This window comes from Athene noctua, chromosome 3 (genome assembly GCF_965140245.1).
Source record: "Athene noctua chromosome 3, bAthNoc1.hap1.1, whole genome shotgun sequence".
Taxonomy (NCBI): Eukaryota; Metazoa; Chordata; class Aves; order Strigiformes; family Strigidae; genus Athene; species Athene noctua.
The window spans coordinates 29,523,846-29,654,104 of record NC_134039.1 but is presented as its reverse complement, the minus strand read 5'-3'; the positions used below and the strand labels follow the sequence as shown (position 1 = coordinate 29,654,104).

Below are 130,259 nucleotides of genomic sequence, written 5' to 3'. Positions count from 1 at the left end.
TCTCCCACCATCTGCTCCCACAGCTCCCCTGGAGTCTTGGGCACATAAAGGGATTTGGGATGAAGGCTAGAAGGTGGGCTGCCATGCCTATAAGGCTGCTAGCTGTCATGTGAAGGAGATGGCTTGCAGAAAGACTTTATCTCCCCAAAGAGCAATGACTAATGCTGGGAAGATGACACAGCCTCTGCTTTTTGACAGAGGAATGGGGGACAAAAGGAAGTGTCATTTAGCCCTGGAGAAAAAGATCAGTGGAAGATGGGGAAGAAACCTTGTCCCCAGAACCAGGGCCTCCTGCTTCCAAACTAATAATAAACCCCTAGTCAAGCAAGGGTAGATCCAAACTGCTGCCATACAGCTCTGCAGTGAAGCGCAGGGCCCTGGGCCAGCTGGAGCAGCCCTGCCAGGGGAAACCTAGACCCTCTACACATATACCTAGGGTTGCTGCAGTTTGGCTCAGGCCAGCCTCAGAAATGCCAGGCTCGACCTTCTTGAAAGCAGGCAATGTAAATGAAGAGCATGACTGACCAAAGCTGGTGGGCTGCAGCTATCTGGGGGATGCTCTCAAGAACTGTTCCTTAATTCTAACCAGCTCCCCACTGAGTCGCCATTTCCCCTTTGGAAACATGACGATCTCCTGCTGCAGAAAGGTCAGGCTGTGCCTGGCACCTGGATGCATCTCAGTTCGGTTGTGGGACAGATGGCTTTACCCCTCAGAGTGAAACTGAGATGCTGGGCTCTGTGCTGCTCTTCCCAGAAGTGGGTGAGGATGCTCAGCTGTGTTGTGATTTGGCTGTCCCTCTTGCAGGCAGGAGGGTGGCCACTGGCTCAGAGTGATACTCCCCATAGGGAAGTGGGATGCTGTCCGAGAAAGGCAGGCAGTGTGCCAGCAGTACCCTCTGGGTAGGGGTGAAAGCTGCTGGAGATGTGGTGGCCCAGTTTACTGGGCATGTGCTCACCCTTTTCAGGGGATACTTGAAAATGGTTCAGAAAAGTTGGTTTCTTTGGGTTTTTTGGCCTGGCATGGGTCTGCCCAAGGCAGATCCCTGTGTGTTTGCAGGGCCTCTCTCTCTGTCCTGAGTTCCCAGGGAAGGGCGTCTCAGCCCCGCCCTGCAGAGCCTCAGCACTATGACAGGGTATGTGTACCTGCAGTGGGCAGGGAAGGATGAATCCTGGGGGAAGATGGAAAGCAGAACATGCACTATGGTTCACAGCTTGCAAGCTTGTCTTTTTTTTTTTTTTTTTTTTTAACTTTCTGGGAATGTTTCTAAAGACAAGATACTCTTTGGTCCCTCCAAGAGACTGAAACATGAAATGCACTGCTTTCCTTTCTTGTTTTCTTTTTTAATGCAGTGTTGTTCAGTCTTCTGGGTTGTATGAGCACGCTTTGAGGAACACCATGACATCCACTAAGGAGAATCACCCAGCGCTGTAATACCATGGACCAGGCCTCAGCAGCACCAGTAGAGCTGATGGGAACGCAGGCTTAGGCATGTGGGACAAGAGGCAGAGTCAGAGTTGGCCTGGCCAGAGGGAGACAGGATAGTGGGTGAGCAAGCAGTGGCTTGGGGATGAGAATGGGGATCCTGAGGCCTCTCAAAGCATCTCCTCCCTGAGGGACATACCATACTGCTCTGCTCCTGTCTTCACTGAGCTGAGGGAGGAGGATGCTCAGGGCATGCTCACACCCACCACTCCTTTTTGGTAGCCACAGCACCCTCCCCACCTCTGGGTCCCCTCATCACCTCCCAGAGCAGTTTTGAGTGGATGTTTTGCAGAGTACTGGCACATTGGCAATTATCACAGCAAAACTGTGTGGCTGGAAGAAGCCCTGCCTCTCCACAGCACCTCACAAAGGTGGCTCTCCAGGCTCTCACTGCTGGTAGCATCTCAATGCCACACTGACTGCAGGTAGACTGAGTCCCTGGACTCCTCCATCTGCAACCAGGACAAGCACCAACAGGCCTCAGGTCCCCAGCATGCCTTCACCCAGCTGGTGTGTTTCAGCTCTACCTACGGAAGAGCTGAGAGCTCCCTCTCCACGTTGCACCAGGGTGTCAAGCCTGACTTTGCTGTTGGCCATGCCTGCAGGCCATCTGACCATAGCCCCAGGTCTCCTGGGGCTGGGTTGGCTGGGCATGCCATTATGGCAACCTCGCTGGCGTGGAGGCTGCCCCACTCCAGCTGAACACCTGTGGTCTCCTCCTGTTGAAACATCACCCCTCAAGGGCAAACCAGCTGGGCACCAGCAAATGGGCTGGGCTGAAGGTGAGGGCTGCCATTACAACAGCCAGGCTGTGTATGTGCAGCTTCCCAGCATTGTGCAACCACATTCCCAGATGCTCTCCTTCACTCCACCTGGCCAGGGCTGTGTAGCTGCAGAGGAGAAGGGGCGCTGCCTGGCTCTGTTGTGAAATCTGGCTGCTCACCCAGCCTGGATCAATAACTGCCCTCCACGTGGGTCTGGAAATGGACACTGCACATGGATTTGGGATTGCTGCACCCCTTGGAAGGGGCTGTAGGTGGCTTATTGCAGATGGCTCTTTTCCCCATATCGCTGCTCCAGACTTCATGTTCAATTCATAGAGATTTAGGCACTTGAAACTGCTGCTTTACAGCAGAGCCTGAACAACTTAAGGCCTCCTTCACTTTGGCTTGGATTGGCAAAACAATGTGCTACAGGCCTGGAAAATAGAAAATGTGATTCCTGAGGTGGTGCAGCCAATAGAGCAGTGAGTAAATCAGTGTGCAGGATGTCTGGTGTTCATCAAGGGATGATGAGGAACTGCGTAAGACAACTGTTGAAGGGAGGGTGATGTGCAGACTGGGAAACATACATCTATAGCACTGAAACTAAAGGGCATAGATGGAGGGCATGGTCCCACTAAGAGCAACTGGAAGTGTGACAGAAGATGCCAAGCAACAGTGTGGTGCAGTCCAGAGCAGAAGGAGCCGATTAAGTGTTCACAAAAGGGAGCTGTGACTTGGATGCAGACTCTAGGGCTGTCAGCCACATTGTGCACTGTTTGCTCTCCGGGACACAGCCTTTGCTTGCCAATGACCAGACTTTCCTGAGCAGAGATGCTAACGTGACCAAGCTGCTGCCGACTAGAGCTGTGGGGGGAAGTGAGGATGAGCTGTGATGAGAAATCGTTCTGGAGCAGAGCGCTGCAGCTGCAGGGTGGCTGACTGCACCCAGGGTGCCAGCGGTAGGTAGGGGCCCTGCAGTGTCAACAACAGCCAATGAAAGAAGCTGACGCCTGAAGAACAGCCAAAACTGTCTGTGGTTATAAATCTGGCTTTTCAGCCCTCAGGAAGGGGGCTTGTTCAACCACTTGGAGGAACACAAGTTTTGAACGTGTGAAGGGACAGGACTTCACACTCTTTTCCCAGCTGGCTTCCATTTATCAACCCATATTTCTGTGGATGTCACCCCAGACCATCCCATCCCCCTTTCCAGCCTTCAGCTGTTTGCCCCTGCCTGGCATGGCCTCCGCTCTCATGGTGAAAGCATTCCCATTGCCAAGCATCAGACCAATATGAAAATAACTGAGTTTTCTGAAGGCAGCACCTGTTTACCTTGGATTTGCAGAACTATGGAGTAACTCTGACATGGAACCTCCCACTCCTTTCCTTCTGTTGAGATGGACAGACAGACAGGAGGCTCAGGCAACAGCAAAAGTGAGGTCTGCTGGAAAACAATTTCAGCTGCACTTCTTTCTATACAGTTGCAGTTTTTCCTCTTACCATGCCTACTAATAAGACCTCTAGGTATCACTCAGCTGTGTGTTAAAGGATTAACAGCTTGTCTTGGTGGGGTGAACGGTGATGGGGATTCACAGCTCACACTCCATTTGTATAAGGATCTGACAGGCAACAGAACCCATGGTAGTTACAATAGAAAGAAAAAAGAAAAGAGGAAATTTGACATGAATATTATGAAATGAAAGAGAAATCTGGTGTCAATTTGCCCCAGATGGCATAATGGGAACAACAAGGCAGAAATGTCTTACTTCAAGTGTCTTACTTATTTTCAGCCTAGAGAACAAAAGTCCGGGAGATGGGAGAATGAGAGCCATAGACAGATGACTTACTAGAGATGTTTAATTTACTTACTGCACCTGGCACAGCATCCAGGTTCAAGTGACAAGGAGCACATAAGGATGATCCTTTGTGGGTGCCTTACTCCTCTGTGTTGCAGAACATTGCCAGGGCAGGAGAAGGAAACATGGGTAGTGAACAGGATGACTCCATGTCGCTGAGCTTGGAGGTCTGCTGCTAGAAGTCATCCCAGGATAACTCACAGACTCCTTTTCCAGGAAATTGTATCTCTTCCTAAGTCACTACAGGGATTTGACAGATTTTCCTGGTGCTGTTTGTCTCCCATTGCTGAAGACCCTGTTCTGGAAAGCTTATGTCACACCTACAAGTAGTAATGGCAGAGTTTTATATTGCATCAGAAAGCAGCACCAGGGGGGTCTGCCTCAGATCCTGATACTTAAAGACCATGTGCTACCTGCAATGACCAGCTACCTCCATCCCTGGATTAACCTGAGGAACAAGTGTGCTCCAGTAGGAAGGACTGTGCTGCTGCCACCGGGCCACTAGCAAGTGACCAGCAAGTGACCTTTGGGATGAGGAAGACCACTTCAGTAGAGAGTTCTCTTGAGCATCTTTAACATCAGGCTGCCCAAACAGATAACTGAGAAGAAAGCAGCTCAAAAACCTGCACCAACAGGTAGATTTCCAGTAACCTTGACTCAAGAGCATCCTGAGTTGTCTGTGGCCAAACAGGACTCAAACACAGTGTGGGACTGCTCAGTGACACAGGTTCTTTCACCCCTGAAATTGTTGAGGGAAGGCAACTAATGAGACTGTGGTGGATTAAAAGGCAGTGAGCAGCAGGAAGATCAGCCTAAAAACAGCCTATGCTCTCCACTAGAGGAGTGCGGCCTTCCTCATGAGACTTGTCAGCCTCCAGGTTATCAAGACTGTGGCAGGCACATGGTCCCCTAGTTGCACCCGGAGTGCTGAATGGGAACATACTGCCATTCTTCACGCCTCCACCCGCAAACTTTGCAAGTGCACAAATAGGGCTACACTCCTCTCCTAGGCTCTGCTCAGAGTTAGCTGAACCAGCAGCCTCCACGCATTAGGCTGGAGAAGGCCACCAAGTCAGGAAAACCTTCTTTGAGGAAAGGGCACCTTGCCAGAGCCACAGTCATTGTTGTCCTGTCAGGTGGAAAAATCTCTAATCTACAGCCCATGAAGACTCAATTTTCTCTGGCATCCATGCTGCAGGGATAAACTACTTAGCTTGCATACAGGCAGCTGTAGTGTACAACAGCAGAGAGCACCTGGAGGAAACAGAGCTGCTTCAGGTTACTTGAAACAGGTCAAGTAGGGAATGTCCTCGAATTTTAACCAGCTACCACTTTCTGTGCAGCTTCTGTGGGAGCAAAGCTAGAGGTTCAGCAAGGGCTAGTGAGCAGAAAGGCTGGCATAGGGCTTCAGGCAACCTGATGGACAATGGTGTCCATTTAAAGGACAGGTTTCTCTCACCCGAAACGACTGAAGAGAACATCTCAGTGCTCAGCAATATCCTATTTACAGAATGGAAACTGCTAGTTGCTGGAGCTGCACATCTAGCAGGCTAAATCACGGGGTAGAACAACCTGGATTGTCGCAGGCAGCTGCCCTGTGATCTGGGAATATTTCTGGCATCATGTCTCTCTTGTCTCCATACTGAAGGCTTACAGAGCTGACAGTGCTTTGCTGTGGTGGTATGCTGAAGCTACAAAGATCAGTATAACTCTCTAAGTTGGTGGAGTTTTTAATGGCTATTAGTTGCTCCCAGCAGGTTCAGCTGCTCAGTATCAACTAGGGATTATAATGAGGGCCAAAATATCTTGTCTGCCAGCAGCACTTCCAATATATTATCAGCACACAACTCCCAGGCAGGCAGAGTCCAACAATGCAGCAGCAGCAGCTCCTGGATGTGCAAAGCCATGCAAGTCTCCTGGGCTTCCTGGCAAGTTTGCTGGTGTCAGTCCATGGAAGAAGCGATGCAGCAATAAGGAAGGGAAAAACAGATAATGACATAGGAATGGCAAAGGGGTCCATGAAAGCCCATGTTATGGGCTGGAGGGGGTAATGCCTTGCATAAGGAGTGAGGAGAGGGAAGCTGTGCTGCAGAGTAGGGACTTCTACCCACACAGCTGCTGGAGGAAGAGCAAACGCTGGCTGTCTCCCCAGGGCAGGCAGTAACAGGCTGCTGCTTCTCACCTTCTCCACCTCTCTGCTCCAGCTGCTGCAGGACAGGGTGGTGCTAGAGCTGCCTGTCTTGGCAAAGGGAGACTCTCACATCAGGTTAGGCAAGTACTGAGCAAGTTCCTAGGATCATGATCCATCCTTTCTTGGCTCTGGAGGCACTTTCCCATGCAAAAAACCCCTCCTCTGTCCTGCCAGTCCCAACACCTTCCAGCTCCTCACAGTTCTCTTACCATGTCATGTGGTTGAACACTAACAACTTCCCAGGTGGGATGATCGTTAGTTCCTCATATTAAAGGTATCTACTCACCAATTAATATCTTTGACCCCATTTGTTGTGTTTCTGAAGTGTCAGTTCATTGACCAACTCAATAAACTTCTAGGATAAAATGGCTGACTTGGTAGATGAGAGGAGAGCAGTGGACGTTGTCCCCCATAAGATCCTCACAGAGAAGCCAGTGGAAGTATGGGCTGCATGAGGAAACAGTGGGGTGGACTGAAAACTGGCTGAAGATCTGGGCCCAGAGTGTGGTGATCAGTGGCATAAAGTCTAGGTGGAGGCCAGTAACTAGTGGTCAATACTGGATCTGATCCTGGTTAGCATCTTCATCAATGACCTGGATGATGAGGCAGAGTGTACCCTCAGCAGGTTTGCTGATGACACAAAACTGGGAGGAGTGGATGATACACCGGGGGGTCATGCTGCCATCTGAAGGGACATGGACAGACGGGATAAATGGGCTAGCAGGAATCTCATGAAGTTCAGCAAGAAGTGCAAAGTCCTGCACTTGGGAAGGAATAACCCCAGGCACCAGTAACTGCTGGGGACAGTCCAGCTGGAAAGCAGCTTGGCAGAAAAGGACCTGGGGTCCTGTTGAACAGCAAGTTGAACATGAATCAGCAACGTGCCCTTGCAGCAAATGAGGCTAACAGTATCCTGGGCTGCCTTAGGACGAGTGCTGCTAGCAGGTTGAGGGAGGTGATCCTTCCCCTCTACTCTGCAATGGTGAGTCCACACCTGGAGTGCTGTGTCCAGTTCTGGGCTTCCCAGTACAAGAGAGACAGAGACATACTGGATAGAGTCCAGGGAAGGGTCACAAAGATGATTAAGGGACAGAATCATCTCTTCTACCAGGAGATGCTGAGAGTGCTGGGACTGTTCAGCCTGGAGAAGGCTCAGGGAGGACCTTGTCAATGTCTATAAATACCTGAAGGAAGTTGCAAAGAAAATGGAGCCAGAATCTTCTCCATGATGACCAGCGATGGGACCAAACACAATGTGCATGCTGAAACACAGGAGGTTACCTCTGAACATCATGAAACACTTTCTTACTGTGAGGGTGACTGAGCACTGGCCCAGCTGCCCAGAGACGTTGTGGAGTCTTCATCCTTGGGGACAGTCAAAAGCCATCTGGACATGATCCTGGGCTGCTGGCACAGGGAGTGCTGCTTGAACAGAGATGTTGGACCAGACGACCTCCAGAGGCCCTTTCCATCCTCAACCCTCTTTGATTCCGTGAAAGGGAAGAAAGCAGTATGCTTGAGAAGGTAAGCAGGAAGCACCTCTTAATATGCCGATCCCAGGAAAACAGGAGCATGAAGAAGAACATTTCAAACTAGGGGATAACAGGTTACCAAAGTGTCAGTGCCCTAGAAGTCAGGCCAGTGAGAGCAGTCTAGCCAGAGATCACAAAGCAGTAGGGGAAAGCAGCAGACAGGAGCACACACAGACTGCTTCCAGCTTACCTGCCATCAAATCACAAATGCTGCACACAAATGGGAGCAGTGTAGCTTGGTCCACTCCGGCTCAAGGAATAGTTTCTTAGAGAAGCAGGCTCACCTACTCATAGGACCTTTTTCCACATTGCCCCAAGCTCCCAAGAGCCTAGAGAGACTTCTCACAGCTCTCTGTCCTCTCCACCCATCCGCTCCTAACAATGGCTGGAGTCTTGGAGGCAAGATGAAGTTACCTCTGCCCAGCCAGGGGAACACAGGGCATTCCTAGCCTCTCCCTGGGCCTTGCCCAGAGGAGGCGATTTTCTGCAGGTTGCTGCTTACATCATCCAGCTAGACGTTGCCACAGTAACCGAATTTACAGATGAAGGATACAAGGTTCCTGGGGTAACGGAACGACTGCCACCTGCCTGGGTGTTGTCTGTATTGCATGGCAGGAAAGGACGATGCAGTTTTCTTAAGGTGAGAAAATAAATACCCTTCCCTACACCACACCAAGCTGGTCTTCCCATCTGCTCCACCCTCCCATGCGCTGCTGCACCTCCACTCTCCACAGCCCTCTGTTCCCTGGTAACTGTCCTGCTTCCTTGAACACGCAACACAAGAAGAAAAACTGCTTTAGACAAGAAGAAATCAGCCTACCCAGGGTGAAGCCATCACTTTCTTCAGTGGCAACAGCAGATGTGCTCTGCAGCCCCAACAAACCCACCCCAGAGGGAACCAAGGCCTGACCCCCGTGAGGATCACAGACCCCTGAGTGTCAGATGTCTGAAGGGCTTGGTCCCTCAGGGACCCTTCCAGTCTAGTTTTCTAATAAGATCTGCTCACACTTACCTTCATGACATGCAGGAGAGATAGTAGCAAAGCTGCACAAAACCAAAGCCTGGCAGACCTGATGGATTCCTATAGTGCTGCTCTCATCTCCATTCAAAGCAAGAAGTGGCTAGAAGCAGCAGTTATCCCTCTGCTTCCATTGCTGGGAAGAGGAAACATTTACAGGAAGAACCAAGGGAAGGCCAGGTAAAGCCTATTTCCCTTCTGCTCCATAGCAAATCCCTCAGGAAGAGGTACACCAGATCAAAAGGAATTACATGGTCATAAGAGATAGGGATGAGCCATCACCTCTGCTGAACTCTGTTTTCAGCAGCAGCCACATGAAAATCTACTCTACAGGCTCACCATTTGGGATCCAAAGTACAAACTCCAGTGTCTATTTGGAGAGGGCCCAAACACAAGCAGTAGCACTCTGATTAGCTACTGTTTTCCCTTATGTTTCCCAGTGTGCCAGCCTGGGAGACCAAAGCCTCCAACCTCCCATTTACTGTCTGGGAGAGCTGGAAAGGACAAAGCGAACGAGGCAGAGAGCACAAAAAGTATTCATGCTCAAAGCACTCTAGAAAAAAGGGGTCATCTCCTGGGGATGCTCTTGCTGTGCACCGTCTCCTCTGTACATGCACATGTAACCAACTCAGTCGATGCAATTCACAGCCATACTGAGCATTCCTAGCTGTGGCCTCAAGTCACAACAGCAGCGCTCTGAGTTTCAGCCTGATAAAAGAACAGAGAGAGCTCGGAAAAACAAATCAAGGTCTCCATATCTCTAGTTAGACAGACGGAGTTAGCAGGCTCATTAGGTCTCAATCTTGGTCTGCTTGGTGATGCATGTGTTGGTCAGGCATTCATCAAGGGAGTACCAGTCCTCTGGTTGTCTAATTGGAGACAGAACAAGCCAAAGAGACAGACGCATACAAAGGGGACTGATTAAGATGACAGGGAGTCTTCAGAATGCTCTTTGGACCTTCTTTTATTTTGGAGGGCTGTTTCCAGGGTGGGGGGCAGCGGAAAAACACTCAGCACTTTAAATTATCCTAGGGCCAGTAAGTTGCATCTAGTTCTGCCATGAGCTGACACAGCACTAACTTACACTGAGATCTGTTACTGAGCTGACCAGCCAATCTCTCAAGCGGGAAATGCGATGCTTGATTACCATCAACAGCTGTTAAAGGGGTCTGACAAAGGGAAGGGTTTGCCTCCCATATGAGGAAGGGAGGCAAAGTACATTCAAGTGTTTCTGAACTCTTCTTACCCTGTTTTCTCCCTCCTGGCTAGCACCACAGCCAAACTCATGGAGAGCCAAGCTACAGTCCAGTGAAAGTCACCTCCAGGGGTACCACAACACCCACCACACCTTCACTCAAAGCTTAGTGTAGTCGAGATGGGTCAACAAAACCTTACCTGGGCAGTTTTCAGCCCTCTGCAAGCTACATGCAGGTGACGGAGATGGCACCTCACCCCTACCCTAGCACAGCTGGACACTGCTGAGCAGGACCACACAGATCACTGGGGCCCACCTGACTAGCAGCAGGCAGATTTCAGGCACAGCACAAGAAGTTACCAATTACCCAGCAAGAGATCAACCATGATGTGAAATGCAAAAGCAGCTAGCAAAGATCGCTCATGGCTTCAATTTGCCTGGCTGGACCCTGCACCCTATGCCATAGCCCCATCAGTCACCCTTGACTACAGTTCTGAGACCCCAGTAGGAGAGAGCAGCAAACAGCAGCTCACAGATACTGTCCACCCTTCTCTTGTCTATCCAGCAGCACCCCCTTGAGTGAGGAAAGGTCTTGCCATGTCCTCATCTTCGAGGGCTCAAAGATACCAAGGGCAGTTTCATCTTGATGGGACCAGAAGGGAAAAAAGGAGGCCATTTCCAGCCTACGCTCACACTTTATTATATACAGAGACATGGTAAGTGCAAGAACATCAACATGGGACATGGACAGTAAAGGAGGCCCAGAGGCACTGCCTCCTGTCCCCTTGGTGCAACCAGTCAGCATAGTTTATACAAATAATACAATATTTGAACAATAAATAAGTTTGATAAATACGATCAAGAAATTAAAAAAATGTAGAAAGACAAAGCAGCAAGGAATGACTTTGAGGGCTGTGACACATTCACAGCAATGACAATACCACCACCATCTCATCTGCATACCAACAGCTGGAGCACAGACCCCCTCCACCATCCATTCTCTCACTGTACTATGGCAAAATCCAACCGAGGAGGGAAAACCAGGGAGAGTTCACTACTGCTGTGCTGTTGTGGTCTAGAAGCCCTCCCTCGTTCACAAGCCCCTTTGGAAAATGCGCTTGAAAACAAGGTGCAACCTCAGATGTGCTGTGTGCAGTTACAGCTTGTCTGTTTGGCACAAAAAACCCCCCTCAAACCAGTCTCTTCCCTTTTTGTAGTCCTTCAGATAGACACAGTCCACAGATGGACACTCATAATTAACTGAGTTGGGGCAGTGGGTGGTGAGGGAAACATCTCTAAGGAACAGGGGAGAGAATAGATGAGGCAATACTCCCTTTCACTCGTGGGAGGCAGAGATGCTCTCGTTCATTGCTCCAGAGGTCCGTCACACTCCTTCCACATGCCCTGGCACTGATAGAGACTGTGCAGGTGAAAACACCAGCCATTCCCCTGGCAAGGAGGAGGTTACAAGGGCTGCAGGGGTGCAGCTCAGAAGTCAAGAGTTACACGAGTGAAGGGACAGCAGTAAAAGGCCGCCACTGGTTATCTAAGAGAAAAATAGTAAGACAGCCAGTTCCTAACCCCTGCAGGGGGAGAGGCCACACAGACACTGATTTGATGCACCCCCAACACCCTCAAGGCCTCCAGCTCTCTCCCAGAGATGCTGGCAGCTGGCGTGAGGGAGAGAAGGACCCTGTCCATCATGGACAGCTCTCAGCAGAAAGGAGACAAATTGAACCCTGCCCCTCCTGCCAACCACCCCCCATTTTGCGCCCAGAGAGGGATGTTGGAATGTGAAGAAACCAGGAACTGAAGGAATAGGGCTGTGAGAGAGATATGGGAACAGATGGAGATTTGGGATGGGGAACCTGACCCCTCCGCCCTCACATGTACAGATTGCTACTCATCCAGCCCTGGTATCAAGTCTGCAATGCTGTCCACATAGTAATTGGGCACCAGATCCTTGGCAGCAGCGCTGTCGCTGGCCATGTAGGCCTGCGCCTCTTCCAGGCGGGAGACACCTGTCAGGGTGAGGATGGTGGAGAGGCCGCAGTTCTTGCCAAAGAGGATATCTGTCTCCAGACGGTCTCCCACCATGAGGGTGCGGGACGGGTCGACACCGAAACGCTCCACGATGCAATCAAACATGTACGTGTTCGGTTTCCCCACCACCACCGCCTTGCGACCTGAAGCGGTTTCCACGGCGGCTGTAAGGCTGCCAGTCCCTGGAGGGGAAGAAGAAGGAGAAAAAGAAGTAGCTGCGGGGCTAATCGGCTGCGGGCAGCTCAGCGCCCCGGGTCCTGCTAGAGGGCGATGAGCAAGAGGGGTGCTGGCCACACGGCTTCGGGAGCCGACAGGGATGCGTGAGGGCAGCCCTGCCTGCTTCGACGCTCAGGGAACCGCCTCGCCCGGACCCAGACTGCGATCCCCAACCGAGGCCAACCCCGCCACCAGCACCCGCGCCGGCCTCGCCCCCCCGCTCCCCCCCGACGGCAGCAAGGGAGGGGAGCGCGGGCTCACCGGGGGTGCGCTGGCCGTCGCTGAGCGGGTGCCAGGGGTCGGGGTCGGTGGCCACCAGGAGGCATTGCGGGTCGCGCAGGTAGCCGCAGGCCTGCGCCAGCTTGGCGAAGGTGAACTGGTCGTCGTAGCCCACCAGGACGGCCCGCACCGGCTCGGCGGCGCCGGGAGCCGGCTCGCCCTCGCCTGCCAGGCGCAGGCCGGCGTCGCGCACCTCGCCGCGCAGCCCCTCGCCGCCCAACACGAAGACGCGGCCGCTGCCGCCGCCGTTCCCCCCGCCGCCGAGGAGGCGCTGGCGGAGGAAGAGCGCGGAGCAGAGCGCGGAGCTGAAGACGTGCTCGGCGCGGACGCCGCGGAAGCCGAGGCGGCTGAAGCGCCGCTCCAGCTCGGCCACGGAGCGGCGGCTGTTGTTGCTGACGAAGAGGGCGGCCTTGCCGCTGCGCCGCAGCCGCTCCAGCAGCTCGGGGGCGCCGGGGACGGCGCGCTCGCCCGCCCACAGGACGCCGTCGCAATCGAAGAGCAGCCCCTGCGCCGGGCCCAGCACCTCCCGCAGCCCCGCGCCGCTCAGCCGCCGGCAGCTCGCCATGCCGCCGCCGCAGCCCTCCCGGCCGCCGCCTCCCGCCGCAGCCCGGCCCGCCCCGCCCATCGCCACCACCACCAATGGGAGGCGGGGAGCGCGCCGAGCGGCAGCCGCGCCGCCCTGTCGCCCTCCGAGGGGAAGGGGCGGGGCCGAGCGCCGGCAGGCCGGCTCCCGAAGTGACAGCCGCGCCGCCCTGTTGGCTGCTGAGGCAGGCGGCGAGGGGCCGGGACAGGGCCCGGGCGCGCTTGCCGATTGGCTAAAGCCACCCTCCCTGGCCGCCGCCTCCCGCGGGGGAAGTCGCGGCGGCGGGGCGCCCCCTGCTGGCGGGCGGGGCCCGCGGGCAAAGGCGCCGCCATTAACGCTTAGCCCTGTCCTCCCGCGGGCCGGTGGAGACGGCCGCCCTCCCGTCCCGCGGCTGAGCTCTGCCTCCCGCGCTGGCGCCCCCGGGGAGCTCCCCTTCCCTCCTCCTGGCTGCAGCCTGCGGGGCGGGCGGCCTCCAGCACCTCGGGCTGCCGAGTGCGCCCTGCTCACACCTGCCTGCAACTCTGACACCAGCTCTTTAAATAACTTGGTTGCAAAAAAAAAAAAAAAATCTATATTTATATGTATCTGCCTGTGTGTTCCTGGGGCAACACGTTAAAAGGCAAAATGGGGCAGAAGGGGCTGGGGTTGTAGCTCTGCACCTGCAAATGGCCCCATTGTGCCAACCTGCCCATGCCATCCCCAAAACTGCAGGCGGTGCTGGGAGCTGCCCCGCCTAGCCCCCTCCTGCCCTCCGGTGGGTGGCTGGGTGTGTGATAGGTAGTAAATCGTCTGTTCATCAAATTCAGTAAGAAGACAATAGAAAAGCAAACTGTCATATGAACTATTGTATGTTGTGTAAGACTAACAGCAAATGTTTAATTGAATTAACATGATAGTGTATATGATCTATTGTATGTTGTGCAAGACTAACAGCAAATGTTTAATTGAATTAATATGATAGTGTGAATTGTGACAGGAAGAAAGGGGGGGGGAACAACAAGAGAAGAAGCATCTGCACTTCAAAAGGTGTGAAGAGTTGCAGATGCCCAATTAAGCAAACAAGAGAGTGTTCACGACCATAAATCTCCTTATTCAAAGAGACTGCTGGGCCTAGGCTGATAAGGACGCTGCAGACTTAGTGGATCATCACATTCCAGGCGAAAGGTGAAAAGTACACTGTGAGGAGGACCTACGGCCTTCATCCCAAACGACCACCACCCATAATTTGGAGACCCTTACCCGTATTTTTAACAGCTTCTGCGCAAGCGTGAAAGACTGATAAGCTAATTACCATACGAAGCGGGAATAGGCGGGTTCAAGTAATGTATATGCATAAGTGTATAATGACTATGTAACACTTCATAGTATAAGATTGAAACAAAATGCTCGGGGGTTGCGGGCCGTTGTTGGAGCAGGAGACTCCCCGGCCGCCCAGCGCTGTTTTGCTTGTTGCCGCTTGCTAAATAAAACTCTGACTCAGCCAAATTTAAGAAGTCAGTTTATAACAAATTGGTGCCGTGACTCGGATCGCGGTTTCCAGGCGGAGCCCCATACGGGGGAGGCGCCCCGCTGAATTTCGGCGGCCCCTGCCTGAGGACTGCTCCACCGAAGCCCCGACCGACGAACCCTAAAATTCGGCAACAAACAAAAGAACACCGGTTAACCCCATAATCTTTGTGCACGAAGTCCCGGACGAAGACGCACAGGGTTGCGTGAGTATAGGCCGGTTTTCCGTTCGGTTGGGGTTGGGTTGCCTGGAGCGTGGTGTGTGAGACGCCCAGTAGGGCGAAGCGAGTGTGGACCCCTCGGTAGTGCGGTTCCCATATCCCGCGAGGGACTGGGCCACGAAAAGGGGGAGTAGAGTGTGTGAGTGTGTGCAGACGCTCCAGAAGATGGGACAGAAGAAGAGCAAGCCTTCTGATCCCATGGGTGGTGTGGGAACCCAGGCGAGGTACCCTCAGATACCACCGGATAGCCCTTTAGGATTGATATTAACTAATTGGGAAAATTACCCCTCTAGGCGGGGTAAGGACAAAGTAAAAATGATTTATTATTGTATGGAAGTTTGGGGAGGCAAACAAATTAGAGGAGACCATCTCTATTGGCCTGTTTTCGGGTCTTTTGAAGAGTGGGTCTGCCAAGCTTTAAATATTTATTTTAATTCAAAGGAACCTTTTAATTCAGAAGAGAGCGAGTATGCACATGTATGGATAGCATCAGATACTCGAGTAAAATTATACCCTCTTAAAGAGGGTGGAGGGGAGGTCAGAAAAAAGAAGAAACGTACTGAGGATGAAGCTTATACCTCACCCCCTCCTTACATTCCTCCACCTCCGCCCTCGGCACCTTCACCACCCCCGACTGCACCGGAAGACTTAGGAGATTTGGATTCCCCGCAAGATTCTCCAAGGGAGCAAAAGAGAATAACTCGGGGTCAAACTAGAAGGGGGGGTGGTAATACCAACTTATACCCCTTAAGGGAGGTGGCTATGGGGGGACCCCAGCCAGGCGTAGGTTACGTGGCAGTTCCCCTTAACTCAGGGGATGTCAGAGAATTTAAAAAAAGAGATGGGAAATCTGCTGGAAGACCCTCTGGGGGTGGCAGAACGGGTAGATCAATTCTTGGGACCGAATACTTACACTTGGGATGAAATGCAAGCCATAATGGCAATATTATTCACTGCCGAGGAGAGAGAAATGGTCAGGAGGGCAGGAATGAGAATTTGGGACCAACAGCACCAGCAAGGTCCGGCAGCAGATGTAAAATGGCCTCTGAATAGACCTAATTGGAATAATCAGAATGAGATTGATAGAGGCCACATGCAGGACCTAAGGACAATCGTAGTCCAAGGCATAAGAGAATCAGTCCCTAGGGGACAAAACATAAACAAAGCCTTTAGTGAACACCAGAAAAAAGATGAAACCCCTACCGAGTGGTTAGAAAGGCTGAGAAAAAAACCTCCAGCTCTACTCAGGAGTAGATCCCAATACACCGGTGGGGCAGGCATTGTTAAAAACACAGTTTGTGGCAAAAGCCTGGATAGATATTAGAAAGAAATTGGAAAAGATAGAGGATTGGCAGGATCGGGGGTTGGATGAATTGCTTAGGGAAGCACAGAAGGTTTATGTTCGGAGGGAGAATGAAACTCAGAAACGGCATGTTAGAATGATGGTAACTGTGATAAGAGAGGGACAGAGAGCAGATGGGGTTGGAAGAAAACAAGAAGGTCAGAGAACGGGATCAAAAGAATCGGAAGGGGGGAGAGAAAGGAGGGCCATTACCTGTTTTTATTGCGGGGATAGAGGCCACACAAAGAAGAACTGTAGAAAGAGGATGATGGATGAGAAAATGTTTAAAGAAGACTAGGGGTGTCAGGGGCTCTATTTACTGGGGACTAAAGAACAAACTGAGCCCTTGATAAAATTAAAGGTGGGTCCCCAACAACAAGAAATAGAATTTTTAGTGGACTCAGGGGCAGAAAGATCTACCGTTCAGTCACTGCCCCAGGGTTGTGAAATTTCATCAGAAAGAGTACAAGTGATTGGGGCAAAAGGGGAACCGTTTGGAGTACCCGTAATCAAAGATGTGCTCCTTGAAACAGATTCTAAGATGGGGATAGGATCCTTGTTGCTTGTACCTGAAGCGGACTATAATTTGTTGGGAAGAGATTTAATGATTGAATTAGGAATTAGTTTGGAAGCAACCGAACATAACCTCAAAATTAAACTATGCCCCTTACGGGTTGAAGATGAAACCAAAATAAACCCTGAAATATGGTACACTCCTGACACCGTAGGGAAATTAGATATTGAACCTTTTATGGTGACTATCCGGAACCCTGAGATACCAGTAAAAATTAAACAATACCATATATCTCAGGAGGGAAGGCAAGGATTAAAACCAGAAATTCAGAGATTGATAAAACAGGGATTATTGGAGCCCTGCATGTCTCCTTTTAACACCCCCATATTGCCTGTAAAAAAGGCAGATGGGAGTTATAGATTAGTCCATGACCTAAGGGAAATCAACAAAAGAACTATTACCAGATTCCCCGTAGTAGCTAACCCACACACACTTTTAAGTCAATTAGGCCCGAATGACCGGTGGTACAGTGTAATAGATTTGAAGGATGCTTTCTGGGCATGCCCCCTTAAAAGGGAATGTAAAAATTATTTTGCCTTTGAGTGGGAAGACCCAGATACTCATAGGAAAACCCAACTTCGGTGGACAGTTCTTCCTCAGGGGTTCACCGAATCCCCAAATTTATTTGGACAAGCCCTAGAACAGATCCTAAAAGATTACCAAGTAGGAGACACTCTCACCCTGGTCCAGTATGTAGATGATCTTCTAATCGCTGGGGAAGATGAAGAGATGGTGAGAGAAGAAAGCATCAGGCTGCTAAATTTTCTAAGCTTGAAGGGACTGAAAGTGTCTAAATCTAAATTACAATTTGTAGAAAAAGAAGTTAAATACTTAGGGCATCGATTAAGCCAAGGAACTAAGAAACTGGATCCAGAAAGAGTTAAGGGAATACTTTCCCTTCCACGCCCAAAAACTAAGAGGCAGGTCCGGCAATTATTAGGATTATTTGGGTATTGTAGACAATGGATCGAGGGGTACAGTGGAAAAGTAAAGTTCTTATACAATAAAATAACTAAAGATGGATTATTAAAATGGACCCAGGAGGATGATGAACGGTTAGAGGAACTAAAAACTGATTTAGTGAATGCTCCTGTTTTGAGTTTGCCTGACTTAAAAAGACCATTCTTCCTGTTTGTTAACATAGAGGAAGAAACTGCATTTGGAGTATTAGCTCAAGAATGGGCAGGGAAAAAGAAACCAGTAGCATATATGTCAAAATTGTTAGATCCTGTAAGTCGGGGCTGGCCCACGTGTCTACAAGTTGTGGTAGCAGCTGCTTTGTTAACTGAAGAAGCGCATAAAATAACCTTTGGAAGTGAATTGAGAATATTGTCACCTCATAATATCAGAGGTGTGCTACAACAAAAAGCAGACAAATGGATAACTGACGCGAGATTAGTCAAATACGAAGCAATTCTCATTACATCCCCCCACCTAACTCTTGAAACCACATCATTACAAAATCCGGCCCAATTTTTATATGGAGAACCTAATGAAAATCTCTTTCACGATTGTCTTAATAATATAGAAGAACAAACTAAAATAAGGCCAGATCTGGAAGAAGAAGAATTGGAAAAAGGAGAAAAATTATTTGTAGATGGATCTTCTCGGGTGGTGGAGGGGAAAAGAAAATCAGGATATGCCATAATCGATGGAAAAACCTTCGAAGTGATAGAGTCAGGACCTTTGAGCCCTAGCTGGTCAGCGCAGGCATGTGAATTATATGCTGTATTAAAGGCTTTACAATTATTGAAAGGAAAAGTAGGAACAATATATACAGATTCTAGATATGCTTTTGGGGTAGTACATACCTTTGGAAAAATCTGGGAGGAAAGAGGTTTAATTAATTCCCAGGGAAAAAAGTCTGGTACATCAGGATTTGATATTACAAATTTTACAAGCTGTACGTGGGCCAGCCGAAATAGCAATAGTACACCTAAAAGGACATCAGAGGGGGCTAAGTCCTCTCATAAGAGGAAATAACCTTGCTGATCAAGAGGCAAAAAGAGCCGCTTTGTTAACATTACATTTAGACGACCCCATAGAAGCTAGAAAGCAGTGCATTAATTGTGGAGATAAATACTTCCCCTGCTACGATTGCTGGAAAGATTTCGGAGCAGATGGCATAGAATGCGTATGTGAAAGGCCAGGCATTGGGTGGTGTTTCTTACATGGGGAAACCTTTCAGGTCCTAAGCTTTACTATACAAGAAGAAGGAAAATTGAAACAAATGGGAATTGAACAAAAACCTAATGGGAAGTGGGAACTCCCGGATGGCCGAGAAGTCCTTCCAAAACCTGTAGCTACCGAAATAATAAAACAATTTCACCAAAAGACTCACTGGGGAACCCAAGCGTTAGTAGATCAATTTGCAAGTAAATATATGTGTATCGGGATATATGATATAGCCAAACGAGTGGTGGGGGAATGTCTCATTTGCCAAAAAGTAAATAAACACCAGATAAGAAAACAAGTGCATGGAGGAAGAAATTTGGCTCAAAGGCCTTTTGCAAGAATACAGATAGATTTTACTGAATTACCAAAAGTAGGAAAATATAAGTATCTATTAGTAATAATAGATCACCTGACTCATTTTGTAGAAGCCTTTCCCACAGCACGAGCCACAGCTCATACGGTAACAAAAATATTACTTGAAGAAATTATACCTCGATATGGAAGAATAGAAGTAATAGACTCAGACCGAGGCCCACACTTTGTATCCAAGGTGGCCAAAGAAACTTTGGCTGCCCTGGGTACACGGTGGCAGTATCACACCCCGTGGCACCCCCAAAGTTCAGGAAGGGTTGAACGCATGAATGGAGAAATAAAGAAACAACTTACCAAATTAATATTAGAAACAAAAATGTCCTGGGTAAAATGCCTCCCATTGGCTCTATTAAATATTAGAACCCAGCCCCGAACTGATGTAGGGATCTCTCCCTTTGAAATGTTATATGGAATGCCTTATGATTTGGAAATACCCCCTGATCACCCTCAAATTAAAGATGCAAGAATAATATCCTACCTAATACAGCTAATGGCAAGGAGAAAACAGCTGCGAGCCCGAGGGATGGTGGTACAAAGGCCTCCTTTGGACATAACAATGCATCGAATTCAACCAGGAGATAAAGTATTGATTAAATCGTGGAAAGAATCTTCCTTAACCCCCCGTTGGGAAGGACCCTATGTTGTTCTTATCACTACAGAAACTGCTATTCGAACTGCTGAGAAGGGGTGGACACATGCCAGCCGTGTGAAAGGACCTATACAAGATTCATCCTGGCAGGTGACCAGCTCTCCCGGAGATCTGCGAGTCACTCTTCGAAAGACCTAAACGAACACTGTGAAAGTCAAGGTACAAGATACCACAAAAGAACTCAATGAGTGAGATGTTAATATTTTGTTAATTAAAACCCATAGTTGTTTCCCTTTTGTGTATATATAATATAATACGTGTAAAGAAGGCTGGTGGATTCATAATACACTCGAGGCAAACCTCCGATCTAGTCGTAATCAAGATTACTGACTAGAACGGTAGTTAACTAACTGGGCCTTAAAATTAAAAACAACAGAGAAAAAAAAATATATATATATATATATATACACACACACACACACACTCACCCTAACTGGCCTACAAAGTACCAACGTCAAAATCCTTGTCAAGGGTCTGAGATTGAAGCTAAAACTGGGAGGCCTATGCAGACCAGAGTAGAGGCAAAACGTACCCCTGAAGAATACGACTGCTGCCGAGAAGATGAAGCACACTGCTGCTCTATGCAACAGAGTAGGCAGAGGAGGCAGAGACGTACACCAGTGGGGAAAAATTTCAAGCCCTACTCTGAGAGAAAAAGGCTCCTAAAAAGCGAAGGCCAGGAAGGGGTGCAAATCACCTTGACTTTACAGGAGCAATGCCCTCCTTCTATAAAAGTTGTGAAAACTTTCAGAATCCTACCAACCTTCTATTGGATCTATTGGACTATCTGGATAACAAAGAAATGGAGTTTCCACCCTTCTCAATACATTCTGAGCATACTACTCATAACACACATGTCACAAGCACGGGCTGGACTGAACCACCAGCCCCATCAACCTTTTGAATGGACCCTAACTGCTGAAAGGGGTAGCCAAAAGCAAATACAGACTGTAATAACATCAGGGGCACCATCATTTATAAGTTCCCTGTGTACCCTTGTGCCCGTAATGCCTTGCACACAGGACTCAGGATTTTATATTTGCCCCAGTTCCAACCCAGGAAAAAGCTACTGCAATTATCCTGACCAATTCTATTGTAAGTATTGGGGATGTGAAACTATAGCCTCAGATTGGGTACCAGAAGCAGGGCCGGATAGATATTTAAAGGTACAATGGGGACCTGACAAATGCATCATTCCTCCCAAGGATTCCCTGAGACCAGGTTTCACAGCAACTCGTGAGGGTCCAAAGAACTGGTGTCAGTATCTCATGTTGAATGTAACTGAACCCCAAGATTCTAGTTGGCTCGTAGGAAAAAGTTGGGGAATCCGGCTTTATGAGTCAGGAAAGGATAGGGGCAATTTTATTCAAATAAGAAAAAAACCAGTCCCAAATGATCCAATACTAGTAGGGCCCAATCTGATACTAACTGATGAACTGGTTGAAGAAACCGAGGAAAGCATAACAACAATTCCAAGGATCAATAGCAATCAAACCACCCAAAAATCTGATGAAACCACTGGGGATAACCCCCTTTGGAAAATGATACAAGTCAGTTACCAATTACTAAACAAAACAAATCCAAATCTTACTGAACATTGTTGGCTGTGTTATGGGATCAAACCACCTTTCTATGAAGCTGTAGGAGTAAACAAGAGACCCAAACGGGTAAATGGCACTAACCCTGCACAGTGTATATGGAACACAGAGAAGCAAGGAATTACATTGACCCAAATAACAGGAAGAGGTTTGTGTATAGGCAAAGTCCCAGCGCACAAGAAACAACTGTGTGCCAAGAATAATAGAAAGGAGTCACAGAAACCAGAGAGACCTGCAAAGTGGTTAATACCTGCTAAGAACACTAAGTGGGTTTGTTCCACTATAGGAGTGACACCCTGCCTGTCATTGCAACAATTCAATAAATCCTCAGACTATTGTATTCAGGTAGCAATTGTTCCTAAAATCTTTTACCACTCTGAAGAATTTGTTTTTAATTCACAAATTACCCAAAACCACCACTTGTCTAAACGAGAACCTTTCACAGCATTAACAATAGCCACCCTAATGATTTTAGGAGGAACAGGTGTAGGCACGGGGGTGGCTTCATTGGTACAACAAAGCAAAGAGTTTAAAACATTGAGAATGGCTGTAGATGAGGACCTGGTAAGAATTGAACAATCAATTACTGCTTTGGAAAAGTCTGTCAGGTCCTTATCAGAAGTAGTACTACAAAACCGAAGGGGGTTAGACTTAATGTTTTTACAACAAGGAGGATTATGTGCAGCACTTCGAGAAGAATGTTGTGTGTATGCAGACCACACCGGAATAGTAAGAGATACCATGACTAAACTACGGGAAGGACTGGAAAAGAGAAAAAAGGAACGGGAAGAGCAACAGAGTTGGTATCAATCTTGGTTTAGTCACTCCTCATGGCTAGGTACCTTACTGTCAACCTTAGCAGGGCCACTTATCCTCTTAATTTTAACCTTAACTTTTGGCCCTTGTGTATTTGACAGGGTAGTAACGATCATTAAGAACAGATTAGAAACAGCTCATTCAATGATCATGGGAACTAAGCGTGAACCTTTGGGGGGAACACCGAAATTGGAAGAAACTTTCATCCTGAGCCGACAGGCACTCGAAAGATTTGATGAACAACATGGTGAAAAGAAAAAGGGGGGATTGTGATAGGTAGTAAATCGTCTGTTCATCAAATTCAGTAAGAAGACAATAGAAAAGCAAACTGTCATATGAACTATTGTATGTTGTGTAAGACTAACAGCAAATGTTTAATTGAATTAACATGATAGTGTATATGATCTATTGTATGTTGTGCAAGACTAACAGCAAATGTTTAATTGAATTAATATGATAGTGTGAATTGTGACAGGAAGAAAGGGGGGGGGAACAACAAGAGAAGAAGCATCTGCACTTCAAAAGGTGTGAAGAGTTGCAGATGCCCAATTAAGCAAACAAGAGAGTGTTCACGACCATAAATCTCCTTATTCAAAGAGACTGCTGGGCCTAGGCTGATAAGGACGCTGCAGACTTAGTGGATCATCACATTCCAGGCGAAAGGTGAAAAGTACACTGTGAGGAGGACCTACGGCCTTCATCCCAAACGACCACCACCCATAATTTGGAGACCCTTACCCGTATTTTTAACAGCTTCTGCGCAAGCGTGAAAGACTGATAAGCTAATTACCATACGAAGCGGGAATAGGCGGGTTCAAGTAATGTATATGCATAAGTGTATAATGACTATGTAACACTTCATAGTATAAGATTGAAACAAAATGCTCGGGGGTTGCGGGCCGTTGTTGGAGCAGGAGACTCCCCGGCCGCCCAGCGCTGTTTTGCTTGTTGCCGCTTGCTAAATAAAACTCTGACTCAGCCAAATTTAAGAAGTCAGTTTATAACAGGTGGGTGGCTCACCACGATCGATCGGGGGATGCTGGGCAGGAAGCTGGGTCCGTGGTGCCATGGGGAGGAAGGCTCTGTGGGCACTGGAGAGCAAGGAGATGCAGGCGGGGGGTCCCAGTGGGGCTGAGCCAAGGGAGCGGGATGGAGGAGCTGGAGGGGTGGGCTGTCCCTTAGGCCACCCTGGCGTTTCTGCAGCACCTGCTGGGTCCCAGAGGGGCACCAAACCCCATCTCCCTGGCCCTGCATTGCCCCTGTGCCCCACGCTCTGCTCAGTTCTCCGTGGGCTGTCCTGCTGGTGGTGATGTGGCCACGGGGCTCCTTCCTCCCATAGGCAGGGGCTGCCCCTCACCTGCAGCTCCGGGGGCACAGTCCATGGTAGCTGGGGCTTCAGTGTCACCAGCGGAAGTCCTGGGGGACAGCAGGGCATCTCGGCTGTGGCGGTGTGCCGGCTGTGGGGGGAGCGGTGGCGGGACAGAGGGGGCTCGGCTGGGTGCCCCAACCATCCGTCGCGGCTGGGCTTTGGGGCTGGCTGTGTGCTTGGGGGCTGCTGGGGAGGGAGCCATGCTCCGAGGCTGGGCCACAGGTGGTGGCGGCATCATGGGTCGGGCTGGAGCAGGACGCTTGCCTGGGAAGAAAGCTGGGGTGAGCTGAGGTCCCCTCTGCCGCATTCTCTCCCTGGAGCAGAGGGGTGCTGGCCGTGGGTCAGGAGGGGGGCTGCAGGCAGCCTGACAGACAAACTGCCCAGCTCCCATACTGGAGACCCTGCACACCAGCTTTTCACAGAGTCACAGAATCATTTGGGTTGGAAAAGACCCTTGGGATCATCAAGTCCAACCATCAGCCCTACTCTACAAAGTTCTTCCCTACACCATATCCCCTAACATCACATCTAATGTTTTGAGGGCTTTCCCCACCTTCTTCCCTTCACAAGTGAACTTTGACACCTCTTTAAGGGGGGTGTTCAGTCCAGCACTGGAGGACTTGCCATGTCCATCCTACAGTTCCACCTCAGCTGAGGCTGGAGCACACAATGAGGGGCTGGATCCCAGCCCATGCTTCCCCAGCCAGAGGCCCTTCCTCTGGCTTTGGTGGCAGGGATGTCCCCAGCACCCTTTTGTGCAGGGAACGGTGGGATGAAGGCAAACTAGAGGAGGTGGCACTGGGGGGTGTCATTTCCCAAGCACAGTGCTGTCTGGGGTACCCTAACCTTTGCGGGCGGTGGCATCAGTCATTGTTGGAGCTGGCGATCCCGCAGCTTCAGGAGATGGTCTGGTCACTGCTGGAGGTGCTGGCTGGGACCTGGCCTCAGGGTCTCTCGAGGTGCTACACACAGAATGGGCCAAATCATGCTTTGTCTGGGCATGGCCATCCTGGCCACAAGGCGCCTTGCATTCACCTGTGAGGGTATGGCCCCTGGCGTGGGATGGGGGGAGGACGTGGGGAGACCTGGCTCAGCCAGAGCTCCCAGCTCCCACTGGACTTACACCTCTCCATCTGGGAGAGTGGAGTTGCCAAACGGAGGGGGCTCTGGCGTCAGCTCTTCCACTAGAGAGGCCTCATCAAGTCTGCTGTTTTCAGGTGGTGTGAACATGCCTGAAACGTTGAAATCTACCTCTGGGTGGAGAGAAAGGAGGAGACCCCATGAGGAAGCACTTGTCACCCAGCTTCCCCTGATGACCCCACAGCAAGGAACCAGAGCAGCCCCCCCACTTCCCTCCTGCTGGGGATGGAGAAATGTCCCTTTCCTTGCTCCCCCATTCACCCTGGGCTGCGGCCCCCCAAGCGAGGTTCTGGCCCTACCTCCAGGGAAGAGGCTGTCCGCATTCTGGATGAGGGCTTCTACCACGCCTACTACCTGGATGGAGGAGACCGAGGCCAAGTCTAGTTGCATGGGGTCTCTGGAGAGACAGGGGTGGGGGACCATCAGAAAAGGGGTTTCAGGGCTTCATTAACTCTTTTGGTGTTAATTCCTGAGGGGGTAGAGCCTGAAGGGGAGATAGTCTAGCTGACGGGAGTGGTAGGGCAGGAGGCGGGCCTTGTTCCCTGTCCTGGAAACCCTAGTTTGGTGTCGGAGGCCAATGGTGTTGGAGGCCATTCATGTTACAAGTATGGGTCTCAGCCTCTTCGTCTGCTACTTTGCAGGTGGCTAAGAGGACACGTGCTTGACGAGGGGACATGCTGTGTGAGGACTGCAGAAACAAGGGACAGGACTTGAGGATGGAAGAGGTGCAGGTGCTTTAGATCAGCCTGAAGGCTGCTGGCTCAGCCTTTCCTATGGCGTTTGCACTCAGGGCACCCCAGCTGGGGCTGGGGAGCTGCCTCCCACCCCTCAAAGCTGGGCCTTACCCTGTGCTCTGCTGTGACCACAGCAGGTTGGGACCCAGCACGATGGCGATGTTGCTGGGGGTCATTTTATTTACCTCCTGGTGTTCGGCAAGCTTGGCTAAAAACTTGATCAGATACCTGGGAGGTAAAAGGAGAGTGAAGGGGCGTAAGTACAGATTTTGGGAGGGAATGACTACCCCCTGTGATTGCTTGGGGCCAAAGAAGCCTTGTCTCTGCAAAACACCTCAGGTTGTTGTAGCTCTCCTGGGGCAGGTGGCTACAGGTGTCTCTCAGGCTCTGTATGCGGCTGTCAACATCCTTTAAGCTGCAAGAGAGAAGAAGGAGGAGCGGAGAGCTCAGTCCGTGGCAGAGAGGGACACAGTGTGCAAGAGAGGAAGGCTGGTGTCGACCACCCCATGTGGGCCATAGCCCTGAGGATGGAGATGACCTGCTGCTGCCTTTAGTGGGCAGCTAGGACAGGCATCCAAAGAGGACAAAATTTCTCCCCAAAGGCTCAGAAGGATTTAATACGATACATATATAACTTGTGGGTAGGCCTGGGGATGAGCACTGCCTTGCCACTAACAGCCACCCTATTTCACTGTAACTATGGGGCTCACTGGCATTGAGCTGACCCCTTCAGAAAGATGCTCTCTCCCTTTCCCCAGGCTTTTTGCTTTGCCTCCTCCACCACCCCTTCCATCCTGAAAGCAAGAGGCCAAACTGGGCTAGTGGGCTGGTGAGAGGGGGCTCATGCCATTCAGGCCAAGTGGGTCTTCACAAACTAAGCTCTTCTTGCAATTAAAAAGGCTGCAGCCTTGCCCCTTGCCCTGCTGTGCTTTTTATTGCTATTCACCAAGATTTTGGGCCATCTGAATTTCTGTCAAGCATGGGACAGTCCAGATGCTGTATTTGTATCTCCCCACATGGCAAACGAGGCCAAGCAGCCCAGCTCTGAGTGCGGGGAGGGATGGAGGGGGGTGACTGGGGGCTTTTTGAGACTTGCCAGGCTTTTCTGCCTCAACGCCTGGACCCACCTGGCCACTTTGACCCATTCATTGTAGAGCTCGAAGGTCATCAAAGGCTGGGGCAGCTCCCGCAGGTAGGATTTCAGTGCACCTGGGAGGGGAGGGGGGAGCGGAGGGGGTGATGGCAGCTAGGGGACAGCAGGGACTGCCTGATTGTGTCCGCCCATCCTGCCTTGCCGGCACCCACCAGCCACAGCGTGGGGGTCCGAGTAAAACTCCTCCAGGGCATTGGAGCCGCTGGCCAAGCTGCTCTTCAGCTTCTTCAGCACTGAGGCACCTGCTGCCAGCCGGAAGAGCCCCTGGGGATGGAGAAAAGAAGGAGGGGATGCAAGGGTCTCCACTCTTGGGGGGGAGGGTGGTGGGGGAATCAGGAGTGCTTTCTACCTCCTCCCTCATGCCGGCAGTCAGCAACATCATGACACAGGCTTCGATGGGCAGTGCAATCTCCCGGCCCAAGCTCTTGAGGTGTGTCTCTAGGGGCACACCGTAGTACCCCACCACTGGAATGTCTGTAGTGAAGGAGGGCTCTGGAAGAGGGAGGAAAATGTTGGGAGGGACAGCAGCCACCAGGGACATCTAGCACATAGCCACAGCTGCATCTCTCTCCAAGCGAAGCCTGGCTGGGCGGAGGCGAGGCAGTGCAGGCAGCATCCCCATCCTGCCTCAGGCTGCAGTCCCCGACTGACCATCTTGATGTGGGAGGCAATGGCAGGCAAAGGGAGGGAAAAACCTATCTTTCCCAGCCTCACCAGCCATACTTGCATCCCCTGGGCTTGGCCACGGCTCTCCCCAGGCTGCATGGAGAGCTGGCAGGTACCTGACTGGCTGTGGCTTTCCTTCAGCTCTGCCAGAGCAGAGTCCAGCGATCCTAGGGACTGCCGGTGGTACTGGGCTTGGATTTCCAGCAACTGCCAGACAGGAGACAGACAAACAGCTCTCAGTTTGGCACCAGCCCCTCTCAGAGAGACCCCTGTCCCCAGGACATTGCACCCACATGGAGACAGGGCAAAGGGGGAGCTTCAAGGGTAGTCCCCTGGGATCCATGGGACTGTGGCTATAGTGAGGGGTAGTGGGCAAACTGGAGGGAGGGGGGTCATTGGGACAAGCCACTCTGCAGTTGGTGATAGTGGTGGTATTAACTCACAGTGCAGAGAGCAAGGCCAGCTTTGGGCATTTGCTAGTGATTGGGGCTGTCCTCTGCCCTGGCCAGAGAGCTTGGTGTGCACGGGGACAAGGCTGGACTCACACATACCCCAGGAGATGTGCACACACAGAGGAGGAGTATGAGACAGGACTTACTCTGATGAAGTAGCTGGCATAGCTGTCCTCTTTGGTGGAGAAGTGGTAGAGGTCAGCCATGTACTCATCCTGGGAAGGGAGACACAGGGAAGAGCAACCTTCCACCTTCTCCCTGGCACTCAAGGAGGACTTCATGAATACCCCTGTTGGGGCCATGGTTTCCCAGACAGGGTCTCCGGGGTGCACTGGGGAGGCAGGCTGGGACTGTATGGGGATCCCTCCTTGCCCCCATCACTTGCATTCAGGTAGTGGCAGCAACCTGCCCTACAATCAGGGTCCTGGCACAAGTGGCTCAGGGACAAGAGGTCCCTGCACCTCCAACTCTGGTGAGTCCATGGGCTCTGTCAGACAAGGCACAGGGCTTTTCAGAGAAACAGGGCAGAGGTGGAGAAAGCTGATGTGAAAGTCACCTGCCACCCAGCACAGACTCCAGCTTGGCTGGCTCCCAGTCCGAGGGTACCCCACAAGCTCCCTGCTCTAGCCCCTGGAGCCTCCTCTCTGCAGCAGCTTGTGCTTCAAATCCTTTACTTTTCTTCCCTGGTCTTGGGCCATATCCCTGTTTCTGTTCCTTGAGGGACCATTTTGCCGCCTGACTCTATCTGTCCCAGCATGAGGTTACCTTGGATAGAGCCACTGAAGGGGAGCAAGTCTCTAGCCCCAGAGCTGCCCAGTGGGGTAGAGTGACATTCTCACCTTGCACTGCTCCACCTTCCTCTTCACTTCCTCCTCCTCTTCCCTTAAGACCTCCAGTTTGTTGGCAGCAGAAGATGCTCCCGGGCCAGTGCCAGCACCAGTGCTGTAACTAGAGCTCTTGGCAGCTTGGTTCAGCCTTTGTGGTGGGAAAGAAGAGACCTCAGTGTCAGGGACATGAGGTGGGACGGGTGTGCAGAAGGGGTATGGGGATCACGAGGGGGACAGCAAGTCGCAATACTGCCCTGTGATGGTTTTCCTAGGCCAGCACCTCCCACTTCAGCAAGGATGACTGAAACACCCAGGGTCTGCAGGACCCTTCCCAAGCCTTGTTCCTAAGATTTCCTCTTCTCCCTCCAGCCAAAGGAAGGACAGTGTGGAAACAAGCCATCAGTGACCCATGGCTGCCCCACTCTCCCAGAGAAACACGGCACAGCACAAACTACCCTGCAAGAGTTGGAGTGGGGAATCTCAGTGGCACTGAGTGGCACCGGGGCACTTTGCTGCCTTTGAAAATCGTGCTGCCCTTCTCTCCTGTGCCATGGAGCCAGCAGCTCAGCCCAGAGTGAGATGCATCTGCAGAGAGGGGTTGGCTGGACACACCCAAAGAGCTGTTTCCTCTTGGACTTCACCCCCAGCTGTTGGAAATTCACTCCCCAGGGCAGTCATCTTCCTCTCTCCCTGACCTGGCCGAGGGCTGTGCCCCATATGCCCTGGATCCTTGGCCACAATGTGCCCCATACCGGCTCTTGATTGTGTTCCAGTCAGAAATCAACTTCTGGAGAGTCTTCTTGCGCTTCAGGATAATGGGAAGCTCTTCCTAGGGGAGAGAGGGACCACAGTGAGTGTAGGAGGCTTGGGGAAAGGGAAGGGAAGATGGGACAGGAGAAGGGAGTGGGGAGGATGGCCAGGACTACCTCGCTGAGCCTGTTGAGTGGCTGCAGGACATCATGCTCTAGGGCAATCTCGAACTCAGCCAGGATTTTGGCCAGCGAGCTCTGTATGCAGCAGCCCATCTCCAGGGCTTTCCTGCATGGGGACAGAGATGAAATGAGTGTAGGCTGAAGCCATGCCACTCTCTGACCCAACATCCCTGCTATACCCATACCCACGTGGGATCCTGGCCTAGCCCCTGCCCCCTTTGCAATTGGAGGTGAAGGTGCTGACTGTCCCTTCTTCCACTCCAATGCCAGCGTTTGCTCTGAGAACAAGGTTTGACAGCTCAGCTTGGCTGTGGGAGCCCCTGAGCCAAGACAGAGGCTCTGCCAAGGTCTGGCATCTTTTGGAGTTGCCCCTAGCACTTTGTCTCATAGACACTTACCCAAGGCTGGAATCTGTGTCAAGTTCCTTGAAGCTCTCAGCCATCGTCATGGACAGAACCATCAAGGGCAGCTTCTTCTGCACAGAGCCAAGGATTCAGGACAGGGATGGTGAGCTGGCATGTGGCAGCTCCTTCCCTGTGAAGCATGTCACTATAGAACAGGAGCAAGTGGCCAAACCCTGTGCTGGGTGTCCACATCTTCCTCTTTGGCCCTGGAGCCTGAGGAAGGGCCCCTTAGATCTCTTCAGCCAAAGCTAGGATCCAGTTAGCTAAACAAGGCACCAAGGCTTCATAGTAGGTTAGAAGACTTCCAGCCTTCCCCCAAATAGTGAAGGACTGTGACAGTGGTGGAAGCCCTTACCAAGCCTAGTCCTGCCATGGCTTCAAATGTACAGATCAGTTTAATCACTGAGAGTAATTAAGCCAAGATGGGGCTTGTCAGGTTGCCAAGAAGAGTGAACTTCACAAAATCATGGTGGGGCTAAGGAAACTGCTGAGGGATCCAGTGCTTGCTTCCTAGACAAGGGCCGGTGAGCACTTGCTGGGAAGAGGTTCAAACCAAGGAGGAGGAAGTGGTGGCACCACTGTGCCCAGCTGCACTGTGGTGCTCCTCACTGCAGGGCACTGTGAGTGCCAGAGGTTCACAGGGGTTTGGGAAGAGACATGAACAACAGGGCATTGGAGGGTTATTCAATGCAAACACACCGTCTCTATTTCAGGAGTGTCTCAAGTTAGTGATGGTTGGAGAGGGTTGCCCTGCTCTGCTCTCCCTAGGCACATGCCAGTGGCCACTCTTGGAGATGGGACTTGGGCTGGGCACAGCTTTGGGCCACCCTTCAGCAAAGCCTGCAAACCAGGGGCCTGGCAACCCCTTTGCTGGCAGGGGCAGAGCTGAGGTAAGCATGGGCTGCGGTGGGAGGACTCTACTCACCACTCGCTTGTCCATTTCAGAGCCGCATTGCCCCTGCAGGCAGGCTTGGAGCCTCTTGGACACATTGTGAGCTGCTCGCTTGGCCGGCTCGATCCTCTGCTCGATCTGGGGACAGAAAGGTGGGACTGAGGAAGCCCTTTTGCCAACTGTGGGCACCCTGAAGTCATCTCCTCACCACCTAGCTCTGGGTGTAGGTGGCCTGCCCAGCATCCCACTGCAGCCCAGAGCATCCCTGGTCCAGGGAAAAGGAAGCACATCTCCTGGTCAGGATTCATCCCCCAGTGAGCAACTGGAGAAGCCCTTTCCTGTGGCAGGAGTCTGACTTTCCCTTAACGCTGTGGTCCCAGAGTCATGGGCAGATCCCAGCCCTGTGACTTGGATGTGCTGGCAGGGCAAATCACAGGCAGGAACAGGGAAGGTTCCCACACCCAGGCACAAGCAGGCACATGCCTGCCAGCCCAGACTGCGCCTCACCTGCATCAGATCTTCTGGCAGGAGCTCGGTTGCTTCTTGGGCTCTATGGAGGAAGAAGAAGGAGCTATCAGCAGATGGGGGGACCTCCAGCCAGCCTCCTCAGGAAGGCAGGTCCTTATGCATCCTACCCGCCTCTCTTTGGGGTCTGGAAGCAGGAGATGCTGGCTGTGGCCTGGACCATTGCACACAAAACGATAGGCAGAATGAGCCCAGGGGCATGAGAACAGCAGGAGCAGGGCAAGGCAGCCAGCCTTGCTGGCTGGTGGACACCCTATCAGATGGGGTTTCCAGTTCAGAGCACCACAGTCAAAACGTTCAGAGGTGGCCTGTTTTTTGGAGACGTGATGCCTAACGGGGCCATGGCAGGGGTGAGATGTTTGCTGGTGAAACCTTCTGCCCCTGAGTGCTCACCTCTCCCCTGAAGGTGAATCCAGGGCAGTGCTGTTGGAGCCTGGCACATGTCTTTGCAGACCAGGGTAGCCACTGGCTGTGGGGCCACTGGTGCCGGAGTGTGGATATCTTTGTGGTCAAGCTGGAGACCACCCCCTCCAGAAACACCTACATGAAACCAACTTTCTTCTCAGTTTTGCAGGAGATATTAGGAGCGAATCTGATGAAGGAAACTTCTGCTTTGCAGCAAATTCTGCTCAAAACTAAATTCAAATCCCAGAAGCTGCCATCACCACCAAATGTCCCTGATGCCTCCCATAGAGGAAACCTTGCTTCACGTCACACTGCCATTGCTACACCCTGGGAACCCCTTTGCTTGCTGCTGCTGCTTTTTCCCCATTTCATGTTTCTCTCTTTCCACTGCCTGCCAGAGCCGATGTGGGACGAGGCGTGGAGCCACAGGAAACGGGGGCGGCTTGGTTGAAGGCAAGAAAAATCACGTGAGATTGCAGCCCGTGGAAGAGAGGCTCTGCAGTGAGTGAGGATCTTGCTCTTGGACTGCACAAACTTCTTGAGACTTGCACTAAATGAAAGGGAGTTGCATGTAACATGGGGATGAGACATCTTGAGGGAGAAGGGATGGGAACGGGGATCACGGTCCCCTCCAGGGAATGCAAGAACAGCAAGAGGCCACCAGGATGTAGGAGCTGCTTCCCTGTGGCTGGTCTGCTGGGCTGGCTGAAGGACCTCAGTGGTCCAGGAGACATGGTTGGTGCCGCTCAGCCTCCCAGTGCTAGGGAACCTGTGGAGGTGGCTGTAGGAAAGAGGGAGTGAGGGGGCTGGGAAGGGAGGGCCCAGCCCTGTAATTTCAGTTCTAGGTTTTGCAAGGGGAGAGCTTTAGAAAGCCAAAGACAAAAATAAGGAAGCGGTGGAGGTAGTATGGGGCCAGAGGGATTTGTATGAAGCTGTAAGTCCTCTATGGGTGCACTGAGGATGTCTGGTCCTCTCCTCAAAGAGCATCCCAGGATACCCACGCTGGTGGGCCAGCTAGAGTTATGCAGGGTATCTGGCTCCTGTGGGGTATGCAGGCAGGTGCCCAGCTCCTAACACCCTCCTGGTCACCGCACAGCCAAGCGGTTTTTCCTTTCCTGGGAAAGCCAAGCTTGGGAAGGGGCCGCTTCCAGGTGGATGCAGCATCTGTGGGCCCTGGAAGAGGTAGCTGAGCTTGGGGATAACGTCCCTGCTGAGCAGCACCAGCACAGTCTTCCTGCTGCTCTGCGGGCGCTGGGGAGTTGGGGAGCCACAGTCTCTTGGCTTAGCCTGAAGATGCTCTAAACCCAGTGTCATTGCCCCCTTTTCCCAGGCCACCAGCCCCAGGCCATCCGTTCAGCTGCAGCACAAGCCCTCCAGGACCCGCATCCCACTCCCTCCCAGCCCTCCAGCACAAGTAGCGGAGAAGTCCTTACCGGCTGGTGATATTGGGATGGGACAGCTGCTGCCGCATCCGATTAAACTGCCTCTTCATCATCTTGAGAGCTGGGAGGAGACCACAAGAGCTGCTCCACTTGGCTGTACCTGCTCAGCACCCCTTGGTGACACTTGGCATTGGATGCCGGCAGCCCCTTGGCTCCCCAGAGCTGCTCTCCCTCCTTACTCTTCTTCCTGCTTCTCTTGTTCCCCCTTTTTCTGTTTCTCCAGCTGGTCCCCTCCCTTGTCCCTCCCTGGGGATCCCCTGCCTCTGCTTTCTCTTCCCTCTCCCTTGGACTCCCTTCTGTTGCTCCCTCTCTTTTTCTGCGCTTCCTTCCTCCTCTGTTCGTCTCTCTGCTGCAGATCAGGTAAGAGCAGCTCAGGGCTCCTGCTCCGCTCTGTGTTCCTGTCACCACCCCACAAGTATAAATAACTTCAGCCCAGCCTTAAAGGGGAAATATTATTACAGCAAACACGTAACAAGGCATGACAAGTACATGTTGCTGCCGAGCCTGAGTGAAGGGCCCACGCTCTGTTTCTTGCTCTGTCTCAGCCGAGGTGGTTTTTCTCCTCCCTTGCTTTGCCCACCATCAGCTGCGCTGTGGGGCAGCCCACGGCTATGCCAGCTGGCTGTGCAGTACATACAGGGTGCCTGACGTACACTCTGCCCTACCCAGTCACCCTAACTCTGCCAACGCCCCTTGGGCACCTCTCCATGTTCATGGGTGCAGCTCCATCCTCTTCCCCCGCTGACATATCCCCTTCATTGTGACAAAGAGCAAAGCCACCCCTGCAACCCCTTCTGCACCGCCCCCCCCCCCCCCCCGCTTTCCCTCCCTAACATTGCCGAGGCTGTCCGGAGCCACTGCAAAGCTGCAGCCAAGGTCTGCTGCCCTGTGCCCTGAGCAGGCCCCCCTCCTCCCCACTCCCCCACCACTGGAAAAGCTCCTCCGAGGTGGGGTGGCTGGGCCAAGCACAGAGCAGCAGCACCCGTGCACAGTTGCACGGGGACCACAGACTCCCGGTTCCCAGGCTCATGTGCTGCCTGCTTTCTGCAGCTCTGCACCAGGGCTCAGCTTTTTTTTTTTTTGGTCTGAAAACATCCCCTTCACACTGCCACCACCACCATCACCACCGTTGCTCCTGGCTTTATGAGGTATAAACCTTGCCTTTTTTTCTGGCTACCTGCAGCTGGGACTTTCCTCCTTCTGCACTAAGAAAGAGCAGAAGGTTGCTGTAAACTAGGTTACGTGGTTGGCAAAGGAACAAGCACCCAAGCCCAGACAGGAAGTGGTCAACTTGTGGGCAGAGGAGACAAGCAGCAAAGGAAAAAGACACAGAAGGGGCTCTCCACCTGTGCCTCAAAGCCTGGGGAGCAATAATTTTGGGGCTGCTGAGCTCTGCAACTTGGTAGGGGGGTGAGTCTCCTGTGAGTGCATAGCAGAGCAGTGCTAGCAGCTGTTTTCAAGCAGGGACCAGGTGGAGACCATCCATCTCCCTGCCCCAAACCAGGTTGCAGATCCTCACTGGCTTCATCAGGTGGTGGCCAAGTCATGGTCTCTTTCCTTCCATGAAAGGCCTGCTCCCAGCCCCCAGTGCTGCTTGTCAGAGCAGACCCTCCCTTTGCACCCCTGCAATAAGACTGCACCACAGAGCCACTTCTGAGAGGCAGCCATGAGGAAGAGGAGGAAGTGCTGCTACAGGTGGTGGTGAAGCTGCAAACAGCCATGTGAGTCATGGGAGCAAGCTCAAGTCCTGCTCCCTATGGGCTATGGGGCACTGACCTCTGCCCACTGCCCCTCCCCAGGGTGGGAGGGAAGCAGGGTGTACCAAGCTGGGAGCCTGGAAGTGACTCCGATATCAAACAGGAATTGAGAGTAGATGGGGGACTTCTACCATCCCCTCTCCCTGCTCACATAAGTGAGGAAATCATTGTGGCAAAGCCACAGGTGACTGGGGCATGAGTTACAGGGTTGCAGGAGCAGGATTTGAACTGAAAACAACCCCTTGCAGGGTGGAAACAGCTCCTTGGGGGTCAGATAATGTGAGAGGAAAATGCATTCCTTGGATAAAAAGGCAGACAGGGTGAGGAAAGAACTCTTTATTTCCCATAAATACAGCAGATTATTCGCACCGGGCGTTTTAGTTTTAAATCTGTTTTCTTCCATTTACAGAATTTTGCACTGAAAATATATACAAGTCTGTTCAAGAACCAAACAAGATCTGCAAAGAAGAAAATCCATACAAAACCCTGAAAAGAGACCAGAAAGGGAAGTAAGACACAGCAGAACCCCAGCATAAAGACCTTGCTTCCCCCTCTCCTCTACCACTTGCTGCGCCCAGGTCCAAGACACCTCACCTTTGCTGCCCCCAAGCCAATCACTCACTGCCATCTCACAGGCCTCCTCCTACCTCTGGCAAGCCAATGCAGGGCACAGCTTGCCCCTGCTTTTAAGATCAGACCCTCTTAAAAACAGCTTAAGGATGGGAAGCAGCTCCTGTGATTGCAAACTCCATAGGGATGGGGATCACTCAGGACATGCCACCCCCAGTCTCCTCCATGCCTGCAGATCCCCACGTGTCACAGTGATCAGACAGCTGGGGCAAACCCCCTCCCCGCTGCAGGGAGCCAGGTCTGCCCACAGCTGTGGACAAAGGTGCGCAAGGCACAGCTGTAACCCCCCTCCCACCCCCCACTGCAGCGCTGGGCTCCCAGCGCAGAGCTTAGTGGTGCCCCTGATGATGGGCTGGGCTGCAGTCGCTCCCCGACTCCCCAGCCCACCACCAACCCCCACTGTGAGAAGACCCTGAAGAGCTGAGCCAGCCCCCCACCTCCCCAAACTCTCCAGCTCAGCCAGAGGGGAGGAAGAGCATGTGCTGCTTCCTCTCCCTGTCTGGCAGGAGACTAGGGGAAGACTCACCTCCTCAGAGCCCCTCTTGGGGCTGGCACACAGTCCCCAAAGCTTGCTGTGGTAGATAAAGCACACGGGAAGGGTGTGGGCTTCCTCGTGGCAGCAGTTCAACGCCCAGGAGCTACAGGTGAAGGGGATGGGAGGGCATGGAGCAATCCCTTTCCTGACCCCAGGGTCCCACCTCCCACCAACAGCACTGTAAGCAGCTGAAAGGAGGGAGATAAGGGAAGATCACTTCCCCCTGACCCCCCCTAAAGAGAGACACCTAGTCCCTGCCCAGCCTTATTCCACACCAGCTCCAGTGTGATCCCACCACACGAGGAACCCCTGGGGTCCAGCTCCAACAAGGGGGTAAGGGGTCAAGAAGGAGCACCACAGAACACAAAGCAGCTGAAAGGCTGGGAAGTGTGGAGGAGACAGACAAGGAAAAGGATCTTCCTTTGCTAGGCCTTGACTCAGGCTGAGGCTGTTAAAGCTCCCATCCTTGTTCCCCACTGCACCTAGAGGGGGAAAAGCAGGGTTAGAAGAAAAGCTAGACAGAGTGGGGAGGGAGTGTCACCTTCAGAAGAGCAGGGAAGGCAACTGTTCACCCACACTAAGCTTTCCACTCTGCTCCTAGTCTTGTGGGATGAACATCTCCTGGCGTCTCTGCTCTCCTCCTCAAGGCATGCTCCCTCTGGCCCTTGCCCGGCCATCTGGAGAATAGAGCATGAGCAGCAGCCTCCCACCCGCCCTCCCCATCTCCTTGGGCTGCTCCAGCCCTGCAGGGCTGACTTCCCAAGGACTCTGCAGTGTAATGCCTGCCACGTGTGGCCCTAGAGGTTTCCCCAGGACTCCGGCGGAGGGAACTGGTCCACATCCCCCATTTCATTGTAGGTTTGCTCTCCTATGGTAAAGGTCAGCTTGTACCGTAGCCTCACTTTCTCCTGGAGACAGAGAAGAAAGGATAAGCGGTCAGAAGTGGGGGAAGACGGGCATGAGGCACAACCATTCAGGTCTCCTGGAAGCTGCAGAAAGCAGAGGAAACAGGGACAGGGTAGGCAGGCTTTATCCAGGCAGCAAGACCAGCCTCTGCTCATGCCCCAGGGATGGTGCTGTTACCTTCTGTGGGTTAGCAAGCAGCAGGACTTGTGTGATGGCACTGGGGTGGACAATAGGATTGAATGCTGGCAGCTCCATGCCTGAGGGAGGCTGTAGCTTCACCTTCATCACCTACGGAGAAAGAAGAGCATCTTGCATGCCTGAGAGAGAGGGACTTGGCAGCCAGAGGCCCTGCTATTGTATCTGGGGAGCTTCTACTGCCTAGTCGAAGAGAAAAGCATTGTGCTGGTTCCTGCTAATCTGAAGGCAACACAACTCGCTCTCAGCCCCAGAGAGCTCTCTCCACTGACCCTGCCTTTCCTGCAAAAGCAAAATCACACTTCGGCCCAGTCTGGGAACCTCAGGCCCAGAAGCTGCCTTACCTTGGGGACGGCAGACTGAAAGAGGATGTTGCGGATGGGCTGTGGGGCCGTGCTAAGCATAGAAATCACCACCACAAGTACATCAGGCCTCTCGGGCAGGGCATCCTTAGCAAAGTGGAAAAGGACACGGAAGCCATGCTGATCATACACCGTCACAGGGAGGATGCTGCCTGTGGGAAAGGCAGGGACAGCCAGCAGTCAGCCAGGAGGCAACTAGCCCTGCAGCAACCTTTCCCCATCACCCAAACTCCATACAAGTAACAGAGACACCATGCCTCCTTAACCTTCACAAAATCCAACAAGCAGGAAGTTTTCTCACATTCTTCCCTTCCATATACACATAGTTTGTTCCTCCCCAGGCTTGACCCCCCTCTTTTGCCCCAGCTCACTGGGTTTGATTGACTCCAGAGGCACAGTGATGTTGGCCAGCGAGATCTCCTGGGGCAGCACAGTGGCAGCTGCTGTGGTGGCAGATTTTGGAAGAGTAGCAGGGGCAGGCAGCTCTGAGGTCAGGGGCAGCGTGGGGTTAGGGGAAACACTCTGGAGTACAGGCAGAGAGCTGGGATTGTGGGCCATGGCACCAGAACTGCTCTTGTTCTGGAGATCCCTCAGGGTGAGCCGTGGGGGTGGCTGATGCTTCTCCCTGTAGGGGGGGGGGGAGAGAGAGAGAGAGAGAGAGCGCGCGCGCAAGGAGTGGAACAGGGCACTGGAATGTCGTGTCCAGCACCACAGAAATGAAAACGATGGGGAGTCATGCAGGATTGTGCCACCCCTGCTTACCATCGTACTTGTTGAGACTCTGGAGGCAAAGACTGCTGCAGCAGAGTCTTGCCCAGGAGGTCCAGGTCATCCAGGCCACTGGTGAAAGAAGAAGGTTTGGGGGAGGATGCGCCAACATCTGCTTTGACTGGTGGCGTTTCCGCAACAGGGGTGGTACTCAGGTCATTGCTATCTGATGACTGTAAAAAGAGTGCACAGGAGAGCCCCCCCAAGCAGGGCCACGTATCAGCACCAACCATCAGATGTGGAACGTTCCCCTATCTATTCCTTTTGTTGCTTTCACCACCCTCCCCATACTCTGCCCTGGCTCCCAGCACGTTACCTGGAAGCTGTTCCAGCCACTGCTGTCACCAGCCTGGGCAGAATGTGGTGCTGGGTCATTCAGGCCTGCAAACATGAAGCTTAGTTACCAAGTGGGTAAGAGAATTAAACAGGGCCTGAATAAGACACAGAAGCAGCAGGCCCGAACCACCAATGTGGTCTCTATCTCTGGCCCTAATCCTCGCATGGGGGAGAGCCATGAGGGTGGAACATGTTTCTTCTGCCCAGAGATCCTCATGTATAGTCTAGTTCTCACTGCAGTTAGCAGAGAAATGAATACTACTGGGCTGACAAGCGTGAGTGACCACACTGTCTACTTCATGCTGTTGCACTCAAAGGACCTTTCTTAGGAAACAAAGACTTTGTTGGGAAAAGCAGGACTCTAGAGCCTTCTAGGATTTGCACCTCACAAGATTTCCATGTGAGCAGTTCTGAAGTCCCGCACATCTGCAACTGCAAGGAGTAAACATGAGGAGCTGGGGGTGATCCACCCTTGTGATCCCATCTGGGGATGGCCATTGCATCACTCCCGATGTACCTGCCAGGTCAGTTTTCCCAAAGCAAATCAGAGGGCACATCCCTGCAGGCTTTCTCTGACTAGCCAGGAAAACACCACAGGACTGAGGTTCAGAATCATAGGAGGGTCTTTTCCTCCTCCCTCACACAAAGTGAAGGACACCTCTTGGTCTTTCATTATTCACCTCCCCCAAAGCTCTCCCTTATTCATGTTCCTGCCACAAGGAGAACCATCCACGCAGCTTTTGCTCTGGATTTCTCACCTAAAGACATGAGTTCATCATCTAGCAAGGAGACAGAACCAGCTTGGTCAGGCATGGGAACTGCTGAGCCACCTGAAATGGTGGGCAAGGCAGGGTAGGAAGGGCCTGTTGCTGGAAGATCCAAGCCTGATAGATCGAGAAGTGCTGAGGTGCTGCCTGAAAAGAAGAAACACCGAGAGATAGAAGCCTTATCCAGGCCTTATCCAGTGTGCTGATGCCAGCTCCCATCCTTCCTCACACATGGGAAAGGGAACTCCCGCTCTGCTCTCCCTTCCAATTCCCTCTCTTCATGCCTCAGTCATTTCCACAAGCCCCACTATGACCTCCTGCAGGTTTCACCTTTCCACTTCTCTCAATCCTGTTCTACATTGCAGGGAACCAGCAATAGGGTCCCTCTGTTTGACCTGCCTGTCCCCATTCCCCAAGTCTCCTCACCTCGAAGGGAAGCAGCCACTGTCTCCCCATTGATGTCTTCTCCCTGAACAAGCTGCTTGTAGAGATTGATCACCTGTGTCAGATTGTCATTGGCTTGCAGGATCTCCGCTGAAATGGAGTAGGTGGGAAGTAAGTTTGTAAGTTTGTAAATTGTGAAGAAGCAGAGTGACTTTTATACCCCATGTCTGTCTATTCCTTCAAAGCAAGGCCCAAGCAGCTGGTAACAGCCCACTGAAGATAGTGTTTTTGCAATTGTTGCTGCAGACTGCACCAGGGTATAGAGACACCTCCACGGCAGTCTCAGCAGGACAAGCTCAAGCATCATTCATTCCTACAGTAAAGTGGAAGAAGCCTGTAACACAGCTGGTTGCTGCCATGTGCCCTTGCTTAGTACCAAGCCATAAACTAACTAACCTACAGTGAGTAGCTACCCCAAACAGAGCTGCAGCTGCTGACAGATGCCATGGGCAGTCTAAGCATAGGCTCCGTGAAAGAAAAATGGAGGGAGAATGGGACAGAATGAGAAAGGCCAGATACGCTTACCCAGAGCTTCATCACTGTCTTCTGTGTCACTGGCAAGCCGGAAAAGCATGGGCCTCATGCGCTCGCAGCGCTGATACAGCTCCTGGGGGAGAAGAGAAATGGGTGCTGAGGCAAGCAGCAGGATGGTCATTTGAAGGTGCAAAACAGGCAGGAGGAACTTGGGGGGATAGGGGTTACCCATCTCTGGTAAGCCCAAGAAGGATGCCAGGATGGGCTTTCCTCACCTTCATTAGGTCTTCATTGCTCTCTGTTGTCTCCCCCTTACTGTAGTTTGTCACCATTTCTGTCAGCAGTCTCACATTGTTGTTCACCTCCTCAATGGCATTCACCCTCTTGGAGATCTTCTCCATGCGCTTCTGATCCTGGAGGGGAAAGACATGGGGAAGGATGTCCTTGCTCTTGTCTACAACTTGGAGACTAAGAAGGCTGGGCCAGCCAACACACCAACTCTTAAGGCACAACACTGCCCTCAAAACAGCTCCCACTCCAGTGGAAAACTCCGGATCATCTCTGGGCCAGCACTTGCCAAACAGGGATGGAATTGCTGCAGATCTAGTGCTGCAGCAGGGCTTGGGCCACACAAAGTGCCCAGAGCCATTCCTCCAAGTAGCCAAGGGATGGCAGAAATCACATAACAACTCTTTAGCAGCTGCTGCTGCAAAATTTTGGGCAGAAGCTCCATACATCTGCTTGAGAACAGAGAGCCACTGCTCCCTTGGTGCCAACCACTGCTAACCAGACCATGACCCCCAGCTCCCCTTTTCCCCAGCCACACCTCTTGAACCATCTCCTTGATGAGCTTGTTGGCAGCCCGGAGGTCCTCAGGATGGGAGCTTTTCAGGAGACGAGCCAGTATCTGCAAAAGAGAAGGTGCGTCTGAGCCCAGGCTGACGTGGCAGCCAGAGTCACTCTTGCAACACAGGAGACAGTAGTTAACCCTGCCCCAAACCCGTGTCTGGCAGAGGCAGCAGACAATGCCAGCCATTTGAAAGCCCAGCCACAGGAGCTTGTGGGCTATCAGAGGCCAGGGAGAGAAGTACAACTGGTCTTCCTTCTCCTGTCATGGTCCTGGTTATGTAAGAGAGGTCTTTCCCTGCAGATCCCCTGCATTCAAAAGCTGCTCCTGCCTGCCTGTTACGCATCATGCACAGAGCACAACAGCACTAGTACTGAGAAAGAGAGAAAGCCTGGTTTATGCAGGAATTGCCAGGGGATTGTAACAGACTCCTCCTCAGACCTCTTTCATGTGCCCCTTCGCATGCACAACTGGAGAAAAGGGACATCTCCTGCTTTCTCTCCCCCTCCGCGGTCAGTGAACAGTCCCACTGGCCACCTACATATCCTCATGTGCACACTGTGACCCATGGAGGCAAAATATATCCCCTGCAGCAAACTGGCATCACCCCTCTGCTGCAGAACTAGACCCAGAAGGGCCCAATACTTGCTTAAATGTATCAGCACTGATAATGCAGGGGTTTGTCTGAGTGGTGACAATTCTGATAAAAAGGCAATATAGCATGGGTCCAGGAGGGTACAAGTAGTTGGGCAGTAAGCAGATTGCAGTGCCGGGGGTAGGGAAGAGATAACAGCAGCAGCATCTGGAGCTGGGATTTAAACCTCATGGCCTGGTATCTCAGAAGCCTGGAGAGTGCACAGCAGCAAACCTCCCAGAACCTGCTGCACTAATGTCAGCACTTCACCCTTTGCACCATCCTGCAGCTAAGCACTCCAAAGGTCAAACAGACCCACGTGTCCCACTTCTGGCTGTTTCCTTTGTCAGTTTGGGAGCAGGCCCTCAGTATTCCTGTGATGTATTTTCTGAAGGACATCATGTGGAGCAGGGGCCTTGACTCTTTCTGGATCTCTACCTCAGAGGGTCAGGAGATCCTGGAGCAGGGAAGATGTTGCTGACTGTGCCTCTCCTTGCACAGAGCACTTACCTTGGATTTCTCTTCATCATCAAAGATGATGTTCTTGGGCCGAGGGGGAGGTGGCGGAAAAGGAGCATCGTCAGGCAGTTTTGGGTCGCACTTCACAATTCCTGCAGTAGACACCAATGGAGAGGTTGGGAGGACTCACCCATCAGGTGACAGCACTGCCACATAGATCTCTGCTTCCCTAACAGCCCACCACATCAGCCAGAACTGAGGGTGTGTGGGTTTGCTCCTGCTACCCATGATCCTGGATTGTATTTTCATGGAAGAACTGCCCTCCACTTAGAGAAACCCAGCATCAACTGCCAAAACACTTGCAGCCCTTCAACCCCAGACGTTTCCAGTGCCCCACCTCCTGTAGGAGCAAGATGTTCCCTCCAACCCATCCAGGAACTCAGACCACCAGCAACTCCCTCTGCTCTGCTAGGAGCCCCAAGGCACACACTCCTTTACCTGCCCCTGGTGCTGAGCCAGACTGATGGATGTGCTGGGTCTGGGCACAGGAAAGGGAGAATCTGTTTCAGATTCTGCCCAGACAAAAAATGAGAGAGGGCAAACTGTCCACCCACTTTCCCCTTCTAGACAACTACCTCTCACCTTGTTTCTTCAGCATCTGGTAGGCTTCCAAAATCTTCACCTCGTGAGGCAGCCCTAATGTCCAGCTGTACATCAGCTCCAGGATCTTTGACTTCACTTTTTCTGGTGTCCGGCTGCCAAGATACTAGAAGAGAGAAGAGGTGGCTTGAAGCTGATCTGAGCCATTGCAAGCCTGGTCTGTTCCTCTCCTCCCCTCCCCCAGGAGAAGTGAGACCGTTCCCAACGGCACAAGGACAGGGAAAGAGGAAGCAAGTAGGAAAGCTCGTGAGGCCCTTGCAACATGTCTTATGCTGTGCTTGGTTTTTACCACAGGAAACACAAGAGGTGGGAGAAATGCTGCACCAGCAGCCCCTCAGCGACACACAGGGACAGATGGGAAGGCTCAGGCAGGTATCTGTCACCTTGTGAAGGAAAAGGTACTGCTAACAGAAGCTGCTCAGCAAGGCAGCCCTTCAGGAACAAGGTGACAGCAGGACTGGGAGGGGAAGAACTGTGCGTAACAGTCCCTAGGGCACAACCAAGCCCTCTCTCGCAGCTGCACTCTCCAGCACAAGTGTCTGGCACTCTTCAGAGCTAGGTGAGCCCTAGATGACCAGCACCCAGCAGTGAGATGTCCAAATGTTACAGCTCCCCCCCTGCCATGAAATCATCCTTCATCCTTCTCCTGTGAGTCTGCCAGGGGCACTGGTGGTAGAAACAGTGCACATGCCACCAGAGGCCAGTGGCTTAACGTAATGTTCTCTAGGGTGCCTAGGGAGAGGACTTTAGGATGCTGCTTTCACTGTCCCTGGCTATTCATCATTACAGATCACAAGCTGTGACTGGCAGACGCAGGTTTTCCTTAGTCGTATTCAGTCTGTGTTTCCTTAACTCTACACTTGCTAGTGTTAACTGCCTTGGCTAAATAGGAGAGCAGGCACAACTTGTTCTGTTGCAGGAACAGCAGCATAAGCAGAGGAGCAGGCAATGACTTGGTGCTTCGGATTAACTTGCCAGAGCACCACTGACTAGGCCTGGGCTTGCCCTCTGAGAATGTCTCAGATAGGTTGGGACACCCCAGAGAGACACGGTCACAACGTCAAAGCTGGGGGAGGTTCCTGAGCACATGCAGCATGGACAGATCCCAGCAGAGATGCCGGGAAGGTGACTCCAGGCACACATGTGCTGTGAGTAGTCTCACAAGCGCTGGTTGCATCGTGTCTAGCTGGCCCTCAGCTTACTGCATGAAGAATCAGCCTGGAGCAGAGGGGTGAAAGCTCACCTTCCCAGCAGAAAACTCATCAGGGAACAAGGACTAAATCTCCTACTAGCACTGTCCTGTTTCCTCCACATCCCAGCAGGTGTCTGACCTTTCTGCTCAGCCACCACTTCTTCCCAAAGCCCTCCTGCCACCAGGCTCCAGTCCCCTCCAGCATGATGCCCCGAGACCCACCTTGGGTGAAACCACTTTGATGAGCTCATTGAGGAAGCGGAACTTGCCCACCTCATCGTGGAAGCGTTTGCCGCAGCTCTTCATGCAGGACTCCAGCACCTGGGGAGAGGAGCCGGATGAACCCCAGCATGGGGTCAGCAGCAGGTTCAGGAGCCAGGTCCCTCCTGCTCCCTCCTCGCTAGTCATGGAGCCTGTGGCTATCCTCACAGAAGCACAGAGGAACACCTCATCTCCCTCCCAGGTGGTTAAGCACTCTCCCAAAGGGAAGCGAGAAGATTTTCTTCTTTAGGGTCAGTCTTTGCAGAGATGGCTCAACAGCCCATGGAAGGGGATACCCTTAGAGAGCTCACAAACACCAGGGTTTCACAGCATGGATCCACAACATGATTAAGAATCATAGAATCATTTTAGGTTGGAAAAGACCCTTAAGATCATCGAGTACAACTGTTAACCTAACACTGCCAAGTCCACCACAACATAAAACAGAAAGCTTTAACAGGCTATGATCCTTTCTAGGAACAAGACCTTTCCTACCAGTCACCCCTCCTCTCTCGCGGAACCAACTTCAGTCCCTCTCCCATCCAAGGGCCCAGGTGCTCCAGAGCTTTCTCAGAGGGAATCCAAAGCTTCCCATTCTCTTCCAGTCAAACTGGAGCAACTCCACACCATAGCTCTCCATCTAGTTCTACCAGCCTGCAGATGCTCTTACCGTGAGGGCTTGGATAGCTTCCCATTCCTGCGGAGACTGGATCTTGTGGGCAAGAAGTCGAGTAGCAAGTGGAGGACTGGAAGGAGTGAGGGGGGGAAAAAGAACCAACTAGCTGGTTATTGATGAAAAGCCTGATACCTGTGTTTCTGTCTGAGAATTCAGGGTTGAAAAGCATGTTGCAATTTTAAGGTACTGATAAAGCACCAAGACACCTCAAAACCCTGAGGGAACCTTCTGTTAGTGCACCAGGACCCACCCTCCGCTCCCACTTTGAGAGGCTTCATGCCTACTCAGCTCTTGGGACAACCCTACCAAATTTTACCAGGTGGGAAATCATAACTGAGGCCTGTGACCCAGAGCAGCCTGGGGAAAGGACAAAGCACTTACCCCTCTAGTTCCTTATTGAGCTGCTCACAGAAAGCATTGATACCATCCCAGTCCAGGTCTTTGTTCAGGGGGTTTGTTGCTTTGTCTGCAGGTGGGAGAAGGGGATGGTGAGAAAAATCTCCCCAGGAGAGCAGTATTGGCCCCACTCCCTCCCTGCCAACTCCAGCAGATGCACTGGTAGAAGGTGGCATGGAAGCAAAAACACACTCGTGTCCACTGGCACCTCTTCCTGTCGAAGCCCCATGCACAAACTCTCGCCGCAGCCACCACCTTCCTGCCACCAGCACATACTGACCCACCGTCACTGCACAGACGCCCACCAACACTCTCCTTGCCCCACACTCAGCTGCAGAGCCTCATCCGCAGGCCTCAGGTGTGCCCACAGCCATGGCCACGGCCACCTCCCCCCTCACACGAAGCCCCAACACCCCCATTTGCCCCAAGCCACCCACTCCACACGCAGGTGGGCCCGCCCTGACACCTCGCTATGTGCGACACCCAGCCCCTCCCCGTGAGCACCCCCCCGCTCCCCTCAACACGCCAGTGCCCCCAAAATACCTGCACCCCCACCCCATCTATCCGCTCCCGCCCCCCCGCCAGCAGTGTCGGCCGAGGCCCGCTGGCGGCGCGGCCGGGCCGGGCCGTGTCAAGAGAGAGGGAGGGGAGGAGAGGGGAGGGGTGGGGTGGTCCCAGCCGCACTCACTGATGCGCGCCTCCAGCGTCTCGGGCTCCATGGCGGAGGGCCCCACCCGCCAGCTCCTCAACGGGGCAGCGCCACGCCACCGCCCACCCGGCCGGCCCGGCGCCGCCGAGCCATCAAGAGCACACCGCACCGGCTAGAGCGCCGCTCCCACGGCCTCACCATAGAGCGCCGGAAGTCGGCAGTACAGAGCGCCGCCCCCGCTCCCCGCGCGCCCCCTGCCGAAGTGCGCCCCCAATCCACGATAGAGTTCACCGCGCAGGGGAAAGAAAGGCGCAAGCACGGGGAAAGAAGCAGAAGGCCTCCAGGAAAAGGACATCGAGAGTAGGAGAGAGCAAGGCAGGTCAGGCGGCCGGAACCAGGTGCCTCACGGAAACCAGCCTACCCGGCCCTTCCCGGAAGAGCCCTCGCACTGGCAGGTGCGGCCACTTCCGATTCAGAGGCCGAGCACTTCCGCCTGGCGGGGAGCTGGATGTCCTTTAAAAGGACACGGGTCCGCCGGCTCCGACGCATGCGCGGTGCGGGCCCGCCCGGCCCGCAGGGGGTCGGCGGTCGGGGCTCTGCGCTTTGGTGGCTGTGTGGACGGCGTCTACGGGGGGGTGTGTGTGTGTGGTGCTTTAGGAGATACTACAAATACTAGTGAGAGAACTCCCGTGTTCTGGGCTGAGTCATCTTTAAATAGCTGCCAGTCCTCTCCTGGCAGGGCTTAGCCTGGCCTTCTCTGGCCTGGCAGAGCAGCCGGTGGGGGGGCGGTTGGTAAAGCCCTGGAAATAACTAAGGGCTCCAGGAACATAAACTCCATTTGTCCTCTTTCTCCTTGCAGCTCTGATAATTCAGGCCAGCACTGTGTCACTTAGTACTACTTGTTTCTCTGTGCTCCAGTGGTCTTGGAAGGAACGGTGTGCCCGTGTTCCTGCGGTGATTTAAATTCTTTTGAAATAATGCCGGTGAAAGGTGCCAACTCAATGACCTTTGGGAGTGCAGGCCTCCACCTGTTTGGAGAGTCCCTGGAGCACCTCTTCAGCACTGGTGTTCAAAGCTGCCCGCTGGAGCCTCTTTATGATAAGAGTATGATACAGCCTATTCAGCCTTAAAGCGCCTAATCTTTGAGACATATCTGAGTCAGAGTGGTCCTGTGTCGGGTTACTCATTTACAGTGCTAATTCCGCAGATGGCAGGCAAGGGAACTGCCCTGATGTCACACCTAATGTCTTTTCCTTATGGGTAGCCATTGTTTTGGTGGGGATTTTTTGGGACATTATAAAGTACTTTTTGGCACTTAAATGTAGTGGTTTTTTTAACTGTTACTGCCTTGCATCACAAAGCCTTTTTTTAAAATACCTTTCATAGTAAATTGCCACATCCTTTCCTCTGCTTGTGTTCAGGCAGGTTTTACAGAGGTTATTTTAATCTTATGAGTCAGCCTTGCCTGTCATTACTACCTCTCTGATTTTTCTGAGAATCCTTAAGTCATTTTTAGGAGACTGAGGCCTAGATATTGCTCTTCTAGGTCATGTACAATCTGCATAGAAAGCATGCATCTCTTCTATCCAACCCACAAAGCAATGCCTCTGAAGGAGTGGTTTTGCAGTCTGGTATTTCACAGCCCCCTTTTCCTCAGGTTTCAATCTGTCTGAGTCTCAAGATTGTTTATTTTCCTCTCTTTGGCAACACCCAGTGGTTAGCATGTCTAGGATGAAGGGAAGGCTGCACCTCTTTTCAGCTGGTTGCAAATAATGGCGAGTGAACTCATGCATAACGGCCATGTCAGCAGTGGCCTTTCAAACCTTGCTTTTGTTTCTCGTAGATTTAGGAGTCTCCCTTTCTGTTACATCTGCTTTCCATATAACAAGGACCATAAGGGCAACAAAGAAAGCTATCTGAGTCTGAATTTTGCTCCCTGTGACATTGGCTAGATGATGTGTGAGGAAAAAACCTTTCTCCTCTTCCTCGATTTATTTTTAACGACAGCTGGAATCCCAAACTAGGTTTGGATGCAGTGAGACACTCTGTGTTGTAATTAACACTGCTCCAGAATGAAAGTACTGGAACTATAATTAGCTCGTAGCCAGTTGCAGAGGCAGGTGATTACGTGCAAGCTGGAGGCCTGGGTAGTTTGCATCCTGGTGAAAGGAAAGCTTGTGCTGGCATAGGGGTGCGGGGTCTCAGGTTTGGCAGGCCCTGATGCAGGCTGTCCCGCAGAGGGCAGCAGCAGGCAGGAGAGCTCCTGCCCGATCAACCTGGGTTTAGCAAATAGCTTTTACTGCCTGTACAGTCGAGGTGAATCGCAAAACAAGCAAAGACACCCTCAGTCGGGAAGGGAAGGTGGCCTTGCAGGAGTGGCCAGGTCGCTTGGGAAAGGGGTTTGCCACCCACCAAGTCGTCTTCAGCCAGCCACCCTGTCAGCCTTGCTCTGTCCCAGTGTTTGTTTGGTTTCTCTGCCTTGTGTGTTTATGCAAAAGCTGTGATGTTTTTCAGATGGGCTTGTGTGCAGCAGCAAGAGCTTTTGTGGGCTTCCTGCTGGGTCATCGGCTCTGGCCCATGATGTGAGGTTCCCTTTCCCCTGTCACATTCTTTTTTCCTTGGCAAGGCATTCTGCTGGAGACCTTTCACTTTCCTGAAGCTTGGTACGGTGGTCTTCTGTTCCCTTTTCTTGTTTTCCTGCTCTGGCTGACAGCAGCAGCCAGTTCCTGGGGTTTTGGGCTCAGTTTTACCTCTACTACTTTCTCTTGGAACAGGGCTGGCAGCACCTCTCCTGACATCACTTCGGACCACGCATCTCTTACGCAATCCTCTGGATTTGCAGCCCTGCTATTCCTGACCTTGGCAAATCTTTCTTTCGCAATACTTTTAAGCACCTTTCCCAGTGGAGGGTTGCAATTAGAGAGGCAAGTATAGAGTTGCATACTTCTCTAGAGGGAGAGCAGGTTTGAGCTCCTTTAATCTAATAGGAAATGTCTCCTTCCTGTTCATATGCAGCACTTTCTTGTGGTATGCAGTCATTCACCAGGATTGCTCCCTTCCATTTCTTTCAGCATTTCCCTTTTCGATGTAGGAAGACCTGTTCCCAGTGATCAAAGACATCCTTCTACAACTTCAGGAACAGAATGAGGAAACAGGATGCTGGATAAGGGATCAGAAAACCTGCTGGCTAGATCTCTGCAATTAAGCATGTCTCGGAGCAAGACTCAAGGAAAGGCACAGCTATGCTTGCTGCCTCAGTTTCTCCAGTCGTTAGTATGGGGATAATTGCACTTGCTTCCTTTGGGGAATTACCTTGACCCCTGTATACTAAATTTCCTTTCCAAGTTGGTTCTGTCAGAGCAACTGGCTCAGCGGGACAAGCAACCGAGAGAAGCAAATACCAGAATTAAAGGTGAGCTGTGCAGCTTTCCACTTCCTTGTGTTCGAGCCCTCCTTCCAGACTGGGCAAGTCAAGTGGTGTCTTGATCCTTCAACTGAGTGGGCAGCAGTGCCCTCCTGGCCAGTGCAGGGAGTGGCAGTGCCTCATTACCCCCTGGGGAAGGCTCACCTGGATTTGCTGTGGCCAATAGTGTCTTCCCAAGAGAGTCCAGGACAGTCAGGGGATGCTCTGAGAACATGGGAATGCTCTTGCTGCTGAGGAACCAGTAGCAGCAGCAGGCAAAGATGAAAGAAGACTGACAGGATAGAAGTCATAGTCATGGCTTGGGGGCTGATAGGTTATGTATCTGGGTAAGACAAAAACAGAACAGGGAGAGGACAACCTGCCAGTTTAGAGAGAAAACTGCTTGTATTTATGGGGCTGAAGTGCCTTGAAGGCCCCCAGCCCGCAAGAGGGAGCCTTGATGAAGTCATTCACTGCATTGCTGATGAGATCAGCTCCAGGCAAGAACAGATCTGCTACCGATACAGTGCACTTGGGATTCAGGTGTTGAGAGGCACTTGAAAAGGTGATGAGGTTCACCCATTCTTGCTCTAGCCCTGACTTGCTATGTTATTGCTAGCAGATGGAAGAGATGTCATTAGAAAGCACAAGTATTGGGAAAAAGTGGTTTAAGAGCCTGGATTTTGCTGAGGTACAGTTTGGCTCTAAAGAACAGCAGGAGGGAGAAGGAGAAGGAGAAAAATCCTATTGCAAAGGCATTTTTCACAGGCATCCAAACGTGATCTGAGCAGAGATTAGTGACATGAAGCTAGGCATCCTGGAACAGATCAGGGAGCCCAGCTGCAGCAAATCCCCAGGCCAGGATGATGAATACATCCCTGCATTGCAGTGACAACGAAGTGTGACTTAGCGAAGCGTTTGCCGGGGATGTTTAGTGTAGCAGCTGCCCTGGGGAGCTCAGAGACGCAGCCATGTGCAGCCTCTCTTTTACAAAGCAGCACAGGGGAGAGGCATTCCCGCTGTAGGGTGACCCTCTGCCAAATGCACGTGTGCTCAGCTGTGCAGCTAGCCCAGGTTTGGCAGCTGGTGAGCCTGAATAGATGGTTTTTGGCTTGAGCTTGAAAATCCCTTATTGCCAGTGATCCTGCTTTGGCTGCAGCTGCCTCAGGTTCCCTAGGAAACTTCAGTGCTGGCTTAAGTCCAGACTGTGAAATGTCAGGAGGAGGCAGTCCAGCAGCTCTCTCACTCCAGCCTGGCTGCTTGGCCTCTGCTGCTTGGCACCACGGCCAGCTTCAGCCCCACTTCTGGGAGGTGAAAAGGAGCAGCAGGAAGGAGTGAAAGTGCCAGGGCATGGTGGATGTAGGGTTAGGAATAAAAAGAAAACCATGACCCAGGAGGAGGGAGATGCAGAATCTGCATACGCAGATATCCTGAGGGTAGACTGGGCCTTCTGAAGGCTCCCTTCTGGTCCCTCTGGCTTCATGTGTCTTAGCAAACACAACAAGAGCAGGGTCAGGCCTAAGCACTGCCTTGGGATGATGGCTCATGTGATTGTTAGCACCCTCCCTGGCATGGTTTTGGGCTGTGCCAGCTAGCAGTGACGCAGTGCCCAGGAGGCACAGCTGGGGACAAGATGGGCTGGGGACTGTTCCCAACAGGACTTCGGTGTTGCCAAGCATTTAACCCCATGGATGGGAGCTGTGCTGTGCTCCTTGCTTAGGCTTTTGAAGTGCAGTCCCCTGCAGTCTGCATATTTGTCCCCTCATTTTCCACTTTTTCCCTCTCTGAAGATGGGAAATGTCACACCACAACACGTTGTAGGTGAGTGTGTGGGGTAGGAGGGTGTGCGCACCAGGCTGAAATTGGGAAACGCTCTGTCTGCTGATCACAGCTGAACACAGGGTTGTGACTCAGTGTCCTACACCCTGTGCTAGTGATCACTGGCCACATTTGACCTCCTAACTTGTGGGGTGGGAGAGACGCCGCTATTAGGAAATGTTGCCCAAATGCATGAGGTCATGGGGTATGGGGGCCAGCTCCTGGATGCAGGGAATCAGACAGGCCTGGGTACACAGACTTGTTGAATTTACCCCTCGGGCTCTCCTGCCTTGGGCAGGCAGAACAAGGAGCCCATCATGTTGCCCATGGAGCACATGATTCTGCAAGGGCTTCCCACGCATGCACACCTCTGTCCTGTTTCGCCTGCCACCCCAAACTACATCAGGCTTGGGAACTCACTCGGGGAGCCAAACAGGGACAGAGCTCGTGTATCTCCCATTTGATGTGCTGCTCATGGATGAATTCCCCAACCAGAAGAAGGATCAGGTGCACACCTATGGGTGTGTCCCAACAGCCTCTGTCTTGTTCCTGTCTGGAGGGGCTGTGTTCAGGCAGCACACTGCTGCTCCTCTCAACCCAGCGGGCATTTCAAAGGCAGTGTCCATGGTCTCCCTCTCACCGCAACCATGTTGCACCTTTGCCATCCTCAATCGGCAGCCCAAGTCCTCCTCTGTGCAGGAGGAGGAGATGCTCCCAGCAGAGGCTGCTACTCTTTCTACCTCCCTCCTCACACAAAGTAGCTTTGCAACTTGAGTAGCTTGCCTCCCCTTAGCGGTGCTCTGGTTGAATTTCAGGAAGAGGATGCGTGCTGGGAGTCGATGCAGTTAAAATCAATAGTGTCATCACATGGCTTAGGAGTGGGCTATGAGACCTCTTCCCTCCAGCCATCCTCTAGCTGCTGTGCTGCTCCTGCAGCCTGCCAGCAGTGTGCTGGTGTCCAGAGTAGACACTAGGCACTCTTCAGCTCATCCTGATCTGGGTACCTGGGGAGCTGTGTCTCTGCTGGACCTGTGCAGGAAAGATTCCCACCCCTTGCCTAATAAGACTGAATGTGTAATAGAGATGTTCCTCAGGGATGGTGTTGTAAGGAGTGCTACATGTGTGTGCAGTACCAGAGAGCAGGTCTTCACTAGCTTTTCACTGCTGTTGTGCAGCAGACATTGATGCATGTCTCATCTCGACAGAAGAGATAAGCTATCTGTGTGCAGATGGGAACTTGCCTGGCAGTTGAAGCCACTGGTCCTCCTTGCACTGTTCTTATCAGAATTCCTGGCTTGGCAAGTCTGTTTGTTTCATGGTGGATAGCAAAGTGTTTGGGGCTATTTAGCCTGGGATATGATAAGATTTGTCTGGTATGAGTTGTGTTCAAAGCATTTAGTTTGTAATACCCCTCTCGGGAGCAAGTGTTCTCCATCCAGGAATCTGACTGCAATTAAAGTCAGGTGTCTGCTTTGCTACTGGGCAGCTCTCAGCAGGAGCAGTGCTAAGAAGCCTGGGGTCAGCCAGAGAGACACAGCCAGGTTCTGGCCTGGCTGTGTTGCCAGTGGTGGGAAAAGTAAGGACAGCAGGAAGAGACACAGACTGGAGAGAAGGGAAAGAGAGCCAGAGGCAACAGCCTAGCATCCCTGCTGGGAATGCAAAATAAACATCCACTGTGGTCAAGTGAGCGTTTATGTACTACTGGCTACATGGAATGGGTCAGAAACAGGAACAGAGGCTCACAGGAGCTGTACAGAGGAGGGACAGGATGAACTTACGGGACTGGTCATCAAAACAGGGTGTCCTCAGATGCACAGGGTGTCCCTTAGTGCCCAGTATAGTGCTGGAAAAGGAGACGAGGGGTCCCAGCTGCTGCCCTGGTCCCTGTGGTACCGTGTGGACAGTGCCATGACCCAGCAGGCTCAGGTGCTGGCTTCAAAAGCTTCTTCACCTAGTGGCAACTCTAAGCAAGGCTGTGGCTGTAGCTCGGCACCGGAAAGCAGGGAAAAGGTAATTTAGCACTCTTTGTGTAAGTGAGAGTTGGGACCTCCTGCACTTTGGTTGTCTTTGGCACTCTTTCAGCAGGTCAGGCTCCATCCACTCTTTTCTCTGTGACTTGCTCTGGAAGGGGGAAGGAGAGGAACAGGGAGAGTTGTCTGGGTGGCCCTCGTCTTTTCTTAGGTCTCTTTCAGATGCCTGCAGTTCCCTCTTTAGATGCCCATTTCCTGCACTGAGTCAGTCATTTTGGGATTTGGATTCCCCTTTTTTTTTGGCAGCTTTTCTTTCCCATTTCCATCTGGTTTGGTTTTTACCATTTCATTTTGCAGGGCCATCAAAGGGAGTTTTTTGTTCAAGCTGATTTTGGAACAACAGATAGTTTTGACTTGACAACCCCTTCCTCTGCAGACCTCAACCATGGCCTTAGAGCCAGGGAGAGTTGCCCCTTCAGACCCTCTCAAAGCTGATGGGTCTTAAAGTGGCCTGCTGCTTCGCGGCAGGGATGAGGAACACTTGACTTTAGTGATGCAAACATGGGAGAACAGACTTTTTTTTTTCCTTCCCTTCTTTCCAGCCCATGAGCTGCTAATTCTTGTGGCTTTTCAAAACTTGCTATTTCTCTCTTAGCATTTCTTTCTCTCTCTTTTTTTTTTTTTTTTTTTTTTCTTCCAGTGGATGAGCCACCCTTGGCATCACGCCTCATGTGTGTGACTCAGATGGATTCTGCTTGTCTGAAGAATTCCTGCAAGTCTTCAGAGTTGTCCAACCCGCCTGGGCTTGCACTCAAAGTGAGTCACACAGTGCCAGCAGCCTTGTTCTCCCTGTGTAGGATGGACTGCTGTGTGTGGGGATGGGGCAGTCACTCTCACTGCATACCCTTGCTGTCCTGTGGGGTTGAATCCAGGATGGCTGCTCAGAGCTCAATGGAGGGAGGTCCCCATGGACCTTTTGTGTATGGTGCAACACTATGTTTCTTTTTGCTTATGTGAGTTCCAGCCAGCTGGCCTCACACTTTCTTTGCTGTGGGGAAATGGTCCCCTTGAAGTCAGGGGAGTTGGGCTTGGGGCATCTCGGAAGTCCCCTGGCTTCCACTGTGGGAAGGCATCCATTCATTTTGCATGCCTCGGGTTTTTGGACTTAATTGTCCCAAAGGCTGATATTTTTCAGAGTCACTGAATGCTCAGTACCTCCTACTGATAGTAGTTGCTGTGGTGAGAGATCAGCATCTCTGATACTTGAGCTTCATTTAGCCAAGAGAGCCCAGCTTCCTTTTAGCTTCTAGGACAGGTGTGCCAAGCTGATTTTTTTTTTTTTTTTTTTTAAAAAAACCCAAACTTGTCCATGGGAGGTTTAAGATGGGAATCTAAAGAAGAGGAGGGTTTTTTGGGTGTGAACTTGGGTATCTGTGCCTCAATTTCCCCATGTGCAAGATGAAGGGGCTGCCATATTCCTTACTCAATGGTAAGATAAAACTGTTGGAGATCTTAACAAGGTGGAAGTGGAGCATAAGACCTCATGAAGCTGATCCTTTATGGAGAGATCTCTGGAAGATCCTTTTCCCCTTAAGCTTATAATATCTCATCCAGCAAATCTGGATAAAGCTGGGAGATCCCAAAAGTCCAGGAGAGGGGGAAGCCGTGAGCCTTCTATATATCTTCTCTTTGCCAGTAGGGAAGCTTTCAACAAAAGTTCATTTTTAATCTCCAGATGTGTTTTTGAAAGCCTTTTCCACAACACACATTGCTGGCATGCCCCCATGAGGGAAAGAATTAGAGCTGAAGGCTGGAAACAGAACTATCTGGCATGTAATCAGTCCTCTGACCACCCTTCTCCACTCTCTGCTGGTTCTGTTCATTTTCCTGCCCCTCAGGCAAGCTGAGGACCCACGAGACGTGATCATCTGGCTGCTTATTTTAGTGAAATGACCCTGATGTCTTATAAGCCAGCTCCCATGCATGTGAACTACCTTCCTCCCCTCTCTGTGCATAACTTGTAGCACACAGAAGTGTTGCCACAGACTTCAGAGCTGCCCGAGTCAGATGTCCCCTGCAGACGTATAAGGACATAACTTGGCCCTGGGGATGGAAACCATCCATCAGAGCACATTTGAGCTCACTGTGGAGATGGGAGATGCCAGTCACTGTGGCACCACGACCTTTCTGACAGGGTAAGGAGAGAGAGATGGAGGCTCTGAGGCTACCCCCTCCCTTGTGCTCTTGATCTGCTTCACTGCTTGGTGCAGGTTCCCTCCACTGTTGCCCCTAGTCCTGAAGAAAGGTGTTTTTTTCCCACATTTCAGCTCTTCAGCTAGCTTTGATCTTCCTCCTCCTTATTCCTCGCATCCTAAGAAAGAGAAATTGCACCATACAGATGAAGGGTGGTGATGCTGGTGAACAGCCTATTGGAGGCTGATAGCCCTCTAATCCCTTGTCCCCAGGTTCAGAGCATGGATGCTACTTCCATACTTACCACAGGGGCTCCAGGTGATGCACTGTCAGGGAGCTGGGCCATGAGGGGTGGCAGGAGATTTACCTCCAGTGCTTTGTTCCTTTGCCATTTTAGTTGATCCAAATGCAGAGACTTCAATGACTTTCCTCGAGGAGCCATCCTGCTCTGGTTAACCTCTTAGGCAGGAGGTTAGTGCTCATGGGCACCAGTTTCCTTGTGCTCATCATTGCCTTGGCTTCTCTTGCATCTCCTGGACAACCCTCTCTTGTACATGCCCTCCAGATCCACAGACCTGCTTATCCAGTCTCCTGCTTACCTCTGTGTTTGACTGAGGTAAGTACTTCTTGTTCTCTCTGTCCTCACCCATTAGGAAGCTGGCTGGTTTTCAACGCTTAGGGATTAGTTGGGTGAAGGTTGCAGCACTGTCTGCTGAGAGGCAAACCAACACCCATTGACTAAAGGGGAAACCAATCCCACCAAACCTATGGGAATTTCTGTGACTGGTAGGTGGAGGACTGAGCAGCTCCATCAGGCCTCTGAAAGTCCAGAGTTCAACTTCTTGAAATCCACCCCTCTAAGGCAGGGAGCATTCCCTGCCTAGGCTTCCTGAAAGGGGGAAACTGAGGCAGAAACGTGGCTTGATCTCAAATGCTGGGAGGAACCACAACCAGGGCCCAGATGAGGTCAGAGAACACAGTTTAAATCAGGTCACCACTTGATATTTATTGTGTGGAGTTTTTCTTTTTTCTTTATTCCTGCACTGAAATCCTTCCCGAGAGGCTATTCAAGGAAATAAATAGCCAGTGGAAAGGGACAATAGCTTGCTGTGGAGTACAAATTATATGAAGCAGTAGGAAATAATAGCAGTGAGCAGCTGCCACTCTAAGAAAGAATGCATGGTCGGTCTCTCCATCTCCCTTAGCTTCAAGCAGACACCAATGCCCAGTCCATGGCACAGACTCCCTGGTGCCTTGAGTGCAAAATGGGACACAGGCACCTTTCCCCCTCTGTAGCATCCTCCTCCTGTGCTGCTTCTCTGGTGTCTAGTGTTGAGCTGAAACCACAGCCTTTTGTGAGGGTGCTAAGGGGATCTCACTTCCTTTTGCAGAGCTTTGTTTGGTGAGGGGGTAGCGGCACAGGCATTCATACACCTGGTGTGGCTGCCTCACCTTTCCCTCTTTCCCTCTTCCCTTCTGGGCTGAGCATCATGTCTGGTGATGACCCATGAGAGAGGTTGTGTTGGCTGCCCTCTCCTCCAAGCACCTTGGAGCCCTTCCTCAGGGCAAGGATGGTGGGCACCATTTTTGTGTGCTGTTGCGGATTTTGAAGGCTGCCCACCACCACAAAAGGCCCTGAGAAACCTCTCACAGCTGGGGTGGTTGGGTTACCTTGGCTGGGAAGTGGGGAAGCCTGTGGTTTTCCTCAGGGCTTCATACCTAGCTGGCTTATCTCCTGCTCGAGTAAGAAAACAAAATACTGCTGCCAGCAATGATGCTGCTGAGGATCTTGGCAGCATGCTGGGGAAGGTGGCATTCAGTCTGTTCTCAACAGCTGTGCGGGAGCCCTGTGGTAGAGGTGGTAGCTCTAGGCTATGGTACATGAGGTGCTGCTGTCTGCATCCACCCTAAGGGTCCTTAGATCTCATGGGTGCTCCTGGTGGCCTGAGATCTCCCCAGGACTAGCAGAAAGGGTGGGAAGGAGTGTTAACCCCAAACCCTACCTTATGGGACCTCCGCAAATGGAGCTGCCACATTTCATGGGGTGAAAGCACTCTGCAGAGGACCTGCCCTGCTGCCCTTCTGGCTGAAAGCCAGCGTGGTTGTATTGGTCTCTTCCCTCCTTAAAATATGATTTTTTTGGTTTTCTCCATGCAAAATTGCAGGCCTGCTTGCTCCCTGTTGGAAGCTTGCCTTGCCCTCAGGTTGGTCATGGCCTCCGCCCTCGCCCCAGTGACTGCTTGTTGGGTCTCTGCTGTTCCAAGGCACCCTCTGGGAATTCAGCAAAGCCTCTTCTGGTGCCAGTGGTGTGAACATGGGCATCCCATACCAGTACAGGCCCATTGCCCTCTGGCCAGGATAAGCATCTATACGGGGCCCTGGAGAGACGCTCCCAGTCAGGTACCCTATTATAGAATCATCTCTCTGGGGGTGAAGGGTTCCTGGATCCCTTGCACTGGGGGCTGCCAGCTTCCACAACCATTGCTTATATTTTCCTCACAGCACAGACCCTCCACCTCCTTCACAGATGCCTTTTAGATGGATTTCCTCTTTCTTTGGGATTTACTTTCCCGTCATATCACTGTTTCCCCATGCTTTCTGCTTTGCAGTGTCTGCAGGGAAGTATCATCCTGTCCCCTTCAGCCTTCTTTCATCATCCCAGTTGCCACCTCCAATTGCACTGGAGAATTTTGGCTCTTCTGGGGTCCCTAAAGTCTCAGCCCCTTCCTATGCGGGGTGCACATACCCCTGCATGAGAGGCCATCTGCACAGGACTGGTGTGTGACCATGCAGAGGCTCAGCTCTGCAGATGAAGGAAGTCACCAGCACTGGCAGAGTTGCTGTCTGGTTTCCCACTATTGTTCCCAGTGGCAAATAAAAGGGGGTGAACGCCCCTGCTGAGCATTGTAGGGGGGGGAGGGGAGGAGATAATGTTACTTGATAAAATCTCACAGCCCCTCTCTGAGCAGCTTGTGCCTCTTTCCTACCCGTCTCCCTCCCTGCATACTCTCACATCTGTGGTAATTGTGGCTCTGCACATAACTCTCTATGCAGGTAGTTTTTCCCATTCCTCAGATGCATGTTGCTCTCCCTCCTGGGCAGCCTCACGCTCTGCCAGTGGGATCAGTGGATAAATCCCAGTGAGAGTGATGCTTCTGTCTGCTCTATGTGGGAAGTGGGGGGAAGGCTCCTCTACGTTGCTGGCCTGGGACATGATTCTTGTCTCTGCTGTAACATTCCTGTGTCACCCTGGCCAGCCACATAGGACAAGATTTTTCTGACTGAGTTTAGGATCTGTCTTGGGAGGTTATTTCTTGAGTTCTAGAAGGGTTGTTCCTCTCGGCTGGCTTCAAGTGAGTTCAGCTAACTCATCTTGATGGTGGCGATGCAAACTGTCTTTGTACTGCCCTTGTCCCTGCAAACGGACAATGTGAGTTGCTGGAAAGGACTATCTTTCTTTCAAGCCAGTGGGATGCTCCGATATTTTGAGAGGGGGGTTCTGGGCTCTGTGTTCTCCCTGGGATGACTGCTGGGGAGCAGGGTGACATGAAGGTGTGTGCAGGTGGGACACAGCAGTGTGATGGGAAACACACCTAATGCCAGAAACTGCAGTCCCACCTCCTGCTGGCTCCATGCTCAGCCCAGGGACGTTTCACCAACAGCTTCAGTGACTTCAAGAGCAAACAAATTCCTGAAGCCTGCTGGGCTTTATCACCCTCTGCTAATAGGAAACACCTCCAGGGAAGGAGTGCTTATCAGCACTTACCTCTGCTTGCTTTAGGAGGTTTTGGGGAAGGGCAGAAGCTGTCTTCCAGCTGGCTGTCCAGCAGCAGAATGACTGCACTCAGCTACTCCCTGCAGGGCTCGGGAGGGGGGCTGAGGGATTGCTGGTCTCCTGAGCCTTGGCCTCCTCCCTCATGCTTTCTCACTGACTTCTGGTGTCACCAGAAACACCACCGATTTGTTCAACCAAATGAACACAATGTCACTGTCTGCTGACTCGTAGCTCTTATCTGGGAAGAAGACAGGAGGGGTGATGCTCCCCTGTGAGGACAACATTCCTATGTCTCAGGGTTAGGGAGAGTAGTGCTACTGAACCTGATGTGCATGGCTACTCAAACTAAAAGGCTTGGGTCTCGATGGAACTTGGATGGGAGGTTGCGGAGACCTCCCACCTATTGCTACTGCAATCCAGGCAGTTGGCCCCAAATCTAGAGCCATAAGAAGGGAAGGAGCTGGGATGCCGCTAATGCTACTCCTGCAAATGACTGTTCATAGCTCATGCCATCTAGAGGGGATGTGTTGGCTGTCCTCTCCTCTGAGCCCCTTGTAGCCCTTCCTCAGAGCACTGTGGGGAGGGATGGTGGGGACCATTTTGTTGTGGATTTTTGGGTCTGCCCCCTGCCACAAAAGGGAGAAGCTGGAATGCTTCTTTTGGTACAACTTTTACATGCAGAAAATAAGTGAACGTGGTGGTCACACCTCCATGGCCATCTGGGTAGATGCTTATCCTATGTGGTGTCTGGAGTAGCACCCTTAAGGGCTGTGTGTAGTGGTCTCTCCACTGGGAGCCCACCGAGGAGGCTGGGAATTGGTTAAATCTCCTCTAATGAGAGGAAGTGTACATAGGGAAGCTATTTCTTTAGATCAAAGTCCCCTGGTTTAATAGCAGTTGGTGGAGCCTTGCAGAGGCGGGGGTGCTGTTAATGTGTAAGCCACAAGGAAGTCTAGGGATGTAAGGTCCTCTGTGTGAAGCGTTTCTGAGCTAAACTGCTGGTGGCTCCCTGCCTGGTTACTCTACCCTCCAAGGAAGATGGCTGTAAGGGCTGCTGCTGCTCCTGTCTTCTGTCACCCAGGTCCCCAGCTCAGCAAGGCTGAGAGAGGAACCAGCAAGCCACAGCCACCTCCATTCTCACTGCTTGCATCGCTTGGGCTGCAGGCGATGCTGCCCACCAAACCCTGGGTTGTGCCCCTCTGCTTTAACCCTCTTTGTACCTCTGCTGTCATGCTCTCCTTGTCTTCTGCTGAGAGCAAGCCTGTTTTCATCTCTCTTTCTGATGTTTTTCCTTGCTTACTGGCTTCACTCAGCATGCTCTTCTCTCACTGCATGAGAAGCAAGACCTCCAACACGGAGGGGTTTTGGCCATGAGGGGAAACCTGGCTGGGGCACCTTCTCCAAGCAGCACTGTCTCATTTGCAGTGGCAGGGGAGGAATGGCTGAAGGAGCCCCACAGAGTATTTTTCTCTCTGCCTTAGGAAAAATTTGAAATCTTCAACCTGGATATGAAGACTGGGGATACCCTGAAGGTCAAGGGCAAGATATCTGATGATGCTGACAGGTAAGTACAAAGAAACCACTTCAACTTGCCAGGAATGAAGTGGTCTGCAGAAGGAGGTGGCTTTCCAAGGTCTTCAGGTACAAAAAACATGAGCATAGATCAGTGTTAGGGGAGCCCCTACACCACCACCATGCAAACTCTCCTGGTGCCTGAGCAGAATGAGGAAACAGGAGGCATTAAGCACCTGCAACACTGATGGAGAAATTGGGTGCAGAGATGTGTGTTGGATCTCAGTTCTTCCAAGACCCTGCCCTGCCCACGCAGCTGACCTTTCTCCTCTTCACCCACAGCTTCAGCATCAATCTCGGCTGCAGCTCCTCGGATCTGGCACTTCACTTCAATCCCCGCTTCAGTGAGTCTGTCATTGTCTGCAACTCCAGGTGCTCCAAGGCCTGGCAGACAGAGCATCGTGATAACCACCTCTGTTTCTCCAAGGGCTCCACTATCAAGGTGAGGGGTCTGTGCTGGCATGGTCTTGTGGGGGGTGTGTGTGGTGTGGGGATTCCTGTACCCTAGTGCTCCCAGTCCCATCCAATGCCTCCTGCTTCCTCCCAACAGCCCCTTGTCCTCTGTGGTTTTGGTCCTGATTGCCAGGACTGATCCACCACTCCTTCAGAACCCCAATGCTTCCTCTGGGAACTTTCAATGAGCTCTGTCTGTCCCAGACTTTGTAAGTGCTTCCTGACCCTCATACCTGCCCAGCAAGTGAGTATACTGGGGCATGTATGAAGGTAAAGGGGATCTCCAGGAAGCAGGATCTTGCTGCTCTTTACCTTATTTCTCTCCCTAGTTCCTTCCTGTGCAAGCATAAGCTTTAAGACAACCCAGAGTTTGGAGCAATGTCCAAAAACCTCTCCCTCAGTTCTTCTGTCCTCACTACTCCTGGATCCATGCTGCCAATCTGTCCTCCCTTTCCTCCTGCTGTGGATCCTATCCTACTTTCTGTCTCACCCCACCTGATGTCCCAAGCCATTAACAGGGCTTCATTTAAGACCAGTCCTTTTCCTACTGTGGTGGAGAGGAAGCTTGTTTCCTTAGTCATGGCTGGCTTTTGGGGAAGGGTGATGATATGACAGCTTTGGGGAACAATCCCTTTAATTTGCAATGATCAGTGATGTGTTCTTGTCCTGTCTGCTTGTGTGTGTTTATCAGTGAAGGTTCTTTTTCCTGGTCACGGGCAGCTGCTGAGGGCATTGAGGTGACAGGTTTGTTTTGCCCTGTTCAGAGCAGATCTAAGCCGTGTGGTGTATAAAGACACACTTTAACTGCTCTGAGTTTACAGTCTGAGTAGCTGAAGCAGCCCCAGGAGAGATCCTGTCCTCAGGTCTATCTAGCTGCTATCTAGCAGCTTAGACCCTTGATGTCAACTGCTTATTTCCTGCATCACCCTCAGCTCATCCCCCAGCATCTTGCTTAAGGCTGTAGGGACCAGGTCCAGCCTTCATGTGTGACAGGCCTTCTGCTTGGATGCTCACCTCCTAGTCTCCTTGTCCCCAGTTCCTGCCCTTCCTCTCCTCTTTTCTTCCAGGTCATCATTGAAATGCTGGCAGACAAATTCCAAGTGAAACTACCAGATGGGCATGAAGTGGAGTTCCCCAACCGACACTGCTACAACAAGATCAGCTACATGAGCATCAAGGGAGGCTTCAGGGTCACCTCCTTCAAGCTGGACTGATGGGCACTGCTTTCTAGCTTGAATAAAAATCCAAGCAGTGGGAGACTGCTTGCTCCAGCTGCTATGGCTTCTGTGAGATCTTTGCCTCTGTAGCTCTGTGAGAGACAGCAACAAAGCTCAAGGGTTTTTTCCTACAAACAGGAAAGCAGCCCCTGTTGGATGGAAGTAGCTCCCAGGTAACAGCAGGTGTTTCTCCAGGTCAGACCAGGATGAATGGATATTAGGTAGGTCAAAGCAGGCTCTAGGTAGGGTTTTGGAGGACACTATGTGATTGCTCCAGGAATGGTTGTATAATCTCATCACAATGCACCGTTTCTTCCTGCACCAGAGTTTTTTGAATGGTGGGAGGGAGGAAGGGGAAAGGGAAGAAAGGTGTGGAGGTGAGCAATGTGGCATTTGATGTGGCATTCTGTGCCCCAAAAGCACATAATTAAATGTTAGGTTTGGGAACCCCAGGGCATGGGTTTCACTGGTTCCTCTTGGCTGCTCTGGTGACCAGCAGGCAGGAGGAAGGGGTGTCTTGCCCTCCAGCAAGAGTGGTACCACTCAAAATGGTGGCACAGGGAAGGCAGCACAGGTGTGCCCCTGAGCCAGCATTCCTGCCAGCGATAAGGAGATAAGGAGTTGTCTCCTCCAATTTTCCTCCTTATCTCACTTACCTGCTGGCACATTCCAGCCGGGTTACCCATTACTCTGACATTTCGCCACCAAATCCTCTTCAGTGAGAAAGTGAGGCAGGGGAAGGCAGTGGGGGAGGGAGGATGGGGTTTCAGCTGGGTTATGTGGCTCAGCACCTCCCAGTCTGTGTCTCTTGCATGGGACTACAGGCAATTAGTGCTGATTATCAGATGATGCTGCTCTAATTAAAAAGTGTCTCGCCAGTCTTAAGTGAGACTGAGGAATGACAGCAAACATCGGGGTGCTTTAGCCTAGGTGGGAGGAGGGCAGAATAGAAGAGCATCTTATGGAGAGCCTGGTCCAAGGCAAGGTGGCAGCTGCCCTGCCCTCCCTCTCCATCCTTGCTGCCCAACCCACGAGGCTTGCTGCTGCCTAGGTGCACAGGCAGAGGATGTCTGATGGGGGGGAAGAGCTGTAGCCACACTAGCTTTGGGAAGGGTACTGATCTGCTTCAGGCTGCAAATGAATTGTTGCTGGGCTGGAGAGGAAATCTTGCACCCTCCTGCATGCTACGTGGGGCTAGGTGGATAGCAGCTTGCTTTGTTAGCCATGGTGAGAAGCAAAGTACCAGGCTAGTTAATCCAGGAATCCCAGAGGTACTGGCAAATCTTGCTGAGTGGAGAGGATAGGATTTTGTGGCTGGGGAACAGGCAGACACAGCAAGGAAGATGATAAGGTCGCTGCAGCTGAGGGGAGGCACCAGGGGAGAAGTTAGAAACAAAACTTTTAATAAGGACAACAATAAGTGCATGGGATACAGAGTGGAGGCAGAAGGGATATTCCACGGATATGGATCTTTGGTCTGGAGCTTGCGTTATGGTCTGGGAAGCAGAGGGTAGGGGGAGCCCATCCTGAGAGCCAGGGTCCCTGCCCCACAGGGTGCAGGGGTGATAGAGCTGATCCTGCTGGGTGCCAGTGGCCAGAGCTGGGGGACTCCTTGAAGCTGCTGCTGGGGTAGCTTGCTGCTGTCAGGCAGCACGAGGCAGCTGCCTGGGGAGGCTGGGGGAGATGGGCTTGCCCATAACCTCGATGACCTGACTGCAAGCAGCACTCTAATGTACCACATGCATGCATGCCAGAGCCTCTTTATTCTGCTCTGAAGAGCTCCCTGCCAGAAGCAGCTGGGCGGTGGGTAAGCCGCATGGGAGCGGAGCCTTGCAGCCATGGCCTGGCATCTTCCCCCGCTGCATACACATTCCTGTTGCAGAGAACAAGGGGTGTCCTGTGAGGGTCCCTCCGGTGACCTCAGCCCCCAAGCATCTCGGCTCCATGCTGTGGCACAAAGGCACTTCTGTGAGGGCCAGTTTGCACGCAGGGCAGCGTGGGGGGCAGCTTGTTCCAGGGTGGCTGTGTTGCCCAGGGCAGCTCAGCAAGGGGCATTAGCTGTTCTCCACATGTACCCCTGGGAAGGCATGCACTGGAAAGAGGGGTGCACACATGGAGAATGGGTAGAGGGGGCGAGGATGGAGAAGAGGTGGCACAGACTAAGTAGCTGCAAAGTGGGAGTCCCCTTGTTCTGAGGTGGGGGGGAAAGAAAGGAATTTTTAGGGCATGAACTGCAGAATTTGGTGACCTGACAACCTTGCCTCTGCCTCCAGCCAGCCAAGAAGTTTCTCCTCTCCCTGCTGCGAGGGAGCAGGGGTGAGAAACAGAGATGTCCTAAGTGACTCTCAGCAGCAGGAGGCGAGTGGAAAGACATTATCTCTGCAAGGCAATTATCTCTGTGTGTGCTCTCACCTCCTGAGTGCTGAGCTCATGGCTTTTTTGGGGGGAACGGAAAAGAGAAAGCTCACCTCTGTGGGGTTTGCCTACCCCTTGAGCCCCCAGCTGACCTCCCCCGGTAGACAGATGTGCTATATGGGAGGGTCTTGCACCAGCTGGAGCTGGGGAGACCTCCATCCTCTACATGCCAGAGCTGTTGGTGGGAATATTTCCAGGAGGGCACCTGTGCCAGCACAGAGGGTGGTTGGGGACTTTGGTGGGAGGATGGGGCATGTCCCTGGGCATACCGGTGGGCCCAGGCTGAGGGAACAGGATGGGTAGGAAGCAGTTTGGAGTTTCTTTGGCACTTGGGAATGTCCCTTTGGTGTCTAATGGCGGTAAGGCCAGGGAAGGGCTGTGATGCATGGTGCTGTGATTCACAGCCCTCACCAGCCCTCTGCAGCAGCCTGGCCCAGCCCCAGGGAGCTGCCCAGGAGACAGGCTCTCCTTCTGTCCCCCTCTGGCCCCTCCCAGTGTCCCCATCTTGGCAAGGATGTTGCCTGCTAGGTCTGCTGGTGACACTGGTGCCAGAGGGTGGGGGATTGGGAGGAGGGTGAAGACCCCAGCACCAGTGCCTCTGGTGAGGGGTCATGATGAGAGGGATGGCTGTTCACACCTTGACTTCATCATCCTCCTCCTCATCGGCATACTCAAAGGAATTACTGAGCCTTCCCTGGGCACCAGCATAACACTCCTGCAGGCTGGAGAGCTTGGCCTCCTTCTCCTCTTCCTCCTCTTTCTCTTCTTCCTCCTCTCCTTGGTTCCAGGTGGCCTTGCAGGACTGGCTCTCCTCTGTCACTTGTGACCACAATGAGCTGCTGTTGGGGCTCTCCCACAGCGTCTGAGTCCGGGCCTGCTGGGGACCCTCACCCTTCTCTGAGCTCCGTGGGGTGCTGGTCCCACCATAATGGCGAGCCAGGACCTGGGCTGCCCGGTCAAACTCTCCTGCCTCGATGGTGCAGTTGTTCCAGTGCCCCTGACACGGTGTTCCTCTGGGCACAGCCCCTGGCCCCAAAGCCCAGTCAGGATCCTCTCCAAGGCCCTCCATGGCATGTGCCTCTCCATTGGCTTGGACTGACAGTCCTGGCAGTGAGCTGGCCCCCAACAGGCTGCTCTGCCTGGAGTGGTCCCAGAAGCTGGATGTTGCTTTGTCCTCTCCATAGAATGCACCCAGTGCTGGAGGGACCCCATCCTTGGTCCCCTCACCACATGGGAGGTCTGGGCTATCTTCCTCGGCCTCACTCCCATTGGTTTCAGAGAAGCTCATCACCTGGAGGAGCTCACTCATCAGGGAGGGCCCCAGGTCCAGGCGGAAGGAGAGCAGGGAGTCTGAGCGCTTCAGCTCTGCTTCCCCGGGAAAGATGCTCTCTTGGGCCTTTTCCAAGCGAGGGCCTCGAGGGATGGTGCAAAACCCAGACTCCAGCCCTGCGAGGCAGAAGAGATGGCTGGTGAGGGGGAAGGAAGCCTGCCTTACATCTGCGGGGGACAAGGGACACTGACACCGAAGTGGGGAGGTCACGCTCCCATCGGTGATGCTGGCCTCTAAAGGACAGGCCAGTGTCTGTGTGGACATCTCCAAAGCCCAGAGTCACAGAGCTGAGGGTCTCCAGGTGGGCTCTGGGCTTGGTAAGATGCTGGTGGGGGCTGAGCCAGGCAGGTGGGACCAGGAGATGGCAGCATTGTCTCAGCTTGCCTTTCCCTCTGAGGCTAGACATCTCTGGCTGCTGCAGGGCCCCCAGACTCCCCCAGACCCTCTGCCCCAGACCTCCCTCCCCGGGGAAAAGCTGAGCCACTGCCCAGTGCTGTGAGGCCAGAGAAGAGCCACCAAGCTGTCCTGTCGCATACTGTCCTTCCCACAACCCTTCCCCAAGGATCCCTCCTGGACCCCGGCTGGCAAGGAGGGATGTGGGTGCAATGGGGAAGTGGGGGAACTGAGATCCTCCAGGATCACATGAGGATGGAGGGGTTGGGACAGGGTTGGACCATCTACATGGAGGTGGGAAGGCTGTGCCATGGTTCCCCTTGACCTCACTACCTTGGTGTGGGTACTGCCCCACTGTCCCAGCATCCTCTTTGCCTTCCTCAGGGAGGCTGCTCATGGGGAAGGTGTAGGGTTGGGGGGAGATGGGGGCACCTCCTTACAACTGCCCCACACAAGCTGCCAGCTGTGTGGGGCTACGGGTGAAGGAGAGGAGGAGAAACTACCCATGCTCCACTTTGGAGGGCATCTGGGAGGAGATCCTCCAAGGGCAGGAACAAGCAGTTGAAAGCAAGGTTAGGGTTACCGTCTCACAGGGATTACCAGGACTGGGGACTCTTAAATGTCCTGTCTCTGCTGAGAGCCTAAAGTCCCTTGATAGGGAAACTGAGGCAAGGGAAGGAGAAGGGCTGCAGAGGATGCACTGTGCCTGGGCACAAGCCTCTGCCCCATGCTTCACTCACCATAGGCCTGGTGCGTTTTGGAGAAGCTGTTGGAGGCACTTTTGAAGGAGAACTTGCTGGTCAAGCCCCGGCTGCTGCCACTGTCATATGTCCCCTCATTTAGCTGCGGCAGTGAGATGGCATTCTTGATGATGGGTGAGACAGCTGGTGGGGCGGGTGATGTTCCCACTTGGCTCCCGCTGCCCCGGCTCCTCAGCGGTGTCCGGCGGACGTGCTGCAGCGTCCGGGTGAAGAAGTTGTTGGTTTTGGCGGTGTTGGCCCCACCATGGTTGCTGAGGAAAGAGGTGTCCCCGAAGACGTCCCCGCCGTGCCCCACGTGCATGGTGTGCCGAAAGTCCCCCAGTGGCGGGCTGATCATGTCTGGTGTCAGCTCTGCCTTCAGCCGCCGCTTGCCGTGAGAGCCTGACACCCAGCTGAGCAGCGGCAGCTTCCCCAAGCTCATGTTGCACCCCTCACCTCGCCCCCACCTTTGATAAAGCTCTCAGAACCAGTCCTTGCCAGGCTTCCAGCACTGGGGTGGCCTGTCACATCCCCGGCCTCCCCATCACTCCTGCACTGATGCTTCTGGGGGAACGGCTCACGTCACCTTGTCTTTCAGCAGGTGGGAAGGGTGCCTGTTGCCCTGCTTCCCTGCACTATGTTGCGCCCATGAAATCACCTGCAGCAAGTATATCCCCGGTAGTGGTGCAGAGGTGTCCCCAGGGGGAGTCTGGGGTCACCCCTGCTGCTGCGGGGGCCTCTGGAAGCTGCGTCTGGCTGCGGGTATAGGGGTTAATCCACTGTCTTCTGCTGCCGCTGAGTGAGTGGAAGCCGGTCATGGATGGGGCAGTGGGTGACAGGAGCTTGGGGTGGGCTGACAGGGCAAGTGCCTTGGTCCGCTCATTGGCCACCTAAACAAGGTAAGAGGAATGGTGATGTCCTCGGAGAGGATTTTCATAACCATGTTGGCTGTACCCTGAGTATTGACTAAAGAGGTTAAAAGCTGTGTGTGAGCAACGGTGGGGAGGTTGCTACCTGCTCTCCCCCTCACTTGCCCCTCCTCCTGGGGAGGAAAAAAAAGGCCTTCCCCCCAAAACACGTGCTCTCCCTCACCCCTCTGATCTACCTTGGTGTGCCTCAGTTTCCCCTCCCTGCATAGAAGCTTTGCCAGACCGATGCCACAACGCAGGCTGAGGATTTCCCTCCCAGGCAGCACCTCCTCCTGGAGCGGTGCCCTGCCTGGCTGCCCGGGCTCCTGGAGCGAAAAACCTCTCCCTCCTTTTTTGCGATTCAGATGAACCCTTGGGGAGAGGGTGTGGCCTGGGGACTGCCTGCTTCTCAGGGAAGAGGGACAGCAGGAAGGGAAAATGGAGTATTTGTATATTGGTTTCTTTGTCCTCCACTGGCTGGGTCCCTGGGTGCTGGGCAGACATGTCGGAGCAGCAGAGAGCTGGGGGTGCGGGAAGGTCAGCTGCTCTGCAGGCAGGGAAAACTGAGGCATGGCAAGGAAGGTGATTGCTTGAGGTTGGAGGAGAAGGCAGGATGGGTCCCCACACTCTGGGAGCAGGAGGGGAGGCAGCAGCTGGGTGCACAATGGCAGGATGATGACCTCCCTGGCCAGCAGGGAGGGCACTCAGATCAGCAGATCCCCTGTCAGTGTGTGTGACAATAAAGAGAGGGTGAGCTGGGGAAAGGAGAGAATTCGGGACGCAGGGCACCTCAGAGCATCAGTGGTTTGGTTCCCTGCCTGGGGACATGCCCCTCCCTGGGCTCAGTCCCCGTTCAGGGGCTGGGGGGACAGGATGGAGCTGGATCCCTGCAGCAGGCCCAGCTGTGAAGCGCAGCATGCTGAGAGGCGATGCAGGATCTTTGCATCCTTCTGTCCCCGTGTGCTGGGATGCCCCTCGCTGTGTGGCTCTGTCTATCTCCCCCTGCCATACTGCCTGCCTTCCCTGCCTGTCCCTGGGTCACCTCGGAGCAGTCAGGCGGTGCCAGGGTAGCAAAGCCTCTGGCAAGGGGGAGGGAGCCCTTGACATAAAGCTGCTTTCCTGACTGGCTACATGTGTTTTGCCTTGCCCTGGCCTTGTTTGCTCACCCAGAGCCCCTCTTATCTGCCAGGGGTTAATGCCTGGGGAAGGGAAAACAAACCTCCCCCGCCAGCTGCCAGCACCATTGGCTGCCTCCTGGGGTGGCAGTGGCCAGTGGCAGCTGGGATGGTGGCAGACTGGCTTCCTGCTGGCCCCCAGCTCCCTGGCTCATGCAGCACATGTCTACCTCCTGCTCACAGAGTCCATGCTGTGCTGCTGCCTTATAGCGAGGATGGGCCAGGCACATGGCAGATTTGGAGTGGGAGGACAACAGAGAAGCAATTTCCTCCCTCTGGCAGAAGCCCACCCATAGCCACTGGTCAGGGCTCTCCTGGAGTTCAAGGAAACCACCGGAGTGATCCCTGCAGTACATCGGGGGTCTCAGGACCACAGGGAGAGAGACATGACCCCATTTGTGAGCTGTCCTCAGGTCCTCCAGGAAGGCATGGTGACCCCCAGGACAGGGTATTAAGGCGAGTTGCAGCCCTGGAGTTTTCTTTTCCCTCTGCACATTGGAGCCCCTGAGAAACCCAAAGTGGGGACTGTGCCATTCAGCACATGGTGTACTGGGCAGCTACTCTGAGGTGTGGGTCCCCCCACCCCAGGTCCCACACACAGCAGAGCTGCCCTGCAGACCTGTGCAGGGGACTGGGTCTGGCATGACCCTGGGGATGGGATGGGGAGGATGGGGAGGCAAGTAGAGGGGGAATGCAGAAGGGCAGCATCCCATTGTTCCCTGCCTGGAGAACTTCTGAGCAGGGAGCTGGGAGGAGGAAAATATTTCTCTTTCCTTGTTCCTTGGCCACCACAGGACACAAGCCAGCATGTCCTGGCCCTTGGCTCTCCCTGCCTGCTGGCAGGCAGCAAGCTCTGGGAGAGGAGGGAGGGAGGCAGCTGGTGCACAACTCTACCTGGATGGCAGGTTTTTGGCAGGCCTGTTGGGCTTTTTCTCCCTCTAGTCTCTCCATTTTTCCTCCTTCCCTCTGCGCCGGTGCATCTCCCTGCTGGCTGTGCCCCTTTGAGCCCTCCCCTCCACCAAAGCGGACTCTTCCACGCCAGGGAAACTCGTGATTTTGTGGGCAAAGGGTGACCCGTGTGCTCTCCTTTCCTCCACTGGGCAAGGGGACCCTCTATCTGGCCACCTATCCATCTGGATGATGCTTCCATCTGGCAGCCCACCACATTCACCAGCCCCTGGCATGGCGAGTCTGCAGCCCATTCCGACCTCCCCTTCCCCAGCATCCTCTCCCTGGCTCCCTCTTTGCCTCCTCGGGGAAGCCTCCTGCTCTCAAAGACCAACAGCTGGCACCTCCTCCTCCTCTTCCTCCCAGCCTGGCCTCCCCCATTTCCCCCCCCCCAAGTTCAGCTGGTTTCCACTGGTTTTTCACTCATCAGCAGTGGCCAGAGCTATTCTGCTTGCTGGGAAGAGCGGAAACCAGAAAGGGGGGAAGAATAATCCAGATGTCTAGTTGGCTGGAGCTGCTGAAAGCAGTCTCTTCCCTCCTCCTCCTCCTCCTCTCCATATGCCCCGCCCCCCCTCCCCCCCCCAGTGACATACTTCAAAAGAGGGCGAAGAGATGTTTGGGGTGGTCTCAACAGGGGAAAAAGTGCGTGGAAATGGCTCTGGGAAGCCAGGAGGGCTTTCCCAGCCTTCCCAAGTGCCAAAAACCCTCCCTTTCCCTGGAGGAAGGGAGGCAGAGGCTCTTCAGTTGGGTCACTGTTCTGGGATGGGGAAAGCCAGCAAAGACAGGCTTTTGGGGAAGGGGGAAAGGGGCTCGGCTGGCCGGGCTGGGCCTCTTCCACCTCCCCTGGAGCAGTGCCAGGCAGTAGGCGGACAAGCCTGAATTCTACTCCTGTGCTGCCAGCTTCTATATATATATTTAGTTATATCTCTCCGTATAACAAGGGTAATGGGGTGCTGGGACATTGAGGGAGGCCGACGCTCCAAAGGTGGGTGGTTTCCATCCCTCATCTCCCTGCCACCTTGCCCAAAAGCACTCCCTTTCTTCCTCCAAATGCCCAAAATCGAGGCGCCGAGAGCCTGCAAGGCTTCAAGGGGTATCCAGAGTGGAGTGTGAGAGGGGGGTGACACTCGCCACCCTCCCCCATCCTTGGGACTCCTTCTCATCTCCTTCCTCTCCCGGCTCCCCCCCTCCCCGCCCGTCTCCCCTCTCGCTCCCGCTTTCCTTCCTCCCGGTTTCCTGTTGCATTCCTGCCTTCTTCTTGCTTTCTTTTTCATCATCCTTTCCCGTCTCCACTGCCTTGCCACCCCTCCTGCTTTCACCCCTCTCTGACCACCCTCTCCACCCTTTTCCTTCTGCTCCAGAACCACCCCCTCCAGCTCTACAAACCGAGGAATCAAAACTTTCAGGATTTACCTCTTCTGAACCAGGGTTAGTTTTTACCCCGTCCTCCGGCCGAAAAGTTGGGAGACACTCTCCGTGGGCCCCTGTAACTTGCTCCGAGGGTTACTGGCACTACGTCCCAGAGTGGAGGGGTGGAGAAAGAGGAGGCATGGCTCCCTCCCTTTTCCCAAGACTGTCCCCCCAAGGCTGGCTCTCCCAGGCTGACGCCCCGATGCCTCCGGAGAGAGGGAGCGAAGCTGGCGGGGAGGGGATGTGGGAAGGAGGAGGGCGGGCTGCAGCACCGCCGAGCCAATCCTCGTCTCGGCAGAGACCAGAGAAAATGAGATTTATTCCAACTATCCAGGACAGAAAACTTCAGGAACTTCTCTGCCGCTCTCCCCCTCCTCCCCACTTCCCCAGTGACATTTCCTGTCCTCTGGCATCGGCTGCCTCCCGCTCCTGGGCGGCCACTTCAGTGGATTAGGGAGAAGGGGGAAACCTAGGTTGCAGGCTAACCTGGTTAGGGGAGCCTGACCAGGGGAAAAAGGAAAGGAATTTGCCCCCTTTGTGTGTGTGTGACCTCTTAAGTATCACATAGGGTCATCCCATCCCATGCTGGGTGGGAAGTGCCCACCATGTAGCGCTGCCAACCAGGAATGGGCTCTGGGGGTGGGTGGTCATGCCAGGACCTGTGGGTAGCATTGGGTTGAACATTAGCAGGATAACAGTTTCCCCAAAGGCCATGGGGACCAGGTTGGTGTTTATTACAGGCTCGGGACAAGCGTTACAGGGTCAGGACAAGCATTGTATCAGTGGCAGCATATCAGACCATGGGGTGAGGGGGTGGCAATGGGTAAATTCAAGGAGGTGGTCTTTGGTGGCACCAGAGAGGATTTCTGCCCACACGTGACACGCCATATGCTTCTGGTATCATGGTTCATTGCTTTGTCCCTTGATGGTCACAGGGCAGAAGACCCTATCAGTGTCAATGAGGGGCAACCTTCTGGTGGGCATGGCATCACCAGTGCCAGCAGTGACCCCCATAGCCTTCAGGAAAGACTCAATGGCTCTGCTGGAGAGCACTTGGTCAGACACAAGCACCCATTCAGGTCCCTGTGGAGGAGAAGGGAGGTGTCTTCACTGGTGAAGGCAAGACCAGACTTGCTGGGGTTAAGCAGGGCCTGGCTGAAGGGATGACAAGATGTCTGCAGAGGAAATGTCAAAATGGAGCCTGGCCTCTTGCTGGGCTCAGGTGGCTCGTGCTGGGGTGCCCAGGCAGGAACACCTTATTGCTCGGAGGTTTGCTAAGCAGCAGTAGGGTTTTGGCACTGTTCTCAGCCTCTCGGCCTCAGGCTTCTCTTCTGTGAAATGGGATAGTTAGGGTATCTGCCTTCTGTGGAGCTCTTCTTCATTAGGAATTAAGAAAACATGGACTGTGCAATTTAATGGTACTTCTAAGTGGGTCTATGTCTTAGAGGGAGACGGAGCTCAGCTCCCATGAGCTGTGCCACCAGAGGTAAAAGGAGGAGAAATCGTGACCTGCATCTTCCCTGCTTGCTGCAGGTATGGTAGGCATTTCTTCCCCTATGTCCTGCTCAGAGGAAGCAAATAGGGGTGGTGGGAGAGACAGGAAAAGACTCTTTCTTTGGATCTCCCCTTCCGCACAGCCTGACAGAGCATCTGACCCCCAGACCAAGGGGCTCCCCCTTGCTCCTCTCACTCCCATCCCCATGCCCTGCAGTGGGGTCTAGGGCAGGGAGTGGAGCCTGGACGACAGCAGCCGCCTCCGCCAGGGAATGCAGAACAAATCTTTTCCAGATGGGACAGGGGCCACGTTCCTCTCTTCACAGGGTGGCTGGCTCTCCACTGCCTCCTCCTCCTCACCCCTGCTCCAAGCATCTCTGCACTCTGGGCCAGGATGGGCTCCATTTCCAGGAAAGCAGCTGGAAATCCCCCCTCTCCAGCATCCCCCCCCCCCCCCCCCCCCCCGTGGTCTTGCAGCCATGCCAGCTGGGATGTGACTTTTGTCCTTCTGGGGCTGGCGCTGAAGTTCTTTGGAGACCTCCGGGGTATGTGCCAGCTTCAGGGCTCAGTACACATCCTGGCCTCTGGCTGTCTGGGTACGAGCAGAGGTGGTGTGGCCCTCCAGCTGTACCCTAGCAGGGCTTTCACCCTCCCGACACCCCCTTCTTTTATACAGCTGCCTGGAAAGTGAATCCATACAATTCTGCCTCTCAGCCTGTTTATCCAACTCTGCTGATAAATGAGAAGTGGCTGTGGGGCAGGACAGTGCTGCAGAGCCACTGTATGATCCATGGGTGCCCTGGGCATGAACTAATTCCTGGGCCTCTCCCAGCCCATCTATCTCATTTACCTTCAGTCACCCCAACCTTTCATCCCACCTGTAACCCTGTGCCCCAGGCAGCAGCACCAGTCCCATCATTACAGAGAGACTGGCCATCAGGCTTATCATGGGAGCAGACAAGTGGCCCTGCTGCTTTTCTGGCTGAGGATTTGCTTTGATTCCCACAACATCAAAGATGGGGCTGTGCAAATTGCATCCCCTCTTCTTCCCAATGCTCATCCCTCTGGCGTGGGGCTGAGGTCTTATGGGTGGCTGAATGTGATGGGGATGGAAAAAGGGATTGAGGGATGCTGGGGGTGGTCTGAGGTCTCTGCCCCCACCTCCAGGTTCTCAGTCCTTCCTCCTATCTTGCTTTGCAGCCCCTGCTGCTCACAGACTGGAGGCTGATGATTGCAGGACTCCCCCCCCTAGAGAAGAAAAGTCCCCCTTCTCTCTTTCCCCAGTGCCTGAGGGAAGCTGAGGGAAGGTGATGGGAGCAGCCCAGCTTGTGGACAGGGCACGTGCCCCCGGGTTTGTACTCCCTGCCATTCCTGTTTGCTGTCTTCTTGCCTGCCCTCCTTCCTTGTGATGTTTCCAGGGATGGGGCTCTGGGAGCACTGCCACACTCCTGGAGCCCCATCCCTGGAAATTTCCTGCAGATGGAGGGCAGGCAAGGGGCTCAGTGGGAAGGGGCTGCCTCACTCAGTGCACAAAAAGCAGATATCCTGTTGCTGCCCAGGGTCTCCAGCTCATATTTCCTCATTAACTAGGAGTGACGCTTGTTTGTGAGTGACTTCCAGATGTTTCCATTCTCCTCATGGTGGCCGTGAGGGTGCAAACCACATGGGTATGGGAATTATTGTTGGCAGCAGGGTGGGGGACATAACTCTTCCATGATGGGAAGGGGGGTCCATAGGGCCCCCTGCCCCACCACACATGCCAGTGTAGCCTCGTCCAGCCCCCCCTCACCTATGTGCTGTCAGGTCCCTCTTCCCTGCTTCCAGCCCTCAGCACTGCCTCCAGCCTGTGTCTCACTGCCCTGGGGGTGAGTTGGAGGCAGAGCCGGTTTTAGGGTAAGTAAGCCCAAGCTGGGGTGGTAGCAGAAGGTGACACCCCAGAGTGAGGGATAGGTGTGAGGCACCCAGCGTCTTGCCCAGAGTATCCTTGGTCTTATGCCAGTGCTGGCTCTGTGGGCACTGGATCCCTCATGCCCAGTAGTTACTTCACAGGGATGATTTCTCCCTGGCAGCACCCCCAGCGATGTGCAAGGCCAGGCTTGGCCCATTTTCAGAGCTGTGCTGTGGGTCCCTTGCTCTATGCCCATAGCCTTTATGATAACCAAAGAGAGGGATCCGACCCGTGCAGTTCCCGGCATCCTTGTGCTGCACTGGGGAAGGAAAGCGGGTGGATTGTGGTGAGCACCACCAGGCAGGCAGCAGCATTGGGTTAGACCCACTCACGCTAGAAGACGGTGGATCAACCTCTGTAAAAGCTCATTTCTAATTTCCCCCACCAATTCCTCTAGCTCCCCTCCCCTGGAGTAGCCGGAGGCTGAAGGAATGGGATTGACCATGTCCTGCCTGTAGGGTTTGCAAAGGCAGGGGGAGGGGGGTGTGTACTTTTCCCCCGGGGACCTGGGCTGGGAACTCAAAGCCTCAGAGTTTGCCAAAGCCCAGGAGGAGGTAGGGATGAGTTCCCAGGCTTGCTGGCAGGCTGCCTCCCTCCCTCTGCCCATGTCCTATCCCAAATGTTTTCATCCTTCTTCCTCCTCCCACCCTCTCCAGCTACCTCCTTTTATGCTAGTCCTGTTCGCTGGCTGGGGATGTGGGGTGCTGTAGGGGTGTTGTGGGGTGTTGTGGGAGGGAGGATGGAGGGACAGACCCTCAGGATGGACCCCAATCTGTGCTCTCTCTCTGATTTTCCCCTGGGCACAGAGGAGAGGGAAGCGGGGGCTTGGGACATGGCTGGGAGGGGAGGGAGGATGTTGCATAAACCAGAAGCAATCCAGGAACAGCTCTGCCTGTGGCCTGGAAACACCTCTGTGATTTGGGGCACTGAGAAAGGAATTGTGTGTATATATATATATATATATTTATGCATGTACATTATGTCTCCCCAGAACAACTTCTCCCCCAAACACCACTTGATTCTCTGGTTCCTTTTTGTAGACCTCATGGAGGTACAGGAGGAACTGGGGGGCTCAGATACCAATTTGCTGCTTGGAGAAGCAGCTCTCTGTGTGCAGGGGCATCTGGAGATCCATTTGCCCTCCTTCAGATATGTTGTCTTGGCACGATAAGGAAAGGGGAGCACATCTGCAGGAGTTTAAAGCCTGTGCAGGCTGGAGGGAGCTGGGATGGGGGTTGCTGGGGTGAGGAGAGAAAGGGGGAGATGGTGAGGTAGGAGGGATGCAGCAGGGAGGGAGGGTGCAGAGGAGGTGGGGGTGAGAAGCAGGAAACTGGGGGGGCTCTGGGAGCAAAGAGCCTTTTGGAGATGAATTGCATGAGGAGGTGGGGGAAGGTGCTTTGGGGAAAGAAGTAGCTGGGTGGTCTCAAGAGAAGGGAGTAGGTCCCCAGGGTTGGCATGGCATGGGAGAAGGGACCATCAAGGGGTGGGGGATGCATCCATGGAGCAGATGGGAAGTGGGGTGCAGGGATGATGAAGGGTGTGATGTATGGAGAGAGGATGTGGGGATATAGAGAATGAGGGATGAGAATGAAGAGATAAGTCAACCATGGTGGGAGAGGGAGACCATGAGTGAGGAATGTCCTGGTCAAAGGGAAGAGGTGAAAGCCAGAGGAGTGGTTGGACACAAGGCCTGAACAACTCTTTTGTTTTAATGATTTTGCCTGTCTATCCAGCCCGTGTATTTTTGACCCACGGAAGGAAGGGGGTGGGGATGCAGAGGCAGCTAAAAATAGGGATGTCCCTGCCCTTTCCCCCAAGGTGTGCATTCATCTGTCTGTTTGCTTGCAGGATTGCTGCTGGATCTGAAGGAGGGGAGCAGGCCCAGCCTCCTCCCCACAGTGTCTGGCTCTGCTTTTGTTTGTCTTGCAGCCCTACGGGGACAGGAAGAAGCTGCAGGCCTGGGGAACAATGGCTCATTCTCTGGGAGTCCGTGCCTGCCGAGGAGCGATAGGGGACGTGGGATGATGGCCAGAAGGCAGGCACAACCTCCAAGCACTGATGCAGCGGGAGCTCGCCCCCCAGGAGATGGCGGGGTCCACCAGTGGGATGCGGGAGGACTTTCCCCAGGCCATCCCTCTTCCCCAGACCCCAACCAGGCTCCTCTGCCCAGGCGGAGAGGGGATGAGGAGCCGTTTCCCGCGGGACCACTTTATGGAGATGAGGGAGGCAACATAGCAACTTGAAAAGTGGTGGGAGCATGTCTCCAACAGGCACTGGGGAAACCTGTTGTTTTGCAGCCTCTCCTTGAGCCTGTGAAACCTTCATGGAGGATGGCTGGAGCTGGCATCCCCCGGTGGGAATGTCCCCAGCTGGGGCCATGAAGGTATTTATTTGGGAGCTGTAGCGTGCCTTTCTGTTGTGACCATTACTGCACTCGCTGAGGCAGTGCCAGTACTGCTGGTGGAAGCTCTCTCAGTGCTCTGTGCTCCCTGCTGTCTGGGAGACAGCCAACGGGCATGGATGGGTGTGCATAGTGTGTGTGTGTGTGTGTGTGATAAATCCTTTTATCCCACCTCTTTCTTCTCCAGACCCTCCTTTTGTGGCAGTTTCTCTCCCAGGGGCCTTTTCCTCTTGGGATGTCAGATCTGACAGCTGAGTGCTGGAAATGCCTCAGGGAGAGTCTCTCCCCACACTTCTCTAGATCTGGTAGGTGAGAGGAGGTGGCATTAGCATCTGAGGTAGAGGAAAGGTTAGGAGGTATTTTGCAGGGGTTAAGCAAGGAGGGGACAGAAGAACCTCCCCGTCTCTAGCCCCTTTTTTCCAAGGTCTCGGATGCTTGGGGCTGAATGCTTGCCAGGGCTCCTCTTGTTTACTCAGCCGGGGAGCTGACACATCCAAGGTCTCTGCTGACTCCACTTTCCCACATACTGCTGGCAGGCGCATTCCAGGGCAGAGTGGAGATCAGCGCAGAGGCATGCCAGAGGTTTCCATCCGGGATGCGATCCCCCCTGACTCCTTGCTCTCACCAGGCATCCAGCACCTCCCACCAGGCTGTGAAGAGCGGGCATCACATCTGCACAGCGTCCTGGGCTTTTACAAGCCAGGGCTGGCACAGAACCCAAGCATGGACCGGGACCCTGGGAATGGGGATCTGCCTCTCAAGCCTTCAAGACTTCAGCAAGGCTCAGTTCTTCTCCCCACTCTGCCCTGGAGATCTCAGTCCTGCTCCCCATGACGACCTATGGGAGACATGCAGAGGGGCAGGGAATGCCTCTCTTAGCTTAGTCCTCCACAGAGGGACCTGGAGGAAAGGGATAACACCTTCCTAGGCAGTAGTCCCAGCTTTTTCATTTTAGGACTGGCACCTATTCCTACAGCTGGTCTTAGCTTGCTGAGGGTTAACTACGCTGGGCTCTGCAAGGGCGACTGTATGAGCTGGAGGAGAAGCTGTACCCTCCTCCTGCAGGCAAGGCTCTGATCCCTCCTGCGCAGCCTCCCCAGCCCGCTGTGGCTGCCTTTGGTTTTAGGAGGGAATGCCACAAAACTTTTAAAAATAAGTGCCAGGAGATAAAGAAGGGTTTGGAGAGCTGGCTGCAGAGCCAGGATGGGAGTGTGGCCCTCACCCTGTCATTTTGGCTGGAGGCTCCCTGTCCCAGCAATGCTCCCATGTCTCCCGGGGCAGCTGGCATCTTTGTCTCCTTGCACCTTGGGTTGCTGGCAAAGGACTGCCACGACCTCTCCTCTCTGCCCCTGGCTGACCTGAAGAGGGCCCTTTACACCCAGCCTCAGCGTCTGGAAGAAGGGGCCTCGTCTCCCTCCTCGCCTGCCACAGGAAATGCAGAGCCTGGAGGTCAGGGGCCAGCCGGCAGCTCCTCCTGTGGGGGCCAAGCAGCTCAACCATGGGGCTTGTATCACACTGGCGCCTGCCGAAAAGGAGGGGAGGGAGGCAGAGCTGTGGAAAAGGGGGGAGAGGGCCAGGCTTTTCCTGTTTATGTGACTATCAGACCCCCAAGACAGGGAAAGGACTTGGAAAGCTCGTTGCTCTTGGGCGGGCTCCAGCTAGCATCTGTCTGCAGCTCTCAGCCTGGGGATTGCACCCCTGGGGCAGGGTGTGACTCATTCCCAGGGGGAAAATGGGCATCCAGCTCCCAGAGGGGATGGGGCTACATTCCCAGGGCTTGCAAAGGTCTGGTCTAGCTGGGAGGCTGTGGTTGGCTTCCTAGAAAATGAGGCACATGGCTCCAGCTGCACCCCGGGCTTTGGTTCCTTCCATAGTTGTCTCTGGCTTTGGCTGATGCTGGTCTCTGTGGGGTGGTCTGACAGGCAAAGGGCCACTCAGGCCAAGATGTGGAGGTAGCTGGGCATCTGGCTTTGGGACACAGGAATGGGGAGCTCTAGGAATGCCAGGCATGGAGGAGTGCTTGGGGGAAGGTTACAAATCACACCATGTTCAGCCACGACAGCTCCACCACAGATCCCATGCAGCAGGCAGAAGGGCTGCAAGACCTCTCGTGTTATCTAGGGTCACATCCTGCAGGGCATCTAGTGTGGCCACGGTGGTGTGTGGAGAAGGAAATGAGGTCCAAGATGTTGGTCTTTTGGCTTCACCTCTAGCACCTAACTGTTTTGTCTTAGGTCACATCTGTATCAAGTTTGTTGGGTCTCAGCTTTGGTTTATAGTCCTGGGCCCATGCCTAACATGGGTTGAGAGGTGCTCTGTGCAGACCCACCTCTGACAGATGCCCTGGAGCATATCCTATTAGGTGGCATTAATGGGAGCAGAGGGGAGTTACGGCTCCTTTGCTGTCCCACAGATAAGCCTGGGTCTGGCTCAGTGCAGTAGCTGATCTCTGATCAGCTGTAGGATGAGAATAGCTGGGCCCAGCATAGGTCAGGGAAGTGGGTGCTTGTTGAGGTGGGTCCAGCATCTTCGGAGTGGAAAGGCTTTGGAAGGGCCTCAGGAGCAAGGAGCCGTGGCTAGTCTGCACGGCAGGAACAGGCAGAGCTCTTGGCTCCCCACATCCTTCCCTTTGCAAGGGCTCCAGCATAAGGCCGCGCCGACACAAAGCTTTTGGGCTTTGCTCAGCCACCTCCTTCCCCAAGGGGCTGGACGATGAGCTGGTGCCACCCTATGGCTCTGGAGCAGTGTTACAAGTGCTGATGGGACTTGGCTGCTCTTTGCCCTCTCCAGAGAGACTTTGCCCCTGTTAGCATGAGCTCAGCTCTTTTCCCTGTCTGTGTCCTGGACAGGTTTGCTTTCCAGCCAAGGGGAAAAGGTCCTAGCCTGGTCCTGGCCTACTGAAACTCCATCAAAGTCTCAGCGTGCTCCCCGTCTTGCAGTTGCTATGCCCTCCCTAGGGCAGTCAGGTATTCCTGGGGCTAGAAAACCACCAAGCTGGGTTCTGTTGCCCAAACCATGAACTGCAAGGCCAGGTGTACCAGGGAACCAGGATCTGTCCTCTGTCAGTTGCTGCTGGAGCTTTGATGGGTTGCAGGCTGAAAAGCCAACATGCCTTCCCACATACATTGCCAACATGTGCCCTCAAAGCTCCAACTATCGTAGCAGAAGGGAGTTTTTTGGGACTTAATTTATGTTGTCTGTTGCTTTATGGAGCAAATTTGCTGGTAGGTCTGAAACAGCAGCATCTTCCTTCCCTGAAAGATGAACCCTGTCCACTTCCCTGATATGGCACATGTGCAGTGACATGGATGCTGTGGGATGGTATCACCCCCTCTTGCTTCTCCTCCATCAACATCTGGCCAGTCTCAGCCTGATAGCAACTCTTAGGGACTCTGGCTGCCAAAGACCCCGGTGCATACTTGTGTACCAGCTCAGCAGAAGAGCCATACAGGACTTTGATCATCTCAGGGAGGAGAAAGGAAAGTTGGAAGTGATGTTTTCCTTCTATGCTCCTTCCTTCCCTTCTGTCAAAGCTGCATGAGGCCTGGTGCGTTTTTGAAGTGGGCTGAGCAGAGCTTCCAGCTAACTAGCAGCTCTCTTAGTGGCAATTTATTCTTCTGAATTCAGACTGCTCACAGTCAGTTTGTTCATCTATATAATGGCATCTGAGCTAGTGTTGGTGATTCTGACTGTCTTGGTGTCTTCAACTTCAGCTGCCCTGCAAACACAAGGCAAGGTTTGCCTTCTGATCTGACTTTGTTCCCACCCTAAGTTAGTGCTCATATGAGACGGTGGAAACATGCTTGGTCTGGGCAGCTGGCTAGATCTGGGCGGAGGACCACTGATGATCCCATAGACCAGTGAAGTCTTCTTGGAGACGAAGATGTTTCTCATCTAGGGAAATCTGACATTCCACAAGGTTAGAGCTCTGCTGGAGGAGGGATAGGATTGTTTTGTTTGTTCTGCCTAGATGATAAAGAGGCTGGAAGGTTAGGATGGAAAGGGCCTCTCAATGACTGTTTGAGGGGATCTAGGGAAGGACATAGGTAAGATGGAGAGAAGAAGGTAACTGGCACATGTGGGAGTGCTGAGGAACAGCTGGCTGTTACAAAGCTATCTAGACATATTTCTATTCTGCACAGTCCCATCTTCCCTGTCTGACTTCTTCTAATTCAGATTGATGACCCTGCTCATTTAACCCATTTCCCTTCCTCCAGCTGCAGGTCAGATACTTGTTTTATTCAGCCAGCCTGGATCTGTGGCAGAGCTCATTCACTGTGACAGACCTTAGGCCCCAGGAAGCAGAAGTGGAACTCAGGGGAGGACAAATAGCCCATTTCCACCTGTTGCTAACAAGGCAGGTCTGGGATTGGTGAAAACACCTGAGTGACATTGAAACCAGCAGTATGAGACATGCCTAGAGTGACTGGAGCACTTGTGGGGTCCTGTAGGGCCTTAGGCAAATAACAGGGTCTCAATTCAGAGGTATTTGCAGGATGCTAACTGGGCTCATTGTCATTCTCAAGCCCTTTTTTTCCAGGATGGTGCTGAGGTCACATTGCGTTTAATGCTTTGGATGTTGGTTTACATGCAAATCTACCCCAAAGTTATGTCTTGAGAGGTGGAAAACACTACCTACTCCGTATTTCTGTTTGTCATCCCATTTTCAAAGGGGCTGTGTGCAGCCCTCAACGACAGCTGGTTGAGGTTGACGTGGTCACATTGACCTCTGGTGGCTGCAGCCTTAGAGTGCAAGGCAAGCACAAAGGAAAAGTGGGTGCGTTTGGTGAGCTGTTAACTGCTGCAATTAAAACGCAGTTGGGTTTGTTCCTTCCCTGGGCTCCATCCCTCATTGCTTTGTCTCTTGGACAGTAATTTCTTTTCTGCCTGAAACAGGTGTGATCCTCACCCTCTTTGCGTGTACATCTTCAGTCCATGTGGTTCTCTTTCTTTTAGAATCAAATTCTGTTTGCGCACACACCAGTAAGAAACAAACGTGGATCCTTTGTTGGAGAGCCGAATTCACTCCCAGTTTCTAAATAAAGTGGGTCATACCTGGGGAGAGCAGATACTAGTTCCCTGAATTTACTGTAACCTCTGTACCAGTGTTTGGACCCTTCTTATGCAGTGGAGGGCAAGAGTTTTAATGGTCCCCTTGCAAAGTCTGATGCAGAAGCAGCCAACCAGAGAGGATTCAGAATGAGCAGCAAAATGGGCTCTTGGTTGGTGCATTTTCCAGAGAGAGAGGAAAAAACCAAGCTGGGACCGATCCCACAGGGATAATGCTTTAAGAATAAGACACCTGCGAGCAAGGCTGAGGTAGGAGCCAAGCCTGAGGAGATTTCCAAGCTCAGCCCTGTGGAGGTCGAGCCCCTTTGCCAGGGGCAGATGAGCAGCTTTGGAGTGAGGAAGCCCATCCCAGTGACTTGAATCCTGTCAGCCCGCTCTAATTCAGGTCTTCCTTGCCACCCTGCACACCTCCTTGCCCTAATGAGGACAGAGATGTGTTGCCAATACCTTACCAAAAGGCTCCCACACACTTTTGCCTCATGTAGCTCCAGGCAATGGGTGTGTTCGAGTGAGGGGGAGGAATGCTGGAGGAAATACTTGTTTGTTTTGCTGTCTCCACACACAGATACATGCATTTCCTTCCTGCTAGAAGACCACTTATACCTTTTTTTGGGGGGGGGGGATGGACCTTGTTCCTCCTCCCCTTCTGCAGTCATCACCACCACCGTGAAGTGAAGAAACTGCTGTCTGAGTGCTGGGGCAATGAAAAGCATCAGGGAGACGAGCAGGTAGTCAAAGTCCTTGCAAAGGTTGTTAATAAAAACACTGAGTTTGATGAGTGTCATTAGGAAAATAAAACTGTGGGTTGTTTTTTTTTTTTTCTGTGTTAACTAATCCGTTGTGAACCAGCATATGAGCCTATTAGATCAGGCTGAAGTTGCTAATTCTGTTTCACAACCTCTTTTGTGTTTTCAGCATTTATTTTTGTTCCACACACAGGAACAAAAACTGTGGAGAGTTTTTTCATGACACTAGATTGTGTTGGGACAGCTATTGCAGGGTGGAGTTACTATTAGAGGGGTTTTTTCAAACTCTCTTCCTTGACCTGACTAGGGAGACCACCCTGGGCCTTAGCAAACCTCCTCCCTAAAACTTCACTGGAAGCTTTAGGTCTTTGCAAATCACTGGACTGCAATAAGAATAGTATATTTGACTGGATAAAAAAGGACCCAGCAAGAAATATATTACTGAAGATATTCTGATGCACTCACATTATGGATACCACGTGGATAGGAAGTTTCAGGGCAGATTTGTAAAGATACTGCGCTTCCCAAAACACAGGGCAGGACTTTACAAAGCATCTAAGCTCACCATCTGTAACTACAGCTTGAACTTTATACTGACAGTGTTTTAGCCACATGATCTGGAATTTAATGAATTTCTTCCCTGCCTCAGACCTTCCTAAAGCTGTTTCCAGGAGGGGGCAAATGACTCAGTGCTGTGGCACACCCAGCCCTGCTCCATGCAGCACGGGCTCGCTCCCCTCCAAGGGATCCCGCGGACATCTCAGTGCTGTTTGTCAGAGCCACACTGCAAGGTCCTGCACAAGACCCAGCTGCCTGTCACGCTCTGTGGGCTCTATGTGATAAGCCCTTCCTCTGGCAGTGGAAACAATGCGTGGCTCACCATTTGCTGGCTTGTCATAGATTTCCTGTGAGCCAGTGTGGCTTGGAAAGTTTTACCACTGTGACTATTTTGGTTAGCATCTGAAAAAAAACACAACAAAATCAACCAACACCCCAACACAAAAAAACCCACCCAAACACCTCAATGTCATTCCTAGTGTGAACTCAAGTGTGCCAGCACAAAAGTAGTTGCTACTGGTAAGGCTATCTTGGAAATGTAATACCCGGGTGTGACCACACATCTGAGATGAATTGGGGTGTTTTGTATAACCGCATCTTCCCTCTCGACATGTGAGCTCTTCATCTCTGCGCCTCCAAACCCTGGCCAAAAAACAGGGATGGAATATACCTTTCCTCTCAGGAGCCATCTGATCTGTTGGGATCTGCCGTCCAGCCCAGAGCCTTCAGGGGTGGTCTGCCTGATCCTGGTGACCTCAGAGACCCTCCATGAAGGACAGCAGCTGATGGTGCTTGATGTGGGATCTGCTTTGTCTGATGTCTGCACACTCTGAGTCACAAAGCGCTGCAGCCATTGCCCGTAGAGTCAGGGTGGGTGAAGGGAGAGGTTTCCTTGACATCAGCATTGAGTTCATCTCTCTGGGTGAATGAGAGAAACCAACCCTTGTTTTGGGGCTTCTATCATGATTGTGAAGATCTTATCTTCTATCACCACATAATAACCTGCTCAGGAAATCTTTTCCCTAGAGAGAGAGAGAGAGATACACCTGGGTTGTTTGTGAGAGAGTAACCAGCAGGCAAAAATTGACATGGCTTGAGTCAGAACTGGTTCCCTGCAGGCAGCCTTGCTTGTACTTGCTTCTAATCACTCAACTGGATGCCTGTGGCTGGAGGTAAGGGCTGGAGACCAGAGCTGTGCCCGTCTGCTAGTGGTCCTGGTCAGCATGCACACTCTGGGGGGGAGCTGTGCAGCACTGGGCTTGCAAGAGAGAGGAAAGGAATGCAGCAGCTGGAACCCCTCAAAGCGAGGGTGAGTCAGCAGCAAGTTCATATGCTTGGGGTGTCAACCGGTGCCTGTTGGGACAGATGACACGCGAGAGGAGGTGGTGTTTGCGGCAAGCCCTGTGTCCGCACGTGTGCCTGGTGTTTGCTCAATACCTGTGTATATTTTGCAACAAAAAGGCTATGTATCTGTGTGATACATACTCAATTCCCAGATGGTGGCTGTACTTGATCTTGAAAGAAACATAGCAGCAACAGGGAAAGGGTCTTGCTAAAGCCTCCCTTCCCCCAAACCACCTTGCTGAAGCTAGTGCAGGAGCCCTGTGGGGACCAGATGCATCTGCCATTGGCCCTGGAGGAGAAACAAATGAAGATGTTAATTTTGAGTGCAGCAGGAATCCTTGAGGGCAGGGGGCCCAGTTCATCCCTCAGGATTGTTTCATGCTCCCTCTACTTTGGTTTTGTCACTTGTCTGAGGGAGAAGAAAGGGTTCCACACAGAGGTGGGATCTAGAAGCTGCAGTGGTGGGATGCTGAGGGCATCTCCCTTTTGGAAACATGTTGGCAGGGGCAGGAGCAATGTAGGGCTCCTTTGTGTTGTGTCCAGAGCCCTGGAGCACATCAGTACTCTGGGCTAGCCTGTGGGCTGACCCTGAGGCTGGGACGAATCAGGTGAACTCCCATGTCTTATGAGTTTGATGTTGCACTGGGAATCTTTTGCACAGAGCCTGCACTGTCTATCCTGGCCACTGAGGTCTGAGGTTTCACATGGCTGAGAGTGATGAAATGAGAATGAAACGGGGTTGCTAGAGAAAATGAAAAGCACCTTAACCTTGGAGGGGGATTCATGTGATGTTGGGACAGAACCATGGTGTCCAATTCCATCTCTCCCATACCTCTCCTATTCCCAGTGGTATTGCACAGATTTGGGCAATTGGGTATACAGCAGGCATGGACGTTACCCTGTGTGGGCCCTTTGCAATGCTGTGTGGACACACAGATCCATTCCTGGGATTGCTGTGGCCACTTGAACCAGAGGAGGAGGAGAAGGAGGAAGAAGAAGGCTTCCCGGCATCTGCCCCTGGCCCAGTGTTTGGTCAGGTCGGCTGGTGCAAGCCGCTGCAGGCCCTGGGGTACAGCTCAGTCACATTGCCCTGGGGTGACTCCACGCCCAGTTCCGCCCACAGACACGACTGAGGGCCAAAATTAAGCCTGTGGGCCCTCTTCTCAGCCTTCTTTCAACCACCCCCATTTTCTCCTCTTTCTCGACCGCCCGGCTCCATCCAGAACCAGTCCCACACCCTCGGTGGCCAGGCTACCATTTCTGGGGACCTTGAAACAAAAGGCCCTTCTTATGCACTTTCTCTCTGCAGACAGAGCTGGGGAGGCTGCAGCCTGCCTGGAGAGACACCCCTCTCGCCGTGCCCGGGCCGGGCCCTGGCTGGGAGGCCAAGCCGGGCACCCCCTTCCCCCGCCGGTCTGGCGGGAGGTGAAGTCGGGTGCGTTTCAGAAGAGAAGTCGCTGGCGAGCCACATCCTTCCGGAGAGCAGCTCCAGGCCGGAGCTGCGGAGCGGGGCGGGGGGGGCAGAGGGACGGGAGAACACGCAGAGGAAAACCCTTCCCCGGCTCGCCCAGGTGAGGACCAGCTAGCCGGAGGTCTCAGACACGGGGAGAGCTCCCCCCTCTCCCGTGCCGGTGAGTGTTACCGCGACCGCCGGGGGCGGGCAGGGCTGGGCTGGGCTCTGCATCGCCCGGGGGGCTGCCAGGTCCCTCCCAGCTGGCTGCAGGAGGGAGGGAAGGAGGGAGGGAAGGTGCAGCGGGGTGGGGAAAGCGCTTCAGACATACCTGCCGGGGCGGCGAGACGGGCGGCGGCGGCGCGGAGCGGGGCGCAGCCCCCCCGGCGGCGGGGATGGCGGGTAAGGGGCGAGCCCCCGTCCGGGAAGAGCGGGGGGACGGGCGCTTCTCCCCGGGCCTCGCGGAGCCCTCGGGGGCGGCGTGGCCCCGCTGTGCCCCCTCTCCCGCGGCGGCTGTTGCGGCGCCCGTCGGCGTCGCCTCGGGGTGGCTGGGGGCGTGGGTTTCGCAGGGGCCCCGGGGGGTGTGTGGGGGCTTGTGTGTTTGCTCCTCTTTCCCAGCCGGCTCCTCAGGGTGCGCCTCCGGCTCGCCGTTCCCCGAGGAGCGCCTTCGGGCTGACCGAAAGGGGAAACGCTGCCTCCCCCCGGCCCCCGGCCTGGAGGGGCCGCGGTGGACGGAAGGAGGGGTACCGCGAAGCTGGTCGCTGCTTACACAGCCGGCTTGGGTTTCTTGGAGAAACGCTTTGATTTAAAGCCATAAATCAGCTGCCGAGGAGCGGAGCTCAACACAGCGCAACTTCTGTGACCTGCTGTTGCGTCCTTCTTCTGCGTACTTATGTCCCTGTGGCAAACGAGCCTGTCCCAGATGAGAGATCAGTTTCTGCAAGAAATGCAGTTTGTTTTCTTTATTCAACCTAGGACAATCCAGATCTGTACCGGTATTTAAGCTCCTAAGCCCTTTGGTGCTGGAAATCAGACATTTGAGTATCATTTGTGGATTCAACAATTCTCTCTTCTTGTTGCCCTTCATCCAGTAGACCCTGAGCCTCTTATATTTATACCTGGAGGATTAACTTCTGCACAGCTTTCTCAGCCATCCTCCTTGCTGTGCTAGTTGGTTGTCTGAAATGGCATAATATTCTCACCATAAGAAAGAAAAAAAGAAAAAAAAAAAAAAGAAAAAAAGTGGGAGATTTTCTTCCCTCTGCCTTCATACAACATGAACCTCTACACTGCCCCTGGGGATGTTTGTGTGACTGGGGTAGGAAAGCTGGACTTGATACCAGCACCAGAGCAGCAGGTAATGGTGCACACTGGGGAGGAGAGCTGTCTTCTAGGTCTCAGAAGCGCTTTGCTTTGCTTTGCCTTGCCAGCTCAAAGGATTTGTGCTGGTCTGTGAAGCAGATTTTACTTCTCAAGTGAAAATCAATAACACTTGTTGATACACAGCTGTCAAGAGAGCTCCTTGCACATACCCGCTCCATCACAGCTTGTAGGGCTTAATGGAGCAGGTTCACCACTGCTCTAAGGGGTTTCAGTCCACTGACCTCAGAGGGTCCCTCTTGCTTTATTTGGTTGACAGAGGTATTGCCTAGTTGCTGTGTTCTTCCAGGGGTCCACACGGATGTGTGGAAGATAGAAGATGCGCCTCTGCGATTCTCCTTTGGCTTCAGTACCAAGGTACTGTACCAGTACCAAAATACCTGTAGCCAAGGTGCTCCATGGTATGGTGCCCTTGAGAACTTCAGCTTGGTCATTGATGCTTGAGGCATGCAGGGCAAATGGATCCCCAGGGAACCACTCCTCTCCAACCCCAGTATGAGAGAATGTGTCCTAGACTGTGAAAACTCTTGCTCCTGAGAGTTTCCCATTCTCGGGGATGGGGAAAAAGGGAGGATGTGTGATGGTCAGGGGGATTTAAGAGTGCTTCAGGGATGAAGATGACATCTTCCCTAGACTTCCTACTGTATATGCTCCTAACTTCTTTATGCACCACTGCCTTCTGCCTCCTGCATATCTAAGACCCTGAGTGAACACTCAAGATCCTTCTGGACCAATTTGTATGTAAAATGGCTCCTGATGTATCTGAGTCCCATTTATAAGACTAGCAAATCTTTTGCAGGATCATGCCTCGGCTTGTTTTCCCATGCCTGCTCATGCCTTTTACCCTGTGCTCCTCCAACATTCCTCAGATCTTCTGGTTCCTTTTATCCTTCCAGCCCTGGAGAATGCCTCTCTCCAAGCCTGCAGCCTCTCAGAGCAGGAGGAGGAAGAGGACACCATTTGGGAAAAGATTGAGAGTGCACGGCACCAGCTGACCCGCTCCCTGAACCCTGCGAAGCTCACCCCATACCTGCGCCAGTGCCGCGTGATAGATGAACAGGATGAGGAGGAGGTGCTGAATTCATGCCGATTCCCTTGCAAAAGCAACCAGACAGGTGGGAGAAAGCACAGACTTGCACTTAGATGAGCCTGGTTTGTGAGGAACAACCTGGTGTGTGGTGGTGTGGCTTCTTGGTCCCTCTCACTGCAGTGCTATCCTGGCTTTGTTGTTCTCTGGGAAGCTTTGCAGCCAGACCTCCATCTTGTCCTCTGTGGGCCTCCCCCTGGGTGCACACAGATGAGGCCAGTGCTCCCACCCTGTTCCCTACTACAGCCATTCCCATTATTGTGGATGGAAGCAGAACTGGTAGAGATGCTATTTCGTATCACGAAGCTGGTCTATGCTGTTTTCTTTCTGGTTTGCAGAGAATTCATCCTAGCTCTTTATCCCTTCTTCCAGGTTACCTGATGGACATCCTCCGGCGCCGTGGGAAGCGAGGCTACGAAGCCTTCCTGGAGTCGTTAGAGTTTTACTACCCAGAGCACTATACTCGGCTAACGGGGAGGGAGCCAGCCCAGCGCTGCTCTATGATCCTGGGTAGGGTCAGGTGCTCCTCCTCCTTTCAGCTGCTGCTTGAATGGGAAGAGCCAGAAATCTGTGCATGGGCATGCATAAAGCACATAAAGTTCATGCTACCAGTGTGCAAGGAACCCTGACAGCTCTGTGCTCTGGATCTGGCAGGGAGGGGGCCAAATGTATGTGTGTAATGGACTGTGGTGCCGTAAGCCTGGGACAAGAAGGGCTGCAAACCCACAGGAGAGCTTGGCATCCCTTGTTTGCGTTGGGTAAATCTGCAGGCTGGTTTTTTTGTGGTTAACCCTGTCTCAGCAGCCAGGACCAGAATCTTCTTTGTCTCCCCCCAGATGAGGAGGGCCCTGAGGGACTAACTCAGTTTCTGATGATGGAGGTGAAGAAGGTGAGGGCTCAGCGGAAAGAGCACCTGCTGAAGGAACACCAACTCCAGGTAAAAAACCAGGCATTGGAACAAGAGCAGGCCCGGCTGGAGCAGCAGCTGCAGGAGCTTGTGAAGGTGCAGGAACGTTGCCAGCGGCTGAGAGAGGAGTGGGACACCAACAGCGTGGAGCTGCTGAGACTGAAGGATGAGAACTACATGATGGCCATGCGCTATGCGCAGCTCTGTGAGGAGAAGAACATGGCTGTGCTGCGGAGCAGGGACCTGCAGCTGATGGTACAGCCCCAGAGAGTGTGAGGGTTGGTGGTGGGAGGCAATGGGGATCTGACAGCTGAGAGAGATGCACACAGATGTCCGTGTGTGATGGTCTGTGAGCGTGGAGGAACATGGCAGGTGGGATATGTGTTGGGGTGCATGCCCCTGCTCTTGAGGGGGAATGTGCCCTGCACAGTGACCAAGTTGTGGGCACAGTGCAGGAGGCTCACCACTGCCCTGGGGCAGCTGGAGATACATCATCAGCTCCTGCCACAGCTGGAGGTACATCACCTAGAGGAGCAAGAAGCAACTCCTCAGAGGAGCTGCCAGGGAAATGTCTTCCCTGGCATCTCTTGGCTTTCTCAGCCTGGCCATTGGCACCATGAGATGCCCTGTATGCTCCTGCACGAGCTTGCTGCCCTGCGCTGCCTGCTCTGCTGTTGAGCGCCTGCACTGTGTCTGGGCAGCACAGGCACACAGCAGGCGGCTGATTCTGTCAAGCTGTGTGTTTGTATTTACTTCTTCCCTGCGAAGGGGCTTGCATTTTCCTTTTTCTGGTGAGAATAGTGGCTGTGCAGCCACTCATATGCAGGGCCCTGAGGGTGTGTGTGCTGCCTGGAGCTGGCCAGTTCATAGGAGCGTTTTGGCCCAGACTCCATACCCCCTGCCACTCCCCACTGCCTCCTCATCTCTCTCATGACGTTTAGGAGACTCATGCCCTGCATACCTGAAGGAATTTGTGACACCACTCCAGCTGCCAAGCTTTCACCTCCAGCAAACACGCACCCATTTCCTGCCTGGGCAAGGACAGCCCTACCTTGAACCTATTAATAACCCAGTTTTCACAGTGCTTTGCTGCCTCCTGGCATTCTCCCTACCAGTCTGAGCCTGGGCCTCTCATGCAACCCAGCAGTTACCTTTCATTCCTCATTCTGGTCTGCCAGTGCCAGGATCCTCCCCTAACTCTTATCTGGTATTCTTGCCAGTGCCAGCTTCCCTGGGCCTCCTCTGAGCAGGAAGGTGAATTTCTTGTGGGTGGCTGTGGGGTGAAGAAATCCCCCTGGAAGCAGGGTGGCCCTCCAGGTCCCAGACTGTGTTCCCCTCCTGACTCCAGGGTCCAGAAGTGACTGGTCCCTGAAAGTCATTCTAGGCTTTTTGTGCAAATTTGCAGAACCATCCAGTTCCCAAGCCCCCCCTCGGTGATTCTGGAAATGCTGCTTAGTGCTCAGTGGCTTTGATAGGTTTCCCCTGCCCTGTTTGCTCTCAAAGCCTTACCTGGCAGTGAAGCTGCTTCTCTGATCAACCTCATCAGTCATTACAGGGCTGTGAGGACCTCCCTTACTCCTAAAAGTAACTGACCTCCCCTGTCTCCAGTGACATGTTGGCAGAGGAGTGCGAGAGCAGGCCAGAGTGTGATGATGCACCTGTGGCACCCTTCAGCCTCTGGTGGCTTAAGCCTCAAATGCTTCCCAGGCCAGAGGTGGCCTCCCCTCACTGAATAGTATCTGGTGGATTTTTCTGCTGCAGCTTTGTTTCTCAGCTGTTTTAGGAGCTGGGAAGCCTTTGCAATTCTCTGCCCTGCTGGCCTTGCCAGCACACCGGAGGTCCATGGTCCACCCGCAGACAGGGCCAGCTGCACTGGGGATGCCCCAGGTAGCAAAAAACTTGTTGCACAGAGAGAGGATCCTGAGACTGAATGCGCTTACACAAGTGCCCCTTCCTGTGCCCTGCAGGGAAAAGCTTTTGTGTGCAGCCTTGCTAACTTTGTCCCAATGGTAGGGGCCAAAATGTGCTTCTCGTGTTTGCCCAGCACTTGCTTTGTTTGCCTCCAGACCCTTTTTCTGCCCAGCATCCTCTGCTTCACTCTCCTGCTAAAGCAGAGGTGCAGGGCTGTATGGGTCAGACTACGTTTCTTCCCTGGGTTGCAGGTGGACAAGCTGAAATGCAAAGTGACCAGTTTAGAGGAGGAGTGCAGCTTGCTGCGGAAACAGGTGTCTGCGCCGCCCCAGCGAGAGGCAGAGGAACGGGGCCACCCTGATGCTGTGTCCGAGCTGTGGGCTGAGAACCAGCGGCTCACGGCATCACTGCAGGAGCTGCAGGGCATGTTGCAGGTACTGGCAGGGTAGGGCAGGCCCCAGGTCAGCTCCTTTCCTGGAGCAGCCCCAGTGCTGGTGACATAGGCACTGGAAAGATGGGGGAAATCACTGTCCTGGGCTGGCTGTCCCTTCCTCTGAGCCTGTTGCTTAGCTGTGGTGGCTGCCATTGCTTCCAGGTAGTGGAGTCCTTGTTTTCAGCTTTGTGACTCTTGGATGGGCTCACAGGTGTGACTTTGTGCCTTGGAGCACACAGCACATTAATGCAGGAGTGGCGATGGCAGTCTGACTGTCACTGCCTTGGTCTGGTGCTCTCTTTGGACCTGTGGTGCAGTGATGGTACCCTCTCACCTCCTTAGACACCTGGCGAGGGCCCAGTGCCAGGCTCTGAGCAGATCCTGCTGGACATCCTGGAGCATGACTGGAAGGAAGCTCAAGATGACCGGCAGGATCTCTGCCAGAAACTCAACTCCCTGCAAAACGAGCTACAGTGGGCGGAAGAGCTGAGGGATAAGGTATATCTTATTCACTGCCTCTGTCCCCACACACTGAGCAGGGCTCAGAAGAGAGAGGAGGGAGGGGCTGCTTCCAGGAGGGCTAATGCTTGCTGCTCGCTGTTGCCAGTACCTCCAGGAGGTGGAAGATCTGCAGCTGAAGTACCGGACGCTGCAGAAGGACTGTGATCTCTACAAGCATCGTATGAACACAGTGCTGTTGCAGCTGGAGGAAATCGAAAAAGAGCGGGACCAGGTAAATTGCACTCCCTGCTGGCTCTCCACCTCCCAGCAGGACTAGGGCTTTTGTCTCTGCTCTGTGCATCTGCTCCTTCCCCAGTGGATCTCCATCCATGCCAAGGTGGGAGCTGGAGATTAGTTCTCTGCCTTTTCTCACTCTCAGCCTGGCTCCTTGCAGGCAATCCAGAGCCGCGATGGGGTGCAGCTGCAACACTCCCAGAGCCTTATTGAGAAGGACCAGTACCGCAAACGCGTGCGGGCCCTGGAGGAGGAGCGAGATGAGCTCCTAAGCAAGCTGAGCCAGGCAGAAGGGCTGAACAGCACACTGGAGGCACAGCTGCAGCGGTGCCAAGGCAGCCGCAGCCTGGGCAAGGTGAGGGTGGCTAGAAAGAAGGGGAAACAAAGAAGGCAGAGAGGTCAGGGCTGATTTCTGGGGGATGCAATGGGATAATGGAGTCTCTTATCTCCCAGATGTGCAGCTCTTCCCACTCTCTCTGCTCCAACCTCAGTAGCACCTGGAGCCTTGTAGACAACCCTACCAACTTTACAACTGGACTTGTGGATGCTCTGGGGGTTTCTGTTATCCCGTACCCTGGGGATTCAGCGATTCAGAGCATGGTGAGCACTTTCCCATGAGAGGCTGGCCCTCAGCTGAGGGCAGTGGGGACCCCACGCTTCTCAAAAAGGGCACAGAGGCATTGCAGCAGGTTCACTGTGGGGCTGTGACTTGGTGAAAGACTGGGCATGGGGTGGTGTGTAAGGTGGGAGCAGATCCCAGGCACAAAACTTTGGTCTCTGTCTCTGACAAACCAGCCAACGCTGCATCAAACTGTGTAGTACTCAGCTGGGTGGGAAAGAGGGGGAAGCGAAACTCTTTTTGTTCCATATGACACCGTAGAAATGAACAGCCTGACGCAACATCCTCCCCAAAAAGCTGTTTAATCTACACATGCTGGGAAAGAAATCCTAGATCTTTTGAATCCTGTAGCAGCATCATACTGTTTTTAAGGGAGTCAGGTTCTTTCTTTTGACTCCTTGAACTTACATCCTAGAGCACCCTAAAATGGCCAGTCCCACAGATTACTCAAAGCTCTGTGTTTGTGGTGGCTAAAAGTGAGATATAAGGACAAGGTTGGATATTTCCTTCATCTGTTGCTACTCCCACAGGTTGTGCATTGCAGAAAGATGGGGATGCAGTGTCATGCATCTCCATCTGTGCTCTTTTCTTGGGAAAACAAGGTGCCCCTGGGTGTTTGGAGGGATGTGGATGGTCCCTAAGGAGGCACGTGGTACCCAAAGAGCTGTTTTCAACCTGGTGTGAAGAGAAGGGAGAGGTGGTGCTGGGTGTTGGTGATAGCAGGCATCTCTCTTTCACTCTGCCCAAGGAGGTGACTCCTGACAATGAGAAGGATATCAACCGTCTTTCCACCTTCCCCTTCCCCCCTTGCATCGGCTCCATCCTCCGTCGGCAGCGGGAAGATAGATGCATGCCCTACAAAAGGTGATTGCCAGAGGCTGCTTGAGTCTGTGTCTCCTCTGTAGGGCTTCTGGGGGTCAGGAAGAACAAGCTGGCAGGGGAGGAGGGAACCTGGAGTGGGGACTGAGAGGGGGAGGGCTGGCTGGAAGCTGTGTGCTGGCTGGGGGGTGCTTCTGGGGAGTGTTCCCACTGAGGGGATGAGGTTGATGAGAAGGGAATACAAACAGGCATTGGAAAAGCTGTTGCCTTACAGCTCCTCTTTGTGTCTTTGTAGCTTGTCCTGTGGCTCCTTTAGCAGCATTGAAGATGCAACAGGTACCAGGGTGGGGGCTTTCTCCCAAGGGCCTAGCTAAAAGAAGTGGTGGCTGTGGGGAGAGGGGTTGGATGACTGACCCTCCCTCATGCACCTCACTGCAAGGTCTCTGCACCCACAGCAGGGTGCTATGAACCCACATGTCCCCCTGTGCCTTGCCAAGCACAGCAGCTGGAGAAGCTGGCTTTTTCTCTGCAGAGCAGGTAGCTATTCACTGCAGCTCTGTTTAATTCCTGGAGCTAAGTTGATGGAGAAATTGATGTGGATTTAGGGGAGTAGGTAACAGAAGAGAAAAATACTTTTGCCCTGGGGTGTTATTGGGTATTCCCTTCATCTGCTACTACCTGAGTGATGTTTAAATCTTCTGGAGTGGAGCTCTTGGTGCTGGCAGGTTCTGTGGTGGGTGTTGGTGGCTGATCTCTGGGCACATCCAGGTGGTTCTGGCTGCTGCTGCCTTCTGACTGAAATGCTGATGAAGGGAGCAAAGATTTGCTTGTTCTCAGAAGACATGGGAAACCCTTTCTGGGAGGGTGACTGTTCAAAGCCTCCTTGCAGCCTCAGTTTCCTAGTGAGATACTAGAAAATGCCCAGGAGGGGGTGACAGACCCTTGCCACCCTGAGAACATGATCTCCCTGCACCGCTCGGAGAGGTGATGTGCCCCCTCTCTCCCTCTTGCTCTCTTTCCTAGGCAGTGGTTTTGCTAGCGCCTCGCTTGGGGCCTTCTCCTCTTCTTCCAGCAGCACCTACACCAGGGTGAAGTCGGAGATCTGCTTATCCATGCTTCCCAGCCGTGAGGAGGTCACCCGGAGGTGACTGCTGCTCTCTGAGCTAGGCACTCTGAGGCAGCTGCTTGGAGGGAGATTTTGTGGTGCTGGGGAACCATGCTTGGGAGACCCTTCCTTTCTGCCTCCCCGCCTTGCGGGCTCTTTCTCGCTAGTGGGAGAGGAAAGAAATGAAGATCCTATAGTCCTTGCTTCCTAGCAGGACTCCAGGTTTTTTGTGCAGTCCCATTTGTTAAGGCAGGGGTGGGAATGTTGCCTGGGGCTAGACACACATTTATCTAGGTAGGGACAGGACTGTGGGAGCCCAGCTTGGCTTTGGTGTTGGGGCTGGTGGGATGGAAGGGGCTGTGGGGATTTGTAAGCTCTATGTATATGTCCTGGTGATGGTGGTGAATCATGAGCTCTGTACTGCAGTGCTCAGTATAATAAACACCCTGTAGCTGGATACAAGGCGTGGGGGGATTGGTTCTTAGAAAAGGCAGCAAACTTCAGTTGCTGGATTTGGCATTTCTCCTTGCCAGGTCACTGGTGGTACAGCTCACTAGCATGGCTCACCCCAGCAACCCCTCACCCCAGGAGAAGAGGCTTGGAGCAGACATCTCCATCCTTGGAGGGAACAGGACAGGGATTTACGTCCAGTGGGTCAAGCCAGGCTCACGAGTTGAGGATGTGGGACTCAAAGAGGGTTGCCGGCTCATTGAGGTAAGTCTGGGAATAGGCTCACATTGTAGGTTTGTAGGGCACCTGGGATGATGTAGGGAGTGTGGAGTGATGTCCAGTGCAAGCTGACCTCTACCCAGCTTGAAGTCCACTTCCATTTCTCTTGTTTCCCAGGACTGTTTGCTGCCTAGAGTTTTATGCAGCACAAACATCCATCCACGTCTCATGGCACTTGCTTGTACCTATGCATGTGAAAATGCTGAGACCTTCTGAAACACTTCCTTCAGCTGTGGGAGGGGAGAAACAAAAAGGAGTAACACAATCAAGATGGCAGTATGGTTATATGTCCCTCTTTATTGTTGTCTGTCACCTTGTAGTATTTCAGAGCAGTTTGCATCCTGCATCCTGCACATGCCCATTGCAAAGCAATCAATTCTAGAGCAAGATTTCTCAGGCCTTCATGACCCTCCTGAGCTGTAGAGAATAATTGCTCTGAAGAAAGCTCCTAGAGGGAGGGAAGGACATTTGTTTTGGCAAGAATGACACCACTTGAAATACAGCTACACTACTTGAATTAAAATCCCACCTGTAACTGAAAATAAACCAGCCCTCCCGCCCCCACTCTCACACACGTTCATGTTCACACATTTGCTTTCAGAGCAGCCCTGCATCTGGACTGGGTGGTGGCTGGCAGCAGGTATTTCAGGGGCAGAGGAAGGAACCAGAGGCAGACTGAGCATGCCTTGTCCTTGGGTAGAGCTTTCCCTGGGCCTGACTTGCTCTGTAACATCTCTTGTGTAACCCTGATGGGTGAGAGAGGTGGGGGGAAATCTGCTTCCAGCCCTTGGGTCTAACAGAATCGAGTCCTTGCTAGCTGAGGGTGCCGTCACTGAAGGAAGAGGTGCTTTCCCTGGAGAACTGCACGCAGGAGGTCGCCTACCTCAGCCTGTTGCATTGGGATGAGCCCTCTAATCTCATCTTTCATCAGGACCTGGAAGGTAAGGCCCTGGCAGCTGAGTTTCCTTTGAGCCTGAGCTCTCTGCCTCCCTTTCCAGACCCTCCACTCAGCCCTGGAGGTAAATCTCAGTTATTCTCTCTCCTCTCCTGTTTGGTCCTAGGCCACCATGTCTGACACAGTGGTTGGCCATAGGTCCTGTAGCTTTCCCTGTCTGGTGTGACTTGTGCATCCTCTGAGTTACAAGATGGAGGTACAGACCTTCTGTCTGTTTGCCTCCTCTGCACCCCTGACCCCAATCCGTAGCATCACAGCTGTGCTAGGGACCTGGCTGTCTTATTGGTGATGGTTGTCTCCTGTGTCCTTGCCTGTGGTGACCTGTATCTTCTGCTCCAGGATACCAGCCTTTGCGGGAAGCTCTGGAAGAAGGGAAGAAGTTTTCTGGAGACTCATTCTACGTACGCACCAACCTGACCCTCCTGGAGCCATCAGACCCATATGCACTGTGTGTCAAGTGTCGAGAGATCCTCCATGTCACAGACACCATGCACAAAGGGCGGCTGGAGTGGTACTGCTCCCGCGTCGATCCCTTGACCATGCGAGACCTGGACAAGGGGACAGTGCCCAACTATAGCAGGTAGCCAGGATGCAGGGGGTACCCCATTTATCTGTGGTGAGCATTGCCTAAGAATCCTGAGGGGTGCAGACTGGCCTCTCAATAGTGTGGGCTGCCCAAACCTTGTATAGGGGACCAGTGTGGTAGTGTTTGTGTGCCCTTGAGAGACGGGGAGGTTGAGTGAGGGCTTTGATATGCCTGTGCTTCAGCAGATCTGTGGGGTTTGGTGAAGGGGATCACAGCAGGCTACGGTCCTTGGAGGCTCCAGAGTTGCTTGAGTGGAAGCTCTTTGTCATTTTAGGGCTCACCAGCTTTTGAAGATCCAGGAGAAGGGTCAGATGCCTGGGCAGCAGAAGGGCCACAGAAATAATGTAAGCCAAAGAAGCCAGCAATGAGAGGTCTGTGTGTGTGTGCCTATGGCCACCCCACCACCTTGACATGCAGTCTGCCTCACTCTGTTGGTAAACCAGCTCATATAGAGGTGTCAGCTGGGTTAGCAAGCAGAGCAGGGGTTTATAGCCCAGGCAGTGTTACTGCTCTGTGGTTGCTTTCCTACCCCCTCCCCACTTCCCAGACTGAGCCTGATGGGCCCATGGACCCAGTCCCATGCTTTTTGTATGTGTGCTCCATCCCCTTTGCCAGTGAGTATTTGTAGCTCTGTGTGTGAGAGAGAGAGAGAGGGGGGGGGAAATGGTCTGTGCTCTCAGCCTTATTGACATTACTTTCTCCTCAGCTAAAGAAACGGGCCTTGGACCAACTGCGCCTGGTGAAATCCAGACCACAGAGGAGCCCACAACAGCCCCCTCAGCAGCTGTGGCTGGATCCCTGCTCAGGTGAGCTGTTACCCCTGTGCCGGCCCCATCACCCTTGGAGACCCAGTCGTTCCCTGTGGGCACTGAAGGGTCATTGTCATCTGGGATGCCTCAGTCTCTCTGCCCAAGATCCCACTTATAACTCTGCTAACAGGATTTTGGGAAGCTTTGCATATTTAAAGCCCCTGCTCCTTTTCCCTAGTTTTCTGGGGCTTTCCATTACTTCTGGTGGTTCTCCACTTTTTGTGGAGAATAAACTGGTGTGTAACTCAAGAGAGTCCCAGGAAATGGGCAAGGGGGGCTACAGCCAGGGTGTTCGCCCATGAGTGAGTGTTATAACTGGGGTTAGGATCAATCCTGGGACATAGGATGGTTGGTAGGTGCCTCCATGAGTCAGGATGAGATGATGGTACAGGAAGAATGCTATGGTCTGTGGGCCAGTGATAGGCTGATCTCCCATGTTCTCATCTTTGGCTTTCTCTTCTTCATTCCTGTCTTCCAGACTTGGACATGAACCTGAAGCCTTACAGCCTGGTGCGTCCTGTGGTGGTCAGAACACCCCGTCCTGTGGTGCTGTCACCTAACTGCATTGCACCGCGGCTCATCAGGAACCTTCTGGACTTGCCCACTTCTCGCCTGGACTTTCACGTGTGCCCGGCAGGTAGGCAGCAATGAGTGGTTAAGATGTCCAGGGCTGTTTTAGGAGCCTGGGGCTGAGTGAGGTGAAGTACACAAGTCTACTTCTGAGGGCTGCTTTCCCATTTTACTTTCTGCCACTTCATCCATACAGTGGGAAGCTAAGATATTGCTCAAAGAGGTCTCTTCTGTGGAGGTCTTGGTCAGCCCAATTCAGGGAAGATGGTGCTTTTAGTCTTTGAAGTATGTGATGTGGTTTCATGGGACTCTTGGAAAGCGCATGACTTGGAAAGTCTCTTCAGTGGCTAAGTGTGGGGGTCTCTCAGTCTTCCCAGACAATACTTGTTGTCAGGTCACCTCTTTGGGCTGAGTGCAAGATGTTACCTCCTGTTTTTAACTATGTCCTATCCCTTTGGCCCACAGGGAAGCCAACCCTCCCTTCTGGTCTCCTGGGGCATGGGGATCCTCTCTCTTTCCTTGAGTGGGTGGTGGTGTCATTGACTTACTTCTCTGTGTGACTGTTGCCAGAGATGAAGCCCCTGGCTGAGGTGAGACCTGGAGGTTGACTTCATACCAGGTCTTCCTCCACAGGAATGAGAGGATCCAGCCTTAGTGCTATTGTCCCCTTCCTTCTTCCAGCAGCGTGAGGCTGACACCTGGTGCAGAGGCTGCTGGGGAAAGGACTTTTCTCCCATAGGGAATTTTCACAGAGGACAACTCCTTCTTTCCTCCTTCCTCCTTCCTTCTCCATTTCTCGCCTTTCCCCATGTTTAGTGTTTACCCTTTGCCAACTGCAGGACTGAAAAATGAGCCAGTATATTTTTATGGAGGGTGGTGATGGAGGTAGTGAAAAATCTCTGGTTTGCTGAAGAAGAATGGCTCTGCAAGTTTTGACCGCGGGGCTTCTCATCTGAGTGACTTGGCCATATATCCTGTCGTACTGAGCCCTCTGCAGGGTCCCCCTCACATTGCATGGGGACATGCTTTGAAGCCATTAATGTGGCTGGGAATTTACACTGAGGGCAAAATCTCCGTGCTCCCCTGTCAGCTTTGCCTCTTGCGAGGGAAGGAAGGTGATCTGGGAGCCCTGAGCCATTTCTCTTTTCTTCACTGCCTGTATTTTCCTTTGGAAAACTCCCCAGCCAGTGCAAAGTTAGCATAAGAAGGCTGATCTTCCACAGGAGCCTGCTGCTTCCAAAGGAGACAGATGGCTTTGCAGGATCCAGTTCTACCTGGAAAGTACCTGCCACCAGACAGAGGCAGCAGAGGATGCTCAGCCAGCCTGGGACTTAGGAGAGCTGAAATATGCTCTGGACCCAGTTCCAAACATGCCTTCTCCTAAAGACATAATTTCTGTCTTAGGGGTGCGAAGCTCCTAAAACTCTTGTTAGGTTCTCTGTTCATGTTTCAGTGGCAGTGTGGTAGCTGTCTAGGGCAGCATGGTCAGCACCTGCTTCAGCCATGCTGGCCTGCAGAGCCTGTGGCACCCAAGTGAGGTCTCTGTGTGTGTGCATTGTGTCATCTTCTGTTGGGAGTTACTGGGGGCACATGCTGTCTCTGCCCACAGTTCTTTGTCTCAGCATCACCTCTCTGCTGCTGTCCTGCCTGGCATTGGCTCAGATGCTGGGTGTTGTCCTCCCACCTCCGAGCAGGGGGAGATGGCTCAGGCTGCCACCAACAAAAGGAGGTTCAACTTGTCCCCATCTTCCTCCCACTCTCCAATCACCAAGATACACGCTCCTCTTGCTTCCTCAGCCCTACCACTCACTGAAGCCATCCATGAGCCCATGCAGCTCACAGACCCCACAGAAAACCTACCTGGCAAAATAAAGGGATTATTTTTCTGCCATACTCTGTTAAGAAAGGGGTGGTACAGTGTGGCAGTGGGGGATAATGTCTATGAGCTGGCTTAGGCTGCTGCCATACTACAACACAAGTGCTGCTCTTGCCCTGGAAGTTGTCTTCAGCTGTGATATCTTGCTTGTTCTGTATGCAGAAAGCTGCAGGAGATCCATGCCAATGTGTAATTAGACTCACTTTCCAGAATCCATAAACACTGAACTTGATAAGCATCAGCACAGCAGCAAATGTACGGTATCTGAGGTAGAAAGTACATGCAAGAGGGAGAAGGGGCTGATGTCTCCCTTTTCATATATCCTCTTGGTTCACAGAGAAGCTGGCAGAAGGGGATCCCAGTGCACCCCATGCTCAGGAGCACCCTGTGTCTAGAACTGTCTCCCAGGACGAGAGGGAGAGTGGGCGAATCCGCATGATCCGGGAGGCAATGGAGAAGGTGCTGAGCAGTTTGGTGTGGGGAGGGAGGGCCAGGATGGAGCACCCTGTTCAGATTGGAGTACAGGAGGGGACAGCTGAATGGGCAAAGAGGGAGGGTGGTGTGGTGATAGAGAAGGAGCTGCTTGCTTGGGGTCTGCGTAATTTGGAGAGTGTTTTAGGTCCAGGTGCTGTGGGGTTGTGGAGCAGCAGATAGGGACTTTTCCCTGAGTGTCTGTTGAGCTCAGGTGAAAGAAATGGCAACTGGGGATTTGTGGGGGAGGCAGTGGGAAATGCCATACACAGAAGTGACCTCCCTGCTCTCACATTCCTCATCTTTGCCAAAGTGGCAACAGCTGTGCTCAAGGCAGACAGAGAAATGTGGGGCTGTGGGTGACAGTGACAAAGGGGATGTGAAGATGGGCTGTGGCTGAGCAAGGGTTCTGGTGGGCTCTGAGGTTGGTTCGGCATTGATGGAGTGGGTGACCCTGCTTTTTAATTCTCCTCTTCCCTCTTGCCACTGTCTGTAAATCCCGCATTTAATGGAATTACTATTGGAAAAGCAATGGTATTTCACAGTATGGGGTTTGATTTAATATAACTGTCATGGGCTGGGGTTATTTTTTCTCCATTTAAATCAGTAAATCTATTCAATTTCCCTTCCAGAATAAACACTGTCTGCTAGAGCTGGGAGTTCACAGTGTGAGGGATCTAATTAAAAATGAAATATACCCCATCGTTATCCATGTCGAGGTCACTGAGAAGAATGTTAGAGGACTCAGGTAAGAAAAGACAGAGTGGCGTGGATGAAGGGTATTGCAGGAGGAGAGAGAAGCCCTTTTCTCTGTTCAGAGGGAGAGATGAGGATCCGTGTGAGAGCACTTGCTATGTGTGTGTTGGGGCTGGCTGCTGTGAGGGGAAAAAGGGCAGGAAAATCAGCTTTTTGGACATGTGAGGGAGTTCCTGTGTGTTTTTGCCACCCCATCTCTCTATGCCAAGGGTAATGCTCATTGCTGTGTTTTTTTCCAGGAGCTTGCTGGGAAAGGCAGGCCAGCGGTACTCGGAGGTGCTAAAGGTGTGTCGTGGTGCAGAGCAGGCTCTGCACACTCTACCATGCTCCTGGGCCTGCGTGGAGCCCCACGCCTGGAGCCACGCCGAGGAGCTGCCCAAGGTAGTTCGGGGATACATCTTCCAGGAGCAAACCCGCCCACTGTGGATCGAGGAGGGTGACTGAGCTCAGGATAGCAGAGTGAGCTCTGCCAGCTACTGTCCCCAAGAGATGTTCTCAGAGGTCACTGTCTCCCCAAGCTCCTCCAGGTAGCGTGTCCTTCCTCCCTGAGGGAATGCCAGCAGCAAAGGCCTGCAAGAGTAGCCTTTCTGGTCCCCTTGAGGCCACCAAGAGCCAGGGAGTAACACGTGTTGCCTCCCCCATCTGAGCTTTCTGTATTTTATTGGAGAGACATCTTCCACCACCATGGTAGAAACCACCCTTGCGGGCTTTTCCCCATCACCTTGGGCTGTCCTTGTCTCTGGTGTGTGGTCAGAGTGCCAGATGGGGAATGTAGGAGGTGTGGCATCAGACTGTGTAGGAGAATATTTCACACACATTTGAAGCTCTTCTCCCACTTCCCTGCCCTGTAGCACTGTGTGCTCTGGGTCCCCTCTTCCCCTATCTACCTCGCCTCCAGCCCTACGCTGCAGGGAGCATGGCTTGTGTGCCAGTGCTCCACCACAGTTAGAGTGACACTAAGCTTGTAACAAACCCTCATTTTATAGGAGCTGTACTCTTTATTGCCTGTAAATTCTTAATGGAGCCTTTTATTGGCAAACCACATATAAAGGAGAATTAAATACCACTCATAATGGGAATGGGTGTCAGACTATGGACTTGTGTTACTGGGAAGATTTGACTGATGCACAGTGGGGTAGTTTTCTCCTCCTTTAGCTGAGGCCCAGCTGCCCAGCCCTCCAGGGGGTGGAGGGAGCACTGCTTTTGCTGTTGTAGGGCAGCAAGAGGTGTGGGGAGAGGAGGGTGAGTGTGCCACAGACCAAGCCCCCTCACATTTCTACTTGGCCCCTGTTTTTCAGTCCCTTGCCTCTCCCCAGTGCTGATGTTGGCAAGGTTGCTCTAGAAAAGCCAGGGAAAAGCTCACTTGATGCATCTGGCTGAGGTCTCTAGAGCTTTGCATCTTTCCGTGCCCTGATTATGTGAAGTGACAAGCCAGCTACCTCATCCTCCTGGGGGCAACAGTGAGACTGAGTCCAGCGACACTGCCAGGAGAGTGGGGGCAGTGTCCTTCTAATGGGGGCTGTTCTCACCCTGACATGTGGCCAAGTGTGGGTTCAGACTCTGGCAGAGGGAAGATGGAGGATTTGGGTAGAGGCAGCTGTGCTCATCCAGCCTAGCATGGTCCTGACACCTAACCAGTCTCTACGAGTCCTGCTGTGGGAAAGGGGTGCCAAGATACCCACGCCAGGGAGATGTGGTGGTTGTGGTGGTAGATGCATCTTTCCTGGGGCATGCAACAGGAAAACAGGCGTCTGTGACAGGGGAGCACGAGGCCAGGCACAGGGCTGAGCCCACTGATCCTGAGGTCAGTGGGGGAGAAGATGGGCAACCAAGCACCACAGTCAAGTCCTCTATATGTCCTCACCCCTGTGATTAGGGCACTGCTAGTGTCATGCACTTTTGAAGCTCTGAGCAAAGATTAACTTCATGGGTCCCCTGTGAGGTGTTATTTCAGGCTCTAAACCAGTTGCCTATGTCTTTCATGAGGATGAGAGTGAAGGGAGCAGGAAAGAAAATGAAAAGATTTTAACCTGCAGTCACTAAAATGTAGAGCAAAGTCCCAGCTCTGCCCTGGAGAAATGCAGCTCTCCTCCCAGGGAAGGGGGAACTGGTGTAACACATGGCTCCAGATGAAAGCTCCCAAATGATATCTACTCCAGGGGATGCAGCCTGAGCATCCAGGCACAGTCAGCCCCCTGGGAGGCTGCTTGCCCTGCAGGCAGATGAAGTGGGACTCTTGTTGAGCTGATGAAAAGACAAGTCCCAAAGCAAGTTCTCATCCGCCCTGGCATGGATTTGGAGATTAGAGTTTGCATCTTTGCAGGGAAAAAAGTAGTGCTTGAATACTCGGGGAAAACACTCTGTGTGAGGCACTCTGATTCAGGGCTTGACAACTCCTCCTGCCCCTGCTGGCACTGGGAACCATCCCCAGCCCTATGGCCTAGGCTGAGGGTGGTTAGGAGCAAGCCCCCCTCATTTTGGGTGGTCAGGCTTAGCTCCCAGTTTAGTGCTTGTTAGGCCCCCCAAATAAACAGATGTCCCCCAGCACTTTCCTGGGTCATCAAGTGTTACCAGCTGGAGGGAAAGGAAGGCAAAAGAAGGTTGCTGGGAGACAGGTTGGCACTGTCCATCTCCAAGAAGCAGGCAGCACTGCCTCACCTGCTCCCAGGCCCTCTTTATCTGCCTGTCTGCACTGAGGCTTTCAAAACCCAGCTTCAACTCGTTCTGGACACGGGTGAGAAGTGGGGCAGAGGTCTCCAAGGCAAACATAAATGACCTCCCTGCTGCCCTGCATACCGCAGCCCACCTTCTTTGTACCTCTGAGGGGGTGGCTGCCTGCTCAGAGGAATGAGTCATAGGTTAGGTAACCCAGCAGAATGCAATTAGCAGCCCTGGGCACCAATTATCAGCTGTAACAGCTTTGTGCAAGCCCTTGTTACAAGTCACCAAGAGCAAGATTACTCCCTCCAGGGACAGGATCGACAAGGCAACTTGTGTGTTACTCTGGGAAGTCACCAGCCCTTTCCATGCTGACCCCCTGCCCCCGCAGAGTGTCAGCAGTATGGGGTGTCTGTCCCATGCAACCCCCACGGAGATGGGTTAGCTAGACCCATCCCAGGGCAGGATTGGGCACTGAATGGCCCCCCATCCCTGGCACCCCAGAAGAAAGATGTGTCTCACAGCACAAGAAGCAGGCTGTGCTCACCTTTAGCATCAAGTAGGTTCTGTTTTGTACGTGGTTGGGTCTGACCTGTTCTACTTCCCGGCACCATCCTTTGTACAAGGTGGCTTTGAGTCGTATTTGTATGTCTTTTGGGGACATCACTAAGGATCCTCTGCCTGTGTCCCCCTTTCTGTCCCAGATGATCTCCTAGGCCAGGGCTGGGAGGTGCTGCAGGATGCCTGAGAGTCATGGAAGCTGCCTTTACAGCTGCCTGGGACGGCTGGCATGTGGCTGAAGCACTCGGAGAGGTTCATTTCTGGTTCAGGAGCAGTGGTTAGCCATAGGAGCAATCCCAGCATTTAGCACAGAGGCAGTGGGTCAGTCACACCAGCTTCACAAGCCTGCAATAATGTAAGCCGTGAAGGTCAATGACTACCCCCCCCTGCCCCAAATCAGTGTAAGAAAACATCATTACTCAAAGTGATCTAAAAATAAAACCTGCAGGAACTCTCCAAGGGGATATGGGAGATGCTCTGGAGGTGTTCTTGCTTCAGGGAAAGGCTAGAAGTCCTGGAGACTTGGAGAAATACATGGGAGGAGGGGGGAGAAGTGGATTCAATGGTTTCTTCCTTATAAAGGAAAAAAGTTGTAGCCAGGGACAGTGTGGGGGTGAAAGTGTATGTGTACGAGGCCTGAGGAAACCAAGCACACAGGGTTTTAGCCCTTCAGGGAGATCTTCCCTGTGTGTCTGGAAAATGTCTGTGTCTGGACACATGGTGAGAGTGTGGAACAGAGGGACCCTGATCCTTGCTCTGGCCCTCTTTTCTAAGGTCCCCCCATCTGACATATGCACAGGGGGGCCCTGTGCCACATGGAGCTATGTTCGCCCCCACATTTCCCCCGGGTCTCCATCTTATTACTTTTTTTTTTTTTTTTTTTTTTGGTATGCTGAGATTGAATGCCCACAGCTTGCAGCTCCCTGAAGAGGTGCTCTGATTTTGGCAGTTTATGTAGAGCACTGCCATCCTGCTGTCCCCATGCTCGCTGCACAGGGAGGCTGGGGTGGGGGTGCAGGTATCACCCCCCTCCTGGGCTGGTTGCCTCTCTGTACCCCCCAGCTGCTCTGTAAAGTGGTGGTAGCGTGAAGGGGACCTTCATGGTCATCTACCCCATATCCAGCTGAACCCACAACAGCAAGGACCAGTTTGTGGTGCTGAACCCAGATTTCCTATCTGTGGCGGTCTTTGTCCTGAGAGGGGCTCTCATGCCTTTAGAGGGGCTCTGGTTTCCCTGTTCCTGGGAAAGCCTTCTCCGTGCTGGACTTGCCCATATGCTCAGCATATTCTGTGTCATGGCCCCAGACTGCCCCCCTGGCCTCATCAGCTTTGCTGGCAGCCGGAGGGCTGTGTGACACAGGCCATGCCCAAAGGTGGGTGGTGGTGGAGGGGAAGGAGCTGGAGGTGTCATTTTACTGCTGTGCCTGTGGGACATTGTTTTGGATAGCACAGGAGCCACAAGGGACAAGATGCTGAGCTCAGCCCTGCTGCAGAGGTCATGGACCCGGGTGAGATATAAACTCAGTGGTGATGCTGAGCCACAGACATTGAAAGGAAGGTGTCAGGCCCTTCCACACACTCTCTGGTGTTGGTGTACCTGTTCCTGTGAGTGTCACTGGCTCTGCAGCTACCTGGGGAGTAGATTGCCATTGGGCATCCCCAGTGGGGATGCAAGATGGAGGGTGGGGGGTGCATGGCTGGAGGAAGAGGGAAAGGGACTTTCAAGAGTAGAGAGAGTCTGGTCATGGTTCGGGGAGATGGGTGTCAGAAGTGGGCATCAGACCCTAGTTTGAGACGCTGGGGCATATGCAGGGTACAGCAGGGGACACACAGTCCTGCTTTGGGGAGGCAGGGTGGGGTTAAAGGACAGGGGCAGCAATGCAGAGCACTGCCCACAGGAAAGGTCTGGGGCAATTCCTGGAGAAACATCGTTCTTCCCAAGAACAATATAGGACCCTGCACCTTAACTTCATCATAGCCCATATCCATGCCACCTTCTCCTCCCACGAGAGCGCAGGGCTGAGAAGGGCTGCAGAGATCAGGCTGGACTCTCGCAGAGGAGCGGGGTAAACCATCCAGCAACAGGTTTGTTCTCCCAGATCAGCTGTTTGATCACTTTGGAGGTGTCCCTGGCGATGCCCTGGTGAGGCAAGCTCAGTGTCAGAGCCAGGGCCGCCCCCTCTCCATCCTCCACCCTCCTTCCTCTTCCTCCCCCGGGGCCGGCGCCCCGCCCCATGCCCGGAGGAGGGACCTGGGCCGGGGCTGGGTCTGGCAGGGAGCAAGAGCGGGCTGCATCGGAGGGAGCAGGTGGAGAGACCGTCCCGCCACACGCATGGCGCCCAGCCCCTTGCTGGCTTCTACCACGCAGCCTCCGTCTTGGATATGCAGGCTGGTGTTTTCTGGGGAACTTCTGCCTTCGGTCCAGACATCCCACCGATGGCTCTGATCTCCTTTGCCACCCCCTCGACCCCCAGCCTGGGACCCTCGGCCTCTCTGCTGGGAGTGGGGATGCTCACTTTCCTCCTGGCAGACTGTGCCAGCCACTTGCCAGTCGTCTCAGTATTTTCCCATCACGTGCACCTGCCTCGCTGGGTCATCAAGCCTTCTTATCTGTGGAAATTTCCCCAGCTTCACCAGTACCCTTCAGGGCTGCTGTCTCTTCAGCTTTCTGGTCTTCACCCACCCTATTCCTTGGCCACATCCTATTCAGACCTCACTCTTGTCTGGTCCTACCCCTTCGGAAGCTTCGAGAAGGGTGGACAGCTTCACTTGGAAGTACAGGCAGAGGTTGTCCTTATTCAGTAGGATACTGGCTGTGGTGGGGACAATTTGGGAGCCATGGGCCGTCGGCTCATCCATGGTCTCTCTGGAGCTGCAGTCTTCATTGTCAGCGTGGCTCTCCTCTCCGTGCGGCACCGTGGGGCTCAAGAAACAGCTCGATACCCAGGGCTCAGGGAGGGGAGTTCAGAGAAGACAGAGCAATGGAGCAAAGCAAGCCCAGAGGGAGGTGGTGGTAGGGGGCAGAAGGACCTGCAAGTTCATTCTCCAGAGGGATACAGGACTGAGGGAAACCTGACGCTTGAGGACATTTTCATAGCTGTGAAGACAACCAAAAGATTTCACCAGAGCAGGATGGAGCTGCTCCTGGACACATGGATATCCCAGGCCAGAGAGCAGGTGAGTGTGTGGATTCAGACTAGAGAGGGGGCGTTTGGTAATGGGGCAGGGACGGGGTGACATTTGGGGTGATAAAGGCCAAAGGAAGGGGAAGCTGAGCACTGCAGTCCCACCCAGTACCTTACCTTGTTTCCCTTAATTCTCAACTTCTGTTCACGTGGAAAGGGGGATGCTACCCAGCAAAATGTTTCAGCTGTAGCTGCTTCATGGGAAAGGCTGACAGAGGGGATGAAGAGCTTGTGTGGGCTCTCCCCATGAAGACTGGGAGTACAAGTGCTCTTAGCAGGCATCACCTGCCTCTAACCTAAGCCTGAATCTTTCAGCTTGAGGTTTAACAGATTTAATTTCCTTTTATTAACCAGTAAGACCAAGGGCTGCAGACTGCCTGGGCCACATCACACTGAGAGCACAGACCATCCTGGATCTGTATGAAATGGTGGTTTTCTACCTCCTCGTGCACATGAGTCTGCTAGGTTTTGAGCTGAGCGGCTCCACCTGGCCCTAAGTCATGATGGCCACATTGCGCTTGAGCACCCTTCGCTCTGGGATGGTGTGGTGCTGCGGGCAGGAGAGCGAGGCAGGAGGACCTGGAGGACCCCCTGGTGTGCAGCAAGAGTGCAGCCCAGGTCACTTCCCAGCACATCAGCACAATCCATACCTTGCTTCCTTGGGCAGATTCCCTCACGTGCATGATCTTGAAGGGATGTGGGGGAATTTGATTTTTAAAGTATTTTTTTTTACTGGGGGTCTGATGGTTCCACCCTTTGCTAAAGCAGAGTTTGGAGAGTTTCCTTCCTGTTAGAGGAACTGAGGTGGGACACCACGTTGGTGGTGCTGTGCAGGCTAGCTTACTGGTGGGCAGAAGTAATCCCCAGAGCCTGGGTACTTTTCTCCCTCCCTCTTGAGCTGGTCCTCAAGAAAGGAGAAATCCTGTGGCTGCCCCCAAAGGGTGGGGTTTTTTTTTTGCCTCTGCCTGTGTGTGATAGGCACCTAGAAGACAAATTCAGGCCTCAGCAAGAAAGGGGGGCGGGGGTGGAGGTATTGGGTAGGAGAGCACTTAAAGCAATGCAGGGTTTTCTGGGTAAGGGTGGTTTTCCGCTTCATGGTGCTGCAACTGTCTGGTCTGCTGCGGTTGTCACAGGAAGCTGTGTCCTATTTTGAGCACACTTCCTCTCCTGTCTGTGTGTGTCTCTCAGCATCTGAGATGCCGTGCTTCCTCCTCCAGATGCACTTCTCTCTGCCTGACCTGAGCACAGCAGCTCTTTGGAGAAACCAAACCCAACCTCCTGGCTGCAGTGACATTAAGATATTGCAGCTGGGGCTTTTGGAGTGGGTTTTTAAGGAGCAGCTCCCCTTTCCCTCCTTGGGCATTTGACAAAGAAGAAGAGGTGCCTGGCCATTCTGCTAATGACAGAAATTAGATACTAGCTCCCCAGATTCATCTGATGCTCTCTGTTTGTCAGGCAAACAATGTCCAAACCTAGGAAGAGGCGTTGAATTTTCCATGCTGCTGTCAGCCTCTAGGAAAGCTTCAAAGACTGAGCAGGGGAATAGGAAGGGTAGAATGGGAGTGTCTGTCACTTTTAAACAGTGCTTTTTCATTGTTACCTATTTCTCTTGCAAACTCAGTGTTCTCCTCCCCCCTACTCAGTTTTCCATGTTTTTCTTCTGCTTTTTTACTAAATGGTCTTGGAGGCAGGGGAGTGGGGGCAGGGAGGGAGGTAAAGAGAATTACATGAAAGTCAAAAGCCTTTTAAAATTTTTTTTTAAATATACTGCTGCTGGAGGGGTTTTCTGGAGGTTTGACAAATCGATAATATAGAAATCTTGCTTAGCTAAAATAAGAGCTCTCAATTTGCAAAGGACATTTAATTGTTGTGGAGCCAGGGATAGGGCGCCAGACCTCCTATTATTGCATCTTTAGGGAGAGGTGTAGGCTTTAAGAGCCAGTATTGGAGATATCCTGGTCTACGAAGTGCTGATGTGCAGAGACTGCCTCCGCCTAGGCCTGACCCACCATCTTGCTGTCTTGCACTTACTCATGGCTGGAGACCGATTTGGTGGGTCCTCCACTGCAGGTGGCCAGTGGTGAAATTTTAGTAGCTGACTGTGCTGCTGATGCCAAGCCTGGTTTCAGAGCTGATTACCTGCATGACGTCCTCCCGGAGGAAGCAACCCAGACCTCCCAGGTCAGGCTTAGGTGACTGTAACAGGAGGCAGGAACAGCTGTGGTTTTTATGGCTAGGATGGGCTTCATGGGAGCCAAATTAAAAGTCCTCTATGTTGGACTCTGTCAGGGTAGATAATAAGAGAGAGAGAGACATTTTCCCTGAAACTGCACTGTTTAAACAGAATAAAAGATATGCAGTTAGTGGGAGGTGAGTAAGTGCGAGATGGGCACTCTTTGCTGGACCATGCTCTGCCTCTCGAGAACTGATCCACAGCAAACTTTCCACTGGAGCTTGATGTGGAAGTCATTTCAGTGAAAGACTTTTTCCTCAGAAAAGGTTCAGTCTAAACAGGAGTGTCAGTTTTGATGATTGTTTAGGCTGGACAGCATCTTGGGGTGGAATACATTCTTGTCCCCAGTAGTTCTGATGTAGGTAAGTCTAGTTCTGGTCTGAAATCACGTTTTGTTTGGTAAACTGATTCTAGCACCTCCCCTCCTTTCAGAAACCCCCCCAGACACCCAACTGATTGAAATGAAACCCATCCTGAACTGACTTTCACGTTTTCAATGTTGTGAACATGCTGTAGATTCTGAATGTGTTCTCTGGGCTGGACACAACCATAACTCTGCTGGGCTGTTTGCATTTTGGAGGGGGTTTCTTCTTGGAGAAGGGATACCCTGAGAGCCTGTGAGATGAATGTGGCCCTGGATTGTCAGATTCCACGTCTTTATTCCCTTTTCCTGTTTTTTTTCTTGCTAGACTACTTTCTCAATTTGGGATGTGGAGGTTTCAAGGTCTAGTGTTTATCCATTGCATGGGCTTTTATGTTCACAGAGAGCCGCCAGGCAAAAGCTGTTTCACACCAGTGGTTCCATATCGCTGCTTGCACTGCCATCCAGCAGACATCCTTTCCCACCCAGCCATCTTCTCCACTCCAGAAGGGAGGGATGCTTTCCATGCTGCATCCCTCCTCAGGCCCTGAAGTAGCATTGATAGCCATCCTGGCTCAGTTTCACTGCACTGAGGCACCACAATGGGAGATCCTGCCCCATAGATGTTCTGGTGGAGAACAGGAGGGTGAATATGATGGGGAGGCTGATTCTGTCTACCCCATTTGCCTGCAGGGGCACAAGTGACACTAGGTGTTCCTCTGCTCGCATGTCCCCAGCAGGGAGAATAGATCCAGCATGGCCAGAGAGACTTTCTGAATCTCTCCGTTAGTATGGACAACAGTGTCTGATGTCTCCTTGAGAAAGACCTGCATAACTGGGCAGGTTTTAGCCAGTGTCCTTCTCTCTTTTTCCCATCCCAGCCATTGTGTGTGACTTTGCTGAGGGACACATGGCAGTGGTCACTTGGATGCCAACAGCAGCTGCTGTTCCAGGTTACCCACTCTCAGGGATGTAAGGGATGGAGACACAAGGATGCAGGCAGCTGCCTGTGTTGTTGTGATCTCCCTCAGGACAGGGCCAGGGCACCTCTGGAGTACTGTAGCCAGGTGTGCCATAGAGATCAGAGTTTGGGAGAGCCAGAGAAATCAGATTTGCCTAGTCCCCACACTCATAGCCCCCTTTTCCCAGTTATTTTGGACATGTTACTTCATCCTTGGGTTCCCACAGAAACATGTTGGGTGTCTGCAAAACACATTTCCCACCATGCATCAAGAGGAAAGTGGGAACCTCGGAATATTTCACAGGTAGAAGATCTGGGAAAAGATGCATATTCCTATTTTAAGTCAATCAGATATGATGTTTATTAGACACATGATTTCTAGTCGGTTTTATATCTATAAACAAGTAATTTCCAGCAACGTTTGTGGGTTTTTTTGAAAATGTCAGAAAGTTTCAACAGTTTCAGAATTTTTTTTCTTAAGATGAAATATTGCTTATAGTGGAAATTTCTGTCTCTGACTTGCTGGTGAGGGAAATTGTGCCACTGACAAGCCCTGCCTTGCCTGAAGGTTGTGATATGGTCTCCTGACCCAGAGCCAGGACTACCTGATATTTAGTTAATTGCTTCTTGTCCCATGATCACCTTGAAAGTGGTTTTAACTAAGAGACTTTACCAGGGGGGCGGGTAGGAATGTGTGCATGGCCCATTGCTGCGGCTCAGCTGCTGGAGGGTAATTCACCAAGTTGCTGTAGCGTGTACATTTGAGATCATGAACCCATCCTGCTGTCTCTGCTCAAGCCAGGTGGTCTCTGAGGGTCCTTCGTTATCTTCTTTTCATGTGCAGAACATTTCTCTTGCCACATCCTCCTGATGGGGGCATATCTCCCAAATGCTGTGTGGATGTGGGGAGACATAGACGCTCTTGTCTCCTTGCCAGAGTCTTTGGGAGCAGTGATGGCTCCTGGACCTCTCATCTGCCTGCCTCATCCCCTTTGTTCCTGCCCAGGTGCTGTGTTTAACCACCCTGTGGGCAGCTGGTAGAGAGACTGTTTATGGCTCATGACTCCTTTTTGATTTTATGAAAGCTCATTTTCTGCCTGAGGAAAGCTTTTCTTCACCAGCCCTGATCCCTGCCTGGCCCTGAAGAGGGGGAGATATGCCACATAATAGTAGAAAGGGGGATTAGAGAGGCCTGGGGGTGGAGGAAGAGGAGGAGGCGGGAAACGGCAGGAGGCTGTGCACACTTAACACAGAAACAGATGTTCTCCTTTTAACCCGAGCATCGCTCAGTCAAGGTGCTTTTGTTTTTCTACCACCAACACCTAAGCGAGGGCTCCCTCACCCCACCACTTGATGCCACAGGTCCCCTTCTCCCTGTTCCTAAGGTGGCAGGGATGGGGGGAAATGAAGTTATACAAGCACTGATGATTGTCCCATGCAGGAAGGGAGAGTGTGGCCATCCCTTTGCTCAACTGCTGCCTGGGAGGGGGACATGGCAGCAGAGGATGAAGAGGGGTGACCATGGCAAGTGTGTCCAGCTGTGGGGAGAAAGGAGTGGGTGGTCAGGAGCAGCACCAGCTCCAGCCCTGAGAGTAACCTTCCCTTGTTTCCCCAGACCTACGTCTTCACCGATGAAGAAGATGATGCCCTGAAAAGGAGAATGGGTAACGACCTGTCCTATAACACCACCTCCCTCCACCTTCAGCCTCTGAGCTGCCATAGCCTTGGGAGGGGGTCCAGCATGAAGGTTGGCTTTCCTACGCCAGCACTGCCTCTTGAAGCACACCCCTTGCCATGTCCCATGGGAGGACCCCAAGCTGCAGTGGTGATGATTTGGTCTAGTTGGCTTACTCTGGGGCATGTGGCCAACTAGAGGCAGGTTGCCTTAAAGCATCCGTGGGTGGAAGCAGCCCATGGGAGAGCCCTTCAGCCCCCACACCCTGGCTGGAAGTGGGCAGGGTGGAAGTGCAGTTGGCACGTGTCCTAGTCGTGGCCAAGATGCTTGGCTTTCTCCAGGTTTGATCTCCTGGTAAGGGGAAGGATGGAGCCCACATCACTGCAGGCTCAGATGCTTGTTCAGGGGGCTGCGAGGAGGTTGGCTGTGAACAAACCCCTTGCCTCCCACTCGGAGGTCCTCCCCATAACTGTGTGAAGTGGGATGGCCCTGACCCACAGCTTTCTCTCTCCCGGCAGGTGACCATGCTATCTTCACCAGCTGCTCTGCTGAGCACAGTCACCTAGCCCTCTCTTGCAAGATGGCCGCCGAGTTTGATGCCTTCTTGGCCAGCGGCCGGAGGTGAGACAGGACTGCCACGGCAGGACTGCTGAGAGCAAGAAGCTCCCTCCTTACTGAAAACCTCTTGTGTCTTTGTTCCTGTCTCCCCCCAGCTGGTTTTGCCATTTGGATGATGACAACTACCTGAACCCTCGGGCCCTTCTGAAGCTCTTGTCTTCTTACTCTGCAACGTGGGACATTTACCTGGGGAAACCCAGCCTGAACCGACCTATCTGGGCCTCTGAAATGCTGCCAAACAACCAGATGGTACAGTCCATGGTGGTGCTGTGGGGGCCAATGGGTTGTTTTTAGGGCTGTAGCTCATTGGCTATAGATGTACCCCAAGGAGAAGCAGGTACCAAGAGCAACAGGCAACAGCTGAAAACTCACCAGTCTTGTCTGAACATGGTTATAGGTGTTGACTCAATCCAGTCTACCTAGGGAAAGAAGTCCACATTGCTGCTGTGCCTTTAGATACCTGTCTGCCAGGAGATAAGCCTGCCTTAGACAGCCCACCTGCTGTTGCCAGCAGGAACTTGGCTGTTCCAAATATGAGGAGGTCAAAATCTATGCTGTACTGCTGGCAAGTTCTTCTTCTGGGCAGTAGTCAGGGGTCTGGGGTGACAGTAGGGTTGTGTTTATCCTGGCATCAAAGCTGGGTTTCCAGCATTCCTGTCTCAGGGAGTATGGTATTGTCTGAGCCTCTGTCATTGATTTTCTCTGCTGTTTGTCTCCAGAAATCTGTGCATTTCTGGTTTGCCACGGGAGGGGCTGGATTCTGCATCAGCCACAAGCTGGCAAGCAAGATGGTGCCATGGGCCAGGTGAGTTGTGCAGCTGGTGAGTATGGGAGCCTTTGGGGATGAGGAACACCACCGCACATTAATTCCTGGCAGTGTCAGATATGAATTTGTGTATGTGATGTTTGCAAGGTTGTTTGCAAGGGTGCAGAGTGCCGCATGCTACACATCTGCAAGCATGTGGGACTGGAGAAAGGATGTAGTGTGTGGGTCTGCCACTGGATTAAAAAGAGGCAAGAGCAGACATGTCAGCAAACATGATCGTAGGATGACATACTCCTCTCCCCAGCTCCTCTCAGCTGTTGGTTATTCCCCCACACTCCTTCCCATCCCTTTCAGCTTCCTCTGGCTCTTTCCATAAGTGCTTTCCCTGTCTGTCTATCTCCTTTCCACTTAATCTGCCTCTTTCTAACCTCCTGTACCTCACTCCTGAGCTAATTTCCCATTCCCCCAGTCCAAACCCTCTTCAGCTTCTTACAGTGGCCACTGTCACTTCCTCAGCTTGGTGCATGGAGAACCAGAGGTAGATCCTGGGGTTTCTTGTTAGCCCAGCCTACAAGATGTTTTCCATGATGTCCTAGGTTATATCACAGGCTATATACACATGCACTGGTAGGCAGTGGCTGTGCTGGCTTTAGATCTGTGCATACCCAGAAAGACAGATCTGATCCAGACCAGGTGGCTGGTTTAGCTGAAGCCCATGATATGTATTTTATGGTAGACCCAGACAGGAGGATGGTCTATGATCTAGGGTAAAATGAAAGTGTCATGCATACATAATGCATAAACTGGCATAAAGTCTGCTACTACTGTGTGAAAATGCTTAAAACACATCTGAACTGGCTGAGGGGTGTTATAGTAGACAGCACTTCATGCTGTGTGGTCGCTTCCAGTTACAGAAGCCTTAAAATTGGGTTTAGCCTGTCATCAAAGGATGGCCAAGCGTGTGGTGTTACATTGCAGCATGGATGGCTTATTCAAGCTGCATGGGATGGTCCTGTTTCTTCTTCCTCCTGGTCCTGGCTATGTGGTCCCACTGTTTCTCTTGTGCTAGTTTGTCTTACCCCTCAGGGACTCAGTGCAGCTCTGCAAACAGGTGGAAAAGTAGCTCAGCAAAGACTGCCAGCTCTCTGGATCAGCTCTCTGAGGAGCTAGATATGTATCAGGGACAGCACCCAACAACTGGTGGGACAGCATGGCTGGGAGTGGTCAAAGAGCAAACACATTCTGAAGTCTTCGCAGGTGGGACTTGGGGATTTCTTGCCTAGTTCCAAGATTTATTCTGGTTTTCAATTAAGTCCTTCATATATCTCCCACCCAAGTGGATACCTATATGCCTCCATACCCTTTTCCTAACCCATGCAACCCTACTCTTTTCCAGTGGCAGGAACTTCCTGAGCACTTCAGACCTCATCCGTCTACCAGACGACTGCACTGTGGGTTACATCATTGAGTGCAAAGTCGGTGGGCAGCTGCTGCCCAATCCACTCTTCCACTCCCACCTGGAAAACCTGCAGCTCATCCCTGCCTCTCGGCTCACACAGCAGGTGAGGAGGGGAGATGAAGCACGAGGGAGGAAGAAGTGAAGGGGAGCTTACAGACACATTGCTCCGTTGGTGGCACTGATGTGGGTTGAATCAATTGTCTGCTCTTTGGAAGAGGCTTTCCTGACAAATGCTTCTTTGAAATAAGGTGCAGATGTTGCCTGCAGCACAAATGCCAGTGACAGCGACCCTGGAGTCAGTGGTGGGGAGCACATGTATGAGGACTGATGGAAGGATTGAGGGCATTCGTGGGGGGATGTGGCAAAAGAAAAAGAAAAAATGATGATTGTTTGGAGAAGGGTCTTTGACATGTCACCATGTCTGTCTTGTGTGGGGAGATAACAAGGGCTGTAGGGCACCTGGAAAGGCAAGGACTAGCACAGTGGACCATCATGGGAAGGAAGTCAGGAGAGATGTGGAAGGCAGAGGCCAAGCCAGGAGAGAAGGAACCAGAATGGGAGCTTCTGTCACCCAAAGCAAGTTCCTTGCTCCTGAACTCACCTCATCTTCCCTGCTCCTTTCTTACCGCTCCTCTTTGCAGGTCACCCTCAGCTACAGTATCTTTGAGAACAAGCTCAATGTTATTGAACTCAGTGGCCCTTTCTCACCCCAAGAGGATCCCTCAAGGTACAGGGCATGAGTGCTCTGGGTGTTGCTGCATGTAAGCCCTCAGACTGGGAGGGGGAAGCAGCCAAATGGGGTGCAGGAGGTCTAGAGAGAGGACAGAAACCTTGCAGTTACATGGCTTATTGGGTGAGGGGCACAGCAGCATTAAGGTGTGTGTGAATGATTACAAATTTTGCAAACCTTTTTGGATAAGTGGAAGGAGAGGAGTACCAAAACATTTTATTTGGACAATTCCTGAGCCAAAAGTATTGCTGTTTATTTCACATTTTGAGACTGAACAAGCTAACCTTTTACCGCTGGGACAGGAACAGAAATGTTCTTTTAAAATCCAGAAAGGAAATTCTGCTTGCTTTTTCATTTTTTGTTTTGCTGAGAAAACTGAAGGGGAAAAAGAAAAAGGTTCACTTCAGGCTGACTGCAAACAAAAGTGTTCTTTGATTTGCTTTCTCTGCTTTGAGTGAACAAACCTAAAGTTGTTATTTGCAGAGCATGGCTAGGAAGCTCCTGGCTGGAGATAGCAGGGGTGGGAAGCAGCTAGGCAATGAAAAGAGAATCAATAGTACCATGATGCAGTGCCCATCTCCCTGCCTGTGATCAGGGTGAGCTGTGGGCGTGGGCTACGTGGGTCAGAGCTGGGTTCAGGTGTTGGAGGGAGGCTTGGCTGCTTAGCTTTGCTGAGAAAAGAAATTTTGAGGTGAACAACCAGTGCTAGAGCTCTGTAGTACAGGGTGGGCACCTGATGTGGGATGGGACATGAGAGAGAGGTCTTCCATTCTCCAGCTCTGTGCTGGTGTTAAAACTGTCACCTGACCTTCCTTCTCTCTCTCCCCAGCAGGTTTCGATCACTCCACTGTCATCTCTATCCTGACACCTCCTGGTGCCTGCAGGCTGTTGGCTGGTGATGCCTGAGCCTCAGCTAACAGTGGGTCCTAGTGGCATCCATTTACCTTGTGCATGTAGGGGTGGGACACTGAAGAAACTCGCTGTTCCCAATTTCCCCTTTCCTATGGTAGTCTTGGGGTTATGGGATGACTTTTTTCGTCCTCACTGAATACCAGTGACACAGGACAAAAGATGAGATCTGTACCAAAGATGGATAACATAGGATTGACACATGGATGTGCTTCCCCTCTGTTCTCAGATGTGCGCAAGGGATGGGAGCAGTATGCCTTCCCGAGCAGATCAAGGACTGGGTAGTGACTGCTGGGGACCTGCTGCTGCTGCTTGCTGTGGATTCATCTTGCTGGACTAGAAAGGCCCTGGGTATGGGTAACCCAGTGCCCAACTGAGGAGGCTGATACTGTTCCATGGCTCCAGCTTCTCTGAGCAGCCCTTCCTCCTCCATATCTGCCTGTGCTTTTCCCACCACCCACTCTTCCTAGCCACAGGCCCGTGGCTGAGTCTCTGCTTAGTCAAGGTCTATAGAAATGGAAAATGTGATCATTTCTGTGCTGAATGAGTGCTGGAAAAGCACAGTCCTTGCTCAGCAGAGGGGAGATGGGCAGGAAGTACAAAGGATCAGGAATTCCCCCCTCTGCCAGGACAAAGGAGAGGGTGTGGGGGAGCCAGGAGGAGACAGAGTCTGAGATGAGGATGGTTCCTTTACTGAACATTGAAGGCTTGATCTTGTATGGCATTGCATTTTTCCTTTCTTTTTACCTTCTTGAGATGGAGTCAGGATAATCTCTTGCTCTAATTACCAACCTGTCGTCTAAGATTAGACTACAACTCCTACCTGTGAGAAAGGAGACATAAAGGATTAGAACTGGCTGAAAGAAAGGAGAAAGGAAGAGATGGAGAAGGAGTGCTCAGAAGCGGATTAGAGGTTACAGCTTTATAATCTTCTTCTCTGTGCCCCCAAAAAATTAAGTCATGAAGGAATGGAAACAGCCAGGCAAGGAGCTTTTTATCTCTGTGTTTCTTTCCTCCAGATGCTAAGAGCAGGTTTCTGCCTTCCTGCTGTTCCTGCTGAGTGCAACATGGGGAAGGAGCAGGCCCAAATAAGTTAAAAGCTTTCTGGCATATTTGCGGAGAGTTCTTTTCTCAGCACAGAGCTTGGCATGAAACCTGGGCAATTCTGCTTGCTGGTTGAATGAACTCTGGCACCATTTTGTCCTTGTACACATGGTTGAATGACTGGGGGAGAGTGTTGCAGGGAAAGCTGCAAGGCAAAGAGACTGTTTTAAATGGCAGTTGGTGCCACAAACAGGTATTTCTCTTTAAAGAGTGTTTCAAAACACACTGCTGGGATCTGTGAAAGATTCCTGTAATCTCCAGATGAAAGGACAGATGCCCTTTCTCTGAAGAGCTACTCAGCTTTGATGCTGCTGATGTGAAGCCTGCTGCTGGTGGGCTGGAAGAACCAAGGCAACTATCACTGTGCCTCTACCATTTTGAAAACTGGCCACCCTGTTACCTCCTCTCACTCCCCAAGCACCAGCAACTCCTGCACAGCACACATGAGGTTTAAAGGAAAGGTGTCAGAAAGATCTTCCAGCTCTGCAATGGGGGATCTAGAAATGAATGAGCACTTTAATTTCTGGAGAAGCAGAAAGCAGGAGCCCTTTCAGCTGTTTTCCAGCCTGGTCATTCTTACCATCTTTTAACCAGCTTGTGAAGCAGCAGAGACCCCTGCTTTCTTCTCTTGCACAACATGGCTTTGAACTGGAAATTCATCTGGAGAAGGGACAGTGGCTAGCTGATGCCAGTGACCATTCCCTGAGTCATGCAAAGCACACAGCTGTGCAACCCTAGGAACCATGTGGCTCAAAACAGAGACACCCAACTGTTGGACAAAGATGCAACATAAAGAAGTCATGCCTCACAGGGCAAATGGTTTGGTTTGAATTCAACCATAAGATGAAAAATGCTTCTGTGAGAAGAAATCAGAGTCTTCAAGAGAAATCTACACTTCCAGGATATCTTCTTTTTTCCCTATTCATACTTTAAGCTGTTGTTCATCAAGACTTTGAGTTAAAAAAAAGTCCTATGTGTAGATGTCCTGGTGACAGTAAAACCAAAATGCAATTCATGTGCCCAGAGAAAGAGAAGAAACAGCAGCTTTACTTCCCTGGAGAAAAGCAAAACAGAGGAACAGGAATCTTTGTATCATGGCCTCAGCAGGTCTGAATTGACCTGGTGCCTTTTGCATGGCTGAAAATCAGATGTTAAATGGGTAGAGTCCTTCTGTGGCTGCATGGGGAGCAGTTTAAGTCTGGACTTTGTTGCTGAAGCAGTTACGTGCCACTTCTGTGGAAAATGTCTTGTCTCATAAGGAAACCGAGAACAGTTGAGATGTCTAGGGCAGGGCATCTCTTGGGTTGTAGAGAAATGAATGACAGAAAAGTCCTGTTATGCCTGTGACGACAATGCGCTAGAAAGAAAATAGCTTCTCGAAGTCAACAAAAGAAACCAGGTTTTCTCTAAGAACAGAGAGACAGCTTAAGGGAACATTCACCACATGAAATCTGATCAACATTAAAACCTGAGTTAAAATTAGTTTCAGGAATGGTTCCTACCCCTGGGGCTTGCTGTCAGATGTTGTGATTTTACAGTCTCATTTTCCTAGTTTATTAAAATGTTTAGCTGCTTGGGAAAATGAGAAACAATCTCACGTGAAACTTTTCAAGGGACTGTCTTTTTTTTATTCTCTTTCATGATTTTCTGATATGACAGTTAAAATTTTTGGAAAGGTTCCACTGGGTCTATTAAATTGGTTTGTTTTGGTTTGTTTGGTTTTTTTTTTTCCTCTTTTTTTATATCTCTTTCTCCCTTTCTCAATCTCATGCTCCCTTTTCTCATTGCAGGAAAAAAAACCTCCCAAGAATGAAAAGGGATGGAGATGTGGTCTTTATATTCCTTTAAGGGGAAAACTGGGTCAAAGTCAAAGGTGTTGGCATGACCCTGCTGTTGTATGTTAAGTGTAGTTCAAGGTTTCAAGTTCAGAGATCTCCGCCTGCCCAATGCCATAGCAACCAACACTACTAATGATGTTTAAGCTGTATACTGAAGATTTAGAAAAAGGAGAAGGAAGGGAAAAAAAGCAGTTACAGTATTTGAAATGTAAAGTATTAAGTGAGGCTTTCAAGTTAACAATATCCTTTCTTCACTTTCCCCTTAGCTGTGAAGAATTTTTATAAGGAAACCCCTATTCGACAGTGCAAAAAAAATGTTAATGACTATCCTTTCTTCAGGGGGAAAAGAGAAGTTACTTGAAATAGGTGGGAAACTGCAGTTGTTGCTAAAGACTTGAAGGGGAGAGAGAATAACAATGCTAGACAATGCTTCTATCTCTGGTGCCAACTCCTCTTAACAACTCTGTTGCTGAAGAAAAATAGATTTCTAAGCCACTGTGAGATCTAAGTCAACTTGTACCCAGATTGCAGTCTTCAGCTCTTTCCTCAGACCTCTTGCTAAAGTTGCAGCCTTCAGAAGACTAGCAGTTTACTAGATAAGCCAAAAAGTGAGAAATAGGAATAGGAAGAGATGAGATTGGAAGGAAAGAAACCACAAGTGGGGCCTTGGAGGAGAACATGGCAATTTCAGTTGTGCATTGAAGTGCTGTGTGGGAGTTACCCAGCAATAGTGGGAAAGGGGATGTTGCCTGGAGCCCCAGCTCTGCATGTTTTTGTGATCAGGACAGTTGTAGCCCACCAGTGCCAGAGAGGATCCCGGCCTGTGAGTCAGAGTTCACCTTGGAAGAGGTGAGATCAGGTTGGTTGGCCCTGAACTCCTTCTTCTTTTTTTTTTTTTTTTTTTTTTTTAAATAACACTTAAGATAAGTTGATGTCTTCTTCTCTGACAGTTATACTCAATTCCTTTCAGCAGATTTGGCCTCTTAATTTCAATACTTCCTCTGCCCTTGCTTACAATGAAGGCTTTTCAGACAGCCCAGCTCTTTTCAGTTATTTATTTAATTTCTTTTGTATTCAATCCGTGAAAAACCCTACAAAACAGATGGCTTGCCCTTTTGCACCACAAGCCACCAGGGCTCTACACATCTGAGCACACTTCTGGGGTGAATGCAAAGGTGAAGGAAGCTGGGTGACCTCCATTTGGTAACTGCATGGGCACAGAGAAACATGGGCCGTCCTTACGTTCGTCCTTGAGGCACTGGCTAGCAGATGATGCTAGAGATAGGATCTCATACTAACTGGGACTTTCTTCTGTCCCAAATACTGCTCAGTTTATGACTCCGCTGAAGAGGATGCAAGAGTCACTATAGATATAAGCAAGACCAGGAAGAGCAGCATCACAAAGGTACAAATAACTGTCTGTTTTCACCAGCTGATGCAGGAATTTTTCCTCTGGACTTTCTGCCCAATTACCTGGGAAGTTAAAGGAGTACAGGGCTGAGCTGTTGTTGCTTAGCTGGCATTGCCTTTTTAAGGCTGTTCCTTGACAGCCTGAGATTTTTGTCACTGCCTGTTTGATCTAGCTTGGACTTCAAGAAAGCTGGGAACTCAGCTCTCTCCCTGTTTGAACTATATGTAATTAATTACAGACCCCAAGAATGGGCTTCTTGCGTATCTCATGTTTAAATTGCCTTCCAGGATTTTGTAAGGCTGAGGAGCCTCTTCAGATGTTACATCTGACTGTACCTCAGTCAAGCCTCCCTTTGTTTTGCTGGGAGCTGCATCTGATTCATAGTGAACTTTGAGAACAAATTAAACTGAGTGCTTTGTACATGGATTTGCTGGCCCTGACCCTTCTGATGCTGCTTGAGAAGACAGTGTTGATTTTAGTGATGAAGGAAAAAGAAGTGCAACTAAATAGGGCAATTGGATGGGGAGAGATGCTGCTATTCTGAAGCCTTACTTTCCCCATCCCACTCCCAGAATTAGGCACAGGGAGAATCTGCAGCTAGTGCCTTTGGCCACAGTGTATCAGGTGGAGGACATGCCATGAAATATCCAGCATTTTCACTGGCAGAGAATCCAGCAGCCCTGCTTGTGAGCCAAGGCCAGCTTGTGCTTGGTGCTGGTCAGAGAGAAAAATGGTGCCTACCCTGAAGCACTTGCAAGCAGAGACAAGGTGGGGAGGGAGGGGAGGGCTTACAGGATTGATGAGACAGTATTTCACATCTAAGCAGGGGGAACAAGATGTCTTTAGGACAAGGAAGGTCAGAGTTCTGGAGCAAAGATCCCTCTCCACCCAGAAATACCATGAAGTAACAAATCTGAAGGATGGCTGATATAAGCACATGGGAGGGGAGAGGTGACGGATGACGAAAGTGGTTGGGGCAAGAGGAAGAACCAAAACAAAATCTACATCCTCTTCATGGCTGTGTTGGCAACTGATAAATGCTGGCCTGAGGGCAAGTACCTTGGGGCTTAGGGGTTTAACAAGAGGAGGGGAAAGCTGGAAACAAAAAGGCAAGGACTGTCTTCCACTACCCACATACTCAACACTGGCCTGTGGCTTCTCACTCATGGCTACCCCAGTAGCACAAGACAAGATGTGGGGCTTGGAAAGAGCATCAACTCTGTGCCTGGGGAGACTGCACGTAACTTGGCTTTTGTGAACACTTAAACAAGCAGCAGACCAGGCCAATGGGCAGGATGGATGTGCTGAAAAGATTCTGCCCATTCCTCAATGCTTCACCTTTCCCACATTACATCAGCTTTGGCTGGAACGAGGTTGACTGCAGAAGCTGGCCAAGCTCTCTCCGCTTGTGCTGGTGTTTCTTCTAGTGTGCAGGGGAGAACACTCCTCTTCAGGATCTTGGACAGGCCTGTTTCCCAAAGGCATGGTGTGGGGTGCAGTCAAAGTCTCAGGGCAGCTTGTAGGGACAGCAGAGCCCTACAAACCCCCTCCCTTTCCTCCTGCATTCAGCTAGTGTTGGACGGTGTCTGTTTTTAGCAAAAGTCACAGATTCAACAGCTGAGTGATTTTCCAGAGGGACGTATAAAACAAACAGTCTGCCATCTGCTCTATTGTCCTGGAATAGCGGCTTCGAGGGTGGGGCGAGAGGGAAGGAGGAGAATGAGGGGAATGAGAAACATAGGTCAGGGGAGAGGGTGGGAGGAGGGGGAGTGTAAGGGAGGAAAAGGCAGAAAGGGGAGGCAGGGAGGTCATTGGGGGTGAGAGGAGGGGGAAGGTGGAGGCTGAGGTGAGAGAGAGAGAAAAGGAGGTAAAGAAAAACGAGACCTGTGTGAAAGCAGAGATGTGGTGAGGTGAGAGGTCCAGAGACAGGCTTGGGTGCCAACAGGGATTGCTTGGGATCACCCTGGCTGGATCCCTGACAGCACTGTGAGCCACAGGGGCAGGCACCTCCAGCAGCCCTGTCCTCACTAAGCCAGAGCCTGACTGCAAAAGAAACAAACTGGACTTACTGGTCCGGATAATCACTCCCCTTCCACCCACACAGACCTGCCTGCTTGTCTGCCATACAACCCCCCTCCACGTTGGCTTTTATTGAGTGCTGCAGGGCAGGGATTGAACTGCAGATTTGGCAGGAGAGTAAATAACAGCAACACTGGCCTCTCCAGCCCGGGAGGGAGGAGGGCTGGTTTTAATCAAAGGTAAATAACAGTCGGTATTCTCTGACCCGTAATCCAATTTCCTAGAACTGGAGAATAATATTCCAATTTAGACATGTGGCGCTGGCCCACAGGAGAGGGATGGCTACTCAGCCAGCCAGCTGCTGGGCACAGCACAGACATCCTGGCTGGCCTGGGACTGTGCTGTTCTCTTCTGACTCTTCCTGGTGCATTTTCCTTGCTTCATCCCAAAAGATGGGGCTGGTGTGCTGGCAGGCAGCGCACCCACATGAAATGTGGGACCAGTTGATTAAAAGCTCCCTGATCTGCTCTTCTGACAGGAGAGTTGGGGCTCAGCCGATGCCCCACATCTGCATCCCAAAAGGTCTTTTTGCCTTTCATGGTGACCTGGAGAATGGTGATTATGAAGTTGTGCTTGCTGTCATATAGTTGTGGCAGTTTCTGCTACATGGTGAGTGTGAGCAAGATTTCAGAGTTAGAGAGAAATGTCTGTGTTGTTATTAGTCTTAACACAAGGGCCTGTGTGATTGGAGAGTTTCACTCTGACTTGATCACATATTAGAATCACATAGAGTTAAGGAGGTGGTATTATTGAGCTATCAGGAGGGTATCTAGTCCTGCAGCAGGGCCAACCACCTTACACCTCTTCTGTCAGATGTTTTTCCAGATTACTCTTGAAGCATGTTCTTCTGGTCCAGACTATTGGCATCAGATTTGAAAACCATGTTGCTGGTAACAAAGCATGGTGCTAGGTTGATCTTTGAAAGACAGGGTTGTTCTGCAACTGTTTGTTGACAGTGAATTGTGGCTAGCCGTGAAGCAAGGCTCTTGTCAGGCTCTTGGGCACTGCTTTCTCAGTGGGGCAGATGATTTGCAATTCTAGAACAAAAATGGCCTGGTGAGGCCAGGATGTGTTTAGAAAAAGGCAGAGACACATACTAGAGCTGAGGACAGAGAAGGTAATCTCCTTTACAGCCCTTTCATCTTACAAAATCACCTCACAGTCCGCAGTAGGGGCTTGAGCTGCTGTAGAGACTAACACCTGTCTACCCTGTGGGTGGACCATGGTTTTAACCACTTTTCAGACTAAACATTTTGTAAGCCTCAAGGCCACGGAGAAAAATCTCCTCACCAAGAGCTCTCTGGTGGTGAATGTGGCTCAATGCACACAGCACTTGTGTGACTGCCAATTCCTGGTCATACAATCTGGGCAGATCAGGTGCAGGTGGGACAGCTGAGTCCCATCTTCCCAACAATCTCTGCTCTTCCAATGTGAATGCTGAGAGCCTGGGATCCAGCAGCAATGAGGAGTGAGGTCTGTCCTGCACAGGGAGGCTAGGAGGGTGGCTGATCCTTACAATGACCTATCCAGACAGGTCAGACATGTAGCTCCAGAGATTACTTATGTTCATTCATCTCCCCAGCCATGGGCACTCATTTCAGTACCAGTCATCCAGTCCTGCCCTTAGAGCGAGAGGAAGGGGAAAAATACCTTTTACATCTTGTTTGTTTTTCCTCTGCTCAGCTTACTCCAGGAAGCACACCGCTTTCGTAATTGTTTGAAATCCCCGGAATGGTCCCTGCCCGCTGTGCCGAGGAGGGGGCAGGAGGAGGAGAGGGGCTGTGGGGCCTGGGGCTGGGAGGTGGCAGACTCCGGTCAGCACCCTGGACAGGGCCGGCCCGGCCGCGCCTCTTCCTTTGCCTTTCTCTGCCTGCCCCTGATTTCCCTTCCCCTTCCCCTCCCTTCTTTTGTCTTGGTCCAGGCTGGTGAGCACCCTCCTGCTATAGCACAATCCTGCTTTGGCTGGCAATCTGCACCAGCCCTTTTTTGCTCTTGCTTAAGAACAAATACACAGTGCTGTGGCTCTGTATGCAGCTGCTCTGAAGCTGTGGCTTAGATCTGGGTTATTTTTTGCAGATAAATCCTCTTTTCTAACAGATTTGACATCAGCCAATCCCTCCAGATCCCTCCCTTTCTCTCTGTCTAGTTCCCCTTTCTCATCCCTGTCCTGTGTTCTCTTTCTTTGCATCTGTGCTCTTCCCTCCATATGCCTCCTTCCCCTTTCCCTATAGCCAGGTCTCTGTGAATATAATTTCATCAGCTCACTTTCTGCTGCTCTGCATCTCCACATTACTCTTCTTGTCTCTGCTGCCCTCAAATAGATGTGTTTTACTGCTTTCCTTTTTGTATCTCTTTTTCTCACTCCCTCTCCTGGTTGTTTCTCTGTGGTCATTTCCACAGTGCTGCGAGTTTATCAGAGAGCACTCTACCCTGGAGTTCTGCATGTTGAGATCAAGTGCAAAATACCTACTATGTGCTTGTTTTTTTGGGACCCTGCTACAGCTGATGGAGCTTGGCATCCTCTGCAGGGGACTTAACTTCTTCACACACTGCTTCTTGCTTTCCAGCTGATCTGAGAAGGAAGTTCCAGGGTGTTGGAGGCAGAAAGCAATCACAAAGAATTAAAACTGCAGGCAGTGTGGGAGACTGTTGGAGTCACTGGCTGATGGATGGGTGGACTTGCTAGGGCTCTGATAAAAAAAACATTTCCCATATCTTAGAACAACTCTGGTCTTTGTTTTCATCACAGTCTGTGCCCACACAGAACAGCCATCTTAGGAACGAGGCAGAAGGCCATAGAGACCTGGAGGGAAAGAAGAAGCTTGCGGAGAGTTGTAGTCAGGGCTTGTTCCAGGAATGCAGTGCAGATTTCTTTCTCTCCACTCTTCTCCTCAGACCCCAGTCTGGATGGCACAGGAATCATCCCTGTCTTCCCACTGGGAGCTTTGTAAATCCTGAGATGTTCCTGAAGCAGGTCTCCAACACTGCTGCAGGATGCCAATAGTACACATTGACATGTAGTAGAAGCTGGTACCTAGTGGGCAAGAAGACAGGTTGAGGGCTTCAGTGCTACTTGGAAGTGATCCAGTTTGGGATAACAGGATCTCAATTTCAGTTGAATAAAATAATTTTCATTTACAGGAGCCCATGGAACTCCCAGCCTAAAACCACTTTGGTTGGGGTTTAGTCAGGGGATCATGGAGAATGGGATCTATGCCAACACCTTAAACATACGGATTTGAGTAGTGAGGAGAAGGGAAGGAGACCTTGTCTGCCTTTCACTTTTTTGGTGCCTTTTAAAATGGGAGCTTTTGTGGCAGTGACAGGCCCATTCATAGGTAAATGGACTACAGCAGTTGGAGATTGAGTAGATGGGTCTGGAGAAATAGCAGTTGTGTTCCACCTTGCTTGCTCAACAAACTACAGCATGGCATCCAGAAGAGGTCACAAACTGTTTGGAAGAGGCCATGGATTTTCTGTGAAGCTGGAGTAGTTCTCTGTAAAGTGACATTTACATTTTTACCAAAGTTTTTCTGGTCTGTGATTCTTCCAGCTCTTTGGGTTAATAGGAGCAGAAGCTGGCTCTGCATTGTCTGTGGCTCAACATTTAGATGACTGTCAGAAGGGGAGAGAGGGTGGTGGTTTCAGCAGTGCTTAATAAAAAGCTGAGGGAAAGGAAAGGAAAGTTTTTACTCCACCTTGGATGCTATCAGCTTACTTTTTACATTACTCTAACAAAAGCCAGGGAAGAATCATACCCAGTTGTAGCTCCCTCCCTGGCAGAGAGCTGCGGTGCACTGCATTTCAAGACCCAAGTGAGGATGGCTACTCTATGTGCTAGTCCCATGCTGAAGTCTTTTGATGGACTGCATGTCTAAGCAATTTCAATGTCTTCTTCCAGTGCAGGACACAGCACTGTTCCACTTGCTGAGGCTGCAGGACACCTTTGTTTGTTTCTTTAAAAAAACCCCCTCCTTCCCTTGCATAAGGTTTTTTTTGCTGTTGCTGTTTTGTAATATTTACAAAAGGCAGTTCCTGATGGAAGTGCTTGAAGGGCTCAGCTGCCTACCTATGACATGTGGGAGGAAGTTTCTCCACAGGGACTGCCCTCCAGGGCTTGTGTGGGACTTCTCTCTGCTCTATCAGGCCCCCTAGTACTGGCACTTCCAACATCTCACTGCATCTCTCCCTCATAGACCCCCAAATACCTCAGCACAGCACCCCAGTCTCAAACCCAAGCCATTTCTCAGGGTAATCCAGTTTCCATTACCTCTTTCTAACTAACAATTGCCCTGAACAGTAACCAGACCTAGTATTCATAATTTCTGCAGCACTTGAGCTTGGAAGGAGCTCGGAGAGAGCGCTGCCAATTAGCTCAAATCTTATCTGTTAGGTCAGTGTTATCCCTGCTTGAATGACTTAGATACCAAAGCATAAAGTAACCAGCTCCACAGATGGACCTGATCTTCTCAGAATGTAATCTCTCTACTTCTCTCCTCTGCTGATAGCTGTAAAAGTCACCTTTGTAGTTCTGGAGCCCGTAGATGGTGTGTCAGGTTTTCTGCTGGTGTAAATCAGCATAGAACCCCAGGAACTTCAGACTCCCACTCTGTGCACAATCATGGGAGATTTCTTAGCACAACCTGGAAATCGACTGGTAGGTCTGAACCTGGGTGTCTTGGGTCCAGGCAGAATGATCCCAGACTTCCGTGCTGGTTTCACCGTGGCAGATTGGGATAGTCAAACAGGGAGGTATCTAGGGAAGCTCTGGAGGAGCGGATGAATGGCCAGGATGTTTTGCCCCAGCACTGTGGAGACTCATTCAAGGTGGCAGATCACCCTTTCCCATCACAGGTCAACTGTCTGAATGACACCAAGCCTAAAGAGAGAGAGTGTGCTCCTCCTTGGCTCTTTTCACCACACCTCTGATTTC

General features: G+C 52.3%; 7 protein-coding genes across 13 annotated transcripts; 3 read left to right on the top strand and 4 right to left on the bottom strand.

Moving 5' to 3' along the window:
- Positions 1-10,711: 10,711 nt before the first annotated feature.
- Positions 10,712-13,168, bottom strand: PDXP (pyridoxal phosphatase). The gene is made up of 2 exons (XM_074901348.1): positions 12,557-13,168; positions 10,712-12,261 (listed from the first exon to the last, which is right to left on the bottom strand). Exons 1-2 carry the CDS (start codon positions 13,137-13,139, stop codon positions 11,936-11,938), a joined length of 909 nt encoding a protein of 302 aa, XP_074757449.1. The 5' UTR covers positions 13,140-13,168; the 3' UTR covers positions 10,712-11,935.
- A 10,519-nt stretch (positions 13,169-23,687) lies between these two features.
- SH3BP1 (SH3 domain binding protein 1) lies at positions 23,688-33,485 on the bottom strand. Its single transcript, XM_074901347.1, has 18 exons — positions 33,343-33,485; positions 31,487-31,529; positions 31,013-31,117; positions 30,082-30,158; positions 29,678-29,789; positions 29,504-29,580; positions 28,764-28,899; positions 28,071-28,139; positions 27,589-27,679; positions 27,156-27,298; positions 26,959-27,070; positions 26,781-26,862; positions 25,988-26,068; positions 25,765-25,881; positions 25,219-25,316; positions 24,903-25,032; positions 24,626-24,741; positions 23,688-24,043 (listed from the first exon to the last, which is right to left on the bottom strand). The coding sequence occupies exons 1-18, from the start codon at positions 33,402-33,404 to the stop codon at positions 23,688-23,690; spliced, it is 2,007 nt and encodes a 668-aa protein (XP_074757448.1). The 5' UTR covers positions 33,405-33,485.
- Positions 33,486-35,429: 1,944 nt separating this feature from the next.
- GGA1 (golgi associated, gamma adaptin ear containing, ARF binding protein 1) lies at positions 35,430-46,488 on the bottom strand. Of its 3 annotated transcripts, none has more exons than XM_074902448.1 (17): positions 46,339-46,488; positions 45,636-45,720; positions 45,249-45,324; positions 44,540-44,638; positions 43,108-43,231; positions 42,517-42,617; positions 41,352-41,432; positions 40,801-40,938; positions 40,577-40,658; positions 40,034-40,141; positions 39,599-39,754; positions 38,821-38,885; positions 38,507-38,677; positions 38,108-38,357; positions 37,719-37,888; positions 37,357-37,467; positions 35,430-37,181 (listed from the first exon to the last, which is right to left on the bottom strand). In XM_074902448.1, the coding sequence occupies exons 1-17, from the start codon at positions 46,367-46,369 to the stop codon at positions 37,071-37,073; spliced, it is 1,959 nt and encodes a 652-aa protein (XP_074758549.1). In that variant the 5' UTR covers positions 46,370-46,488; the 3' UTR covers positions 35,430-37,070. The 3 variants fall into 3 exon arrangements, with proteins under 3 accessions (XP_074758549.1, XP_074758548.1, XP_074758550.1); XM_074902447.1 differs by having other exon boundaries at positions 38,108-38,361; positions 38,499-38,677; positions 46,339-46,487; XM_074902449.1 differs by lacking the exons at positions 39,599-39,754; positions 40,034-40,141 and having other exon boundaries at positions 38,108-38,361; positions 38,499-38,677.
- A 147-nt stretch (positions 46,489-46,635) lies between these two features.
- Positions 46,636-62,712, top strand: LGALS2 (galectin 2). Of its 5 annotated transcripts, XM_074902451.1 has the most exons (7): positions 46,636-46,754; positions 54,191-54,306; positions 56,081-56,299; positions 57,849-58,083; positions 60,940-61,022; positions 61,313-61,472; positions 62,551-62,712. In XM_074902451.1, the coding sequence occupies exons 4-7, from the start codon at positions 57,895-57,897 to the stop codon at positions 62,695-62,697; spliced, it is 579 nt and encodes a 192-aa protein (XP_074758552.1). In that variant the 5' UTR covers positions 46,636-46,754; positions 54,191-54,306; positions 56,081-56,299; positions 57,849-57,894; the 3' UTR covers positions 62,698-62,712. The 5 variants fall into 5 exon arrangements, with proteins under 5 accessions (XP_074758552.1, XP_074758554.1, XP_074758555.1 ...); XM_074902453.1 differs by lacking the exons at positions 56,081-56,299; positions 57,849-58,083; XM_074902454.1 differs by lacking the exons at positions 46,636-46,754; positions 56,081-56,299; positions 57,849-58,083 and adding an exon at positions 49,676-49,711.
- Positions 62,713-64,114: 1,402 nt separating this feature from the next.
- CDC42EP1 (CDC42 effector protein 1) lies at positions 64,115-72,240 on the bottom strand. The gene is made up of 3 exons (XM_074902445.1): positions 72,023-72,240; positions 67,579-68,468; positions 64,115-66,561 (listed from the first exon to the last, which is right to left on the bottom strand). Exons 2-3 carry the CDS (start codon positions 68,018-68,020, stop codon positions 65,747-65,749), a joined length of 1,257 nt encoding a protein of 418 aa, XP_074758546.1. The 5' UTR covers positions 68,021-68,468; positions 72,023-72,240; the 3' UTR covers positions 64,115-65,746.
- Positions 72,241-87,350: 15,110 nt separating this feature from the next.
- Positions 87,351-103,761, top strand: CARD10 (caspase recruitment domain family member 10). Its single transcript, XM_074901346.1, has 21 exons — positions 87,351-87,432; positions 89,307-89,525; positions 89,870-90,007; positions 90,334-90,659; positions 92,567-92,749; positions 93,091-93,246; positions 93,356-93,481; positions 93,644-93,838; positions 93,937-94,083; positions 94,851-94,966; positions 95,217-95,257; positions 95,945-96,065; positions 96,560-96,740; positions 97,573-97,774; positions 98,050-98,290; positions 98,571-98,640; positions 99,003-99,102; positions 99,584-99,742; positions 101,889-102,010; positions 102,655-102,770; positions 103,018-103,761. The coding sequence occupies exons 1-21, from the start codon at positions 87,426-87,428 to the stop codon at positions 103,220-103,222; spliced, it is 3,171 nt and encodes a 1,056-aa protein (XP_074757447.1). The 5' UTR covers positions 87,351-87,425; the 3' UTR covers positions 103,223-103,761.
- A 5,074-nt stretch (positions 103,762-108,835) lies between these two features.
- Positions 108,836-118,884, top strand: MFNG (MFNG O-fucosylpeptide 3-beta-N-acetylglucosaminyltransferase). The gene is made up of 8 exons (XM_074901345.1): positions 108,836-109,174; positions 114,353-114,401; positions 114,931-115,033; positions 115,126-115,279; positions 115,750-115,835; positions 117,193-117,358; positions 117,897-117,982; positions 118,818-118,884. Exons 1-8 carry the CDS (start codon positions 108,836-108,838, stop codon positions 118,882-118,884), a joined length of 1,050 nt encoding a protein of 349 aa, XP_074757446.1.
- The last annotated feature ends 11,375 nt before the right edge of the window (positions 118,885-130,259 follow it).

Bases quoted from the DNA above. Each gene is read 5' to 3' on its own strand.
- PDXP (XM_074901348.1), bottom strand. From the start codon at position 13,139: ATGGCGAGCTGCCGGCGGCTGAGCGGCGCGGGGCTGCGGGAGGTGCTG. The intron at 12,262-12,556 runs GTGAGCCCGCGC...CTTCCCCTCCAG, and splicing joins CGACGGCCAGCGCACCCCCG to GGACTGGCAGCCTTACAGCC.
- SH3BP1 (XM_074901347.1), bottom strand. From the start codon at position 33,404: ATGATGAAGAGGCAGTTTAATCGGATGCGGCAGCAGCTGTCCCATCCC. The intron at 27,299-27,588 runs GTACCTGCCAGC...TCCCTCTTCCAG, and splicing joins GGAAAGCCACAGCCAGTCAG to AGCCCTCCTTCACTACAGAC. The intron at 27,071-27,155 runs GTAGAAAGCACT...CTCCATCCCCAG, and splicing joins CTGCCGGCATGAGGGAGGAG to GGGCTCTTCCGGCTGGCAGC.
- GGA1 (XM_074902447.1), bottom strand. From the start codon at position 46,369: ATGGAGCCCGAGACGCTGGAGGCGCGCATCA. The intron at 38,362-38,498 runs GTAAGCAGGGGT...CCCCCCCTACAG, and splicing joins GAGTCTCAACAAGTACGATG to GGAGAAGCATCAGCCACCCC. The intron at 37,182-37,356 runs GTAACAGCACCA...CTCTGTCTCCAG, and splicing joins TGCTTGCTAACCCACAGAAG to GAGAAAGTGAGGCTACGGTA.
- LGALS2 (XM_074902450.1), top strand. From the start codon at position 57,814: ATGATTTTTTTGGTTTTCTCCATGCAAAATTGCAGGCCTGCTTGCTCC. The intron at 58,084-60,939 runs GTACCCTATTAT...TCTCTGCCTTAG, and splicing joins GGAGAGACGCTCCCAGTCAG to GAAAAATTTGAAATCTTCAA. The intron at 61,473-62,550 runs GTGAGGGGTCTG...CTTTTCTTCCAG, and splicing joins CCAAGGGCTCCACTATCAAG to GTCATCATTGAAATGCTGGC.
- CDC42EP1 (XM_074902445.1), bottom strand. From the start codon at position 68,020: ATGAGCTTGGGGAAGCTGCCGCTGCTCAGCTGGGTGTCAGGCTCTCAC. The intron at 66,562-67,578 runs GTGAGTGAAGCA...TCTGCCTCGCAG, and splicing joins CAAAACGCACCAGGCCTATG to GGCTGGAGTCTGGGTTTTGC.
- CARD10 (XM_074901346.1), top strand. The intron at 96,741-97,572 runs GTAAGTCTGGGA...AGTCCTTGCTAG, and splicing joins AGGGTTGCCGGCTCATTGAG to CTGAGGGTGCCGTCACTGAA. The intron at 102,771-103,017 runs GTAAGAAAAGAC...GTTTTTTTCCAG, and splicing joins AAGAATGTTAGAGGACTCAG to GAGCTTGCTGGGAAAGGCAG.
- MFNG (XM_074901345.1), top strand. From the start codon at position 108,836: ATGGGCCGTCGGCTCATCCATGGTCTCTCTGGAGCTGCAGTCTTCATT. The intron at 114,402-114,930 runs GTAACGACCTGT...CTCTCCCGGCAG, and splicing joins TGCCCTGAAAAGGAGAATGG to GTGACCATGCTATCTTCACC. The intron at 115,034-115,125 runs GTGAGACAGGAC...GTCTCCCCCCAG, and splicing joins TTCTTGGCCAGCGGCCGGAG to CTGGTTTTGCCATTTGGATG.